Source organism: Paroedura picta, chromosome 4, assembly GCF_049243985.1.
Source record: "Paroedura picta isolate Pp20150507F chromosome 4, Ppicta_v3.0, whole genome shotgun sequence".
Lineage (NCBI taxonomy): Eukaryota > Metazoa > Chordata > Lepidosauria > Squamata > Gekkonidae > Paroedura > Paroedura picta.
The window spans coordinates 79,127,752-79,271,930 of record NC_135372.1 but is presented as its reverse complement, the minus strand read 5'-3'; the positions used below and the strand labels follow the sequence as shown (position 1 = coordinate 79,271,930).

Below are 144,179 nucleotides of genomic sequence, written 5' to 3'. Positions count from 1 at the left end.
CACTTATTTCTTAAGGAACACCTAAGTAGTCAATAGTATACAAAGTCCCTCAGAAAATGCTGGACTTGTATAATTTATGGAAACAGGTCAAGGAGTAAAGTCACAGTTTTTGAATTATAATTGGTCTGGGTGGCCAAATTCAATTTGGTCAGGTTGGCCAAAGCAGTCTTTTTTTCTGGACAATGTCTAATAGAGCCTCATTCTGAAAAGGGAGAGGGGCTGACAAAAAAAAATCAAAGAAAGGAAGCAGAGGGTAATCTATTGATACAATCTCATTTCTGAAACTCTGGCAACAGAGCCTGTTAACTATCAGACAAGAATGCAAAGCACTCCAATTCTGTTTTCACAGGATTATTGGTCATTGCATAAGTGGATATTTAAATGCTTACCTGACCACCTACCACATAAGAAAGTGAATAGACAGATAGCATCAAGGGTAGACAACAATTACTCCACTTGGAATGACAGGTTACAGGGCTCAGCATTTTTTAAAATTGCTTGTTTCCAAAAAAAGAAGAAAAAGTTCATTTGAGATGCTTGGTAATCTTTTACAGAAATGCAGAAGCTGCCACCATAGTTGTTACATTTTGTTTCTACTTCTACTTTTTTATTAGTTTAAGGTTTGGATTCAACGTTTTAGGAAGTTTAAAGATGAAGACATGCATCTTGCACTGAAAAAAAATTGTTCTGCTAGTATCATTGTAGATCTTAAAGTATTAATTTCACCATAATTTCTTAAGAGACATTCTTAGATAATAAATAATCAGTTTTAACCAAACACAACAATCATTTGCTTAATGAGAAGAAAGGAAGAATTATGCAATTTCACACTCCATTGTCTAGTTCAGAACTAGTTAACCTCTGCAGTGACACCAGCAAGTTCCATGCCCAAGAAGGGCAAATTCATCTCCACTGTAATAGCTATGCACTAAGCAACTTGTCATTTCTCTCCAGTCCATCCATAAAGTGGAGTTTTGAAGGGTACTACAGGCATCTCTGCTAACATTTAGCTTACAATAAAGTTGTTTAAAAATCCTTATTATGTTACTGTGGTCTGTGTTTCTAAAAATTTGACTTCAGTGAAAAATAAATCAAAATCATTTTTAAAAATATGATCTTTAGAACAGTGACAATTATTAACTGTGCTAAGGCAGCAGGGGGTATATCTACCACTTTGAACATCACCTTGAATTCTTATTAGCAAAAGATGGGAAATAAGTTTTTAAATATAATTAAATATTTTGAACCCATGCCTTATGACTTGAATAAGTATTTAGCAGTTCTCTGTGGCTCCCTGGTGTGATAGAAATCTTTGAGCAGAGTGCATTGATATCCAATGATTTGAAATCTTTGGTGGAAAAGCCAAGTCGCATAGTACATCATCAGCAGTAATATTAATAATTATTTTTACTGTTGATAATTATTCGGAAATGAGAGATAATTTTCACGTTAGGTTCCAGCAAACCACCAAGCAAATAATTGCCTCCTGGCTGTTTTGTTTTGTTTTTTCCCCTGGTGGTGGCAATTGTGAAGCCCCTCTCACATTTTTAGGCAGCAGGCTACACATGTACCACTGCCACTTTGTATAATTTGAGTGAAAACAGACAAGCATAACCTGGAAATAGGTGTCAGCAGAACTTCCAGTCATCACAATCCCTCCTTTCCACATGGTTTTAATTGCCTCTTAAAGAAAGTAAAAACAGTTATGAATAATCTAATAAGGATCAGCAAGCACCTGTGAAACTCTGGTCTGCAGCTGCATAGAATCAAATTCAAGAAGCGAAAACAGAATACTGAGAAGGGCAACACATACGGGCATTATGCACACATCATTCCCAAACCACAGCAAACTGAATACATTAAGGCCATTTTTGGCATGAAGGGCGCATGCCACACTAGAAAAGTGTCTCATACAAGTGTTTGCTTAAGTTGACTGAATTTGCTTTCGAGTAAGATGTGGGGCAGGAATGGCTGCTTTTTAAATAGCATTAAAAGAACACAAAGTTTTTTCTTTAAAAACAGAGGCCAGCCAGGAAAAATGAATGCAGCTTTAATTGCAAGATTTTGTATCTCCTCATACTTGAATATAACCTAGAACAATGAATAAATAATATGCTGTTCAGGACTGATAGAAGACATCATCAGTAACATTTGAAAAAAAGTAGGCCAGAACAATCTCTGTAGCTTATGACTTTCTGAATCCTGTTCTAAAACGTTTAGAAGACATACCTAGATATGTAGTACTTTGGGCAAATTATTTTGTATCTTTTTATGGCTCAGGAGAAAGCTTTTATTTTGTCATGTTCACCAAAGATATATTACAGTGATATTTCAGATCTGGCATGATAGTTTGACAGGTTTCTGACAGGCCATTTTAATTCTTGAGATATTTTAATCTTTTCATTTCAAACCACATCATATAACTTATCTAATTCAGTCATTTCAATTACTAGCTAGAATAAAATATGCATACGTAAGAATTGTAAAAGCATACACATCTTCAAGACTACAAATTCCATGATTCAATGTCAACTACGGCTAAAGCTCCATGCGATCTGATGACAAACCAGAGGGAAGGTTTAACCGTATCCCATACCATGCGAGACTCTGTCCGTGTGGTTCTGGCTGCCCTGACTCTGTCTCACACATTTTGTTAGATTGCCCCTTATATGAGCAATGCCGGGATGACAGTTTTGTTGCTTTGCTAGGAAACAAGCCTTCTGTAAGTAAGTCTATGACCTTGCAATTTCTGCTCTCTGACAAAGACCCAGAGGTAACCATTATAGTCGCCAGAGTCTTAACTCCAATGCCCAATCAGTAGCTCTGCTGGGCAAAAGCCCCATCTGACCCCTCCCACTTAAAAAAAAAACAACCCCACTTGGTAGGCACCAGAAAAGTTGTCTGTGGGTGCCATTGCACCATGTTGGGGACTTCTGAAAGGGGAGGGGGAACTTTTGAAGTAAAGCACTACTTAAAGGCCAAAAATAAAAGTGGGAGAAATTAGCACTGAATTAGCACCAACCTTTCTTTCGTTCCAATCCTTCTATGACAAAGCTGTTTTACTACCTCTTGGCCCTTTTCTGTACATTTTGACAGAGTTTTCTATCCTTCAATTTAAAAAAATGTGATAAAATCATATGGCAAAAATCTTTATTTCCCCTACTACAACTGTTGTACTTTCAGGAACGAAGATAAATATATGCTAAGACTCATTGTTAGAGACTGCATTTTTAAAAGCTTAGAGGTGCTATGTTAACATATAAAGAAGGGTTAATTCTTTTTCCACTTCAGTTTTGGCTTTCTCTTTATCAACTTCTGTTTTTGCCAGTTCAATTTCCATTCTCATAAGTTCTAACTCCTGACTAGGATTCTCTTCAGTGAGTGGTTCCTCTCCTTCACCTCAATGTCCAAGTCTATGTCATAGTGCCATTTCTGACAGAAATTCTGTGGCAATTCCTCACCAATTTCTAAAATATTTTCTTATTTTAGTTTGTGTCTGTGGTGGAAAAAAACTTGCTGTTGGTTTATATTCATATCACAATGCTGCCACCAAGTATGACAGTCCTGTCCACTTCCCTTGCTCAGAGCAAGATTCTCCCTCCATTCTCCTTTCCCTTCTGTGATTGAGTGATCCTAATTATCTGTTTTCTCCTTTTTTGTAGAATTCTGGCTCTCCCATCCTGTGACAGTATAATATTTTGGTTGTTTGCTCAGTCCAGGAACCTGAAGAAAGGAATGGGAGACCCCTTTAAATTATGCAACTTAAATGGCAGTCAAGAAGTTTTTATACTTCAAATTAACAAAATATTTTGTTCTACTTTTTTCCAAACACTCCAGCACACTTTCTTTGAGTATTCTCTGAGTGCTTTGGTTTCCAGAAGGCTGGTGCACTCTTTCCAGAACACAAAGCCAAATGCCAGTACTCATCTTGAGTTTTTAACTTATTCTTTCTACAGGCAGTCTTCTCTCTCTATTCCTTTTCCTTGGCCTGAATGTGAGTCTTTGTCTAGCTACCTACTCATCCTTGCCAACTTTCCTCAGTTCTCCTGTCTGTGTTAAACTACTCTCAGGCAGGGCTGAATTCCAAACTGTCAGTACTCGCCTCTTCTCAACTAGGACTGAATTCTCCTCAACATCCAGTTTAAAAATCTTTCTCTCCTCAGCTGATGTTAACCAATCAGATCCCCTGGAACAGCCTGTCATTCAAGACTCTCTTACTCTGCTAAGGATTATCCCTTCTCACTCCTTTATCTGTTTACACAGCACTTCTAAGCTTTTAAAACCCAGTCTGTCATGCCCATCTTCAGTTACTTGGAAATAAATCCATTTGAGCTTAAAGCTTACTTCTGAGTAAATGCACATAGGAATAGCCTGTAATATGTGTGAGAAGGATTTGGTTTTGTGTGGTAAAACAGAGATTTTGTTCTGTTGCTGTTGGGTGCAGCTGCATTTTTGAGGAGGAAGTCATGACAGGAAAAATGTAACACCCATGATTTCTGGAGAAAAAAATCCATCTATGTTTTCAGTGCCCTTTAGACATGTTTTCCTTTTACATAGAACCTTGAAAACAACATTTTAACAAATCCGATGATCCACCCAAAGAAATTTTTTTCACAAATAATTTTGAGTAAGGAGAAAGAAGCTGAGAGGAAAAGGCAAACAGCTGTTAAAGAAACTGATTTGTTTAGATAGTTCTGAATCACTGGTGTTCAGGGCGTATTAGGGGGTATATGCACTGGGAAAACACTCATGGTTTTGATTTGAAGTAGCCACATCAAAACTTGCTTCATTAAATGAAGCTGTGATATTTGGGGTGGGGGTGGGTAGGTGCAGAGTGTTTAAGAGATGTTAAGAGAAACATTTATATAGGGTTTCTCCAAAAAACAAAGGTATTGGGTGATATGAGCCAGTCAAGTTATTTGGAAAAAGTCATTTGGCTGTAATAGAACCATGTAAGAAATCTTAACCTTGTGAGAAATCATAATGATGTGACAATCTCTGTTGCTTTTTTGCACACTGCACAATTTGTCTTCTAGGTCAAGAATATTTGTTCCCTATATTGAAATAAATATATATATAAACCTATATCACAGTGCTTATGAATGAAGTAGCTTACAGTTACCACCTCAAGATTGGTAATTGATGGAAGACTTACATCATGTTCAGGCAACAGAGTGATGTCTCTTCCAGCGCAATCTAGAAGTGATGTCAACATCTTAATATTCATCCCAAACTATATGCTTTAGCCGTTAAGTTTTGTGCAAATACTAGAGCATTGCTGAGCACTATGATGTCACTTTTGTATTTCATGGCATTGGTGTGATGCAAATCACACACACACCTTCTACCAGCACCACCACCACCGTTTCCCCCAGTAGGGGGGTGGGCAGGATGTTTCCTACCAAACCAGGAGACCTAACCTCCCTAGAGACACTATGTTAACAAAGTCTGTTACAAATACAGGGCTTAACTAGAAGATACAATGGGAGTTCTGTGTTAATGTTTCTTCAGTCTCCTACAAACTGTATGGGAGCCTGATTCAAATTGGGACCATGGTGAGAGGAGAGGGGAATCTTTCCACACTGGATTCCCAATCAAAAATAAACCTGTGATGTTTGCCCTCCTGGAATAATGTACATATATTGTGTCATTCCTTGAATATGCCTATCCAAACAAGCCCTTCCATTGCTGTAGTTTTAACTGTGAGCAGTGGGCTTCCAATTATTTTTCAAATGTGCTGCTTGTTAATATTCTGAGCTAGTCCCATTGACCTTTAAGAATCTTTGCCAAATTGCCAGTGATGCTCCTTATGAAAATATTCTCATCAGATTAGCCCACCACAATTCTACCCCATACTTCAAAAATTTGTTTCATTTAATGGGCTGCTCTTTATTTCAAAGCATAAAGTGCCTTAGGAACATGTTATGCCATCCTTACTTAAAAGTTATTTCATTGGAAAAGTTAAACATGTTTAACATGGATTTTTCTTAATTGATTGTCTCATTGTTAGAGCTGGTTTTTGGTTTTATATGTAACTAGATTTAAAGCCCATTTTAAGTCTGCATAAAATGGGCGCTAGATGGTATCGTGTAGCGGCGGCGGACACCCCAAGGCTTCTTCATAGCCATGGACGGCGTGGCAGGGGTCAGCGAGGCTGGGGGCCGCGTCCACGGGGCCGCAGAAGTCTTTCCTCACCGGCCTCCTGCGGAGCGCGGAAGATCTTAGCGGGGCCGGGGCCGGATTGGGGGGAAGCGGCCTACCTTGGTGTGTCGGCGGTGGCTCCTGAGTGGCGGGGAGGTGCGTCGACAGTGCTCGGCGGGCAGGCCAGAGGCGGGCGGCCACGTGGAGTCTTGTGGGGTTGGCGGCGCAGCCGCGGCGGTGGAGGCGGCTTGCCGCGGACTGTGGAGCAGCTCGGCGTCAGCTGGGTAGGTAGCAGCACCATTTTGTGTGTGCATGTAGTGTGTGGGCGGGGGCGGCGGGGAACGGCATGTGAAGCGGTGAGGTGTGGCCACAAGGGTTCAGGCGGTGGCAGCGGGGAATTTTGTGAGAAGGCGGGCAACTGGGGATCGGTAAGTGGGGGGGTGTTGGAAGGGCACGGGCATCGGGGGCCGGGGATGGCAACCGCGGAGCAGGGTGGGAAGGCCGAGGGCTGTGGCGGGCGTGAACGGATGGTCGGGGTGGGTGCGCAAAGGGGTGCGGTGGCTTCTGGAGGTGCGTAGGCGGGTTAGGGCGGGCGGTGTGCCTAGGGGAAGTGTTTTCCACAGAGGCCAGCGCTGTGGGGCAAGGCTTCTGTCCGGCTGCCATCCGGCAAGGATGGCGGTTGGGAGGAGTGTGGAGTTAGCGGCAGGCTGTCCTGGAGACAAGCCAAGTGGCCAATAGGGAGGTGCGCTTTGCATGCCTCCCAATTGGCCACTTGGCCCCTGAGTGGCACTCGGAGGGGCCCAATCAGGAGCCGCAAAGCGGCTCCTGATTGGCCCTCTCCGAGTTTTTATCCCGGACAGGTCCCGCCCTAACTCCTCCCCAACAGCCCTTACTGAATTATTTAGGACAGTTTAAAGATTGGGGTTTTTAATGTTTTATTGTAACCCGCTGCGAGATGCTGTGAGATAGCAGCGGGTAATAAACCTAATTAAATAAATCAATAAATATTTCCCCCAATGAAATCTTTAGAATCACGCTCAGTTTGCTGGCATGGTGAAGAAAGTGCAGACTTCTTAGATGCAATGTATAATTCCTGTTCATCATCTGTTACCTTCAGCCATAAAAGCCAGAGGAGCAAAGGTGAAGGGACCATATACTTGGAAAAGCGGAAAGTCCAGATAGGACATGAGCGTAGCCTAACACACAGGGTAATTTGGGGGATAAAATAAGATAAAATATAATATAGCATACTCTAATTTCTTGAGATGAAATTCCTGGAGGTGGGAGGTGGAGCCTAAGGAGGGGGGAGGGGAGGGACTTCAATAAGTTATAATGCTCTTGAGTCTGCCCCTCAAAGCAGCCATTAGGAACTGAACAGTATGTTCTGGAGATTAATTGTAATTACAGGAGAACTCCAGGGTCCACCTGGAGGTTGGCAGTCATAAATCAGATCAACATCCTATGCATTTATTAGCTGTCCCACAAAAGAAGCATGCCACCCAATCTTAGGAAAGTTTACAGAGAAGTAAATAAAACAAGCATAGGATTACAGTCTGCAAAAGAGCAATGTGCTTTCAAAATATGATCCTCTAGCTTTTATTGACATGCTTTGGGAGCTGTAACATTTTCCAGATCCCACTCTTACCTCCCCTAGTTTCTAAGCTCTCATGAACAGAACGTATATGTGGATGAGTGTTTGCATGTATGTGTGTTTAATGACACATTTAAGACTAGCCTGAAGAATGATGAATATAAACTTTATTACAGGATGAGTTTAACAGGTAAACTTCTCAGAAAAATAGGTTGTGACCTATTTCTTTTTATGATAAACAAAGTATATAAAGTGCATAACAAGTCTCTTGGTTTAAAATATTGCCAGAGCAAAAGAGTTTACATACTTATTAAAGGTTTACTACAGAGGAGTTGGTATTCCTCTGAGTGTAAGATGCTGGGGACATAATGGTGTAGCGTTGTTTCCTTCAAGACGTGTTTATAGGCTTCTAAAAAGCATTCAGCTTGCTACTTTTGGAGACATGAGACTAGAGGAACACAGTCTGGTCCAGCAAGACTCTTCTCATGTTCTTCCATATGAGCATCAGCCAGGAACCTTCACATAAAGGATTTCTTCCTCTTCTGTGGCCTCTGTTCTATGATCATCACATTCAGGAAATTTGTGGCAGGAAGTCGACTCAGTGGCCAGAAGACTGCAGCTCTGCCCTATTCCACTGCAGTCCTTAACAAACTGGAAACTCATCCAGTGATTCACATTGGAAGCTCACTAAAAGAGAAAGTGAGCTAACAGAATGAAACAATCATATCATTGATAGCTAAATGTCATATGGAAATAAAAAGAACATTCAAAAACTTGCTCTTGGCTGACAAGGAGATATCCAGTTTTAACCCCCACTTATTTTTGACTCACGCAGTGGCAATGAGCTTTACAATAGCCATGTTGGTAACAAACTCTAATACCCTGCTCAATTGACAGTAATGGAAAGAATGCATTTATGTTCCTCTGGAAGCTAAGAATATATCAGATACATCATTCTTGATTTTGACATTTTGTGTGTTGGTCCTACTTTTCTTGCGCACTGAGACCTCTGTGCCCCTAGAAAAGCCTTACAAAATGATCAGATATTATGCCCTGCAGATCACAATATACATTTTAGCAAAATTACTTAAACCTGTATGGGGATCAAGAAGCTCAGTTAACGTGTAATTTTTACAGTACTACAAGCATATTTGTCATGTGACAAATGATTAAGCTTTTTGAGTTAGAGCAATTTGGACATTTAGAATAGGGATAAAAATGTAACCAGTTCAAAAAGAATTTTACAGAATTTTACAGAATTTCAATTCTCTATAAATCTCATCAGAGATGTCTAATCTCTATGTCTAATTACCCCCAAAAAAGTTTTGTTTATAAAAAGATTCAGAACAGTTAGGAACAATGGCTAGTGTGATTGAATGCAAGAATAATGGCATTCTAGAGTTGCTCAATATTGCTGGATTGTGGGATTTAACATTTCTTTATACAGAAAAGGCCTCCCATCATGTCAAAAACAAACTCATTTTCACAACAGAATAACTTGAAGCTTGAAGTTTGTTCACAAACCCCTGGTATGCTAGATGATGCAGTAAAAGCATTTAGTAAACTATAAATGTGGATCAGCAAAAGGTAGTGTTGTTGTTTTTAAACAAAATAATCTCTATGTGCTTAATCTCTTTTGCCAAACATCCCCAGAACAGAAATAAGCAGGAAAGTTCCATAAGAGATAAGCTGAAACAACATCTGACCAGGATTCCAACATAGAATCATAGGATAATAGAGTTGGAAGGGACCTCCTGGGTCATCTAGTCCAACTCCTGCACTACGCAGGATACTCACAACCCTATCGCTCATCCACTGTAACCTGCCACTCCCTTGACTCTTCACAGAATCAGCCTCTCCGTCAGATGGCTATCCAGCCTCTGTTAAAAAATTTCCAAAGATGGAGAACCCACCACCTACCGAGGAAACCTGTTCCACTGAGAAACAGCTCTGTCAGGAACTTCTTCCAGATGTTTAGATGGAATTTATTTTGAATTAATTTCATCCCATTGGTTCTGGTCTGTCCCCCTGGGGCAAGAGAGAACTGCTCCAGCCTCTATATGGCAGCCTTTTAAATACTTGAAGATGGTTATCAGATCCCCTCTCATGCACAATGAGAATTCACAATGTACGTATGAACTATACCATGTTCAGTTTATTTATAGATTGAAGTATACTGTCAAAAGCCACTCCACTGCATCAAGCAGTTAAATAGCCAGAAGAAGTGTGGCATACATTGGGTGTCACATATTTTGACAGGGATTTTACTTGCCAGAGAATACAAACCGCTTATCCTCTGACATTTGTCCTTCAGGTTAACTTTCAGTCTGGGAAAATTAGAAGAAAGCTGATGGGTAGAACCTGACCCTTAGAAAAATCATTTGAATGTATTTAGAAAACTGGAAACTATTTAGGGGTTGGCAAATATGCTGCACAGCACTCATTGCCACGTGTGGAACAGTAATATTTGGCCATGTAGCTAAGCCAAGGTCTGTTTGCTTCTCTAAATTCTGTTTAAAGATTATAAAGAGGAGTTCTAGTTACATGATTGGGGACTCCAGTTGCCAGCTTCCAAGTGTAACACAGATTCTATGCAATGAGACTAAAGTACACTGTAAAAAGCCACTCCCCTGTGTCAAGAAGCTAAATAGATGGAATAAGCGATACATATTCTGCACAATAAGCACAAATTGGGTTGGATCCCACAAAAGGCTTCCATGTCTGCAACAGTCCTTGTGCAAGTGGAATCCCTGAAATCACATTTCTCTGCTTATGTGAAGTCAAAACAATTCTATTCCCACTATTTTTCTACACAGCATTAGTTATTTCTTCTGATACAATTTCAAAAACAAATGAAATAAAATCATGCAAGCCATCTGTTGAACATCCACAGACACATTGTTATTTTGTTCAAAGTCATATTGAAGTTCCATGCGTGGCTATAGCCTTTGTTTTGTTGCTTGTGCAATTGGAAGTGCAGCTAGTACTTTTTTCTTTTTGCTCGTCTGTCACTGCATCGAAGCTATATCCTGTCCTCCCCAGGAACCACCTACACATCTCCCCTGCAGAGGTACCCTGAGGCACCGTTTTATCTAATAAGGTCCGTTGAGCCAAGGGAAGGGGTGGGAATAGTCATCGCTGAAGCCAAGGGTTACACACAGATTTAATATTGTTTTATGGGATTTTATTATTACCGATCATTACCCATTGTGAGTCACCTGGTGAAAGTGGTGGGATATAAATTAAAGTATAGCTATAATAGAATAAATGAATGAGGATAGCTTGTGCAACTACTGTTTTGGAACCAGAGAAATGAGAATAGAAGCCTGAAACAGGCCTGGTGTCCAATTAATGAAGGTGTAAGACAGTGGTCCCCAACCTTTCTGAGGCTAGGGACTGGCAGGGCATCGGGCCGGGCCCACGCGGACCACCTCCGCGCATCGGGCCGCGCCCGCAGGCCGCACTCGCACGGGCCGCGCATGCGCGATGCGCGGCCCGGCCCTGATTCCCTCTCCCCGCCCTCCCGCAGTAAGAAGTTTCCCGGGCCGCAAGCTTGCGGCTTGGGAAGTTTTTTACTGCGGGGGGGGGCGAGGAGAGGGAGTTGCGGCCTGGCGCCATGGCCTTCGCGGCCCGGCACCGGGCCACGGCCCACAGGTTGGGGACCACTGGTGTAAGACAAGCTAGATGGGGACTAGATCAGTTTTTTTAATATATCTAAATTACTGAACTCTACAAGATACCAGGAGGTCTGTGAATGGAACGCTTGATGATATTTTGTTTTTCTGTTTTTTTTCTTTTTAGAAAACAGTCATGGGGGCCTGGTTCTACTTTGGGCTGTAATATGAGGAAAGGGGGCAAAAGCCTCCCCTCTCCCCCCAAGCCACTTTCCCAACCTGAAAGAGAACAAGTGAGAGAAACATACATATACTGCTTGAGGAATATGGATACAGATGTCAAGTTATGTATTTATTAATTAATTATTTCACTGGGTATGAGAGTTTGTTCAAAAGAAACAACTAAGGCAGCTAACAAAAAACAAAACCTCCAAATCAAATATAAACATTAAGTAGTTCAAGTGGTAACAAAAGCTTTTAAAGGTCTGAGTAAATAGCAGAACTAAATCCTAGATGGAGAGTCATTCCAGGCAAAATGCAGCACCAGGCAAGGGCCCTGAGTACTTTTCAGAGAGTTAGCACAGGAAGTTCCAAGCCCAAGACTGGCATAACCGTCTGTCGGATTGTACTGTGAAGTGTCAAGAGGGATAACAAAATCAGAGTCCAGTAGCATCTTTAAGACCAACAAAGATTTATTCAAGACATGAGCTTTTGAATGCAAGCACTCTTCCTCAGACTATGAACTACCATCATGACAATGAGAATATAAAGCAAAAGTTAATTCTGTTAAATTAGTAAACTGTGTCACAACATCAAAATACAACCATATGATAATTCTTTGCTAAAACAGTCAATCAGTCTCCTCAAATTCAGTTGTAGTTCAGAAAAACATAGGAGAAATAAAACTTTCTATGTTAGTGATTAACGGCTGTCACTTTACCATTTGTTGCTGCCCCATCCGTCTCTACCCAAGTGTGAAAGATTCCTGCAACTGAAAAGCTGTGTTGGCAACTATCTTGTCCTGAGACCAGAGAGTTAAATTCAAAATTATATTACATATTACTAACATCACCTTACAGTCACATTGTCCCAAATAAAATAAAATGTGAGGAATGTGGATACACGAGTTAAACAAGGTTAACATACATAGTGAGATAAAAGACCTATGTCCTTGTTGAGTCCAGGGTATGTCATTGTTTTGAGTGTTGTAATAACTTGCATTCCTACAATCTCTCTTTCTAGCCTGTTCTTGTGCCCATTTCATTCCAGCATGCAACAGGCATCACTGCTAGTCATCTAATAATTGACTGGATGGACCAACACTCTGACTTGGCATAAGTAGAACACTTGATTAAGTTTTACATTTGTAAAATGAAATCTCAATCATGTTGCACTGGGAAAAAGTGTTCAGTTCTCCACTATCTGATTGCTTTGTCTTTCAACATAATAATGTCACATTTGAACAAAGTTTGAGACCAGTGGCACCTTTAAGACCAACAAAGTTTTACTCTAGGTATAAGCTTTTGTGTGCATTGAACATTGAAATAGGAAGAGGGTGAGCAGTAAATTAGCATCCAAATTAGCAGCAAATTGGTATACAGCATAGTGAAGTTGTTTGATTGCAGTCTATAAACTGTGAGCCTGAAAACACTGGCTGAATGTTTCACTGGCAATTTTACCACTTCCTGAAGAACACAGTGATAGAGGTATCTAGACATTGGTTTACAGACATCCTTCATTTTAGAATTAGGATTAAGATTCAAGCCAATGTACTCTTAGATTTAGGAACCGATCCCATTGCGTATAAATCCTGTTTTCCCAGCTCTGTTACCACTAAAAGATCAATAACAGTTGGGACTGAGCAAGGCAATTCAATGATATCTTGATATTTTTAACAATTTCTGCTGATAACAATAATGATGGTTCCTAGTTACAACCTGATAATCTAGTCCATACCTAATTAGAAAAGTCAGTCATATTGTTAACACTCAGATTGTCAAGAATTTAGCAGTAGCTTTATGTATTTTCCTAAATCCAATTTACACTCAAAATATGTTTTATTACCTGAAGACAAGAATATTTAAATTCAAAATATTTTTTAAAGTTTCATCTTTTGAAATGGCAAATGGTCATATTCAAACCACATGTTGGTCACTTGCTGTTTTTTCCTTCTTTTCACAAAAAAGAGAAAAGAGTCTCAGTACAAACCTTTCTCTGTTTCTTGAGAAAACAACAATAAAACACCCTTTGCCTTTTATCCACATCTGGCTGCAGCAAAAACAGTGACCCGTAGAATTCAAAATTTCATACTTCACTGCTGCAGGCTAGCATCCAGAGGTTATTCTTGCCTGTGTTTATGAAAGATCGAGCCCTGTCAAGAGGAGAAGTGCTTATTGAGAAAACACATGGAATGTCTAGTTCCCTGAAATCATGGAATTAGTCAGTGATAAGAGATTCCCCCTCCCCTTATTTCCTCTAGATGCTTGTAAGACTTAATGAGGAATGGTTGAGTTGTTAGTTGCAAAACTAGAGTAAACAGTCTAAATCTTGCACTTAGGCATCCAGATACCACCAATGCACAGCCAATGTCTGACTTCAGAGGAATTATCTTGAAGGGTTATAAACTATGGAATTTATTGGATTTGAAAATCTGTGGTGCTTACAGCTCAGACTCACTGAGGCTTGCTTCACACTAATGATGTGTGTCTGAGTGACAGATGGAATGTCCCTTGTACCACAATATCTCCATACTTCTGGATGAACCCAGTTTGGGAGTATGAAACTTTCCTGAATACATCAATCCCTATAAGCACAAAAGAAGGGCACAAACTTCCCCAGTTTATCCTTGATACTATTGATCCTCTTGTGGCGCAGAGTGGTAAGGCAGCCGTCTGAAAGCTTTGCCCATGAGGCTGGGAGTTCAATCCCAGCAGCCGGCTCAAGGTTGACTCAGCCTTCCATCCTTCCGAGGTCGGTAAAATGAGTACCCAGCTTGCTGGGGGGTAAACGGTAATGACTGGGGAAGGCACTGGCAAACCACCCCGTATTGAGTCTGCCATGAAAACGCCGGAGGGCGTCACCCCAAGGGTCAGATATGACTCGGTGCTTGCACAGGGGATACCTTTACGTTTACCTTTTTTTACTATCGATTTTCCCTCCTGCACAGAGGACCAGGTTTTGCTTTTGCCTCCATTCCAAAATGAGATTCAAAACAAGACCAAGTGGGGGAGAACCCATCTGACCCATCTGTTTTGGCTCTTGAAAATGGTGCAGGGGGGGACATGAGCCCCTTACCCCATAGGCCACAATCTGGCCCCTGTGGTAATTTTAGAAGTTAAAAGCAGATTCTAAACAGGCACCACATCCCTGTGGCAGACTTGGAGCTGCAGTATTATTTATTGTGGCCCTTAGTTTATTAGAATGAGGCGATCTGCAGCAGAGATTAATTCACTGGGACCTAAAGCCATCCTCTGCCTCTCCTGCCCTTTGTTAGTTTTTTCTTATACTATGATGACTAGGTACATATACACTTTGATGTCCTTGTTTTTCCACAGCACCTGTGTTTGTCTCTCTCTCTATTGGGGCTGAACTACATGACACATTTTTGGTGAGTTGTGTCTGTTGTCAACTGGGTTGTTTCATTTCAGGAAAATGGTACAGAGCCCCTCCTCCAATGTTGCAATTCTGATTTGAACTGGGTTCCTATTAATTTTAAAGTGGCATTCCTTAAAGATGCTAGGTAGCTGTAGGTAAATCAAGTATTGTGGAGTTTGCCACCTATTTGATGTACCAGTGGTTGGGCAAAAGACCTCCCTGAGATGGCAGTGTTCACATGTATTTATATGCTTTGTTTATTGAGGGTTTTTTTTAAATTGAGAACTCCAAGCAGAGAGAATGCAATATATGAATGCACTAGTGCCACTCTGCAAATAGAAAAGTTTGAAATACAGGGAGGGGGGAGAATTGTACTGGACTTTCCCACTGGTCTTTTAATCTCTGCCAGTACCTTATGCTTCATGATGCAACCTGCTGGCAGGTTGACCCTCAGGCCTTCACTACTCATTAGTGACTCCCAATCTACTATTTCCAAACCTGTGGTAAAATAAAGAATCCTACAAGCATTTGGAAGTTCTTCTCATTTTAATTTCCCCAACTCTTAATCATTTTTGCAGCCCTATTCCAAATCATTAATTCTGATCTACACAATCACATGTTTTGGCTTTAAGAAGCTGCTCAGCAATTTGCTAGCTGCCAAAGCCAAAGGAATTCCATTTCAGGTCATTTTTTAATGTCCATAGATTATACGAATAGCAATCTAGTGCACAGAGAACCTATTCTTTTCCTGTAATTTGAATGTATCCCTTGCTGAGCCAAACAGCTAGAATCACACAATGTGACCAAGTGAGCTTCACTAATACTCCCTAGGCAATCTTTCAGACAACCTCTCAAACTATTTCAAGTAGAGAGGCAAAAAAGGGCACCCATTCCTTTTCAGTTTCTTCCTGCATTGCTGTGTTACATTTGCTATTGATTCACTTCACAATCATCCAAGAAATTTCCCATTTATGAGGTACACTGTAAAAAAAATAGCAGTGTGTCAAATTCATGTAAGATGCAACCCCTTTACCAATTCATTGCAATACAAATGGATTCCTGAGTGTGATACTTTTGAAAATAAACACTGAAGTTGAAGGAATTCAATACATTTTGCAATGTATTCACTGACTATAAAATCAATGGCCATAAAACATTCATCTTGATCATTCAAATTTTACTTTCCTCTGCATGATTTTTATCTACAATATTTTTCAAAAGTAATTTTTCCTGTACGCTTGTAGTTCAGGCACCATTAGAATGAGGGAACAGACAGGCAGTACCCTTACAGTATTAAAAAATATCCACAGTACCCCTGAATAATTTTGGTTTCCTAGGAAAATCAACAGCTGTTTCAATGGAGAAGAATATTAGAATACTAGATTTAAAGCCCATTTCAGATGCAAATGAAATGGGCGCTAGATGGGCCGGGAGAAGGCAGCGCGGCCCACCCCCCACCCGTGGCTCTCTCGAGCCTTCTCCCGGCCGGCGGAGCGCCGGAGCCCTGCTGGTCTGGAAGTCAAACACAAGGCTAGGTACAAAGGATAGAAAGCAAAAGGCACTTCCGAACAGTGCAGATTGCGCATAAAGGTTAATTGCTTCACCCATCATTTCTATCATTCTAAATTTCAAGTATGATAGAGCGGACCAGCATAGTTTTATGCTTCATTATCCGTCCCTCCATCTTTCTCTCTGCCCATTATCTATGGAGCTCAATACATGAGGTATTCCCATCTAGGACCATATCATATCCGAATCCGCTTATCTTCATGTCCATTCCAACCATAATGATATGATGGACAGGCAAGTTGGGAAGAACCTGTTAGCTTGCTAGCAGCAGCAGAGTACCACCTGTGTTGACTCTGGGTTTTTTCCTTCTTAAATCTGGGCATGGCCAGAGGTTTGAGCCAAACAAGAGCTATTACATGGCTCATATGGCCATGGTCCTGCTGAGTCCAGTGGAGCAGGCTACAAAGTAGTTTTACTCTTGCCCTTTCTAAACAGCATCCCATACTACAACCTCCACTCGATTGTTTGGGTCCATTGGAAACATCTGTGGCCCACCTAACTTGTCATCATTGTGCAGTTGTGTTATTTTCAAGCAATGGCCAAGAAAATCTCTCCCTCGAACAGAGGACTGTCAAATGGTATCTTCCCCCAGTCTGGCATGCTGAACCCAAGTCTGTGCTTAGATGTGTGAATAAAAGGATCCAGCCCTCTCAGCTGAGCAGATTAGTGGGCCTTTGTTTATTTATGCAGCATTATACAGTTCTTGTTTCATACTTTAAATCACAGGAACAACAACAAATATTCCAAACTGATATCAGCTGTTTCATATAAGCATTTAACATCCTTCCCACTCAGTGAAGATTGAAAGGAATGGAGATATCTTTCCCCCCACAGAACTGCAACCCACCCAGAAGTTCTAAATGTTACAATTTTCCAGGGATTAATTCCTTTAAAGCATGCATTTTTCCCATTCAGGGATACTCAGTGCTTAGCAAAAAGTCTGCAAAGTAGAGGCTAGGAGTTGTGTGCAATGATTCTCACTCTCCTCCCTCCTCAAACATGGGTTCTTTGCATGTAAATCCATTGTGTCCCCTGCTCCATATACAACAATTTAATTACAGCAGAGCTCTGCATGCTTGTTTTTTTAAAAAATGATGATCCGTGGGGGGGGGGGGAGAGTTGCTACATCATGCAAAATTCAGACATCTGTTTCAGCACATATTCCCCACAATTTGGTGGTGTTGTTTTTTAATTTAACAGCCTCCATACTGCTAGAGTAATTCGTATAAGAATTTGATTACAGCCATCAAATTCTGTGGAAACTCATTTCCCTGAATGCAACTTTACTTATAATTCCACGTTATCATGAAACTTTCCTGCAGAAATTAACATGCTATTGCTTAATAAAAATAAAATAGCCTCTTTTTAAGGAACTACTTATTGAGGAGGAGGATAAAAATATACTTACTAAATGGCTTACAATCCGTTTAGTAAGTATATTTTTATCCTCCTCCTCAATAAGTAGTTCCTTAAAACTATATATATATATTAAATAATACTGTGACTTTTATAAGGTTGCCAGAAGCCGTTTAATCTTGCCCTTGCTCTGTAGGTTCCCTGGATTTACAGATGATCATCTAATTAACATCTTGCTTGCTGATAGAGATAATTGTTTCTTACATGGTGGCGAATTTTTGCTACACTGCCACCAGAGTGCAGAAATCTTTGGTTACTGTTGATGCTGAGTGACCTGACTGACAAAATGCTGTATTAATGTTTGTGCCTTTGTTTACTCCCTGATGCCGAGTGTCCTGTTAAAACGCTATAACAATGTATGAGGTCTGTACTTTGATGCTGGTCAATGACCGTAATAAATAATCTCATCTCATCTCATCCAATCCAATCCAATCCAATCTATTTACTAAACATTTCTCCTTATAATTCTGCAACCACTAGAGACAAGGAAGGAAAGGAGGGAGGGAGGGGGGGAAGGAGGGAGGGAGGAAGGAAGGAAGGAAGGAAGGAAGGAAGGAAGGAAGGAAGGAAGGAAGGAAGGAAGGAAGGAAGGAAGGAAGGAAGGAAGGAAGGAAAGGAAAGGAAAGGAAAGGTACAAAGCAAAGGTGCCTGGGCAGGTAAAAACTATAAAAACAAAATGTTTCCCCTGATGCTATTGATAAACAGAAGATCACAAAACTGCCTTTTAGGACATGCACTCGGTTGTTGCCCTTTTAAAGTTGTTGCTAATACAACAGACATGGCACGAATTTGTATCTTCCCTTTCATCCTGTCACATATTTGTTGAATCAATAGTTTCTAATTTCACCCATCAAACATTTCCTTGATTGTAACTTTTTCTCTGGGTGGCATTCTGCTTTATTCTTATAGAGAGAGGCATATCATAAACACTGCTTGAGATACAGAATAGAAATTGGTGCAGAACTCTCTGAAAGATGTCTGTTCAGTGATGATAGCATCATGTTTGCTTTCATACTTAGAGATTAAGTGGTTGGCAGATGGTCCTTTCTGAGAGGGTGCGTCTAAATGGCAGCTGCATCTTCTGTTTGCTTATAAATGTAACAGGCTTGTGTATAATACATGGTAGGCATAAATTCTTGTCTTGCTAAATACTAAAACATAAACATATATATGAATATGCATATGTGCAATTGGATGATTTGTTCCAATCCTTCCTAAGTATTTCCCTTCCTAAAACATTCAGTTGCAGTGTTCAAACGCAGACCAATGACCCACAACATGAGTCAATAAATGACTCAGTCAATGAGACCAAATTGACGCAGGAAGGCAACATGAGTCTATCAATGAGGACAAATTCTGCAATAAGCATTTAAGCTGCTTAGAAGAACCAGTGACACTAACCACTTGGACATACATTGACTGATTCTGCACAGAGGTATAAAATGTGCACTGCCTCCAACTTGTAAGCGCGCAAAAGGAAACACGTGTTAGTACGCTTCCTGGTTGGAGACCCCTCCCATGTTATCCAGCCACTTCATTGCAGCTTCATGTCTCCATGTTGCTATGGGGAAATGCCACAACAGTAAGATATTTATTTTTTTAAACTTGGACTTCCACATTGCTTTTGGATCATGCCACAACAATAAAACATTTCCTTATATCTCTTTTCTGAATTCTTTGTATAATGGTCTATCTTCATGTTCAGGTCGATTTATGATAGGTTGGCCATGGTAACTGGGCCCTGATGATGGTGTGTTCATGGTAAAGATTTAAAATGAAGAACATGGATGCCAAGCTAATAGGGAGAGGGCTGCTGCATCACACGACCCCTTTTTACCCCATTCATAATCCACCGCCAAAAACCACAATCTGGAATGTGTTTTAGCTGCCTGATCCCAAAATTACCATGCACAATGAACATTTTAGTTTAAGTGAGAGCACATCACCTGGAAGTCCCATAGCTATGTGGACCACGCCATTAAAAAAAATTTTTTTAGCAGGAAGTGGAGAGGGGAGGGCATGGGAAAAATGCTACTGAGGCTGTCACACATTTCTCCCTCCAGACAGGCTTGCCCCTGTTTTTGCTCTGATTGGAAGCGTGAAGAAGTGGCAAATCGTGATTTTGTGATTTCCTTCATCATGAAGCAAATCTGAAGAAAACTCACACTACCCACTGGAGAGCTCTGGGTTGCTGCCGAAGTCATGTGGAAGTAGCACTAAAACCGGCAAACAATGAGATGATGTCCAGGGGTAAATTTCTCATGCAGAATCAGTCATTGTAGTCACTAGTTGCAACAAGGAGCTGGATTTTTTTTTCTCAGACTGTTCAGCTGTTTGCTCAGTCTGAGCCTATCTGATGGGTTACTTTTCTTGTATTCAAACCTTACAAAAAACAACTGGTGTATCATATGTAATTGTTTAGGACTGGACATGTGAAACCATGGGTGGGGTCCATCAAAAAGATCTGCTCATGGGGATGGAGGGTTGCTTATTCCCCCTCCCTCAGCAGCCCTTCAGCTTCCACTGAAATGCTGACCCAGGGATATCCCCTGTTCCCCAAGAACAAGGTTTCAGGGTATATTTGGAGAAGCGGTGGGGAGGGAAGAAAGAAGGTATGCTTTTGTGCACATACATTTTAGGCAGAATGCAAACAGCGTATGAGAAGAAGATATCCATGAGCAGCTATGAGCAAGCAATAAATAATTGTTGGATGCTTTACTCAAAAAGTAGATTAGGAAAATTTGAAAATTTCATTATCCAAATGCATTTTGATTTATCAAACTTTCCTGATCCTACAGAGAGTTTACTAGAATGAACTGTAAAGGGAAAATATCTGCACAGGGACCACCTGGACTTACTTATCCTGTTTCTGCTACTCCTGTGCACATTATATAAGCACCTGATCCCATAGTCAGTCTGAATATTAGATAATATCATGCTCCTGAGAAGCTCAACATGGATTCATCAACTATTTTTCCTGTGAAGGAAATATGTAATGAAGTCTTACAGCTCAGATAAGGAGAAAGTGCAGGGTAACAATGGCTTTTGTGCACATAAATTTTACACTTGTAAAATTTGAATCTTCTTGAACTTGACCTGCTCCCCCAACAAGAAGAATCTCAATCCCACTGCAATATAGCTATCTAGAGTAAGATAGAGGTATCAAGGATCTCCTGCATCCAAAGCCACTGAACTAATACCCCCCCTGCTCTCTTAATAAGACCTATATTAAAGCAAGGTTCAGTCGTATCCAGTGATTCCCCATGGAGGTCCCCACAAGGGTACAGACGATAAGTGATTATTGCCTCTCACAGTATTTCTTAGCTCTCTTCATTTATTCTGGGAAATAGTATTTTTCTTTCCTCATGGTTTGAAGTGTCTTCACAGCTCAGCAGTCTCTTTTTTTCTCAGCTTTTGGAGCCAAAAGCAACCAAGGAGCTATGCTTATTTGGCATTTAGTACTATTGAAGATGCTTCTCAGCCATTTCTCACCTCTTCTGCTGTCCCACCTTGTATGCCGCCATTTAATGCTTTTTACACTCCACATGTGCTGCTGGAAATGGCAGAAAAGAGCAACGTGCCTTATACGCAACTCTGTTTCGCCTGTCAATCAGTCCAGCAACCAATCCCTTCCTCCATTAAATAATGGGGATTTTTGGCATTCCCACCTTTCTTGGGGCATGGGGGTTTGAGGTAGAGCCTCCAAACTTTCAGGGTAGCTTCCAAAGGCCATTCCCTGACTCCCCTCCAAATTTCAGAATGACTGGTCCAAGGGATCCATGTCTTTGGGCTCCTGAAGAAGATGCCCCCATACACCCATTATATCCTATGGGATGGACTCTCCCCTTAGGATATCAAGGGAGGATGGGGGCATTCTGTTCAGGAGCCCCTAGACATGGACCTCTTTGTCAAATCATTATGGAAGTTTGAGGGGAGTCATGGAAGAGCCTCCTGAAGCTACCCTGAAAGTTTGGAGGCTCTACCTCAAACCTCCACCCCCACAGGCCCTGGGAAATGCAGGGATGCTGAAATTCCCATTATTTTCTTTGGCGCATAAACTTTCATGGATGCCAAAGCCCAGGCGGCCAGATCAGGCCCTTAGTGACTTGAGTCCTTTGATTGGGGGAGAGGGGGAATAATTGCTCCTGATTGGGAAGGGAGAAAACTTTAAAGATGCATGCGTTGTGTGACAACTTGGGAAATAATTGTTTTTTTGCTTTGCCTGACCACTTGAATGTCTATTCGTTGCTCCAGGCAATTTACTTTAAAAAAAAAACCTGTCTCCAGGAGAAAGGAGAGGGAGGCAGGTTTGAGGGTGGGACATTTTAGTTAGAGACAGTGTTTTTTCACCTCCATACATTTCTTTAGCATGTGGCCTACTGGTTGCCCTCCTCTAGCTGGTGCTTTTTAGGTTGGGGAATCTACTTTGTGTGATTCCCCAGCTAGCCCTTTAAAAGGGAGGATGTAGCTAGCGGTTTGTTGCTTGGACACTGGATGTTGGCAATGTCAGGCAAAATGCCAGAAATGTAGTGTCTTCACCAGGTAAGCATTTCACTATATTTATGGCACGAAGAAAAGCCCTCACTGTTTCTGCAGTCATGAAAAATGCCACGGTCGCCTTCGTAAAGTTCTCTGAAATAACAAACAAAAATATGGATCTTAAGGAGGAAATACGAATGCAAACCCTGTTTGCTGCATGGTTTGAGAACCCTCAGAAATGGTGACCAGCATGTATGGTAAATGTAACAAGGGTGGACATGTGGGATACTTTAGGACAGTGTAATATATAGTTCTATTTCTAGCTTTTACTAGTGCCAGCTCTGGATTGGGAAATACCTGGAGACTTTGGGAATGGAGCTGGGAGGGGGAATTTGGAGTGGGGAGGAACCTGAGTGGAGTAAAATGCCATGGAGGCCACCCTCCAAAGCAGCCATTTTTTCCAGGGGAAGTGATCTCTTTAGTATGGAGCTGTAATTCCAAGGGATCCCTAGGTTCTCCTTGGTCATCCCAGTACAGTTCTTCAGTTTGCAAGACCTGAGTTGGCAGTATCTGACAGGATGTAATGGAGATCATTAATGTTGGAAACAACTTGATAACATATAACATATGCAGTCTACAGTTATGTCCATAGGCTCTTTCCACATGAGCTAAAGGTATAGTCATTTCAAAGTAGTTTGAGGTGGGGGGGTGTCTACTGTGCTTAGGTTATGCTAAAGGCATCCTGTAATAATCCTACAGGGAAGCTGAGCTAGATGTACTAGTGGAATATAGAGGGACAGCTTTAGCAACACATACTTAGTCAATAGCCAGGCTCTATGTTCTCTAATAAGTCAGGTAATTCAAAACTTCTTGTCTGTATTCCTTTCACGTTGGATCAGAGACTATTACAAAATGTCCCATTTGACAGGCAAATGTACTCTGCATTAGTCAGCTCCTTTTAGTTTCACACAGACAAACAATATCAATGTTAACCCCATTAATTTTACAGAAGCTAAATGGGAAAAAGAGAAGAAAAGGAATCCTCTCCATCTGGACACTGTGATGTTGAAATCTGGCACCATGTACAAAGATGCTAAGGAAACATAAAATGGGAACCATAAGCATTTGGTATCATACCCTTGCCAAACCACTGCTATATCCTGGTATGAACATTGCCACCTCAAGCTTTGAAAGTAATATGAATGCATCAAAAGAGCTTTGGCCATCCATTTCCATACTGCATGTTCATAGCTTTTTAATGCTAGATTGTTTTCATTTATGCTGTGTAGTCTTGTTTCCTCCTCCTCGGTTGTTATGTCTCCCTTGTTTTAGAAACCTCCTGTGTGTTGAGCTGACCCAGTTATTTTTCAGTCACTGCCTAATATATACCAAAAGTGAAACAAACTCTCATGCCAGGCACTGCATTTTACAAGATGTTTCACACCCTTCTTCCTCTTTGTTATTAAAAACTGATGACCATTTTAGAAAACCTTCTAAGAAATTGCTTCAGAATTTTAGTATTTTCATCTGCTAGCTTTGAATATTTAACTATGTCTAGGGATTTCCCCCCTCTGGTTCTAGTAAATATGCCCTGACCTCATTTAATACAAAAAAAGGACAGATGATATTACTGTTAAGGGAAATTCTCCTGTGGGTTTTTTAAAGCCTCTATGCATGTTTTAATGGGCAGTTCAAGATTGTTGGAGTCTTCTTTTTCTTATGAAATTTGGCTCCACTTGAGAGTCAGGCATGAGCTTTCAATGTGTTTTGTTTCTTACTTTACCATTCAAGGCTACAAAACTTCGAAGGATTTCACTGCAATATAATCCCATAGAATATCAGCTATAATATTCTAAGGTACTAATTCTATAAGCAATAAGATGATAGTCAATCCATGCACTCCAGGAGGGGAATAGTAGGTTAATCCATGAATGAATCAACAGCAACATTGAATACAGTCCATTTAAATCTAAGCACCCATTTCTCTCCCCAGTTAACTCAACAGATCCTAACTTGGGCACTCAAGCCCTCTGTTTCTTCACTGACCTTGTTATAATTAGTCTGCTAAAGTAGGCAGCTTTGTAATAAGGCAAATTCACTTTTTCTGCCCTCACTGCCATCTTGGCTCCACCTTCCTCATGGCCAGGCCTCTTCTAGAATCACAGCAGCTAACACTGCTTCCCTCATTGTACCCCAGGCATCTCAAAACACAACATGGCAAGCAATACATGTCCAACTGGACTTCACAAACTCTCATGAGAAAAGATTTGAAGAGTGCCTTAGGTGACCCTCACTTCCTCACTTGATGAGTTGTTACTGACCGTGGAGGCACATGCATGTATTTCCTTGAGGGTGCTGATAATGTGTCTGAAACCAAGCCCATTGAATTTGTGAGACTGGACAGGAGTTATTCTGAACCCACCGCTACTGTCAATGCTTGCTGTCATCAATGGATTGCTGCCACAATGTGCATCAGAGAGGTAATTTATAGATGTGCAGATGTTAGAATGGCTTCATTCTATTTCACGCTGCTCTTAATTAGCAATCATCTGGAATATGTTCAGTCCGCCACTTTGAATTTGTGATAACTATCTTTATTTGACTGTTTTGAACTTTACTGTTTTGTAAAACCTATTTTCTGCTTTAGCCTGCCGCTTTCAGCACTGCTGTTCCTATAAGATGCCTGTTACTTAATAAGCTTAGATCTTAATTAATGGGTTTTTATGATATATTGATTATGTTTTTAACTCTATTGTTTTTGGCCCTGATGAAAGCTGCCATGTGAGTACACATTAGTTTTACAGCCATTTTGATACCATGTATTACGTGTAACACATAAAATGGAGGTAGTGATTTGTGAGGTAGGGCAGGCAGCTGTTGAAAAAAGATCCTGAATTTCTAAAATGGCCTTGCAAGTAGAATGGGAGCTTCACATTTTGGACCCAAAACAGATCCTGTCAAGCTGGTCTGGGCTTTATCCATAGTCACGCACAAGGCCCAAAATCAGTCTTTTGAGATACCATTGCAAATGCCAAAGTGCCTCCTTCTTAAATATTTTTAAGCTTAGAATAGACCCAGAGATAAAATTTTATATGCACCTTTGATTTGATATATCACAAGTGATTCTAGAGCATTACATATGTGACTTATAATTGTATGCTGTCCTTCAGACGATTTTACATGCCATTATGCCATATTGCTGTTGTAAAATAGTGCTGGCCGGGTGAATCCTATGGTTTTTATTTCCATTTGCCCTTGCAAGGTATACGTCACACTCTGCTAAAACAATATTTGCTTCAATCTCTTGAGGTATCACAAAAAGCCTCCCAAGCTCAGAGCTAGTATAATTGCAAGTCAGATGCACATAAATCATTCAGATCATCCTGTGCTATAATACTTTCTTCCCCTCTCCAAGCAGTGGGAAAACTCATGAACAGCCTATGCAGGGTCAGTTTCCTCGGGAGAGTGATCACTGGAGGCCTACAGTGTTTTCCTTTTTTCAGAAAAAAAAATCAAGTGCACAAATGGAAAAGAAATGAATTGTGCTGGGTCCAGCATGAACTGCTGTGCTATTTCCAAAAGAGAATCAGTGCAGGTCCAAAAATCCCAGAGCACACACAGCTGCAACTTCCCACATCTACACATATAGGGAAGCCAAGCTCCCATTTTCCCCTGCCTCTAATCGACAGCTCTGGATGTGGCTTTCAGGGGAGCCATTTGCATTCTTGCAAAATCCCAGCATGATTTACTATTCTGGCTTGTTTTCTTCGAAATAACAGGACAGCAGGTCTTTCTGCTCCATCTCTGTATTGTATATTGTTGCAACATTCAGCTGTATCACCCACACTTGGAGGAATAGTGTCTCTGTATGATCTAGCATTCTGAAATGGCATGCTTCCTTTTGTGATAAACAAATGTAGGGTATCTTGATTCACATACAAGTTAGAACAAAGTTTCAAGTCTTATTAGGACCTTTAAGCCCATGGCTACCCTCTTCCTTTCCTAGGGAAGAAGCTATAAGCTCCTAGAATTTCAGGGTGTTGGTAGGGAGGCAAGATGAAGATGACTGGTAGAAGCATGATGGATAGCTGCCTGTATATATGATGTAGATCCTGAGTTAGGGCCATCAGAGTTGAGGATGTATGACTTGTTATGATTGGGGAAAAGGGCAATGCAGCCCACGTGAGAGCATGCACAAAATTCCAGGATAGGCCAGGGAGGAAACCTTCCAAGGTGGAAAGGAAAGAGTTAAAAGGATAACACAATTTATGAAAGGTGTGCAACCCAAGAAACAGGGAATGTGGAGAAATGGAATAAAGTCTGTCTTGGCTAACCCCTATTTCAATTGGAGCCCTGAGGTGCTGGATAGGGGAGGGTAAGATATGTGAAGATTGGGTAAGGGTTTATACCTCTTGTCACCAGAGTATGTAGTTAACTATCTTTTATGGTTTTAATGTTGCACTGGGTTTTTTAGTTTTTACTTGTAACCTGCCACAAGATGATTCTTGAGAGCTGTGGGCCAAAAATCTGATAGATTAAAATAAAATAAAATAAACATTCAAGCTTTGTTTGCTTCTATTCCTCAGAATGGAATCCCAAAGTAAAACCTGTACAATCTAGTTAGCTTCTGGCTTTGTTTCTTTTGATTAGTTTCTGTAACACTCCTGCTGATGTTCTGATATGAGTTTCCTTTGTTTATATGCTCCTAGAAATTAGATCTGTTCCTTAGTGAATAAAGATCTTGTTCTTATTTAAAAGGCCCTGACTTTAACCAAAGATTCTTACTCAATAGACCTCGCCATTCATCCACACGTAGACAGAAACGACTGTTCTAGTCATGAGCCATGTCTGCAAGTGAGAAGGTGATCATCGTATTTACAATTAGGAGGCATACTGAAAAGAATTATTCACTAAAAAAGTAGATTCCTTTGAAGGCAAAAAACTGAGTGCTAGAGCACACACTTCATATGTATCTAGGATCTCCAGCTAAAGGTGCTTGGATAGAGTGTGTGAGGAAAGACAATTTCTGCCACTGTCAGTTGACATAGTACTATACTAGGTGGCCCAAGCAGGTATGAGGAATTTTCATAAATATCTATTATGACACATCCGTAAAAAATAATTGTGAAGTATGAGAATAAAGATCCCAGTTTTTAATTTAGATAAAAATTGTGTTTTGGCTATCAGCTAAAACAGTTTATAATGACCAGATTGGATGCTAGAAAGAGAATTATTCACATTGAATGTGGACGTCTAAGCCTTTTATTGATCTAGTCAATCAACAATAGGCTGTTTTATACCATCCAATTGTCTTCTCCAGTCAAGCATTGCTTTCCTAGTGAGCCAGGAAGAAGCCTTTGGGAGCATGGGGTGATCTTGATTTGTTTGCGTGAGTTCATAGCTCAAGACTTTCTTTGCCTGTAAGCTGGAAGGGTGCCAAGTTTTCATTAAACCTCTTATAAACTCCAGGCTCCTGCAAAGTTCCATATGGCAAGGAAGCCATCTGTGATTCTTATAGCTTTGCTCCAACAAAACGACAACAGTGTGAAAAACTCTTTTCTCTGGTTGGCAGTGAACTGTAAAAGTAATGTTAGTAATAGCTTCTGCAGGCTCAGGAGTGACATAATTGACATTGGCTTATGGTGCAGGCCTTAGATGCAAACTCTTGCCAAATATTCTGGATTGATTAATATCTTCATTTGAAAACATTGACCATAATGGTCAAGAGCATTCTTAAAGTTAGCATGGGGAGGGTGCTTCTGAAAGTGCAGTATCAGAAAAAAACACAATTCTTCTCCACTGGAAACCCATGAACAAAGATTGCATTCGTAATTGTTTCAAAACAGTACTGCATGGCCTTCCTCCTTCCAAACTATCTGTGGCAACCCGACCCAGTGTCTGTTATTTAACACAGAGTTCTAGCAGGAAGACTGGGCTGAAAGCCATGCGTACATATGTTTCTTGGATGCCCGATATTTTCATTTTGCATCAGATGATCTGAACTGTGAGGAGTGTCCATTTATAGCATCCCAGGATTTTTCCAGAATATTTTGCTTTCACCCTCATCCTATTTTTTCTTTTTCCCTCAACCGACTCCAAGAATTTAGAATTCAGCGGATGCCATCAGTTTTTTTTTTTTTTTTTACCAAAGTGAAAAAAGGAGCCTGAGCTCTTCAGAAAGTCATGGAAACAAGAAATATTTTCCCAATGCCTTTTAATCTGGAAGTGTGAACTTCTTATTTCAGAGAAATTCTTGCAATGCACTTTAAAGATCTCATTGGGACCATACTGCATGAAAAGGCTGCCTGCTTACTGGAGCAAATGTTTAGAAAAACAACACGTAATAACAGCAAGGTTTCCTTTCCCACCTCTCCCACTCTACTGTTTTTATAGAAAGGCTAAGCTGAAAGGCAGAAGCATTTCATGGCTTGTTTAGGTAAGTAAGTGGCAAAACAAATCAGACCAGTTCCTGGAGCCTTTCTGCAATTTTTTTCTCTGATTTGTTTCTAGCAATTTCTCCAAAGTAGTGAAATAATAAAAGCATTCATGACACTGGACAATGGAGTGACGGCCACTTGGGAGAAGCTTGTCTGTGATTTCTCTACCTAAGTTGAATGTCTGCTTGATTCCTAACTTCCCCAGTGCTTTTCTTGAGTCACCCGAGCCTCTGGACTAGTCCGTTTTAGTCCCTTTGTGAGTGGCTGTAATTGTCAGGGCTTCTCTAATGAACTCCAAGAACTGTGAATCTGTGAGGCGGCTGAAAATCCTCTGTTAACTGTCCTTAGGATAAAACCATAAGAACATTTTCCTGGAAGGAAGCATTACTGACTTCAATGGGTCATTTCTGAGAATACCTGCTTAGTATTAGTTGGGAGGTTGGGGATATTGAACCCAAAAGATATCTGTATTTCCTGATATTTTCAAATTAATAAATAATGGGGAAAACCAGGTTTTTTTTCTGGCTCCCAGGCAATTAAAGGGACCAAGATCCATTTAAATGCCTGACAAACAACTGATTTTGCAGAGATAATCTTAAAATCCATTCAATGTCCTTTTTTAACAGGTCTTTTTCATTATGATGAAGAGTCTTTGGGTTCTTTTATTAGATAATTTCCTTTCTTCCTGAAGTTAAGTTGAGGAGAGGGGAAACTAATTAATCACAGACCCGTGAATAAATGGACATCAATATCAATTTTCTTTATGTTTAAGTGTGAACATGTTACAAGACTGGTTTAACAGAAATAATTTGAATAATCAGAATTCGAGTGGAGTTAGTGAATACAAGAAATTCTTTCACATTCCTAAAAATTGTTTCATTTTCCATAAGCCATAAACAATTGTTGTTTCCCATGAATCATGAGTTTTGTATTTCGTTATTGTTAATATAGTAGTTTATAACCAACAATGCATATTAACTGCTGTATGTAAATGCTGGTAAAGAGTACCCTCAATCTGAGCTGAACGGCATATTCTTAAGTGAGCACTGTAGAATGAACCAATCACTTGCAGAAAGAAAATTTCATTTCACAGTGTTGAAAACAATTTTGTATGGGATACAGAAATAGGCAGGAAGCTCAAGCTTGGTCTCAGGAGACTGCTGTATTTAAGTTTTTCCATAGGCAACAGCTCCAAGGGATGATACAGATTACCTTTCTATCTGTCTGTCTGTCTATTGTAGGATACATAGAATCATAGAGTTGGAAGGGACCTCCAGTTTCATATAGTCCAACCCCCTGCACTATGCAGGACACTCACCACTACAGAGCTGGATAATAGGGTCTTAAAGGAGAACAGAATTGCCAAGCTACAGACACTTATCTGCTCATATGGTCTACTTTTAACTGTTACTGGAACTAGAGTACCAAGTGATTTAAGCCTTCTGCCATTACTGATGTCACATCTCATTATGGTGTTTAAAACCAAAGCCCTGTGCCAGATCTATATCTTTTTACTTTGGAGGATGGCATATGAGTTTTCTTGAGTTTTGCAGAGCTCCCCCCCCCCTTTCTCCTTAAGGCAACATTCTCTGCTTGGCCTGCAAATACTCCATCAGTCAAGAGAGGGCATCTCTCCAGCAAATGAGCTCCCTGGCATGCTTGACAAAGCTGCAGTATTTATTTCATTTATTTATTTTATTTATAGTCTGGCTTTCTCACAAGGACTCAAGGCATACTACAAATATTGAGGCAATGCAATCAAGGAAATGGGGTGTTCAATAACCAATACCTTCAGATTTTAGAAGGTCATACATAGTTGCCAACATACAGACCTTCTGCTTGGTGTGAAGTTACAAGCCCTCTTGATGCCCCTTTGTAGCCTTTGCTCCAGCACACACACTGCTTGAAGAATATCTACACATCTTGTGCCTGGGTCCAGAAAGGCCTCATGGAGACATCCCTGCCTGCTTCTCAAAGGAGACCTGTATAGCCATGGTGGAGCACAAAGGTGAGGGGCCCCTGCCCCTCCAAACAACACTAGGAATTATTGCAAATCTTCTTGCAATGTGAGAGAGAGTTGCCTTCACTCTTCTTGCCTCCTTCACAGGTTTCTCTGCACTTTTCTCTCTGTACAAAGTAGTTGTTCCACCTGTGCTCTGAATCATGTGACACAGTTTTCCCACACATTAACTTGCTGGCTCAGATTCCTCTGAACTGCAGTACTGTAACCTATTAAGGTGGGGGGTGGCAGGGTTGGGCTCTATTTGAGCCTGAGTGAGGAGTGTTCATAGGTGGTTGGAATCAGAAGAGCTGGGTAACAGCAACTGCTTCTATATTCTGCCTTTCACAAGTGGACTGATCCTAGCATTGCACAGTTGCACATGTGTGACATGGGAATCCTTCATTCTCTGGAAATGTTTCCAGATGCCTGGGGAGGCAGAATAAGATCCCCAAGCGACAAGAGGTGGGGGGAAAGTTGCAACCTCCCCCTCTCCTCCACCCATCTAGTCGACTCAGCCTTTCTCAGAAGACCACTGCACTCCCCTCCTATTGCTCATGCTGTCCCCCAGACCGTTTCCTGCCTAGAATAAGTCGGTTGCTACAGTAGGCTACACTGCAATCTGAACCTCAGTACTAACAGTGGTAACTTCATGTTCCTATATACTGGTCCCACTGGAACCTATGGTAACTAGTAAAAGCTAGAAATAGCAATGAGTGTACCCTAGAATCCTGGAATCTTCTGGATTCAAGTTTAGTGGCTTGGATCCATAGTCTACACAGAGACATGTTTTGCATAATACTCCATTGCCTTTAATTCTCTGACAATACTAATTCATGCCAACTGTCTCAGAGTTCTGAACAACACAGTAAAATGTAAGATCAGAATGCTGGCAGGACTAGACCCACAGAGTAAAATAAAAAGTGGCAGAATAAACTTACAGAAAATAAAATGCACAGTGGGAGAGCCAGTAAAAGATGAAGCCTTTAAAAATATTTACCCTAAATGTTCACACTATGTTACATTTTGCCAGATTGTCTCAGCTTCCCTGGGTTCAGGTGCAACCTTTTGCTGGTGGCAATCTTAATCTTTGATGAGGCTCCATCAAAAATAACCAACCTGTGCCAGAAGCATTCAGATGTACAGTGCCCCTTTCCCCCCAGGATGTTACCTATAGGTGTGTTAAAAGTTTTGCCACAGCAGGAGGTCAGGACTGGGGCCAGAGCTGGGGGTGGGAGGAATTCTCTCTCAGAACACTGTTTAAGATTAGAGATGAAACTTGCAGAAAGCCTACTCACTACCATTTTCTATTAAGTAGAAGGTTATGTAAATAAAATATGTGTTGTGATGTTTGCGGAAAACATCTACAACGGGTGCCCCAGTGTCTCAGCTAACTGGACAAGTTATAGTTTTGTGCAAATTATTGCCACGCATTGCTCTTCATGCACTGTAGACTGCCATGGAAAGAGAAATATTGGCAACATATTCTTCCCCCTGCTGATTATTTTTATCATTTTTTTAATTAGGAGGGGTATTTTTCTACATCTCAATCACTTTGAGGATCAGGTTATAAATATAAGATACTTCTTGATTGAGAGAATTGCTACAAAAAGCTAGTTGGAGCCCAACAGCAACCTTTTAAGATATTTTAAAAAGGGGATCTGTAATGCTTTCTTGTGACAAGATTTGTTTGTTTATAGCATATGGGTAGAATAGCCAGGGCATCCTAAGATTATCTGACTGCCAAGCAAGAAATGTTCAGAGGTCATTTGCCGTTGCTTGCCCCCATGTCACAACTCTATTATTCCTTGAAGGTCACTCTTCCAAGTGCTAGCAAGGGCCGACTCTACTTAGCTTCCAAGATCTGACAGGATTGGGCTTGCCTGGGCTATCCAAGCAGTTGACAAAGAGGACAGAATGAACAATGGTGCCCAAACAGAGACATGGAGTAGTGTCATGGGACACAATGCATAATGGAATCGATAGGGCATAAACTGCAGAAGTGAATGAAAACAGGGACTTTAATATGTACGGGTAGCACATGACAGGATGAAATGGGAGCCCTTTTGTCTGTAAGTGGGGCCACACCTCTTCCCAGTGTCCCTCCTTTCCCCAAAGAGATGTGGATACTTACAGCTAACAGAGGGGCTTCAAGCAATGGGAAGAGGAGGTTGCCAGTGCCTAGTTTCATGCTGTATTGTCAGCATCCAGCCTAGCTTTCCTCAAGCTATATTTATATAGTATCAAGTAGATAGCCATGTTGGTCTGAAGGAGCACAACAAAATTTGAGTCCAATGAGACCTTTAAGACCAACCAAGATTTATTCAAGGTGTGAGCCTTCATGTGTATGCACCCTTCCTCTTTGTTGGTCTGAGAGGTGCCATTGGACTCAACTTTTGATATAGCCTCATTCTGAGGTCATTGCCCCCTTTCTAGCTTCCAATCCATGGTTACCAGAATCTCTGCTACCATGTAAATGGTGTCATCTAGCCCATCAACCTCAGCCAGCTTGCCTTATATCACTAAATACTACCCCTCGCTAATGCTGAATGTTTGTTGCCACAGTAGTACAGCATTTGGTGCCATTCTGCTATGAAGGAGTCAAGATTGTGACCTGATATATAGCCATGCTGTGAGGCTCTCAATTTTAGGGCTGTTTTATCTTAATAGACCTTTATTATTTTACTAATATCACAAAAGGTCAATTAATATGGTCTAATACTTTTTCAAACTTTCATTGGACTTTTGAAATTTGTATTTGTATGGCAATTTGTTAATTTATATGAGTTATTTGGCTATGACAATGGCAGCCCCACTTTTGTGGTAATGGCTTCCCCCATGCACCAACTGCCTAACGCCTCCAGGGGCCTCTCTGTGGGCATGTCTCTGTCCCTGCTCATCCCAGTGGAACCTGGACATGCAGATAAGCAGAAGGGTAGCAAGGAAAGGGACATCATTTTTCAGGCTATCGATCTGCAGTGAGGAAGCACACACGAGAGGGAGAGAGATTACAGTAGCAAATCCAACCTGCAGCTAATCTGAATTCAGTGGATGGTGAAAACAGATCCTATGTCAATACAGATTACATGCACATTAGTATAGCTGCACATCCAGCGAGCTACTTTTTGTAGAACCACAAGTGATAGACCCCCTCTAAACAAAATATTGCCGACTGAAAGAGTTCCCCATATTTGTTTGTTTCATATAAAGGCAGTTTTCTTAAAAGCTTCGTCCTCCAGAGGCTGTTTATTTTTTTACAATTAACTCACCAAACTACCCCTTATTTTTTGCTGTAGATTTAATTAAAGAAGAGTGTGAGTCACCCAACTATAGCTGTACTCTTCCTGCAGCCATGATGAATAAGAGACCAAGTCAACTCCAATTCCACTAAAACTATTTTGTTTCTGGGAATGTTATAACAAAGCCAGATTTCTGGTCTGAAAAGCCATTACCAACCTCCCTCCTATGGATTGCTGGAGAGCAGTGCCAGTCAATTACTGGAACTAGAGAATTAAAAAACCATTCACCTGCTGTGGGGTCATTCTCTTGGCCTTGTTTTTTGTACAGCTCATTCATTTCGCTAGAGTCCTGTGGAATTCTTAACACAAGCTTCCAAAGTTAGTTGTGGCAGATGTGTAACCTTATGCAACTCCATTTTGGTTACAGTGTGTGACCAATGGATCAGGGTAGCAGAAATCAATTTATGTTTACCTTTCATGTATCCAGAAGAATACCTGGCTGCAACAAAGATTTCTGTTGCTAAACAGGATGTGGAAAATTCATCCAAAACAGGCATTACTAAGGATTTTGAAAAAATAAAGAGCCCTTGCTTGTATTGTTTTCAAAAGATAAAAGTTATCTTTCTTGCTTATCATACCCCCACACTTTTTATTTACTTCATTTATCTTTTACATTTCTTATTGAGACTTAAGGTAGGTTACAACATTATAATTATAACAATTTAATATAATGCAAACAAATGTAATGCAATAAAACTGGATTATACAATAAGTGCAATGAAATAAATTGTACAATACATCTAACAAACAATTCTATATAACAGGAATGGGAAAACCCCTGCTTATGTTTTCAGATAAATGAAAGGCATTAGCATATTCTCTTAATAAAAAGTGCCATCCTGAACAATCATCTTTACTAAAGTTTTTTTTTTTAATTATAACAATGCCCCCTGAAGAGTTACATTTTACACATTGTGTTGAAAAATGGAAATGTGAGGGTCTTTCTGACCTTATTAGGCAGGCTATTCTACATCTTGGGAGCTCAGGTAAAGTCAGCTATTGTTGCTCCCTTTGCAGGAGGCTTTAGAAAGCTTTGCTTAGATGACTGGAAGTGTTGCAATAGAACATACCTGGGAGACCAAGGTTTGAATCCCCACTCTGCCGCTGAAGGTGCTGATTGTCAAAGAAGAAGGTCAGTTCCAGTCAATTACTAATCCAAGTTGATTCTAATAAAAAATTAATCCAAGGATTAATCTGATAGGACTAAATCAACTTCGGAAGGCTTGGATGGAAATCTGAAAACACAACAGAGAACCAGCGATATCATGTGACCACAAGAACTGAATTAAATTCCCTAAAATTTCTTATCTCACTGAGAAGTATTTTAAGAATCTACCATTAGAAACCATTTTTCCCAAGGCTTTGGTAACATCCCAAATATTTATAGATGGTAAATGCAAAAAGTAATTTTTATGTAGCTTGTGGTAATGAGCTAACAATCATAGGATTGGAAGCTACCTGAAGATGTTCTTTGCAGAACTTTGATCATCATCATCTATTAGAGCATTTCCAAAACACATATCAGCCTTCCACACACACAAAAATTAAAAATCACCAGCTTTCCAGGTGCTTTCACAGACTCCATTACATATTTCTATTCAGCCAGCAGAAAAGAAATAATGTTTTCAAGGAATGATAGAGTTGGAAGGGGCTGAAGATATCATCTGGCCCAACTCCCAGCTCAATGCCCATGAGGAAGAGTCCCCACTTTCCTAGATAGACAATTTCATTGCTGAATTATTCTTACTGTAATTTTCCCCCCTTATATCCAGCTGGCACTTGGCACCTTTCCACCCATAACTTCAACCCATTATTGTGAGTCCTATCTTTTGCCGCCGACAATAAGGTACCAGGCCCAGAACTGAGCTCTGTGGCACCCCAATGGATACCTTCCTCCTTATTCTTCTTTTTATCCTTTAGCTGGTGATTGGTGGAGAAGGTTGTCCTCTCAGCCAATATACTGCTCTAGGCGCTGCTGGATTTGTTGCCTTGTTTATGATATACCTCCCTCCTATCAATATGCAAAAGAATTTCAGTGCCTGTACATCACTGCCTTTCCAAAATATTTGCATAAGCTAATCTTTTGATCAAAAAAGCACAAACTGAGTTACACAGTGTTAATTGTTTACATATCCCCCTTCTTTTAATATTCTTGGGAATTTCTGTCATCTCTCAGTGTGTAAAGCCGTGATCTGCTTGTTAACATAGATCTTCCTATTTTAAACCACCATTTCCCTGATTTAGCTACAAACTACATTCTTCCTGAACTAATGGGAACAAATTTTATTAAGTATATATTACAAGAAAATAAGCCACCTTGCAATGCAGAGGAAAGAGTCTACATTATGTAGAATTAGCTGTCCCTCTAAATCTGGTCAAAAACTATTCAGAATATGAATAATGTTCCCAGCAGTACAGTCTTCGATGCTGCTTTCTCAGTTTGGAACAGCATTTTCCTTTCTTCCTTTTTTAAAGCACAAGGGGTTTTCTTGTATTCAGAGCCAGAAGCAGCAACTTTATGTGCAGAAAATGCACCTGCTTACCATTTTAATGAATTCTACACTTCAGATAGATTCCCATACAGTCAATTGTTAGACAAAAGAAAGACCCTTTTTGTTTCCTCTCAATTGGGAAAATGAAATGCAGGATCTGGGTCAATTTTCTAGATGAAACCATGTGAGAAGAATAACCGAACCAGAGGTATTTAATTAGAGTTTCATTAATATGCATGAAACTCTTTGAAAGTCTTTTAGAACAGAATCTTCTCTCAGTCAGATGTGAGCAACAGAGTTGTTCATCCCAGAAAACTATACGGCTCAGTGCATCAGCTGGCAAAATGTCACTCTGGTATCTTTGAAGGAATTCCTTTAGGAGATTAATTTTCCTTTGGCATGAATATTCCTTTGAAAATATCTGGTTGCATTACTAAAATGATTTCTTTTTTATTGTCTTGTGTCTATTTCCCAATAACTTCCTTATGTGCTCTATTATAATGTTCGATCTTGTCTTCAACCTTGGAACATTGTGCAAGAGAAGGGAAAGAAGGAACATGCACACGACAGGACATGCTAATGGGGTTTGAAGGCCCAACAAACTATCCTCACTATCAGATGTTTTGCAACATCATTTGCTGTTCTTTGTCACTTAGCAACCATGAAACATTGGCCTCCACAGAAGTAAAATTCTTTCCAGTCAACGGAAATAGCAACTCATTTCTGACGTCTAAAAAACAAAGGCATTTGAAGATGATATGATCAGTAGTATCAATTTTCTTAACTCCACAGGCAGAGAATGATATACCAAAGTACCTTCATGACATAGTAACTGCTGAGGGAAAGGCATTGAGATGGGCCAACACAAAAGCCCTTTTGTTTCTCAGACCATTCAAGGAGGAGAGGAAGCTGGGTGTTATTCACATATTGGTGACACCTCACTCTAGATCTCTGATGAGCTCTCCCAGCATCTCAAGTAGGTCACAGCAAGGAAACTTTCCCATGAAGGGAATTATTCAGGGCAACTAGTTATTTCCATTCCAAAGCCAGGAATGAATCCATATTGAAATGGGTCTACATAATCCACTACCTCCAAGACCTCCTCAAGCTTTGCAGCTACCACATGCTCAAGTACCTTGCTGAAGAAAGAAACAGAATGGGAAGTAGTTGTTGAGGGTATTTGGGTTCAGGTATTCCTTCTTCAGGAGCGGTCCCACAAGTGTCTAATCAAAGTAGTCAGAACTATACCTGCCTTCAGAGAGGCATTTATTATCTACTGAATCGTGTCTCAGCTAAGCATGATATTATTAGCTATAAGTGGCAAAGGTCAAGACTGAAAGTGGTGAGCCACACTTTTTGAAGTACCTTGTCTATTGCTCACTATATCATTAGAAACAGACTTCACTCTGATAACATACTGACATTGAGTAAATCCAACAGTGGTGTCAAGGTCATGGTGGATGGCAACAATTTTATCTGCAAAGAAATCACAGTGGGCTTGTATATTTTTTAATCAAAATCTCCTAGCTCTATTTCCCTTTATAAAAATGCCTTCCTAAATAATTTTGTTTTATATGTTTGGTGAAATGCCTCTTCATGTAGGCCAGAGTGGTGACTGGTATAGAGTGGTGGCCACAGAGTGGTGTGTGGTGTACAGAGTGGCATATACAGAAGGCATGTGTATGAGTCATTGTTGTTCTTGCCCATTTGCAAGGTATCACCTGCAGAAAGTCCTGATCAGATTAGCAAACTTGAAATGGCAGGACATACTTGGATAGGTGATCATGGAGAATGAGGATACAAAGAAAGGCACTCACTGGATGTGGTTACAATTCACACACAAATTATCCTTGGAGCCCTGGGATATATACTGAATGCCCTTTTAGACCAGGCACCAGGATGATCCCCTTAAAGACTTGTATGTGGCTACTACATCCACCTATTCAATCTGGTAGCTCTAGAATATTTAATCCTTACTGATTACCACCATTCAACCTGGCAAAGATCAACAGAGGAAAAACTCCAGGAACATGGTATCTACCCCCAAGTCTTAATGTATCTTGGGTACAAAAAAGCAAAAGAAACAATTAAACAGCAGTTCTGGGATCATATAGGGCACAAAAGCAGAAATATCCCAGTTATTCTGCAGTATGCCAAATGCTTTCAACCAGTAGATTATCTTAGATCCCTTGAGATCTCCAAATATCCAAGATTCTTAAGCCTGGTAGACTTTAACTTTCTACCTTCAGTTATCCTATAAGACAGATACCATCATGTCCCTCTTGATCTTTTATCAAAATAAAACTTTGAATTTTGAATGAGAGTACAAGGCAATGAAGGGCTTCATATCTGATAGCCAATTCCTAGAAATGAACTCCATAATTGATGAGCAGCCATTGGAGTGACTGAAGAATGGACATCATATGCATGCTCCACCTAGTTCCTGATAATGACTGAGCTGCAGCATTGTGCACCAATGGGCATCTCTGAATTGATTTCAAGGGTAGACTCATGTAGAGTACCTTATAGTAGTCTCAGTGTAACATTGTAGCTGTATTGGCCACATCAAGGTAAAGCACCAACTTCTAGGCTAAACTAAGTTGGAAAAAGGCCTCTTTTTTGTGACTGAAATAATAGACCTCTACAACAGTAATGCTGGGTCCAGTATTATCCCGTAAACTCTTAAGTGAGTCAGCAAGGGTCATCTGAATTCCATTAAATTGGGCAGCACTATGTCATTCAAGACCATAGGCTTCCCAGTCAGCATTACCTCCATCTTGCCTGGATTCCAAATAAATTTCTTCATTGTAGGCATTACCTGTCAGATACTAGTATTCAAGGCAGAGAAACAGCATCTTCCATTGTAATTAATCAGCTTAGGAAGATTTACACCTCCTTCTCCTCCCTGACACTGGCAGTTTTCTATTGGCTTGGGAAATATTACCATTGCACTTGTGATGCACAACACTTCTTTTCCTTTTGGGAGTTCATATCCTCTGTCCCTTCCTCCTCACAAGTCCATTCCCTGAAAATTCAGAGACATATGAAAATAACATTAAAACAAGAGAACAAAGTATTCTTTGAGTTTTGTAAAAGAATGTACTTTGGGGGGAAGCTGCAGTACCCAAGTCAATGAATGGCAAAATTCTATTAACAAAGCTTACTGCAGCCCAACCAAGCAACCCCCAACCCCATCATTGTTTAGCTAAAAACTCATTTAGCACAATTGGAAACTGCAAGGTTGTCTCCTGCTTTTCTTAATACCTTCATTGTTAATAATATTTTTCCTGGTTCTTTGCCCATTGTCTGCAGCCTGGTTGTACTGCTTCTGACCTATGTTTTTGCTTCCAGATTCCTTCTGTAAGAAACATCCAGGGTTATTTTTTATTAATATAGGCAAAAGCAAGCCAATTCTTTTGAATGACTGTTGCTTTATTTTCATTAAGCGTTTTCTAATGGTTTTAGTGTGGTTCGGTTTGTTTTTTTGTTTTGTTTTTTTTTTGTCTCATTAACTGTGGTGATATTTAGGGATTTGTATTTCAGCTGTATTGTTTAACATTCATGTTAGACTATTAGATCACTGGAGCTCTGGGTCTGAAACTGTTTCAACACAAGTGATATCGTTCAGATTTGCATTTTTAAAGGGTCATCTTTTTTGTCCATTTCTGCACTAAAATTTGCTTCTTCAGGCACAGTCCCAAATTACCTCCTAACTTGCCCTGCAGCAAAGGAACCCCCAGAAAAACAGATTTCATATTTCCAAGCCAGGTTTAACAGAATCTAATTCAGGGCTGCCAAATGCTGAAACTCATGCAATCAGGTTTTACCCTGTGCCTGCCATTTTGAGTCATTTGGGCACACCCCTTTCCTCATTGTTGTCCCCCCCTTCCATTCCAAAATATCTGCCTGTTTTTTAAAAGGGTGATCACGTTACTAATCTGTTTCAAAGTTTTTTTTTAAAAAAGAATCTTGCAGTCTTGCACATTATAATCCAGAGTTATAACATTATAATCCAGGTTTTTTTAAATTGTATTCAGGACAATTTGAGGGGAAGGAGGGAGGTGGTCATGGGCACAGAATGGTAAGATTAAGGAGCACAATCAAAATAAGGGTGAAAGCAGGTAGCATTTTGCAAAAAAACACTAAAGTGGATTTTTGTCAGACATTTTACATAGAGCTGCCCTTACAAAATAATTTAGCTGATGCAAAATGAAGCTGGAGAATGGTCTGTCTGGTATGATTTCATATGCCAATTGATCACTTTTGATCCCCACATCGCCCCGGGCAGCCTTGCCAAAGCCACGCCTGGAGCTGACAGGAGTGCTCGTGGGGGCTCTCTCCCTTCTCCCTCCCCCCCACCCCCCAGCTCCATCTGCCTGCCTACCTTACTGGTGGCTAGCACTTCTTCCATATGGAAGAAGCTGGAGGGGGACACGGCCAAGGTTGGGTATCCCTCCTGATTGGCCATTCACTGGACGGATGGAACAGCTGGGACAGCCTGCCTGATTGGAGATTAGGTGACAAGTCCCAACTCCTATCAGAACCCTCTTACCATTTTATTAAGAGGTTCAGATGGTTTTACACTGTGCTAACCACCCTGAACTGAGTGTATGGGATGGTATAGAAATAAAATATTTATTTATTTATATTGGCAAACTGAACTGATAGCGGAGGCTTCAGAGAAAACACCAAACTCCAGAAATAAAAAAATATTGACAGATAAATGATATATCCATAAATCTAACTTTCCATTGTTTTCAAAGATATTTGTAATTCTGTAATAAATGCAAAATAAAGCCTAGGAATTGGTAATTATGAAAACAATTCTACCTCATGTTTCTACACATATTTGAGCCAAATTATTGTTTTCTATTTTATTTTGAGAAGCCTGCTGCTTCCAAGCCAATTAACTGTGCATATCTGTTATTCATTAATGTGTCCTAAAGACTGAAATTTCAAACATGCAGGAAAATGAAAGCTCAGATGCTGTGGTTCTCATTAACTTTGCCACGTTACATGTTCTATACTGAGGCCCTCAAAATTGACACCATTCATAGGATTCAAAATGCAAATTGTTTTCAAATTAGTATTTGAATGTAGAGATTGACTGATTATGGAAACAACTAGACTGGATTTCATACTGATTTATAATTTCTCAGGAAGAATACAGTTAGAATACATAGGCTAGAGTGCCAAAAATAACAGCCTTCCTTTGCAAAAAGAACTTGAGAATGTAATTTTTGAAACTCTGTCCATTATTTTTGACAATCCTTGAAGAACAGGTGAAGTGTTGTGAACTTCACCCGTTCTCCAAGAATTGTCAAGAATAATGGACAGAGGTTTGGAAATCACATCTGCAAGTTCTCTTAGTACCCTCAGATGTAATTCATCTGGCCCAGAGGACACTTTCCTTAAAAGAAACTAGGTATTTATGGACCATCCCTATAGTGGACCTAGGCTGCAGTTCCCATCCCTCATCATGTGATATGATTTTTCCACAATAAGCAGGATTTCCCTCACAAGAGGAGACTGAGGAGAAGTAGGAATTGAGCAGTTCTGCTGGTTTAATTTTTATTCCTTCTGTTTCTTTGCAAGCCTTGGATTTCTTCTCCTGTGATTCTCCAGTTTTACATTAAGTCCTATTGAGCTTGCACTGCCACAGTGGTCCCGGATTCTGCTGTGCACCTGTACATTAACATGGACTTGCAAAAGTACCCTCAACTTTCAGTTTCCACTGCAGAGTTTTTGTGCATTCACATTACTTCTGTTCACATTTCTCTGGATTTATATTAGTCCTGTTGAGTTTGCCCTACCACAGTGACATTGGTTTCAGCTGGAAATCTGAATCCCAATATCATAAAGCAAATTACACACAATTTACTACTGGTCATGCATAAATGCCCCTCCCCTTGAATTTATTCTGTAGAGATTTTGTGGTTTGATTATGGTTCTGTTTTGCTTGCTGCATTAGCTTGTGATTCTGCTATGATTATTGGGTTCTGCACTGGTTCTGTTGGACCTGCTGTTGGTTCTCATTGATTGCTACTTGCAGGCATGGCTTTTTGCCCCGGAAGCAGTTTGCAAGGTTGTCCCCTCCCCTAGGGGACATTCTGTCCAGGAGCCCATAGAATTGGACACCTTGGTAAAATGAACTTGAAACCTGAGGATTATTTAAATGACAAGTACCAGCAGCTCCATTGCAGTTTACTCTGGCTCACTTAATTGGCCATATCATACAGTCCAATTCAATGGAGAAAGCAATTATGCTTGGAATGGTCAGTGGAAAAAGCAACCAGGCTGACAAGGAATGTGGTAGTTAGGTCAAAATGGATACTGGACAGAACATTACACAACTTTCAAAAGTGGTGCAAGATTGAAAATTGTGGCAATATTTGAGCCATGGGTTCACTAAAAGGTGGACTCAACTGAATGGCTAGCATCAACATCATCAACTTTTTTATCAGCCATTCAGAAAATTTCCCCATAGTAAATAATGAATCAGAAAAAAATTCAGAAACATGAAAAGAAATCCAAACCCAAACCTCATACCCCTATTTGGAATTCTAAAATATCTTAAATACTGGGGGGGGGTTGTGTCCAATGTACCTCAACCCCACCAAAAACCCATGATTGGGAGGAGTAGCAACATCCCCAGAATATACAGGATTCAACAGATCTGAACACACAGGAAAAGTGAGCAAATAAGAACAAGATGTAATTCAATAAGGAAAAGTATAGAGGCAGGACCAAGATGGTGGTCTGAACAGAAGTCTGCAAGGATAGTCTCTACACTGGACTAAGACAGACCCAGGATTTGGTTTCTGTAGGTAGGAGGGATGTGTGTACTAACCTCCACACAACCTCCCCCAGCAACTCTCTGAGTACCAGGGGCTCCAGCTCGATCTGGCAGGTCTCTGTTTTTCCTGAAGATTCTTAATGCTGATTATACCTTCTTGTGAGATTGGTAAACAGGATTGGAAGACCATAGAGACTGAGAAGACTGAGGAGCCTAATCAGAATCATAATGCTGGCTATGAGGGAAGAAAGAGAAGAAACGCAAGCATCTGGTGTTTCATCCTCTGCAGCTTGAGATTAAAGTGGCTTTAGAGGCGAACTTTTTTTCTTCACATGTAGCTGATGCTAGTTTGAAGATATTTAAAGTCCCTTTAAGCTTTGCTTTTTAAATCAAGCAGTTTGGGAACTATCTTCTTCTCAGAACAGCATAATTCTTATTCAAGAATTCAAGAATTATTCAAGAATAAGAATTTTTGTGGAGAGGACAGAAATTTTACCCAATGTATATGCAGACCATAACCCTCTTGAAGTAATATTGAATTATAGAAAAACTTGTCAAAGAAGATGAAGAATGAATTATTATATTCTTTATGACAATGATTGGAAAAATGTCAAGCAGAAGTGCAAGAGTTCTATAAGACAAATGGGAAGCAAGTAAAGCTTTTATAAAAGAGGGAAACTAATTCAGCTTCATATGGAAAAAAAGACAAGGATTAAAGTTTATTTTGGAACAATTACAAAATTTGGAGGACCAGCATCAAAAGAACCAAACTAAGTAAATTTGGAAACAAATTAAGTCTTTAAGATCAAGATTTTTTAGACAAGAAGAAATAAAGAAAAAACAGATTTTTAAAAACAAAAAAACTTTGTGTTTGCAGATAAACCAGGAAAATGGCTAGCCTGTAGATTTTGGAAAGAAATCCATAGAAAACAATTTCCAAGATGAATGTAGAAGACATGGAGTATCATACGGAAAAGGAGATTCAGAGATTTTTTTTACTTTATTTTCAAAAGCTGTATTGATCAGAAGATAAAGACAAAGCCTTGGGTTCCATTTTTTATTATTTAAAAGATATTCCTTTGAAAAGGTTTTCATCACATCAGTGTACATTAAATCAGAAGGTATCTATTTAAGAGATAAATGACAAATCTCAGCAATGAAAATCAGAAAAGCTCCTGGACCAGAGGGAATGGTTGCAAATTTTAATTAAAATACACATTGTTATGTCCCCACTTCAGTGGCTAATTAATGAAATAGTGGAGAGACAAGATAGAGTGTTCCCTCAAACTTGGGAACAAGTTTTTAAAAACATGATTCATAAAAAAGATTTCAATCCCTGAATTCCACAATCTTATAGGCCCATTTCTTAATTGAATGTGGACTATAAAATAATTGTGATGATTTTGGTGGAATGTATTACCGATGTGGTACATGAGGACCAGACTGGTTTTATGCCTAACAGAGAAATGAAAACTAATATTCAGATTGCATTGAATGCAATGAACTTTTCTCAAAAGACAAAACAACAGATGGCCTTTATTTTTTAGATGCTGAAAAAGCTTTTGATAATGTTCACTGGAATTTTTTGCTAGTGACACTACAAATGGACTGTAGAGAACTTTAAAAAAATTATCCAACAAATTTACTCAGGAGGCTAGAATTTTAGTTAATGGAATGGTCACAGGAAAAAAAAATACAAATAACCAAGGGGACTAGGCAAGACTGTTCCTTATCTCCCTTATTATTCCAGGTTCTGGGGGGAGGGAGAGGCCATCTGCAGAGTTCTTCCACCCTGACCCCCCCCAATCTAGTACCCATTGTATTCCTGAATGCAACAAACTTGGCCCCTAGTTGTTTCATATCACAGTACCTTGCAAGTTTGTTCAAATTCTTATTGTTTACTTACTGTTTAAAAAATGTTATGCATTCAAGCCAAGATGTTGCATTATATGATACTGAGATAGTTCCAATGTAAACCGCCTTGAGCCATGAGGGAGGGTGGTTTATAGAACTAAACAAACAAACAAACAAATAGCATTGCCACCATCTAATTATATCAATTGTGTGTAAATTGCTTTATAATATTGGGTTTTTAATAATTTTATATTTAATGTAAACTACCATGAGCCAGCTGGGCCAAGAGTGGCAGTCTATAAATTTAAACAATCAATCAATCAATCAATCAATTAATTAGATAAATAAAAAGCAAGGTATTACTAATATTTGAGACAGTGAACAGATTATAAATTGTATGGTTGTGGATGCAAAGCTTTAACCATAACCCATCTATAGAGGACTGGGAACAATTATGAAAGAAAAATGTCAAGCTAATTAAATATTGAGGAAGAACTGGTACAAAATGTTTAATAGATGGTATGTAACCCCTAAAGGGATTAGCAGAATGTCTAATCAGTATGATGGTAAATGTTGGATGATATGAAACAGTTGCTTCCTTTTATCATAAGATGATCGAGATGGAGTCCCTCTTCCCTCAATTTCTCTTGCAAATTCACACTAGTATTCAAAGCAGCTAGGTGGTTTAACCATTCTTCCCCCATTGTACAACTCCTAGTTCCCATTGAGCACCACCTTGGTGAAAACTTTCAACTTCTTTGTGCAATAAATCCATAGGGTTATGAACACTTGCTGAAAATTTAGTTGCAGTAAGCTCAGTTTCTGGCCAATTCCGCTCATTGAAAAAAAATAACGTTATGCCAGCAGAATGGTATAATGCTAAAAAATAATGCACCACCCACCATTCCTCATCTCCTGGCTCTCTCGCTTCCCTTTGTCGCCTTCTCTCGCTTCTTGGCACTCTACACACCTGTCTGTAATGGTGGAAGAGAGCTAAGCTACACATGCTTCTCATCCACCTGTCAGTCAGGAATGTCAACCAATCACCTTTTTCTGTGTTTTAAAGGGACCACAAAGGAAGCTAATTTTTTTAAATTCAAACTTATCCGTTTAGACACCTGTGCATATAACCAAAGATGCATAGTGCTTCTTTTTAATGCCACCCATTTTGTATTCATGAGCCTTGTAGCCTTTACAAATTGATCTTGTTCCCAAATTGGGGGGGGGGGGGAGAGAGGCATGCTTCGTGTGTTGAATGGGAAATGTTGGGTTTTGTTTTTTTGCTTTGCCTGGCTGTTTAAATGCATACTCATTGCTCCATGCACTTTGTTTTAAAAATAAAACAGAAACCCCATCCCTGGGAGAAGGGAGAGGGAGGCAGGGGTGGGCACTGGAGGCAGAGATAGAACTATGTTTGCACAATTCCTTGGTGTGTTGCTTGCTGGGAGCTCTCCTCCAACTCATGCTCCACTTTATGTGATTCACCTGCTACTGCTTCAAAATGGAGGATGTAGCTGCCGGTTTCCTGCTGGGATGCTGGATGTTTGCAACATCGTAGAAAACGCCTAAAGTATGGCATCTGCAAAAGGTAAGTAATTCACTACATTTGTTGGATGAGGAATTGCCTGGTGGCAATATTGAAATAATTTTATCATGATTTTGTTCATCTGCACCCCTAGTTTACTATATGGGTGCCTGATTGCAGACAGGTCTTGTCTGATTTGAGAAACTGGAGGATTAGTTTTATTGTTTTATTGTTATTCTCTTTCTTTTATTCCCTTACATTTCTGGCTGCCTTATTTGTATCTATAGCCACTACCAGATATGATAGCATGGATTCTATCTCTGTCTCTCTCCGTCTCTGTGTGTGTGTGTGTGTGTGTGTGTGAGCCAGTGAGCGATTTTAGTACTTACTTACATGTGTTTTGGTCCTGGAAATCCTATCATAAGAAGTAGTAGCTCTTGTTCTACTGATTTTGTTTTGCTTTGCCCATTCCTCCAGGGCTTGTAGTGCTTGGTATTATAAACCTAGGAGGCTCAGCAGGAAGGCAAGTTGCTTGAGATTGCTGTTCAAACACAGCTTCTGATTTCATCCAGCAAATCTCACAAGATCTGTATGACAGATACATAGATACAAGGAAATAACTATATATAAATATCCTCAGGCATGGTCTACTGTATATCCCATTTTTTCCTTATTGTAAACGGGATTGTAGCTTGCAGGCCTGGAGGCCTGGCTCCAAGAGCAGTCTCAGATTGTGAACCTGCCCTTTGAAGGAGAGAACAACCCTATCCAAAACAGAAGGTGTTTAGAGCAGGGTTAGAGCAGGGTTGCCAACCCTCAGCCAGCATCTAGAGATCCCACTATTACACTTGATCTCCAGACAACCAAGATCCATTCGGCTGAAGAAAATGGCTGCTTTGGAGGATGGACTCCATAGCATTATAGCTGGCTGAAGTCCTTCCCATCCTGGAACCCTGCCTTCCCCAGGCTCCACCCCACAAATCAGCAGGTATTTTGTAACTAGAGCTGGTCACCCTACCTCAAATACTGGGTCAGTTTCAATAAAGAATTATGGGTCTGACCCTTATAAGGAAGTAGCATAATAAAAATGGGGATTTTCCAGCCAAATGAGCAGGGATGACAAATTCACATTAATCTCCAGTCTAATGATATCTCCTTTTCATACCTGATAGTTTTGGATGGTTTTATTTCATTCCCTGATGCTGTTTGCTGACCTCACATGTAACGGGTACTTCTGTAGTACTCCCTGTGGTCCTGTAAACAACAAATGCCCATTTTACTGTTTTATAGCTCTCACAATCATGTTTGTTTGATCTCTAAGGGATAAATCTTCAGGAATAAATTGAATACAGGCCATCAGAGTTTTATTTAATTTCTCCTTCAACTTCTTAAAGGCTGATCCTAAGAATAAATGCCATTTCCTGCCTAAGAAGGAAACTGTTTTCCTCACTTTTTATAAATATTACTTCCTTGCTCGTATGTTTTCTCAGTAATGGAAATGGCAGAAGGAATCTTCCCAGCCATCGGATATGTTGGCTTAAAAAAATCATGCCAAACTACGCCCAACTTCCTCTGGACTAATCAGGAATGTTTATGGAACATGGAAAACTGAGGTGTAACCACCTTGGACTATCCATGTGTGTATATAAATAGAACAGGCATAATGTGAGAAAAGTGTGTTGCCACATAAATTCCACTGCAGTTGGTAAGATTTAAATTAGACACATTCCATTCCTGTAAGTGGGCTGCAACAAACTCTTGCTGGTATGTGGCTGATGTAGGTTGAAGCTAAATCGACAGATCTCTCATAATAAAGTGTCTAGGAGTAAATAGGGTTCTTCTTTATTCATTGTACAGTGAAGTGGTACATTGTGAGTGGTAACACAAAGTTTCTTTCATGACAGCTGTCAGCCACAATGAATTGCATGTACACCTCAGGAGAACATGTGGGGCTACTGCTGCTGCTGCTGAACTTGTAGATGAGAAACATTTGCATGGAGACACAACTTGTGAACTAGTGCTTCCTGGTAAGTGCTGTAATGTTCCTGGGTCTGCAAATAAAGATTAGCAGAAAGCGGATAGGCTATGAACTATAGAATGAAAATGGTACAGATTTATGAAAGGGAACAAGTTCTGTAAATTGGCTCCTGATGGGTTTGTAGCCAGATAGAACCAGATTGGCTTGAAACTCAACATCAAGAAAACAAAGATCATGGCATCTGGCCCACTCAATTCCTGGCAAAATAGATGGGGAAGAAATGGAGATAGTGACAGATTTTATTTTCATGGGCTCCAAGATCACCGCAGATGGGGACTGCAGCAAAGAAATTAAAAGACGCTTACTCCTGGGGAGGAAAGCGATGGCAAATCTAGACAGCATCCTAAAAAGCAGAGACATCACCCTGCCAACGAAAGTGCGTCTAGTCAAGGCTATGGTATTCCCAGTTGCAATGTATGGCTGGGAAAGTTGGACCATAAGGAAGGCCAAGCGTCAAAGAATTGAGGCTTTTGAACTCTGGTGCTGGAGAAGACTCTTGTGAGTCCCTTGGACTGCAAGGCGAACAAACCAGTCAGTCCTGCCTGCTCCTTAGGAGGCCAGATCCTGAAGATGAAACTCAAATACTTTGGGCACCTTATGAGAAGGAAGGACTCCCTGGAGAAGAGCCTAATGCTGGGAGCGATCAAGGGCAAAAGAAGAAGGGGATGACAGAGAATGAGGTGGCTGGATGGAGTCACTGAAGCAGTAGGTGCAAACTTAAATGGACTCCGGGAATGGCAGAGGACAGGAAGGCCTGGAGGATCGTTGTCCATGGGGTCGCGATGGGTCGGACACAACTTCCCATCTAACAACAAGAACCAGATTACCAGAACAGGAATCAATAGGTCCATGACTATATATCTACATGACTTAAACAATATAATCCTCACGGATTCTCTCCCATAGCTGTGTAGGTATGGCATGTTCACCTCAACACAGTTAGTCCAAACCATCTTTTGTATTTTTAAAAATACAAAATTTTTAAATACATATTTAAATACAAAATTTTTAAATACATATTTAAAAAAATCAAATTCAATTGGAAGGTTAACATTTAGCATTTAAACAAATCCTCTAATATTTTGAAGCGAGAGAGAGATTATGTAATAACAAAAATATCATATTAATTTCTGTGAAGTTAAACATACAAAATTGGATGTCTTAATAAATAAGTCATTCTAAAAATATTCTTGATCAGTCTTTTTCAGGTCTGAAAATTATAATTTGAATTTTTATTCTTTTAAGTCACCCCCCAAATGGCATAACTGTAATTAAACTTCCCATGGAACTGTTTTTGGAAACTAACTGAACTCCAAATAATTATGAAATCCTCCTTTTAATTAGGAGGAATGTGATCTGAGGAACTGATGAGGACTCCTTTATCAAGGATAGATGACTATTACAGGGATACCAAGATTCTGCAGGGGTGTGGGATGTATTAAAATGACCTCCCTCAGACAGATCCAAATGACTTTCTGATGGTTCTAGGGGATATTCCTGTTGATATGGTTGATACTCCTGTCAATGCCCTGGATGACCTCTGGAATGAAGAAATGACCTGGGCAGTTAACACAATCATTCTCAATGAACCTCTCTTAAGTGTCAGAAGCCAGGTAGAGCAACAATGCAAGAATAGGCCATGGGTAAAAGCTATGTGACAGCAGTGATGGAAGCAAAAAGGCAACACCTTCCCACTACTGTCACATCTGCATGTTATAGATCAGAGCAGCTGTTCTAGGTGGCCAGAGGGGGATACAATGAACAGCACTCCTTGAAGCGGTGGCAGTGGAAAAAATGGTCTTTGCTCGAGTGCTTCCCAGATGCCCCCATAAACGTCTAAGACACTCATGTGGGAGCTGCCAGCTGTTGGTCACTCATTTCTCCCAAATTTAACTTTTAAATAGGGTTAGGTTTTGTGACTCTATTCCACCAATGTTAATACTTTTCTACAGGGCAAGAAACCTTCCAGTGACATAGTGCAAGGCTCCTCATACTGGAGGAGTATCCAGTAATGGAACAGAGTCACGGGATCCCAAACACAGGCAACTCCTTTTGTCTTACTTTTTTAGAAAACCTCAAATGGGGGTCTCAGCTCAGTAAACATCTCTGAATTCTCTCACAGGATCTCAGGAATCATGTGTCTTGTGGAGCCCATATGACACTACATTTTGCAAACTTGTCTTATTTTTTTAAAATAGAAGGTAAGGCCAGAGTAGGGAAATATCAATCCATATAAAGCTGGAGAGAACTATTATCCAGGCTTGTTAGAAATGATGTCTTCAATATCTTTTAAATACCTTCAAGACAATCACAAAGGCTTGAAATTTTTAGGCTCGATTTGTCTGTTTCTGAAAAGGCTACACTAAGATATGTAGCATTCAGAGTTTAAAATCCAATATATATAAAATCTTAGCTTTCTGTTCACTACATTGCCTCATTTGACAAAGAACCTTTCCCTGCCCTTTGAAATGCAGTTTCCTCACGATCTTTGAAAGTTTTCCATTCTTGCTATGATTGTTTTTATTTCACTATAAAGCTATGCAAGTCTGTTTCCTTAGTAGTTGCCCCTACCCACACATACACAGTCAATGCTCTGTCCTTAGCACTGGGAATGATAAGGAATGACTCAAGTTTCAATGCAAATTAAAATTGAAATCAGGTTTAAACTGAATGATTCTCCACACAATTTTTAATTGAACATTTTACACATAGAAAAAAATAACCTATATAGGTTATATACTTTGAATTTTCAAGGCCATGAAGGAAAGGTAGAAAAGATCTAGCCCTTCAAACACTATTTGGTTTCACTTCCTCCTCCATAATTAATACTTTTTAATAGATCTATTCTTAACAGAACCTTTTCCCCATTTTTATGTTAAATCCAACTCTATGATTCTATGATTCTAAGTACATGAAAAATTACATCTAATCTGCCTTCACTGCATAGCCTTGATTCAAATTGCAGCTAAGCATGTACAGAATTTACCTTTGATGGACTGACAGAAATAATTGACCTGTATCACTTCTCTTTTAGACCTTAGACTTTAAGCTCAAGCATTTCCTTTCTTTCTTTCTTTCTTTCTTTCTTTCTTTCTTTCTTTCTTTCTTTCTTTCTTTCTTTCTTTCTTTCTTTCTTTCTTTCTTTCTTTCTTTCTTTGACAGCTGCCATTCAGTAGCAGTAACCATTTGACAGCTGATGCACAGCAGTACAGTCTGTGACAACTGATCTGTACTAGCACTCAGTCAGTAAGTGGCTTCATTTAGATGTCACAAAAGACCACAGTTTAAAAAAGGCATTATGTGATTAAACTCCAGTTTAGGATGTCCCCCCAAAACTGTGGTTAGGTGATGGCTGTTAAACTATTATGCATATCTGTATTGCTTACTGCTCCCTGTGATTTGTTCCCTGAATGCACAACAAAACAAAATCAGAGTCCAGTGGCACCTTTAAGACCAACAGAGATTTATTCAAGGCGTGAGCTTTCGAGTGCAAGCACTCTTCCTCAGACTGAGGAAGAGTTGGTCTTAAAGGTGCCACTGGACTCTAATTTTGTTTTGTTGTGCTCCAATATGGCTACCCACTTGAATCTGTCTGAATGCAGAAACCCAGTTTGGTTAAGTGGCACCAGTCACTTTGCACTGATCACATTTATCATTTAGAGACATTCCCCCATATTTAATAGTGTCTGCAAATTGGCAGTTTGTGGACTTGCCCTAGAATCACACAACCAAGGCGTAGGTGAGCCTTTATCAACCTTTTTACTATTGAGAAATCCCTGAAACATTCTTCAAGCTTTGAAAAATCCTAGAAGTGGTGTGATCATGCAGAATATGCTTAGGAAACAGAGCTGTGTTCGTACCCACCATGGGCTCCTCCCCTTCCCATCCCCTCTAGGTCCATCATTGGCCATTTTGGGAGGGGGATGGATCAACATGAATATATATATTCATATCATCTAATAAATGTTTAATTATTATTATAAAAATATAATAAAAAATTACTTAACTCCCACCCATTTGGAAACTCCGTCTAGGGTTATCGAGAAACCCTAGAATGTCTTTGGACTGATCCTGTGTTGAGCAGGGGGCTGGACTAGATGGCCTGTATGGCCCCTTCCAACTCTATGATTCTATGTTTGGACAAGATCTGGTGCTGAAATGTGTCTCCCCTTGGGGACACAGTAAGCTACAGAGCATGTAGCTCTGCAACAACGCACTGACAGCAGCCTGGAGTGGCACTGCTAGTTTGGAATCAGCCTCTGTAAACCAAAGTTATGTTTATAGCAGGAATTCATAGTCATACTCCTCGGGACAAGGGGAAGAAGGGAGAATACAAGAGAGCTAAAGGCTGAAGAAACAAAGCATCTTCATGTCCATTGTAGCAGATTGCAATGCAGGGTAACATCTGAATGTCTTTGGCTGACACCAACTGATGGTGAGAAAGTTTAGGGCATGAGGCTCTTTGTGGGGTATAGGCAGGGCGGCAGCAAACCAGAACCAGAAAATATGGTTTGAGGTGGGTTTGCCAATTACATATTGTTTGAAATATTTTGGTGTAATGTCTGACTTAACAAACCATAATTACAGTTTTTGCTGCCTTTCCAGAGGTCACCACATTAAGAGACTAGACTGATGAGCAGGAAGCTCCTGTAAACTATAGCTGAATGTTCAAAAGTTCAATTTGTAGTCAGTGCTAAAGTACTGTTAACACAACCTGAATTTGGGGTGCTATATAGGGCTATTCAAACACCTACTGGTTTTGCTCATTTTCTGTTCATGATCTGTAAACAGAACACCAATTTTTCATCAATCATTCAGCTGTTTCTGAGCAGTTTAAGCTTATTCATCAGAAGAACATTTGTGTATTCAAACATGCAGTGCAGTTAGCAGAGTTTTAAACATGTACATTCTCACACAACCAAATGAACATTTTATACTCCCATATTTAGAAAGTTATATCCATCAATCCATCACCAGCATTCCCAGAAACTAATGTCTAAGGTAAATAATACACTTAATACACCTGGTTGGTAAAGCAATGTCTGGTATAAGTACTTGCCCGTAATGTTGGCTTTTGCAAACAATGCTATGCAATGCATAGCAAAGGTTTTTCTTTAAAATTTCAGCACTCTGCCAATGACGGTCACTCTGCCATCCCTTGCAATAATCCATTGCAATAAAAAGCAAGAGATCCAGCTTGGTGTAGTGGTTAGGAGTGTAATCTGGTGAGCCAGGTTTGATTTCACGCTCCCCCACATGCAACCAGCTAGGTGACCTTGGGATCACTACAGCACTAATAAAGCTTTTCTTACCAAGCAGTAATATCAGGACTCTCTCAGCCCCACCTACTTCACAGGGTGCCTGTTGTAAGGAAAGGAAAGGGAAGGCAAATGTAAGCCACTTTGAGACTCCTAGAGAAAAGTAGTATAGAAGAACCAACTCTTATTCCTCTTCCTCCTCCTCCAACTATTATAAAGATCAAGTGGCATGCAGACAACTCATTTCTACCTGACTGGTCCTCCCTGGGGGTGTGGCACTAATAGGGAGAGAGCACTCTGCCAATGAGGGCCAATCAATTCAAACTGCATGCAGACAACTCCCTCCCTAACTGATTGGCCTCCCTGGGGATGTGCTGCCAATAGGGAGAGAGCACTCTGCCAATGAGGGCCACTCTGTCACTGAGGGCCAATAAATTCAAACTGCATTCTGCCAATGAGGGCCAATCAGTTCAAATTGTGTGCAGAATCAAAATATAATGTCAATCTTAGAAATTATTTATTTATTTCGATTTTTATACTGCCCTTCCATACAGATCTGGGTGCTTTACATGTAACATCAGAGGGTAACTTCATAGAACATTGTAACAAATATAACAAGTTTAACCATCATAACATAACATGCCAACCAGAACAATATTTTAACAGGAACATTAACACAGATTTGGGTAGGTTGGATTCTTTGGTCATAGAAGGGGGGTGTCTGTGGGTGTTTTGGGGTCAGTCAGCCTCAAGCAAATCCCTGGTGGAGGAGCTCCCTCTTGCAGGCTCTGCAAAATTGTGAGAGTCCAGACAGGGCCCTGATCTCTTCAGGGAGCTTGTTTCACCAGGTGGGGACCAGGATTGAGAAGCCTCTGGCTCTTGTTGAGGTCTGATGTGCTTCTCTGGGGCCAGAGATCTGCAGCCAGTTAGAGATGGCGGAGCATGAGGCTCTTTGTGGGGTATAGGCAGGGCGGCAGTCTCTCAGGTACACTGGGCCCAGACTGCATATGGCCTTGAAGGTGATTAGCAAAACCTTAAACTTAATCTGGAATTCAACTGGGAGCCAGCCGAGTTGTGGGAGTACAGGCTGGATGTGGGATCTCCATGGTGTATTAGCCTGGTCGTTCTGCAACAGTTGTAGTTTCTGGATCAAGGATAAAGGTAGGCCTGTGTAGAGCGAGTTACAGAAGTCCAGTCTAGAGGTGATAATCACATGGGTGTTCCAGGGCCAAGTAGGGTGCTAGTAGCTTGGCTTGGCAGAGGTGGTGAAATGCCAGCCACGCTGCCACACTACCTTTTTGACCTGGGTTTCCATTGTAAGGGAAGCATCCAGGATCACGCCCAGATTCCTGGCAGAGTGAGCTGTTATGACCTGCACTCCATCCAGGGGAGGGGATTACTTTTTGGGGGAAATATCCAGGCCAAGCAGGATTTTTTTTTTTAAATTTCTAAGTGACTTTACATTTTAAAGCAGTTAATTCTTCTTTGTTTCCTATGCTCTCTGCCCCAAAGGTCTCTATTTGTGTGTCATTTTTCCATACCCTTTAAACCCTTTCCAAAAGGAAAATGAACTGGGGAAAAAATGAATGTTCTTAATATCCATTTTAAAAACCCTGAAGTGCCAACCTTCGTAACCACTATGACTGGTTTTATTAATACTGTGAAGAAGTTGAATAAAAGGGAATAAGACATGTTAATCTTTATAGAACAGTTTGCTTTTTAAATCACATTTGTTTCAGATTGTGATCAGGTAATCTGAATGGTTTTTTTTCTCGCTATGATTTAAGTATAGCTCCTGGCACAAAATCTGTTTTATGTATTAATGTCAAAATCAAGCTTCCTGCATGGGTAGTTTCTGGAAACTGCCTAAGAAACCAAAATCATTTCAATTTGCACTTCCTCATGTTCAATATAACACATACAGATGTGGCATGCTGATGGAAGAGACCACCCCATAGGTAAGCTTCAGTGCCAGGAAACAATGTTTGATTTTGTTTTCAGATTTCATCTCCTCTTGAATGCCTTTAAAATCTTGTTTCCATAGTGTTTGTCTGTGGTTGGAAGGTTTGATGAACAGAGAAAGTTAGAACCAGGAATTGGATGTATAGGGTGATGATAGTCTTCAAATTCTGGTGAGTTGGTGCTGTTTGGATAAGCTTTCACTGAAAGAGGCTCAACCTTCATATCTTCCAACATCTTGGTAGCCCAAAACCCATTACTGTTATTGGCAGTTTTCTCCTGCATAGATGTAGTAGTGAACATCTACTATGTAGTAGTGAAAATTAATGTCTTGTCAACCATAGTAATGACAATTTTATGTGTATAATATGATAATCTATTTAAAATTAACTAAAATAATGATCTCAGATTTGGCAGCAAGTTTTTACAGGCCCATGATCTGTTTTGGTCACAGTTCCTTTCTTCCTTTTTTTTTTGACCACCAATAGAGACAAGTACAGTGATCTGCTACCCTACAGGGAGCAAATTTTAATTTCTCACTGTCCCTTTTTCCCCATCAGTGGAGCTAGGTCTAAAAGGAGTAAGAAAGACCCAGAATAGTGCTGTTCTGAAGTTCTGCATTCTACTGATATCTCTCTTTTATGTACTTAATTAGATTATGCCCTGACCTGGAAGGCCCAGGCTATCCCAATCTCATCAGATTTTGGAAATCAAACAAGATCAGCCCTAGTTAGTACTTGAATGAGAGACCACCAAAGAAGTCCACAGTCACAATACAGGCTCACAATGACAAACCAATTCTGAATGCATCTTACTGCAAGAACCCTACAGGGCCATCATAGATCAGCTGCAATGTGATGGCACTTTCAGCTACCTAGTGGACTATGACTTTGTGGACTAATACTATGACTTTGCTGCAGGCATACCTTCCACAGCAGCACAATGCCCAGGATTCCTACTATGGAATAGTCTGCCACTGGTCCAGGAAAAGAGAAAGCTTTCTTGAAATGCTTTTGGCTACAATCTTCCATGTTCAGTTAAACTAAATGAGGGAAGAATGCTCATACATTGTGTCCCACAAATGTTCGTGTTACTGAACATGACCGTTTGAGTTATTTTTTCCCAATTCAATATGTCAACAACATAATAAAATGATAAACAGTTCGTCATATAGCTGTATAGTGCACACCCTTTCAAGATCCTGAAGATATGTGTATAATGCCTCTTCTGTGTAGACCTTCCAGGACAACTTTCTTTTGTTTTCAGGTTCTAAGTAGTAACTGAACGCAGAAGATGAGCTCACAGTAGATGAATTAATTGTGCCCAGAACATTTATTTATAAAGCACATTTATACAGCAATGTTTTTGCAAATACAAACTTTAATTTTGTACTCTACAAAAATCTTGCATATTCTTCTTTTTACAAAAAAAGAAACATTACAAAAATACAGACAATTTAATATGATTTTATACAATTGTCTTTAGTTGTTATTTTCATTAAAATATTGCTACCACAGAACTACAATATTTTAGTCGACTATAAAAAATTAAGTCAATGCTTTTCTTAAGCAGCAAAATGTAAATAACACAGGTCAAAACACAGTTTATAATCATAGTGGATATATCTAAAATTGTTTCAGAAATAATATTTTACATAGTTAATTTTTAATGTTTTATACATTATTTATATAATATTTATATATATTTATAAAATCATAGCTTGCAAGAATTGAAATGATAGGACGGATTCTGTATGACAAGATTGTGCAAAGGCCAGTCTGCTTGATTAGCATTCACTATTCAGTTCTTAAAATATTTTAAAAAACATCTGTCTTTTGAGAATTCTCTCTAAAAGCCTAGAATGAGAGCTGCTGGGCAAAGGGCTACTCCTCTTTACCTTCTTCATGTGCCCTTGGTGCTACTGAGAGCAGCATTTGGCCTAGTGTCTAATGAATAGTTTATAACAATCCCTTTTGTTCAGGTCATGGAAAAGAAGGAGAGGGTTTTCAATGAGTGCCGTACTAGGACAGTTCCGCCCAGCAGTCTGTCCCAGATTTGCAGGATCCATGTTAAACAGGTCTGAAGCCCAGATCCCATAGTGCTAACATATATCAACAAGACAGACTGGCTAATAAAAGAACATTCTGTGAATTTAAAATGAGTTGGCCCTCAACTCTTCAGAAATCACTTTAGAAATTTGTGTACATCAATGGCAACAAGAGGAAGATTTTACCAGGACATAAACCAAGTTCTATGCTGGGTGGACATTTCATACAGTACTGATGGTGATATACATGTAAAGATATGGGTCCAGCACTTCTCAAGCATTCCGCATTTGACAGGTCTAACCTGCTCTCTGATTCTTAATATGTAGAGAATATAAAATGTGAATGTGTCATACAGGGAAGGGAAATGAGAAAGTTTATAGCTTTGGGGGGGGGGGGCAGGAAACCCACCCTGATTTGTGTTATGTACCAAATGGAGAATTGAGTCCCCATGTTTCCCCAAGGTTTGTGTAGTGGGATTAGAAACCCTTGCAACATCTTATTGGGCAAGCTTCTTCTTAACCATTAAGTCACAGTATGGAGTGAAGTAAATTAAAAAAAGAGATTAGTCTTAGAAAGTGATCTCAAATCCTGAATCAGTGCTTATATCTGATAGGCAGTGCTATAGTCTAGGATGGTGAGGGTTTTCCCCCTGCTTTTCTTTCCCCCCGCTCTCAACAGGAATTGGAAGTCATCATAGTGAGAAAAAAATGCAGAGATGGCCAGTTTCCTAGAATCATTTAGTGTTCATTAAGCTATGAACAATTCAGCATTCACTACAACATGAACACTCAGCCAATTGCACATTTAGAATTCCTGCTTGTTTTGAATTGTTCTGTCATTTTGCCTTAGACTTAGTTAAACAACACCCATTTTATGCAAATGTTGTAAGAATATAAAGGCCACCAAGGAAGACCTTATTGGTCAGGTAAGAGTCTCTCCCTACATTCTACTGTCTGATGAGATTGAGAGCAGCAGGTAGTTGCTGTCAGCAGTCATTTTGCAAAAACAAAACATTTTTAAAAAAAAATCTGTCAGTCATTTACACCATGTTGTGATGATTATTCCTGTCAATGATATCCACAGGTGAAAGTATCTCTTTCCGGATTGGAGGGGGAGGCAGAGGAGCCTTCGTTTTCTGTTTGAAGAGGTCAGAGACATAAAACACCTATGGATACAATGAAAAACAGATGATTACATTAAATAGATCAATCCCTCTTGCTTTAAACATTTCCATTCATTTTGAAAATTTATTTATTCATTTACCCTGCCTTTCTGCCTTGTCAATGGCCACCAAGGTGGCCAACCATACATGATAAAGTTACATTTTAAAACCATTAAAATCAGCCCTCCTCCTGAAAACATATTATTAAAACAACTGAAAAACAGAGTTAAAAATACATACAGAACAGAAGTAAATACTTGCACCTTCAGTTATGCCCAGAAACAAATTAGTAGCCAGTGAAGATAGACCAAGACTAATATGATATGGTCCTTATGACTCACTACAATCAACATCCTGGTTGCAGCATTCTGTACTGATTAAAGTTTCTTAACATTTCCCAGGGGCAGACTCACAGTGCAGTAAATTAATTTCAATGTAACCAGTGATCTGATATTTTCTGCCCATGAAAGACTACAGCTAACTAACCAGTTGAAGCTGGTAACAGGCACTCCTGGCTACAGCTGCCACATTCTTATTCAGCTGTAGTCCTACATACGTAAGGTGACAAGATTGTTCCACTTTTGGAGGGATATCTAGGGGCACCTGGAAAATTGTACTTATGTTGAAATTAAAAATATATATATATATTACAATACTATTTTTGTGTTCTATGCGTTCTATGAAACTTTTTGTTGCTCCATATAGACCAAATTTTTAATCAAGAACCCCCCCCCCCGGTCAATGGTGTCCCGCTTTAGCAATGTTAAAATCTGGTCACCTTATACATACCTGATCCTTCAAAGGTAGTACAACCCTATCCAACACAGGTAGAACCCTATGCAGAACTCTACCTTAAATACTGAGTCTAACCTTGTCCCCATTAATAGCACTTCCATCTTGTCAAGATTAAGCTTCAGTTTATTAGCCCACATCAGCTCCAAAACTGCCTCCATACACCAGCTAAAGGGTTCTGCAGTGTCCCTGGGATCAGCTGGAAACATGAGATAGAGCTGAGTGTTGCCATATATTGGCGGTAGTTTAGCCCTAATGTCCAGATGATCTCACTTAGCAGTTTCATGTAGATGTTAAAGAGCATAGAGCAGACTTTCTTAACCAGGGTTTCATGAAGTCTGGAGTTTCTTGACAGCCCTGGAAGGGTTTTTTGAATGGGTGAGTGTTAATTAATTTTAATATATATATTTAAATTTCTTAAAAATTTAGCAGGTGATATGACCATATATATAGTTTTCCATATTGTGGTGATCCCCAACCATAAAATTATGCAAGTGTTCGTTCACCAAACTTAAACCAAAACTGACCAATGGCATGAAGATCCATTGTTAATGATTGTATATAAATTATTTTTCCCCAGGAGTTTCTCAGTTCAGTTCTGCCTCTTGTCCCATCACGTTGATCTTGCTCTTTTCTGCCGCTCCACACAGATGAACGCTCTATTTTGATCTACCCCGCAAAGCTGTTGTGTAGATGGCGCCCCACCGGCCAAACTGCTTGGCCTGCCGCGACCCCTGGGAAAGGGTCGTTCGACCCCCAAAGGGGTCCTGTCCCCAAGATTGAGAACTACTGTCATAGACTTCATTTACGACTGAGAAAGATTTGTCTATGAGTGATAATGTGTCATAATCCATGAACACTCAACGGATGCTATTATTTAATCCTTGCCCATGCATATAAAGTTCCTTTACATTTTTGATTTCTTCTTCTTTGTTCCCTTGTTGATTTATATTATTTACCCATTAATATTAGCTTTCTTTACCATTGTAAGTCAAATATATTCATTTAAAGAGATTACTTGATAAGGAAGTTTGTGAGAGAAAGGAACACTGAAAAGATATCCAATTTTCTGTCTTTTAAAAAGGTTTATATTGAGATTGTCTCCTGTCAATTATCAATAAAGTTTTTAATAACAAAAAAAAAACTTCACATGGGTAGGTACAATTTCCCTAGTAGGTTCAAATGCACCTAAAATTAAACTTCCCTTAAAAATCAGTTCTGAAGAATTATTACTATGGATGGCTTGGTATTTCCCTTATTTTCCCATCCCTCCCCCAATGGCTTTTCCTCTGTACTAGTAAATTCAAGCTTAGTCAGAATGACTTTCTAGCAGGTTTTAAGTGTTTAGGAAGAGATATTCCTAGCTCCTTTCCCTGAAATACCCAATGACGTATGTGCTCTTACGGATGTGAACATGCCCACATCTGACAATTCAGAGAAGCAATCACACAATGAGAAAGCTCTGAGAGGAAACTCGGACATCCTCCTTCAGTGCTACAGCCTAGGCGTTATCAAGCTAGCATGACTGATGAACTTTCTCTCTTGCCAAATGTGACCTAGAAAGGAAAAGAATCAGACACAGCCTTGCCTGCAGCAGACACCTCTCTTACCCAGAACTGCAAGTCTGCTAAAAACAAAACAACCCAAGTTACTAACACATACACTAACACATACTAACACACACACCCCAGATATACACAGTATATGCACACATACATTTAATACATTCACACAGTTTGTGTGTGCAAGCCATTTATGTACTTACATATATAACACATCATTAACTGGGTTACTATTGAGTATCTTGCAGCAGTGCAACAGACACTATTACTGCTTTGCGAGGAGTTGTGAAGTGCCGGCCCCTTTCTGAGAAAGGAGTTGGATAAGACATTTGGTTCATGGTGCATGGGAGTCTGTAGAAAATCTAAATCTAGACTTCTCTCTGTCCTGCAACCACAACAACCAAATAACTGGCTCCGAATATTCCCCTTGTATAGGTTTATAGCATTATAGGGAAAATGCTTGCTATTATTATTATTATTGAAAGCAAAAGATTTAGCAGGATTAGGAAATTTGGGATCGGAGTTGTGGGATTCCATCCATTGCAGGATTCCACCAGTTAGGCGAACATGATTTTCAGTGTGAGACACCACAAAGCACATGATTGTTTAAAGAGACTGCTTATTTTACTAGATGCAGATGTTTGCATTCAGGCTTCCAATTGTCTCGCTATGTTCCCAGATCAGTTAGTCTGACATCTAAATATTGGCTCTGGGGTCAGCAGTAAATTCATTGTGGAAACAGAACTATACTCAGAAAAATAGATACTTGGCAAAGAAAAACAAACAGGATCAATCTCTTCCTTATTATTTCTTTTGATTTTATGTTCTCTCTGAATCCCGTGCACTGAAACTACATTTCCCTTTTTAGTGGGAATGACTCTGTTGATTTCAGAGGGGCTACGCTAGAGACAGATAGCTATTCAAGATTCCACCCCTCCCCCCAAAAAGAAAGTTATATTTCCTGTTGCACACAGTGAGGTTCACCAAGAAAAAGAGCTGTGGTTTACTGGCTCAGCCTATCAGCAGTTTGTGATAGAAGTCTGTTAAAATTGATGAGACTTAACTTAGTCATGATGTCTTGTCACATTTTCATTGTTTTCAAATGAGCTTAATTATGACTAACTTTGGTTGGATTGTGCCAAATATTTATGCTTCTCATGGTGCAAACTTATAAGTATTTGCATGCAGACCTATGCAATAATTCATAATCTGCAGGCTTTTCAATTGAGGTGGATTTAAGATGTCCCAGCTTCACACAAATCATGCATCTACCAGCAGCTGCTGTGTGGTCTAAAGAATGTTTAAATGAGCCAGCAGACAGATATACAACTCTGACAAAGCTCAGGAAAGCTCTAAAGAGCACCTGAGTCCCACTAAACTCAATGCGATGTTAATTCTTAATTCAGTCTCCTTGATATCAGCAGTCTATAGATGTACCTAACTTCTTCTAGACTGGCTGCAGAATATCTGGTGAACTTTCCTTTGACGGGTCACTCATCTGGACTACTTTTGAATAAGGGCTGGAAGACCATTCTGATGCTGCGCCTCTTACTTGCCTACTTACAGGGACTGGTTTCAATCACACTGATATCCACATCCCATACCAAGATCTCCATGACAAATCAATTTGTGGCAGGAGTGAGTTGGCGGCTGCATGGTCCAAGTGACAGATGAGGATTAGATTAAATGTGGACTTATTTTCTAAATGAATAACTTATGGATGAAGTGTCATCTTGGCTTTCTTACCCTTTGCTCCATAGTTCATGGTGTGTGTGGCTTTAAATCAGATACCTGGTAGTAGCTTTAATTCCACTTTTAAACTGTATTTCACTTTAGCAAGACTTAAGGTTATAAAAACACTTATAGAAATCATGAAACACGATCATCTAAGGTTGGAACAGTGTGTTAAACCCTACTAATGCCTCAGCTGCTTAACACACACAAAAGAGAGGGCAACTGCACAGAGTGTTTTTGCTTGGATTTATTCCATTTCCTGTAGAAGGTGCTCTCCACCCATAAAGAAAACTCGACAGTAGATGACTAGGAATGTGCAGCATAAAGTTGTAAGCCAGAAGTCTGGCATTTCAACTGATCAATTTCTTTTTCTTTATTATATTAGAAAAGATCTAGGCCCCGAATCTTTAGCGAACATCTGACATTCAGGTGAAAAGGAGTGGGGGAAAGTCATGGTCTAATAAACAGCCACTTCAGAGCTGTACGATAGGGGATGGATGTTCATGTTAAAACTTCACTTATTTTGATTTCAGAAATTCTTTGTGTATTTCAGTTCCAAACAAAACAAGACTGTTTCATCAGCTGGGAGAGTATGAAATGCCTGTCTTGCACTTGTTATTTCAGGCTGGGAAATGCAAGTGAAACCCTGGGTATAGCTTTGGTAACCCTTGGAGATGAAAAGTCAAATGACTTTTGAAGAGATCTGCTGCTTAATGATGGGTAAACTTAACAGCCCTGGCTTGAATGTCATTGAGTTTGAGACAAATGGGTCTTCTTTATTGTCTCTTCCTCCCTATGGAATTTTCAGCTAGAATATGTTAATTCATAGCTTGAGCAGAAATCCAGTGGCAAATGACAAATGTGTGGTTGCAACATAGCCACTAGGCCTCCGACAACATGGGAGTCAAAGGCCAGACCTATTTTGATGTCACGTTGACTTAACAGTGTAACACAAAAAAGATCTAGTGACATGGCTGTGATTCAGCATGCAGCCTCAGAAAAGTTCCCACGATGAGCAACAAAATGTCAGAAGGGGCTCAGTGGAACTGCAGCAGGAAAAGGAAGTGGAAAACTCCCATTTCACAAAGTCCCTATATGGTAAGATACCCTTGTGTTAGCAGCTGTTACTCTGATAGCCTGAGGGAGATCCAGATAATAGTTGTTTCACAACACTGTGCTCTCTGCAGCTACCAGACTTCTGTTATAATTCTAAGTTGTTACTTGTATTAAGCCATAGCAAGTAACTCTGAAAAAAAAAATTACAACCCCAGTCTGTTGGTGAGCTCGTATGTCTGACTTGCTCATCCCCTCCCTTCTCACATTAATAATTGTATTTAGCTGTGACACAGAAAGGAAGCACACACATTAAATAAGAGTTACTCTGCCCTCTCGCCTCTCAAGATCCTAAGTAAGCCAAGCTTAAAATCATGATTACTGGAGAATAAGAGACAAGATCTAGTTGACCCAAGTACCTGTATTTGTATACAACAGGTAACTGGAGTTAGTGTTTAACTATGATTCTTAGTATGGGAAGGGGAGGGGGAAAGCTGCCTTGAGCATTTCCCCTTCAATGTGATAGTTCATATTCCCTTTTGTGAAGTTCCTAGACCTTATAGTTGCCTTAGCAGGTTTGTATGAAAGGTTCAAGTCTGAATACTTGAGAAAAGTGACGGAGGACCTCACATTCTATTTGCAGAAAAAGAAATCACAAAAGAACCTGAGGGGTTCCAAGGCTTGTAGATCTTCTCCCCCCCCCCCCCCCAAAAAAAAAAAAGGTTATGGTTTACATTTTGAGAGACTCTTAGAAAAAACCTAGAACTGAAAATATAGACCAGGTGTTATATACAATATACAGGACTTGTGGCCTGTGTTTTGTTTAGTCACCAGTTATGTGGACTGGACGCAAATGGGAGGAGTGATGCAAAGAGCCTTTAAAAGAACTGCTGAAGCCACAGAGGAAGATCGGACACTCCAAGTGACTGGAAGAATAGCACCTGCTACTGGGAACTATATAATGGTAACTGAAAGTACTTAACCCAGAAAGGACATAGAGTGGAAATGAATTGATAAAAGTGCAAATGTATAAAATAATTGTCAAGGAGCTGATACTAGGAAATTTATGAATCAACAGATAACTGAATGTTTTACCCATTCTTTGGGAAAAGGAAATCGTGTAAAGACTTAGGAAATCACTAGCCACCCCCTCTATGCTTCCTTTTCTAGTGCTGTGCCTGAACAAGGGCAGGACAGACAGTGACCAATGCCCTCTTCCATATCCTGGCTAAGGACTACAGCATACAAAAGAACAGCAGTCAGGGAGGGAGAGCCCCAGGCTAAAAAGGAAGGACTTTGGATGTGGATGGAGTTTCTCAAGCAGCTGCTTCCTCAATAGCTTTACTTCGTCACAGGAAAGTCAGCCTATAGTGGCCAAATTCTCACCCCTCCTCTGGCCTAGTAAAACTTGCCATCTGTTTAAGGGTCATGGGATGGGGGAGGGAAATGCCAGATTTGCAAATTGTCATTAGACAGGAAATGGTCAAACGTCCATCTCTTGTGTCAGGAACCTTATTGTCTGCTAAAAGCTTTTTGATTTTATGCACTGAGATCATTGGCGTTGTCTTATTACAACACCCTGAATTGTGTAATTCTATTTTCTACCTTTCTGAATAGTCCCAACCCCCAACATTTGACAAAGCATTTTACAATGACAGGGAACAAATGGTATATATACAAGCACTTAAAGCAACATGCACTAATATTGTCTAGACAAAGCCCCATGATATAATAGTTTCATTGTTTTCAACAATTGCCTGAGGCCTTTCCCCTCTTAAACTCCCCAAACTTCTTTAAGGGGTGATGTATTGTTTCTTTAACCAGCAGCAGGGATAATTTAAAAGGTCACAGAAGGTTTGAGAAGTATTCATTAATTGATGTGTTTGTAAATTGGAAATATCTTACAATTATGCTGTGGAATAAAGCAAGCAGGGGTTGTATTACAGATCGCAAATCAAAATATGAATTTTTTTCCAACCCTGTTTGCCTTGTTATACTCTTGTGTTGTAGATAGGAACTAAGCTGAGTAAGAGAGACTGGATGGGGATTTGAACCATGATCTTCTATGTCTTGGCCTGGTGTTACAGTGGAAGGCCTCCTGAATTCCTGCTGCTTAGGGTGGGGTGGGGGACTGGTATCACTTCTGGTAAAAAACAGTTTTACCACAGCATTTTTGTAAGCTCTGGTGCAACTAATGACATCACTGAACAGTGTTTTACAAGGTCCTTAAGCTCACATAGACCAGGGCTCCTGTTCCCAGTTCAAGACAGCAAGGGAGAAAAAAAAACCCAGTCATTTAATTTCAAAGGCTACTCAGCCTAAGTCATTTGAGTTAGAATGCCTGGATATCTTGGTCCTTTTTGAAAAATGTCTTGCATAAGAAAAAGTCAGTGACAGACAAAACAATAATGACTCAGATAAACCATTTTTTCACAAATCTTTGCACAAGTAAAAGGAACAACTATCTGTACTTCCAATCAAAATAACAGGCTCACATTTCATATTTTCAAGTTTTCTGATTTAATTCAAAAGGATACATTAATCTGGGCATGTTCCTTTAAGTTCCAAGTGTTTCTGTAGGGCTTCACTCTATACTTGAGAAATCAGAGACCACATTGCTCAGAGAATGTTGACAGTAGCTTGGCCAGCTAGGCTCCAGTGGAGAAGTTTGGGGGAGGGATTCTGCTGTCTTTGAAAGTGTTTAGCCTTTCAGGAAAAACTGCTGTAATCATTTACCCATTCACCTATGTGAACTACCATGGTAATATGCCCACTTTGGCAGGGATTCAAGGAAAGTTCCTTTCCATACACTGAACCTAATACTGGGAGGGAAATACAGAAAACATCTGTCACATGAACTATGGTTTAGTCGATATTACACCTCAAAAGCCACTGTGTACTTTGCAGATATCTTTCAAGTTTTCTTCATCCCATACTTATTTTCTGTACTTAAAGCTTCCCCTTCTCTTGGCTTTAAACTCCTGAAATATCCTACCTAGTAACAGATAAAACCCAGGTATTTCTTTCCCTTTTGTGTCAAAATGAGCTTGATGATTAATTTGACTTAAGTTTCCAAAACAAGGAGTTGTTTGGTTTCTGAGCCCATCTTAAAGTTTGCATCCCACATGCTTCAGATTACATAAATGGGTCCAAACAAGGGGCCTAAATGTCTTGCTTCAACTATTTGTGAATTCATGAGACTATTACTACCTTCCTCCAAATTTACATGGCAATGGCTGCAACAAAGACAGAGGCTGCACAAGAAGCATCACCAAAAGGCCTCTATGATCCCCAGGGGAAAAGAACTCTGAAATGGCAGCACCCCAGAAACAATATGCTCCAGGACTGTTTGTACCTTAGATACTTCTTTGAACATATGTTTATGGGGGGTATTATCACAGTCCTATGATCATCCACAGTATCTGATGAAGAATGTTTTCATCTACCTCAATTAAAACAATGACATTCTCTTTAACTTTTTAAGCATTTTTGGATTTTGAAATAAAGTATGGTATGATTTTGTTTTTAGCACATTAACAGTGCAACTCTATGCACAGTTATTCCAATTTACTGTAACTTTGCACTATAGTATCATAGAATCTAAGAGCCTCTTATGGCGCAGAGAGGCCATTGGCAAAGAATGGGGGAGTTAGGGATGCCAGATCCAGGTTGGGAAACTCTGGACATACGTGGGTAGACTCTGAGGAGAGCAGGGACCTCAGTGCGGTAAGAGACCATAAAGTCCACCCCCCAAAGCATCCATTCTCACCAGAGGGATTGATCATTGTAGTCTAGAGACAATCTGTAATTCTGGGGATACCTAAGTCCCACCTGGAGCCTGGCATCCCTAGATCCAGTCCACTGTCTATTGCAGACTGTCACAGTGCCACTGGCATCCAACTTCATCTTATCACAAGCTTGATAGATCTACCTTATAAATATAGTATACTACATAAGGAAGTCAGTGTAATAACATAGTATTTCCCACTTACTATGCAATAAGCCACCAGGGCTCCTTGTGCAAAGCCTGCCAATACATCCGATGGATGATGTTTGTGGTCTGATACACGAGACAGTCCTGTGTAAAAGGCCATCATAAGCAGGGTAAACTGCAGCAGAGGACGTAGCAGGCGGGCTCCTCTCCAGGTGAACCTGGCCTGCAAATACAGCTGCAAAAGAAAGAAGAGAGCCACAGCATTATCATTCTGTTGAAGAGCCAGTGTGGTGTAGGGAGAGCCAGTGTGGTGTAGGGGTTAAGAGTGGCAGACTCTAATCTGGAGAACCAAGTTTGATTCTCCACTCCTCCACGTGCAGCCAACTGGGTGACCTGTGCGCGTGCGCTGAGTTGCGTACTACCGCCCACACCTCCCCCCTCTGCGGTGTGCCACTGACTTTGTTAGTAATACCATGGCCTCAGTAACCAATCAGCAATCATTCAAGTTGTTAAAATAATGTCAAATGGGAATTGTTGTCCTCTTCCTATCTTTCTCTTCCACAAAGCTGTTCCCCTAAATCCTGCCTGAATAAGCTTATCAACCCAAAGCTGATCTCCAGACTACATAGACTATTTCTCTACATAGAGGGTAAGATCTTACTTTAGCAATATATAATATATGCTGGGAAGGTAAGCATGGCACCATAGCTATTATGTTAGACCTGCTGTATCATGCCTGTTCACGGTTGTAAGCCTGCGGGCAGGGTTGCTTGCTTTCAATATAATCAATGTATGGCACTTAGCCATTGCAGCCCTTTATAAATAATACATGTTTTTATTTCTACAATACAGACTACAAAAAGCCACCCACACATGTTGGGGATAACCTAGGTGTCTGCTGTTCTCTTAAGAATAAAAAGCATACCACAAGACTTTCAAATTCCCCAAACTAGCTGTCTAAATAACAGGCAATCAAATTAGGAATTCATTGCTAAAGGTCTGGGTCTGAAACTCACTGTTGAGTTTCCGTATTCAACTTGTCAGTATCTTCCTATTCACAGTTTGAGTAATTTGATGGTAGCCTTCACATGCTGGTGAAAAGTTCACTTGGACTGTTTTTGCACTGGAAGTTCCATGGTGACCTGCAGGCTGGAGTTTGACCCAGGGCAGGTTGCCCCGCCTCTTCCTGGTCCCACACAAGGGTGCATTTGGCCTGGTGCACCTCATCCACCCCGGATTTGTCCTCCCACATGGCAGCGAAGTTCCCAGTGCAGAAATTGTCTTGGTGAGGCTACCTGGCATATTATAGGACTGCAGAACACTCTAGAACTGAATGGGAATCTGAGTACTGAGCTCCGGAGAGCCCTGGCTCTACACTAGTAATTTAGATGAGCAGCCATGTTGGTCTGAAGCAACAGAACAATACTAGTGATTTATGTTGCTCTGCATACAAAGGTGTTTTCTACCACCAATACTCTTTTTTATTACATATGCATCTGACAAAGTGGACCCCAAGTCTTCAAAGCTTCTACTGCATTATCTAGTCTTCAAAGGACCACAGGACTCTCCTTTGATGTTTGATGAAAACATATGGAAATAGAGATTGTTAGACTGGCTGCAGAACAAGTTTGAAAAGTAATTTTTGAAAGGGGAAAATAGTAGAATGGCTTAACTTTCCCATCAGTCAGGCTGGCTGGGGAGTTCCAGTGAAATAAACAAAACATAATATTTTTAGATCACAGAACAGACTTTTTAAAAAATCATCACAATTATCCCCAAAAGAAAAGCTCCAATATTTCCATTAAATATCTTATATGGTTTCATTGCTGAGTGTTCTATTGTGTTCAGTTTTGATTAAAATAATACTATAGAGTAGGTAGAAAGAGGAGCAGTATGTCATAGTATTTTATATTTGTGATTAAGCAAGTGTTTGTGTCTGCTTTCTTGGTTGTGATTAATGCAGATTTAAAGTTAGCACAATAGTTTAAGCCATATTTTCCAAGATTATAGGAAACTTGATTTGACAGGTGGCCAAGGAGGATTGGCATTTCAAAGAGATGCATACCTATGGTAGATTTATTGAGATTCAAGAAGGGCTTTTATACCTTTAAAAAAGGCACAGAAGCTGGGATTTCTCCAAACACTGCCTATCTTTTGCCTTGTTATAATAACAGGGTACGGGGATTCCTTAAATCTCCTTTTGCCCTATGTCCCTTGCAGGGCCTTGCACTCTGCAGGCTCCAACTTTTTGATTATTCCTGGCCCTAGGGATGCATGCCTGGCCTCGACCAGGACCAGGTCCTTTTTGGTCCTGCCCCGTACCTGGTGGAATGAGCTCCAAGAGGAGCTGCAGCCCCTCGGAGAGCCTGCAAAACGGAGCTCTTCTGCCAGGGCCTTCCTATTTTAAGGATGGCCAAGGTTTTCTTGCCATCTGTCCTGTATTGTAGTAATTGGGGTTTTATTGTATGGATTGTTTTGTGTGACCTGCCACAAGCAGATTTTCAAGAGCAGCAGGCTATAAATCCAATAAATAAATAAGATAAAAAATAAATGTCTAAAGTTTACTAAAATCACATTTTAACTGAAAAAAGGGAATGTAAAACCCTCTTTTGGCCAAATTTTCCCCATAGTCAGCAAACAAATGTTTGTTACAGTGTGTGAAGGGTTAATAAATCTAATCCTGTGTTTGTGTTGATAAACCACCCCATTCATCATCCATGAACCATTGTTGTCCTTGATATTACCCTCTTCTGTGCTCCTTATATTCCAAACGGCTTTCATTATAAAATAAAACCAAGCTAAGGAAAACAAACATTTAATGTAAAAAAATCCAACTGAATTTAAGTTGTTTTTACAGCAGACAGTAAGTGAATTACAAGTGGGTTGTGCTCAAGCCTTGAACTGCAGCTAGGCGCCTGTGTGGTATTTATTTATACAGTAATATAAAATGACCAATTTCTACCATGGGCCGATAAACAGCAACATGAAAGTATTAACCCAATAGTATAAAGAAGATGGGTATGACAAACTCAAGGCAGGGAGAAGAAAGCAGTGACCATATGTAGTAGCGGTTGTTGGAAGACTTCTCAAAGCAGTGACATGATGGATAACACCTGGAAAATGAGGCTCAGAGTGTTACAGCAACAGCTACGAGTAGTGAGGGTTCAAATATCCTCTCTAGAGTATATGAGCCTGGGCAATGGGCTCTGGGCCCTGTGACTGGCTAGCCACAGCTGAGTGGGAGTTGTTACACTGGCTGTGGGTTAGAAGGAAGTTCAGCTCAATCTGCGACTGGTCAGTGAGAAATCTGATTCAAACCTGAACTGAACAACTCCTCTCAGGAGATACTCTAGTAAGAATACTGAGGTTTTGGTTGACAAGGGCTAATCTATAGTTTCTGGTCAACTAGGGCAGTGATTTGGCAGGGAGAGTATTTCCCAAATTAAGCCAAAGGGTGAGGTGAAACTTTCTAAGGAAAAGAAGATGGAACCCTGCCTAACTGAAAGGGGAAATCAGGGCTGAATTTCCCAAGGTATGCATGTGTAAGGTGGAGTTTGTCACCTCAGCAGGTAGTAGAAATCTGGTTTATCCAGAAAGGGAGAAAGTTGTGATTCATGCTTAGAACGCCAACTTTCTAAGAACCTGAGAGTGGGTCAGAAGAAATCACCATGATCAAACTAAAACTAACATGTTTTAAAACAAACACAGTGAAAGAAATCTCTTTGTTTATATAAGTTTAACATCTGAAAGGAAAGTCTTTAACTGAAAGTTAGAAACTAAGAGTTAACCGATCTGTGTTTGTAACAGTAATTCCTCAATTCCAACTACCCTTCTCTCTTTGTAAATAAAATCTTTTATCCATTTGTTTGTCTGTTGTGGGGAGAGGAAAGGGAAAGCAATTGTAAGCCACTTTGAGACTCCTGGTAGAGAAAAGCAGAATATAAGAACCAACTCTTCTAGAAAACATCCAAATGCAAATATATAATACCTTTTATTACAAGCAACTAAAATCATGAGCAAACTCTCGATTTCCTCAACTTTCATTTAGTGTCGATATTAAATAAAAATAAAAAGGGAGGGAGACAGTGTAAAAAGAGTCTCCTGGGATTGTTAAAAAAACACAGATATGTCGTTTTCTTGCAACAGCCTGTGGATGGAGATTATGTTTAGACCTAGGTGAAAACTCATTACAGATTGTATCAAGGACTACTGGAAGAGAGAAACAATCAACTGTCATTTTCCATTTGAAAACATAAAAACCAGCAGTAATTCAGATTTTCCTGAACACTTTAGGTCCATACTCAAATGCGGGCTTAGCGATTCAACTCATTGAGTGTAGGGTATCGGGGGAGGTGGGGGTCATAAGATTGTCAGGGGGTAAATAAGACAGTGGCTGTAAAATACTTTGTGGGTTGAAAATGCTTTTGCAAATTATCCATACTTTTAGAAGCTGAACTCATTTCAGATTAAAGAGGACCCAAGTCTCACCTTGCAAAAGTTAGGTAAGTTGAAAACACACAAAAGAGTAGAAGACAAAAATCCTTTCCTTTGTTGAGTCTGGCATTTGGAAACCATCACTGATGTTTATCTAATGACTAACATATTGGCCATGATCCCACTGAAATATAATGAGATGTTTGCTGTTTGGTGTCCCTGGAGTCATGAACACTCTGTTCATCTAGCTGTTAAAATATAGTGCAGTTCTGGGAACTCAAACAAACAGCATTTAGGATAACTACCTCAGGGGTTTATTTCATAACCCCATATGGCACAACTGAATAAATGTCAAAGTAGTTATAAAAGAAATTAATTTAACTCAGTAGGCAACAGCCTATTGAAATTTCTCTATCATGTGCTCTGTGGTGGTAAAATTCAAAGGACCTCACTTCAGAGAACATGGAAAACCAGAACGTCTTCAGCAGATTCAATATTCCACCAAGAAGATACAAGGCATGGATGAATTATTTGGCATCCAACACATTCCCCTCACCTCATTTTATTCCTTAGGGAGTTCTAAGATGTACAGCAAAAAGCAGGGCCAAATTGGGCAGAAATCTAGTTCTATATTTGAAAAAATTAAGGCAAATCTATTTCCACATCCTAGTAGATCAATATATTAAGTAGATGAGTTTGGCAGCCTTTCTGGCAGCAGCCAAGAACAGAACCAGATGGGAGGCAAAGAGTCCCCTTAAAACCCATGAAATAGAATGACTCTGCTAATATGAAATTCAAGAAAAGAAAGCAAACAAAACCTTTTTTAAAAGAATAGCTTCTCTTCTCTTGACTGCTTTGCAAGTTATAATTTTAGTGATGCTGTAGTATACTCATTGTGTGAAGCATATTTATGTCTTTTCTTGTAAGGTCTAAGGAAGCTTGGGTCATGGTACACAAAACTACCACAGCTTCCCCCAGCACTTTCCCCCAGTGAAGACACTAATCTTTTAAAAATATTTTTAAATGTTACCTTTTTAACTGATATGCAACATGGTTTTATACTTTAAAGAAAACTTGTTTAAAATCTAATGTCTAAAGGCGCTTTCAGGGATGCAATGCTGAATCTGCAGGAACCAAAAATGTGCAACCTAGCAAATTGCATTCCTTACAGGGCTAAAGCAGGAGAAGGAGAGCCCTTCAGGGACTGACACCACAGTGAAAGCTTCCTTCACTTGAAGCCAAAGAGATGAAAATTAAGACCTTGTGGGAGTGTTTGATTGTAGTCAGCACTTCAAATATTATGCTGTACATTTTAATGAAGAAAGCAGCAGAACAGTTTTTTAATGAAATAATCAGCCAGGCCCACAAAGCCTGAAAGCAATTCCTCTGGAGTTTTGGAATCAGCAGTTTTGCATATGTACCTTTATCAAGGGCAAATTTTACAATAAGTCCCATATGTGCTTTTCCAGGTTTGCAGAAATATCTGTTTGGTTGTCTGATCTTTTATGAATCTAGAATTTAAAAATGAGTTCTTCAGGCAACGTGTTTTAAATGTTCAGAAGCTCCCTACTTCCTTCAGGCCACCTACTGTCACTGGCAATGACTTCCAAGCGCAAATCTCAAGATCTCTGCAAGTCAGCCTCTGAGTTTTCTAATTTCATGAAATCGCATGGACTTACTAAGACAAATTTTCTTATCTTCCAGTTACTGCTTTTCTTCTGTTACCAGTGAACAGAGATCACCTCTGAAGTGATTTTGGGAAGACGTGGTGCTAGAAAAGGGCAGTACCATTTCATGACATATGGGTCATTAAAACAAACAACTTATTTTAAAAACTAAAAACAACGCACTATTACTATACAAACTCTGGATAGGAATTTTTGGGATCTGGAGTGGGAAGAAAGAACAAAAATGGAGTTTTGATTTCTTTCACGTTTCATATTCCCTTCTAGTTCATAGGAAATATTATTTTAGCATCAGTGAGAGGAAATGGTGTAAATGGTTATGGAATAACTTTGAAACATTTGAAGAAAAGTGAGAGAAAAATCTGAGGGAGTAAATTCATACAGATCCCCAAACAGTCTGAAAAGTATGGTAATTAAATTATAGAGGCCACTTTCAACTTTAGAAGTGGAGGGGAAAGGAGAAGAAAAAACAGCAGGGAGTTATGTGTTAATCTATCTTTTTGGACAGCAAAGACTAGGAGTTGTGGTGTGGAAGGTCTGTTCATAGATATATGAAAGTTCATGCTTAATGTTTGTATAAGTTCAGGCCTGCTTTTTCCCCTCATTTCAAATCTAAGGTTACAGGAGATACGGGGGCTACAAATCTTTTGAAAGACTTTTTAAAAAATGCTTTCCCCTAATTACATTTACCACAAATCACTCCCTAAATCTCTCCCTCTCTCTCTTTTCCTTTCAAAGAGCTTAGGGGAGTTCCACCCATAATTGACCTGTGCTGGGTTCCTTTCACAACTTCTATCAAGCATGCTTCAAGCAGTTACAGTCAGGAAACAGTGTGGCGTAACAGGCTGAGGAAAGGAAGGGCAGAGCCATTTTTCAATGACAAAGAAAAACAAGATCAGCCCCATAGTTTTCGATGAAACTATGTGGGCTGGGCAGTCACCTGCCATACTTCCTGAAATGCTACTCAGAAAGCAGTTTTTTAACCTAATGAAGTAGATAATTATGATTTTTGCTAAATGTATGCAGGTATCAGATAAGCAGTCTACCATCATCTCAATTATGTCCCCTGGTAAAATGAAATATGTGTAGGTTTACAATCCCAAATTTTTCTATTCTTGCTTTGTCGAGTGAAACTATGAGTAGATCAAACCATTTTTAAGTGGATAAGACACTGAGTCCTTGCCACGTTCCTATGTTAGTATCCAAATTCCTCCATGGATACAATTATTTAAAATGAATAAGAGGGGCTACTGACATTATTTATCTTCAATATTCTATTCCAGGAGTAGTCAAACTGCGGCCCTCCAGATGTCCATGGACTACAATTCCCATGAGCCCCTGCCAGTGAATGCTGGCAGGGGCTCATGAGAATCGTAGTCCATGGACATCTGGAGGGCCGCAGTTTGACTACCCCTGTTCTGTTCTATGTCCCTTTAAAATGGTCCCATGTATGCTGATTTAACAATAAATCAGCTTTCCAGTAGACATATTTCTGGTACTCTAACATATAGCGATAAAGTTCATCATGGTCAGGAAATACTAATGACTCTCTTCAAGAAATTCTGATTAAAATGACAAAAATTTCACGTACTGAGAAGGAAACTCAAAATTCCATCCATCAGGTAGCTCTGCTGCTTCGCTGGCACACTGTTTTGAAAGGAAATCATGACCAGAAACTGAAAGGAAACCTTTTCCACATTCTTGCCTACATTAGTTATCTAATGTGTCAAATTTGCTACTTTTGCTCTAAAGAGTCTTATATACAATGGAAAGCCATAATGTCAGGGAGGACATAATTGATCCGAACAACTTCATGTTTATTTTTATATATTTACTTCCTGCACTTATAGCCTACCTTTGTAAGATTCAAGATGATTATAAAAAGTAATGTTGACCCTATTCTGCAAAAAAAAAAAAAAGAAAAAAAGAAAAAGAAAAGGCCTACTGCAGAAGTTTATATACAGACTAGGGAAAATGGAGGTGGATTAGAGAGCCTCAGTTGGAAGATGGCAACCCTAAGAGGAGGTCTCTCTGTGCACAGCACTCTTGACCTTAGTCTGGTTTATGCACACCTAAGTAGTGCGGAATTCCAGAACATGAACCTACACCAATCTTACCTCCTCTCTGTAATGTTTTCTTGACCTGAAATAAGTCAAGGGGTGCTAGGTAGCCGTGGGAGCATTACACTCTTTAGAGGCCTCACTTCCAGACTTCAAGAAATATGTTCAGACCAGGGACAGCAAACCTCCAGGTGGGGCCTGGAGTTCTCCTGGAATTGCTGCTCATCTCCAGACTATAAAGATCAGGTCCCCAGGCAAAAATGTCTGCTTTGGAGGGGTGACTGTGTAGCATTGTATCCCACTGAGATTTAGGGATGCCAGTCTCCAAGTGGGGTCCGAGAATCCCCTGGAAGTACAGTTCATTTCCAGGAAGTTAGGCTGAAAGGAAAGCTCTCTCCTCTCACATGCATCCTTTCAAAAGGAATGCATGTGACCCCAGACACCCCTTGGTTGCTTGGCTGGTGATGTCTGCCCTTCTGAAGCCTGAGGCCTACAGCTGGCAACTGCAGTCCCTGTTGTTGTCTGCAAGGCCAAGTCGTTGCCTAATAAAAGTGGATCACCTAGTTTCCCCCAAAGTCTCACTATCTATTTTCTTGTAAAGCTACCTCTACTTGAAATTTTGGGACACTTATGACTTTGAGTTCATAGGACCTTCCTGGCAAGTACTGTTTTTTAATTTACCAGGCCAAGCTTGAAAAAAGTCACTTCAATTCCCATGTCTCTCCAGCCATTAACTTGTTCACGATTTACAGTTTCAGCCTGAAAATATTCTTTATTTGTATATTCCTACACTTTCCAGACTCACAGGACTGATGCTGGTCTGTCTGTCTATGCCCCAAAATACAAACAGTTGCTGGAAAGGGCTGGCTAAAGCCCATAGCCCAGGAGGGACACACCCACACCACTCCACCCAAACTGCAGTCTGCAAGCCTCTACCATTGTCACTAGATCGCTCCTCATCTCTAGATTATAATGATTATCTCTGCAGGCAAATATGGCTACTTTGAAGGCCGGACTTTGACGCATTGTACGATTTTGAAGTGTCACCTCCAAACATCCAGGAATATTTCCAACCTAGTGGTAGCCAACCTCCAGGTGGGGCCTGGAAAACTCCTGGAATTACAGCTCATTTGTAGAATATAAACATCAGCTCCCCAGGCAGAAATGGCTGCTTGGGAGTTTGGACAGGGTTGTTGTGGAGAAAAACCATTTGAGGCCTCCCACACAGGTTGTTGTTGAGTTGAAACACTTGAGGCCTACTGCACAGGCCTAACTGTCACATCCAACAACTTCCCTCACTTTGCCTCAGACTGGTGATGGAGCTGGTAGGTGGCTGATGTGTGCTCCCTCCCCCTCCCAGGCCTGCTGTGAAGGAGCATCTAACAACCCCTGACTGATGCAAGGGAGGCTTTTCCAAGAGCAACGCAGAGGAGTCTGTGTTTGTACTTGTTCTTTCCTTTTGAGGAGGGGGGGAAGCTTTCCCCTCCTGCCAAACCATTGGCTGACAAAAAAAACCCCTTCTCACTTAAAATACTGCTCTGGCGAGCCTCACTGCTAGAGGGAAGAAAGAGCCAAGCCATGTGTATTTCTTCTATTCAATTCTCTGCAGATTTGAGGCCCACTGCACAGGTTTGTTGTGCAAAGGAGACAAAAGAACCTCCGCAACAGCATCCAGTTTCATCTACAGAGAGTTGCTTGGCTGCCTCTTCCCTCCAGCAGTGAGGCCAGCCAGAGAAGTATTTTAAGTGAGAAGGGGGTTTTCTGTGTCCTTCCTGTCAGCCAATGGTTAGGCAGAAGGGGAAAGCTTCCCCCCCCCTCAAAAGGAAAGCAAAATACCTCCACAGACTCCCCTGCGTTGCTCTCGGAAATGCCTTCCTCGCCTCCGTCAGGGGCTGTTAGAGACTCCTTCACAGCAGGCCTGAAGGGAGGGGGGAGGGGGAGAGAACACACTCACCAGCTACCTGCCAGCTCTGTGAGGTGGTGTGAGGGCTTTCTGGCCTAAGGGGAGAAACGAGGCTACCCCCCCCCCCCGGGCCACATACTGTGTCACTGTTAGCAGCCAGGGGCAAACTGGCTGCAAGCTTGCCAGCTTGCCCCTGGATGGGTTGGGGGGGGGGGCGAGCTGTGTCGCCTTCCTATTGGTCCAACGTCCGGGGGAAGCGCGTCACTCCTTCCAAATGGTCCAAAGATAGGACTGGCCCCGCCCACTCTCCACCCACCTAAGCCTTAGCTGTTTATATTATACAGCAAAGCTGTTCCAGATGTATTTAACTGTCAAACTTACCATGTTTAAAGTTAGTGGTGTGAGCAAATCACTTGTTTACATTTATTGATAATTGTCTATTTAAACCATTGCCTTCTGAGTAGAGGAATTGTGTAGCAAAGATGGGAAGGTAGTAGAATTCAACTGACCTGTGTGAGAAAAGGGCATTGCACTGTACTGCATGGCACACAGTGATACAACCTACTGAACACCCACAAACACATCAATGAACTATCAAGCCAATAATTTAAAAAATCAGGTGAACAAGTTATGAGCTGAACCAGTGGGTGTTAGGCATTCCTATGCTAGACAAAATGCTTACATGGATTAAGTTTGACAGAGTGTGCCAATTTGAAGATTTAAATAAAACACCCCTCGATCATACTATTCTCAGTCATAAAGGGAAGAAGAACAGGAGTTATTTTTTATCCCCTGCTATTTTATCCCCTGCTCAAAGTGACATACAATCACCTTCCCTTCCTCTCCCCACAAGGAAGGTGTGAGTGCTCTAAGACAGGGGTCATCAACCCCCGGCCTGCGGCCCGGTGTAGGGCCGCAAAGGCCACGGTACTGGGCCGCCAGCAGCTGCACCTGCCTCCCCCCGCCTGCAGCGAGAAGGAAGGGAAGAGGCAGGCGCAGCTGCCGGCAACGCAAACGTGCATGCGCACAGTTGCCGTGCATGCGCGTTAGCGCCCCCTGGTGGCCAAAACACGGATGCACGGCAACTGCGCGTTTTCGCAGCAACCGGGCCGTTGGCTCTCCCCTCACCCCGGAGGCTGTCCCTGACCTGAGAAAGGTTGGGGACCGCTACTCTAAGAGAACTGTGACTGGTACAAGGTCACCCAGCAGGCTTCCTGTGTAGGAGTGGGGAATCAAACCTGGTTCTTCAAATTAGAATCCACCGCTCTTTAAGGCTTCAATATGTGACCTCTTTGGAGAGGTGGCAAGTAAAAGGTTTGTAGAAATGAATTTCACAAATTGTTATTTTGTTTTTCTTGATAAGTACTCACTGCACAAGCATATACTACATATCATTATCTTAGAAACATAGAAGAGGATAGTTTCACATAGTTCTGTGAATATACCACTGTGTACATTACGTACCCTCTGTAAATGTTATCCATAATTTGTTAAAGGCCAAACAGAATTACACTTACCACCAAATAAAGCATGGTGTAGAGGGAGAATGAGGCATGGCCAGAGAAGAAAGATTTCCTGAAAGAAAGAAGTCACAAAGTAATGCCACCATTACACAATGTAAATGAATGGACAAACATTGTTCATATAACACCTTTATAAAGTAACTAGGGGCCAAGCCCGTTGTATTCACAAGTACAATGGGCACTAAATTGGGGGGTGGAAGAACTCTGTGGATGGCCTCTTCCTCCCCCCAGGACCTGGAAAGGCTGGAGGCCCCCGGGAAGGGAACTCATCGGCAGGGGCAGCTCTCATGCAGCAGGGATCTGTAGCCTCTAAGCCTTGGAGGGAAGTGGAAGGAGGAGGAGGTGGTCAGGGGTGGAGAATGGAAGGTGATTAGCTGGCTGCTGGACAGAATGGCAAGCTAGTTGGAGGAGGAGGCACTCAGGGGTGAGACAGCCACCCTGATAGGGTGAGTGGCACTTAAGCCATGAGACACGCTCCTCCTCCAAGGCCTTACCAGAAATATATTATGTAGAACAGATAAAATAGTAGGTTCAGATTGCCAAAAATTATTAACTGAATCCCCAAGTCTTTGTTAGCTTAAAATTCAAAATTAGCTTTAAGTACTAAAAGGAAAAAAAGGACAGAATATATCTATATTCAGAGCAATGTAATCAATACTTTATAATTATGTTAAGAGAAATGTATTCATTAACTGTATTCTTTGTGGTCTTCTAAATAGATGGATTTCAATATTTAATGTAAGTATCTAAGAGAATCCAAGAACGATTATATTCTTTAACATGTGTATATGGGTATCATTCACGGCTTTGAGGAAAATTTAATCTTCATTGAGGAAAATTAAATTTTTGTACATGGACACTCTCTGATATAATTCTGTTCAGTGTCTAAATATTAAAAATAATGCTGCCATCAATGATGGCGATTTATAACCTCAAATGTATAACCTACAGCAATTTATAACCTCAAATAATTAAGATTCTTATTTTTCAACATGTCAATTACCCAAATATTTTTAATGGAATCTCTAGGACCATATAGGTAAATTGAGGTATCTTTTTGGCTCAGATCACACAATTCTGTTTCTATTGAAATGAAATTCTCCTTACCTGGCTTCCTGGACTTTGCTTTCATCTGTATTAAGGCACCGATAAACTTCAATATAACCTTTTGAGCAGTTGGTTAGCGTAATATTTGGATTGCAAACCGCCAGGAAATTGGGTCTTAAGCGTCCAACAGAGACTTTTGCAATGTCTGTGAAAGATTGGCTGATGGCACAACCAAAGGCAAAGCAACCAACTTGTTTGTACAAAGCTGCCACGTAAGGGTTCTGGATGAAGGATCTGGACTTCTCCTTCAAACAGTGGATCCGATAAAACTCTCCTATTATGATCTGTAAGAACAAAGATTTATTTTAAAATTATTTTTGAGTATCAAAAACCCTCCTTATCTTCCATGACTAGGTCACATGACAGTACCAAATACGTAACTACATATTTGAAAAGAAATATATCATCATTTGCTTTCTCAGTCAACCCGTTTCCACTCTCACAAACCACTGAAATCTTTCTGCCAGATGTTTCCACTCTTCCATGGAAAGACATAGCATGATCTTTTGAGGCTTCCGTTATTTGGTAGCTCTATAAACAATGATGAAAAGCTGTAAATGAGACGAAGGCTTCCATGCACACGTGATGAGATTATCATTACATTACAGTGTTTCAACTAATCATCTTTATTGCCTTAGAAAAATAGGTGCATGTTCACATGATCTATACTCATGTATAAAAGTTTTAAAGCAATGCCAAATTAAAAATGTACAAGAAAAACTCCATATTGCATTGCAAAGCTGAAGGATCCCAAGACAGTTTAAACCTTGTTACATCTTCCACAATATTTTGGAGGTCTAGAGATATTCTCAGAGTATGTTTATGCGTTTTAGATCCAGAAGGAATTAAAAGGCTGGGTCTTTTTATACTTCCCAATGGTGCGTTCCAGGAACTGAGTAGTGGGATGAGGGATACCAGCTTCCAGGAGAGACCAAAGGATCCCTCAAAATTACAGATCAAACTACAGAGATAAGTTCCCCTGAAGAAAATGGATGCTTTGGAGGGAATTTTATGGTACTGTGCTCCACGGAGTTTCCTCCCCTCCTCTTCCCAGACTATATCCCCAAAGCTCCAGGAATTCCCCCAATCCCCTGCTGGTGGCTAGATGGGACCCGGGAAGCCTAAGTGGGATGAAGTATCATTCCTTTCTTCAGGTTTGCCTTTTGAACAAAATCCTATGTAGGGTTGGCAGCTCTGATTTAGGAAATACCTGAAGATTTGGGAGATGGAGCATATGGAGAGCAGGGTTTGGGGAAACCCCAGCAAGACAGAGTGCCATAGAGCAGTGGTCCCCAACCTTTTTATCACCGGGGACCACTCAACGCCGGGGACCACTCAACGCTTTTTACTGAGGCCCAGTGGGGGGGATAGTTTACTCCTCTACTCTCAACCACTGCCCTAGCGCTCTCTGATCGCTATGGTAATGTTTAAACATCCCTTCAAAATAAGATACAGACACGCCACAACAATGAAGTGTGTTGTAAAGGGCTGGGGGGGGAATGAAGTAAAGGGCCGGGGGGGTTGGGGAAGGCGTCCTTCGGGGCCCACCTCCAATTAGTCGAAGGACCACATGTGGTCCGCGGCCCACAGGTTGGGGATCGCTACTATAAAGTCTACCCTCCAAAGCAGCCCTTTTCTCTAGGGGAACTGATCTTAGTCTTTGGGAGACTCATTATAATGGCAGGAGATCTCCAGGTGCTACCTGGATGTTGGCAATGCTATTATATGGATGCTATGCATACTGTGACCCTTCTTCCCTCCTGTATTTCTTTATTACTATTATTCTTCACATCTATTATTCCCCACATAAATCGTTCCTCGGATTTGTATCCCACTGTGGTGTTTTAATATTTAAATATTTTGTGTATTTTATTTCTGTGATTTTTCTGAGAAATCTGTGTTCTTTGTGGAAATTACTTGGCCTAAGTGGAACTTATTAAGTCTAAATGGCAGGTGAGAATATAGGTCTCTGTAGTCAGTTCAAATTAAAACTTTATTGAAAGATTAACTCCTGAAACAATTTTGCTTATGAAATTTATTGAAGCTGTTACACTGTTATACTTCTAAATAAGCTCTATTTACATTTAAGAGAAAACAACTCTTTTATTTAGAAAAAAAGAATCTCCTTTTATTTCTGAACCACCCACATGCACTGACATTTCTGTCCATCTATACCAAATATAACTTAACCATCCTGTTCTTTGGGTCCAATTAAGAATGTTAAGGCAGACACACTGATGGCAGCAAAAAAAAAAGTAATGCCAAGGAAGTATAAAACACTTCAGAATACTGAAGAGGTCCCTTTGCAGGTTTTACATAACAGAGGTCTCTGAAAAGAGCAAAAGGTTACATCAATTTTTCCTCCAAGGAGTTTTAGATGGTGCACATGGATGAGCCTACCCTCAGAACAATTCAGTAAAACAGATTAGGCTGAAAAAGAGTGATTGGTCCAAGGTCATCTAGTGACTTCCATGGCCTGAGTGCGGATTCAAACCCATTTCTGCACATTAGTAAAAATAACATCTTGCCTGCGGAATGGCAAAGCGTGACATTATATTACACCCCCCAGGCCCTCCTCACCTTTTTGCTGTCTCGCCTTCGTCTGCCTTCTTTTTGCACATCTTATATCCAATGGAGATGACTCTCCATTGGATATAATGGAGGGATTGGGGCACCCTCTTTGGGAGCCCCTAGACATGGATCCCTTGGACCAATCATTTTGAGGGGAGGGGAGTCAGAGAAGAGCCTGGAGCTAACCTGAAAGTTTAGAGCAGTGATTCCCAAAGTGGGCGCTACCGCCCCCTGGTGGGTGCTGCAGCGATCCAGGGGGCGGCGATGGGCCACAGGTGCATTTGGGGGCGATGAATAACTATTAAAATTTTAAAAAAATTAATTTCCAAAAATTAATATTTTCCTGGAAAGGGGGCGGTAGGCCAGATAGGTTTGGGAACCACTGGTTTGAGGCTGTACCTCAACCCCCCCCTCCCCAGGCAGGAACACCAACATTCCCCTTACAGTCTACAGTGCCATTGACTACCATGGGCGCTGAAGCCGAAGAGGCCAAGTCCTTTAATAAGTGAGTAAATTAATATCATTTCTGATTGGGGGTGGGGGAGAAAACTTTCAGGAGGCATGCTTTGTTGAATGGAATATTGTTTTATTTCTGGCATCACATGTCCGCCTATCCTTTGCTCCAGGAAGTCTGCCATTTTTAATAAAGTAATTCTCATCCCCGGGAACATGGGAGAGGAGGGAGGGAACAAGGGCAGAATGTTGCAGATGACTTTCGTCCTTTTGAGCCTCTATAACTTCCTTCTGCTGTTTGCCTACTAGTTGCTCTCCAGTCACTAGTGCTTTTAGGGTGGTGAATCCACTTTTTAGGATTCCCAGAGAAGCGCTTTAAAATGGAGGATGTAGCGAGCAGTCAGCAGGCTAGACGCTGGATGTGGGAAATGTCATGTGAAGGGGCGGGAATATTCAGCTTGCCTTTGACTGGCATGACGCTATATTGCAGTGACTTTCCAGTTATGGGTACCTTTGACGTGTGTACTTATGTCTCATTCCATCCATTGGCTGAAGTTTCAAAATCTGCTTTATTTTATGAAATCTAATGTTTTGTGATTTTTTTTATAACAGACATAGTATATTTGAGAGAAATGACACTTGTCTGGCCCATACTACTCCTCTAAGGCTGCTTCCAATTAAAGAGTTAAGGTGCTTATTAGTATATAGACAGATAGCATTTTCAAACCAGTTTACCCATTCTGAAATGACTAGATTATACTATAAGTATAACTTGGTACGCAGTATTAGAAGCCATTGGGGGAACCTCTTGTATGTGCTGTAAAATGAAAATTATCTCTCATTCTGCGTCTCAGCCTGCAGCAATGGCAACAAACTTAAATATATCATTAACAAAACTGGTATAGTTGCTTCATTTGGTGATCCTATCTACTGCATATTGCCTGGAAATTAAAGCATATTTCTCCATATTTCTTCAGATACAGCAGGATATAAGATCTGGGAATAATAGCAGCCTCCTGAGCAGACCAAGTCTGATCAACAGAGAGTTCTGAAAATGCTAGTATTGTATTTATAGCCAAGCTCCAATGAAGGTAAATCAGTTTGCACATTTATGAATGGAAGGAGTCACCACAAAGATGGCTTCTGCATGAAGGACTCACCCAGTTGTTATGTTGTGCTGTCCCCTAGTTTTTTGCCTCAAGATGGCTCCCTGGATCTTTTCCCATGTCCATATGGGGGAGCCTTTGTCCCCTTTCCCCATTTGCCCCCCAGATTTGTATCCACACTCAATAGCTGAGGGACAGAAAGTGAATACTTCCCGCTTTTTTTACTTGTCAATCAGTCATGTGGCAAAAACTCCCAATCAGCTTCCAGCACCACTTTGTTGCATTTGAGACCACCCCTCAAAGTCCAAAATAATTTTTAAAAATATCACTACAGTCACATAATAATGCAAAACCATAACAATACAAACAAGGGGATACAAAAGGATTGGCTATCTTATTGCGCCATTCCCCCCTCAAACACTCACACACAGGCAGTCCCTGATCTCACTAAAACCAAGTATGAAGTTGAATCCTAAAGAAAAAAAGAGAAAGAAGGAAAGGTGCCAACAAAACATGGCAGCAGGTTGAGGAGTTGGGATTTCATTATATTTGTATTGCATTATAACATGATCATCCATGTTTTTATTTTGTTTTTTAAAGGCTGGGGAAGGTTGCAAGGGTAGATGATGGAACTGACACTCAGACAGGGGGGGGGGGAGCAATAGCTGGGAATGTCTGACTGAGGACAGTCCGGGTTTTCCCACTTCTCCATGGCCCATCCTCGACATATACCCCATTGGACCCTGCATCAAAAAACAGAATGTTGATTTCTGAGTGTTCCTTTGATGTGGGCCAACTAAGGAGGCAAGTCAGGACAGCCAGGAGACCACCCCTGAAGGGACACGATTTCATGCAGAGCAGGGGAGGAAACACAGACACAAACAAATAGAAATCAGACCCTAATCAGTCTTGCGGAAACAGTCTACAATACTTTCTCCCTTGATATTCAAAATGGGCTTGCAAAAATACTCCATGTGGTAAGATTGTGTTACCACAACCTGAAGCATTCTTGACATTTGGGTTCTTATATTTTATATCAAAAAGCAAAAACATGTCAAAATATCTACAATCATTAGGGAAACTGATGACCAGACTGTTTCTTCATTTTTCTGGTGATATTCTATGTAATCTAATTTGTTTTCATCATTAATAGGTCTATGAAAGAGAAATTAGATCCCTTTGATTTCACTGTTAAGTTCCCCAGACCTAGATGAAGAGCAGATGGTATCATATGCAAGTTTTAAAGTAGCCTTTAGGACATGGATAAAATCCACATACATATAACAATGCCATCTAGAAGTGAAAACTTCTGTTTCAGGTTTTAAATTACCTGTTTAACAAAGGGGATAAACAGCTGTTTAAAGCATGGTTTGAGATAGATACATGTCCTTCTCTATTGCAGTTCCTACAATGCAGCTTGTTTTTGTTGTGCCCAATAACCCTTGTTCCATATTAAGTATTTTTTGTAAGTCACATTATAGTTGGAGTATTTTAAACTTGACAGTAATGCTATCCATCATCATTATGAATTTGGTGGTCTGTTTTCTTACAATCCCAAGCCTTAAAAGGCAGTTTAATGAAAATCAGACTGTGAAATCAACTCCAAATGTCATACCTCTCTGGAAGAGGCAAAAGGCTTAAATTGGTTTGTGTGTATTACCCAGTTACAGCTGCATTTTTGAGCTCCATTTTACAATTTTAGGATTTCATCCATTACTTCATTGTTTTATATATAAGTAATAAAAGTAGGTTACTTCTACCACCCTCTCTATTCCACCCTTGTTTTGTTCTAGTCAGTAGCACATATATTTAATGGTCAGGAAAATCCCTTCATGTAACAACCAATAATATTACTCTCAATATGGAAGCATGCCAAATACATGAAAAAAAATCCTCTCCTGCTTATTCTTTTTTGCCCTATAAGAACTTTGAACACCAATGAACTGGTAAAGAAAAAAGATGTATGCCATTAAGTACATTCTAGTGCTACATTTAAGTAAAATAAGAAAGTGTATTCCTAAATAATAACCAAATTGTATTTCAAAAGTGTAGCTAAACCTGAACTTTGGAAGGTGTCATTGCTTCCCCTACCCCCGAGTTTACCGAGCTATACTATGCATATACCAAATATGCAGACACAAGATTGGCTGGTATATTTTGAAATGCCAGTCCCCATGAGGCACCTGGGGATCTCCTGAATTTACAGCTTATCCCTAGGCAACAGAGATCAGTTCCACTGGGTAAAAACAACTGTTTTGGGTGGGGTCCATAGCATTATGCTCCACTGAGGTCCTTCCCTACCCCAAATCCTACCCACTCCTGGTTTCACCCCCAGTCTCCAGGTATTTTCCCAACCTGGAGCTGGCACCCCTAGGTGTATCCAAAGAATAGAATAATTTTACAGGTGGGGCCACTTATTCCCATATGGATCGGCATGACTACTTCAACCATCTTTGAGAGCCCTACAATATTTCAGGAGGACGGTCACTGGAGACAAAGTATATTTGTTAGTGGTAGTTAAGGCATGGAATGCTACCCAACAGACATTCTAGTTTGTAGAATATTGTGTGCCAGGCTGAAACATTTCTGTTCATTCATCACTTAGTTTCTCTCCCCTTTTTTGTTAATATCTTGTACAGAAAATAAAATTTAAAAGATGGACAGATTTCTTGCGGATGCTTCAAGAAAAGAGTATTCTCCTCTAGGCCAGAAGTTGGTTCAGGTGGGTAGCTGGGTTGGGCTGAAGTAATAGAACATAGTTTGTGTCCCATGACAACAAAGTTTAATTCTGGACACAAGCTTTCATGTGCATCCAGAATTAAACTTTGGTGGACTATTGGTGTATGTCTTCTGGCATGATTCTATATTGTCTTGTGGTTATGGCACAACTTCCTAACAAAATGCTTTTTTTTTTTTTTTGTACAGACACGAAAGTGGCAAGTAGCTTCTGTATATCCTTTGGCAGAATTATGCGAGATCCCCTTAGGATAATGCAAAAGAATACTTGGAGAACCTGAGGTATTTAGGACAGCAACTAGTTCTTCTGCAGCTACAATTCATAGCAGACAATAGAAGGTTTCATGGCAAGACTGCAAAGGCAGACAGATGCTATTTGGCACTAAAGAGCTGCCGTCACAAAGGAAATTAATATGAAGATCCCTGAGGCTAGACCAATGTTGTCTAGAATTTAGGAGGTAACCTGTTCCAGAATCGCATATTGTGGACAGCACAAATGCTGCACAGCTGCTGCTGTATCTAATTGCTGGACTATCTTCAAATGCATTCAATGAGTCTAAATTTGCATGTGGGAAGAAAACAAACATCTGTATCTCAGTCTTTCTCTCCTTTTGACAGCATATGCTTAAGTTGCAACAGATGGCCTCTAATACATATCTACAGGCAGAGTGTCTTCATAGAATCATAGAATCATAGAGTTGGAAGGGGCCATACAGGCTATCTAGTCCAACCCCCTGCTCAATGCAGGATCAGCCCAAAGCATCCTAAAGCATCCAAGAAAAGTGTGTATCCAACCTTTGCTTGAAGACTGCCAGTAAGGGGGAGTTCACCACCTCTTTAGGCAGCCTATTCCACTGCTGAACTACTCTGAATGTGAAAATTTTTTTCCTGATATCTAGCCTATATTGTTGTAGTTTAAACCCATTACTGCACGTCCTTTCCTCTGCAGCCAACAGAAACAGCATCCTGCCCTCCTCCAAATGACAACCTTTCAAATACTTAAAGAGGGCTATCTTGTCCCCTCTCAACCTCCTTTTCTCCAGGCTGAACATTCCCAAGTCCCTCAACCTATCTTCATAGGGCTTAGTCCCTTGGCCCCAGATCATCTTCATCGCTCTCCTCTGTACCCTTTCAATTTTATCTACGTCCTTCTTCACGAGGAGTGAAGCCGTCAGTCTCTTTTTTGTGTTGCTCGTTTATGAGTTCATATGAGTTTTTTATAATCCCCCTGTGGCATTTGTGGGTACTTGGGAATGCATTTCTGCTATATGAGCACCCCATTCAAAATACAAATAAGTATAGGTAAATGGCACAATTGTCAACTGCCCAAATTGCCATATGCTCCCCATATGCATCAATACGCATGATGAATGTGAAATAATAATGATGATCTTTATTTTACAGAGGTTGGGATTTTCACCCAAAGCATGGAAGGGAAGGGGGGGAATAACCTGGGTTAGGATAAAAGTGTAACAACAGGTGCAGCACTCTATCCTCAGCATTTACAAATACATTGGGCCTTTTACAATAGAGATGATTAGCCCAAGACAGACATATGAATATTATAAACATTGCCAACCAAATCTAGGAATGCATATTTTCTGTCACTGCTGGTGGTCTTGGTAATTGCACAGATGTAGTAGACTGTAAATTGGAGACTTCAGCCCCCCACCAGCACACTACTGTGTCCTTGTGACCTGTCCTGCTTTTGTTGAAATCATGGCTGGACCCTTAATGAGAAGCTGAAGGAGGATCAACTCATCCTTTTGGCAGTGCTGTCCTTGATTAGGAAGGGGGAGGAGAAAAACGAAAGCGAGCCTAAGCAACTAATGCAGCACAGATGTACAAAAGCTGAAGCTTCATCCAGAATAAACAAGTCTTAAAGATATTAAGCTCCTCTCCGACTTGTGTCTCCAGAAAGTAATATGCACATGGTGCCACAATGTGAACCACTGGAAAGAAGAGGGAAACCGGACAGACAAAGGGAGCAAAGTGTTTTGGCCTTCGGAAAGGAGAGTGGCGAATCTTTTCCCATCAGATCCTTGAAAGGCCTCTGTGCAATTAGTTTGCATTATTCAGTTGTTGCTATTTATTTTACAGGAACATTTCCTTTCCAACAAAATTTAGAGTCCAGTGACACCTTTAAGACCAACAAAGGTTTATTCAAGCTTTAGTGTGCATGCACACTTCCTCATAGGATTTAAATTTAAATCACACATTCCTTCCTCTTGGCATTGCTCTGTTTTTCTCTCTTATAGGCAACTTTTAATTTTTTTAACATCAGGTTATGTCTGTGTATGGGGGCAGATGCTGAACAGTGGTGTGGTCCAAAAATGAGTGCACATTAGGGATAACATATCCTTTCACCTTTAAGTCACTGGTTCAAATCCAGAACAAAAGAATGCACCAGGCATTTTACTGTTCCTGGTATGAGCTTGTGGCACTCCTTCTTTACCACCTATTCTATTCATTCGACCTCCTATCCCAAACACTCAATTGCATGAGATGAATATATGTAAGTCCTTAATATCATGGTTGGTGATATTGGAGACCAGAGTCAGTAAGCCCCATTAAAGCTTATCCACTTCCTTTCCCATGTTGCTGTACTTCCACCATATAAAGGCCCTTCGTAGAGAAGAAACACTGAATACAAAGCCTATTTTGAAGCCTTAAATGACAACAGGTGGGTGTTTTCTCCTCTGTACAGGATTTCTGTCACAGGAAACAAATATTTACACGTTTCTCTGGAAAATTGATTGAACATGCAAACATAGAATGAGAGGGATGCTCAGTTTGAACTATGAGTCTTATTGGTCGGCCAGTCAGAAAAAAGCTGGCATGGCTACTAACATGATTGTGGATAAAGTGAGGCCTCTTGAAGGGTCAGGCAAGCCATATTTTCTAAAGTAAATGGAATGCTCTGTACACTAAACTTTAGAAATATTTAGGGGAGGTCTGGAAAGCATAGTCCCCTTAGGCTACTGGTATCTCAAGGGTCTTATGCATTTATATCCTCCCATGTACTGATACAGACAAAGGTCATGGTCTTTGCTGTTTATCTAACAAGAACTTTGTGATTTCTTCAAGCCCCATAAAACCTGACCTAGACCTTTCACTGTGGACCAGAGATTCCATTGATGACACTATTTAAAATAAAGACTTAGCAGCGTGAAAACGATTGTCTTGGCTTGCTGTCCCCCAGTGCCCTTGTGTTAGTCATGTGTTTGAAAAACAAACACATCAAAGCGAAAGGCCAGGGGTAGACAGTGCTTTATAGATTTGGGAGAAATCCATATTAGGATTAATTCTGGTATCTGAACTATGTATTTTAAAAAAAGAAAAAATATTTGTGAATACAAATTAACTATGCAGTAGTTTTTCCATATGTAAACACTTTTTGGAAACAAGTTATAAACATCTTTCAGATGATGGTATTTAGATTTATGGTGGTCTGGTAAAAGGAATAGGAATAATAATTTTTAATATGCTACATATGTTTAACATTTTATTAGTATAACTGTGGAATTTCTATCTATTTTCCCCACTTAATAAAATATGGTATAGCTAACATGTAAGATAGTGATGCCAGTCTCCAGAAGGACCTGGGATTTCCCCAGAATTACAACTAATCTCCAGACTACAGAGATCTGTTCCCCTGGAGAAAATAGATGCTTTGGAGGGCGGACTCTCTGACATTGCTCCTAAGCCTTCGGGGAAGGATGGGGTATAAATGCAAACATTAATAAACAGTATCCTATCGAGGCAATTGCCCTTCCCAGGCTCCATCCCCATATCTCCAGGAGTTTCTCAACGTGTTGCTGGCTACCCTAGACCCGTGCAGTTGCCCATCAGAGGCCAGGAAACACCTGAAAACCTTAATGTATAGCCAGAATGTTACGTGCAGTCTCTAAATATGTCTGAAGTCATTTAGGAGGTTTAGAGAGCTTCAGAAAACACATTATGAGAAAAATCCATGTAATTGCTAAACAGTTATTTCATCTAATTAATACATCATATGTTAAATATAATATTTCTTTTTCAGGTATAGCTTTTTGTGTGTAGTAAGTTTATATGTATATTTGCTATTAAAATATTTAAAAGAAAAAAGTCAGAAAGATAAGCATTATCTTTTGCCACAACAAAAAATCTATTTGTTCACTTGCCTGTTAGAGCCTTATAACTTTCCACAATAAAAAGGTTCATTTTTTCTCTTCATATGTCTTGCCAGGTTGTTTTTGTTGTAGAAACCACAAAACCAACACAGCAACTACAGAGTTGCTACAGTCCATCCCCCCCCCCCCCCACACACACACAGTTTTTCAGGTTTTAATTAGCCTGCCATTTTGTGTTAAAAATTTGACAGATTATATAGTCAGCTGATTATGTTTCCAGTCACATTTCCAGCATTTATACACATCACTGGCTTGCTGCTGATCAGAAGCAGATTCTGCAAGGAGCCAAAATGACGGTATGTAACACGAAAATTAGACTCTTTTTTCACTTTAGTTTATGGCTTTTCCATAATCAGGGAGTTCCCCTGCAGGGTAAAATTCCTTTTTGTTTATAGGTTTATTCATTAGCTTTCACATTTTGAATGCAAAGCAACTGATCATTGAGGATTTGCGTTCATAGCAGACATATGAATCTGTTTGTTTTTCACCCTCTGAAAGACTACTGCATATAGGGAGAGAGGAGGAAGTGCTGTCCATGAAATAACTCAACCTAGCATGGAAATACAATCATACCTTTCTAGGGTAAGTACCTATTTTGTGAGATAAAGCAATATTCATAGACTGGAAAACACCTAAAGTTTGGGAGGAGGGAGCCGAGGGAGGCTGGGTTTGGGCAGGAAGAGGAGCTCAGCAGATATAATGCCATATAGTCTATCCTACAAAGCAGCCATTTTTTCAGGGGAACTGATCTCTGTAATCTGGAGATCAATTGTAATCCTCAAGAACTCCTACTGCCACCTGGAGGTTGGCGACCCCATAGAACTGAACTGTCAATAGCCCCACTATTACTACAACCTGCTCCATTTCTGAAAGTCACCCCTCAAGAGTCAATACACACCGGAAAGATGTCTGCTGTAAGAGATCAGTGAAAAATCACCTCTCCCTTTGTCACGCATGGCTTAGGCCAGTTCAATTACACAAAATTATCATTCACAGAAGCCCAAGTTTTATTATTCACTTCTTGCCTTTGTGGTTTTTCCCCTAGTATTTCCCACTCACATGAGTAACATCTGCTTAGTTTGAAGAAATATATCAATATTATTATGGACCCTTTGTTCCCCCGTATTCTCTGCCATCTAAATTCTGGTGGGCCCTTTATGGAACTCCTTTTATTGATTATTCATGTTTATTCAGTTGCCTTATCAAGGGGAAACCCTGGTGCCAAACACTACAAAATTAGATCCTATCTACAGCCAGTGGAACAACTGATCTTTGCTGCCTTTCGCTTCTGTCAGCAGTTGCTTCCAACCCTGGAAAGTGATTTCAATGAACTGCAGGACCTGCATATATTAATAGCTTTGCCGATTGTAGGGCTGCTGTGGGAAGAGGAAATGGGCCAAGTAGCTGTTTCTTCCTCTTCTGTCAGCAGACCTCTGGTGATGAAAGAGGTAATAGGGAATTCTGCCCCATGCCCTCCCCGATGAAGCCACCCAGCCCACATGACTAGTAATCCCTATGGCTCATACATGTATGGAAATTTGGGGGGATCAGAAGAGACAGCAAAAGTGGAGACGAACACAACAAAGATCTGAAATCTTTCTTTCCAGGATCAAAACTCTGGTAGTTTACAATCTGACCTTTTACTTTGCAAATTGTCATAGTCAAATACAGTCCTTCACTCATGCTATAACCAGTAACGCAAACCATCGTTTCTAATATGCATTTAATATTTTATTATAATGACCATCTAGGGGTGATCAGCCATGTGTCTCAGCTGTTCAAAGGCTACCCAGACTTGATCATGGGTTTAAATGCTTTCTTGCCTCATGGCTACAAAATCAGAAGCATAGACCAGTGACCCAGTGAATGTAACAGTGCTGGGACAGGTTCACCACCCACACAAAGCCTCCAGCCCCAGCTTCAGCATCCATCTCAGCTTCCCAAAGAGTTGTCCTCTACTTCACGCCAGCCAGCCTCACAACCATTATCTGCCAAGATCAGTAAGGTCATTGAAGCAGAGGTGTCCTTTTGCTTACAGGTAGGAAAGCATGTGATTTAGTCTTCTTGGACTGATAAGTCCCTTTCTGGATGTAGCATTCGGATGCTGTTAAAGGAGACGGAGGCGGGGAGCACAATCTTATGTTCCTGGTACAATACAATAGCTTTTTTTCCTGACGCACATACGATATACTCTCAGCACAGAATTATATAATAGCAAAGAGTGGTGAGGCATATGTCATAGGAGGTGGTCTCCAAAAAGTCTAAAATTAAAGTCTAAAATTAACATATATTCAACCACTCAGCTACACTTTATAATGAGTTTAGTATAAATATTTTATATAGCTTGTATTGTCATAGTTCTGACCACTGAGGAAGACCCAGTAGGGTTGAAACGCATTTGGTCTTATGTGCTGTTAGTTCTGTATAGTTTTTATGTAGTTTTTATTCTGTTTTTAATTGTGCACTACAATAAATAATCAACATTTTTACATTATTTTATTGTACAGCTCAATTTCTCAGTTCCTACCTGTTAAAGTTGGGTTGTGTTTCTTTTTTGGTTTTGGTTTTGCACAATGCAATACACCCACAACTTCTCTGTACAAGTCATGTTGAGGGAACTGGAGTCATCTAAGGTGGATTTCCTCCTCATCCACCAAAGTGGCCTAGGCTGACCCTGCTTCTGCAGCTGTTCCCACTAAAGCATTTTCTCTTTGTATTTAATATATTGAAATGGAAATAGTGGTATGGGAATGGAATGTGTGCATGGAGAATAGGTTTATGAGTAACTGGCACCAACTCTGGGGAAATATCTCAACCAAGGTTGCCACGTGGAATCAAGCTGGCACTGGGGGGATTTAGGGGCATGGTCCTAGAGCTCCTCAATCTGCTGATGTCACATGAAAATGATGTCAGCATGTTGGTGACATTAGGAGGCAACACTTTGGCTTTTGACAAAACTTTATGGTAAAGTTCTGCCCCAAAAAACTTCTGACCACCCAAAACTTCCAGAGCATACTTTTGTAGCTTTGTTGCCTACAGACACCACCTGTTGCCATTGCACCCATTCCCCCCAATGCAAAACTTGCAGAGCCTCTGTTTGCTGTTCTGCTGCCCACTGCTGTTGCACCCGCATCCCCCTCCCACCTGAAATCTGTGGAGTCACTGTTGGCATGGAGTGATTACTACAGAGCCACAAACAGCAGTTCCACAAGTTATGGGGAGGTGGATATGGCAGCGGTGGGTGATGGCTCTACACATTTTCAGTGGATTTCCTCCACCTTCTTGAACCCATGAAGTAGGGAGGAGAGGTGCCAAATGGGGGGTCCCTAGGCTCCAGCGGGGGTCCGGCATCCCTAATCTCAACCAGGTGAACTTTTGGTTCCTTTCTCTTATACAACCTTATGATTTTTAAGCAAAGCCATTGTAAGTGAGCCATCCAAAAGGTGGCACTGGATTCAAACTTTAGCAATGGTGGCTATGATTATTTTGTTTAATTTTGTTGCTCACTTGCAATTTTAGGTGAAGCAGAGCAATGTAAGTTGCTTGGGCCCTCATTATGGAGAAAGCAGGTAGTTAATAAGTATGTCATAAACTAATTAATAACAATTTTTAAAGTGTTCACTAATGCAATTATGGACTCCACACACCAGCACTGCAGTAAATCTTTTCTTAAAAGAAATACAAGGCCCTCAGCAGCATTTTATTCAGTAATGAGAAAATGTTAGCATGAATTCAAAAGAAAAGGATATGCAAACAGAATTAGCTTATATAATATGAGGAAAATGGCAAACACAGAAACTTCTCCCATCTTCCAATTAGGTTTCATATTTCTCTTCAAAACATGCCAGGCTTAGTACATGTCAGAACTTAATATTGTCTGAAACATTTCCAGCCAGTTGTTGGCTGAAAGAGAGAACATACTTCATAACTAAGCATGAAATATGGAATAAGAAAATACCACAATTATCTGAGTGTGGACAAAGCACACTAAAACCTTAATAACTTTACATTCTATTTTGCCTGGGAACTTGCAATTGCTGAAATATGAAGTGGCTGCTACCTTGTTTGTCCTATGAAATTGACTGGATTTGGCTTGCTCGTGCTGTTTTGAAAACCAATTCTGAGGGTTTTTTGACTAATGTTTACATATCCATGTATCAGCATTCTTTTGATTAGATTCCTGGTTAATCTACTAATATCATTATCAGAGCTGGATATGATCCCAACTTTTTGAATCAACTGATGTGAAAATTAATCTGATCTGTTAAGTAGTTTGGGAGATAGCTTTATTTCTATGCTTAAAAATAACAAGAATCTCCAAGGCAGCTGAGGTCTAATCAGAAGTAATTCTGTTACTTCTGTGTGTTCTGCTAGTTGTGTGTGTGAGACAAGCACACACACACGCACACAAAGAGGGAGAGAGATTGCATTGTTTTTATAAATTGTAATCTACTTTGAGTCTTAGCAAGGACTTTACAAAGAACCTGATCAATTTCTAATGATGAGCTTAAAATAACTAACAATGATAAGCCACCAAACTACCATACATATTTATGAACTGTAGGAAAAACAGATATGCAGTGTGATACTAAGTGCACATTTCTGAAATAACTTTCAATAGAGGAACTGTTATATTGTCACTTGATTAGGAGATACCCACAGAGTATAGTTCTACTTACAGCAAGTATGGCTATGAGAATGCCTGCAGCACATAAGACGGCATCATTGATGGTCTCACCACTTTTCAAGGGATAGCTGATGCTCTCATCGTTACAGTAAAATCCTCGTTCATAGGGTGCAATTGTGCTTGTTTCAATGATCAGAAATGGTAGTCCAGCTAGTTGGGAGATGTGAGAGAAAAACAGAAGAGTAATCAGAAACTCAAGCAAGGATTGAACAACATATGGTGTCTGCAACAGAAAAACCTGACCACTGGGAACATATGAATGCATGAAAGCTGCCTTCTACTGAATCAACCCATCTGGATCAGCATTGTCTACTCAGGCTGGCAGCAGCCCAGGCCGAAGTCTTTCACATCATCTACCACCAGACCCTTTAACTATAGATACCAGGGACTGAACATGGGACCTTCTCCATGCCAAGGAGATGGTCTACTTCTAAGCCATGGCTCCTCCATGGGAAAGAACCCAGTGATGATCTGCAGCTCAACCTTCCCCAAAGAACATCCATATATTAAGTACCCATAGATCTCTCAATCCAACAAACAACAACGCTAACAAATTTTCTTTCATCATATGGTAATAAGGTAGTAGATAAGTGGAAATTACACACACACACACACACACACACACAAAACTGAAAACAATACTTACTACTTGATCACAAACTATTAAATGCCCTCTCCATAGAGTTCAGTTTGGTGAAGCCAGTTTGGTGTAGTGGTTAGGAGTGCGGACCTCTAATCTGGCATGCCGGGTTCCATTCTGGACTCCCCTACATGCAGCCAGCTGGGTGACCTTGGGCTCGCCAGTACACTGATAAAGCTGTTCTGACCAAGCAGTGATATCAGGGCTCTCTCAGCCTCACCCACCTCACAGGGTGTTTGTTATGGGGAGAGGAAAGAGAAGGCAACTGTAAGTCGCTTTGAGACTCTTTTGGGGAGTGAAAAGTGGCATATAAGAACCAACTCTTCTTCTTCTTCTTCTTCTTCTTCTTCTTCTTCTTCTTCTTCAACAGATTGAAATGCCAACTCTTGATTGTTAAAGTATTTTTGTTAAAAATGGTCTACCGAAATACCAGAGCAGAACAAAGGGACTTCCCTGCATTAAGATGATTCCCATTATTCCATCCATTAGTAATGTGATAACTAAATAAAAATAAATTTAACACAGATATTCTTGTTTTGATGCTTTCTTGCAGAGGAAGCATGACCTTGTCCCTAAAATCACATTGAAATTCAGAGGCACTCAGAATAAATTAAGAGATGAGCCCCATCTCTTATCCCAAAGGAAGAATGGCAAAATAAACATGAACAGACAAGTGACAAAACTACAGGCAGGCCCCAGATCTAGAAAGGGGTGGGGGGTGGGGGAGATGGTGAACAAGAATATTTAATTATGCTACTGATATGTTGACTCTGGCTAGATTTAGAGGTTCAATTGCCCTGAAAGCTTTATCACTATAGTGTAAAAAGGGCTACCTAGAACTCAATTATCAGAAAACCAAAATTATGTAATTTGTCAAAAGACCTAAGAGATATTCCTGGATTATTGATGGCCATGGAATTGGTCTGCTGTTTCAAATATCTGGTGGTGTTTTTTCAGACTTCCGGTAGCTGGAAAGCCCATGGGGACTATGTGGCCAGTAGGGCACAGAAAAGTACAAATGCTATTCTTAAATTTCTAAGATTAAGAGGTGGATATTACATACCTGCAGCACTCAAATTGTCTGAAGCCAGGTCAGTGTCACAACTACTATACATCACACAGTTGGGTCCCTGCATCACTGGAGAGTGTTCAATCTAATTTTTTAAGATCTGCTCTTCAAATGCCAAACTGTGTCTCCAACGCTACCTTGATACTTGAGACAGGATTTATGAGGGTGGAGGCTAGGGCATGGCTGGCTGCTTTAAACTACTGGCTTTGATTATCCCTTTTCCCTCATGGCCTTGCCCCACTAACAATTGAGGCTGATTACCAATCTATATGGCAGCGTAATGTGAGAACTAAATTGCATCCTTGGGGATCTTTCCAGAGCTCCTGCTGAGTATGGGATATGATCAGGCCAAAGAAGCTGTTAAACAGAGATCTAACTAGCATGTATACAAACACAGTTCTCTGGTTCATTTGGCACATTCTATTGCGAATTTTCATTACTGCTGCACAGAACCTGGCAACAATATAAGTCCATCACTTTCAGTGAACCCAAAATATATTTGTCTTTCCCTATGACATACGTAACCAAATGTAAACTACTTAGTCATAGGAGGGCTTTCAGTTTAGCACACTGTAACATCCTCCCTTCAGCTGTAATAGGAAGATATAGGAAAATCCGCAATAGAATGATCTATGCCAAATGAACCAGAGAACTGTGTTTGTATACATTCTTACTGCATGTTTTATTCTGTATCACTGTGTTTTAGGAAGTTTTAAATTCTGGTTTGAATAGATGTATCACATTATCTTATGCTGGTCTATGACCATAATAGAGTCTCTCCCTCTCTAGAGGTTCAATTAATTTAATCTCAGCAATTTCCCTAATTCAATGGTTCTCAAATGTTTTCAAAATCTGTAATATCCATCCAGCCCAAATTACTGCTGGTAGCCATTAATTTTTTTGTATTTGTATATTAATGGAGGCAGGGAAAAGCTTTATTATATGGGAAATACTGTCCTAAAAAGACATAAGAAAACATTTACACAATTTAAAAACAAAACAAAAACTTCCCTTTTCACCTTAATATGAATAAAAATGTTTGAAGAGCAACAAGTGACCATGTTGGCTAAAGCAGGATTTTTTCCATTACATCCAGAAACTATCTCCCCTTTTAATGTTAGTCAATTTAGTCATGCTGATCAACACTATGTTAAGGTTGCGACTGACTTTATATGGGGATGTCCTCAAAAAGGACTCCGAAATTGTGATTGAATCAAATATCAGCAGCTTGATTACTAACTGAACCAGAAACTTTACTCAGGAAATACCAGTTTTGAAATCTTTATAGTGGCTGCCAATTCATTTCCTAGTTTAAGTCAAACCTGGGACCCACATGCCTTAAAGGACCAACTCTACCCATAAAAATCCATGTGGCAATTCCATTAATCTCAGCAGGGTCTGTTAGTAGTTTCTGGCTTGTTTGTTGTGCATATGATTGTTCATTCATTGTTGTTTTATGACTTAATATGTAGCGTTTTTTTCCTTTGTAAGTTATCATGAGATATTTGTATGAGGGTAACAGGTTCAGATGGATGGATAGATATTAACCATTTTCAAAATGATGTCATCATTTAAAAAATGAAGGGAGCATAATTTGGGCAAATAGAATTTACATGCATTACAGGGAGGAGGGGGAGAAATTTATAAAAGAGTGCCAAAACACCAACAGAGTGTTAACAAAAAATGGATTGTATGAAGTTTTTCACATTACCATTCTAAACTAGGTTATTCGCTGTTGGCCTGATTTCGAGCAATACAAGGACAGGGGTTTCATGCAGCGAATTTCCTTCCAGTAATGAGCTGTTTCTGAAGTATCTTGGTAATTTCAATTACTGACCTGATTTTAAAATTTTTTAGCAGGGGGCACCTTTTATATATGCTATCAGTTCATTTGTAGAAATTATAAGAAATGTGCTGTCATTTCTAGCTGCTTTTCAGATCAGTCTGACATTATATAAAAGCCAGTTTGTAAAAAATTACAGACCACATTATTATCATTAAATGTTGACTGCTTTCTTACAGATTAGAGGAAATAAGTGGTAATTTCGCAAACTATGTAAAAAGGCTAATTGTATAAGAAGTGCCTGTTTGGCAACATGCTCATAAAACAGTGAATAAGCATGCCATTTCTCTTCCAATCACGTGTTTGCAAATTAAACATATCATGCAGATCCAGACTATCTTCATTCTACTACCTAAAAGGCATTGGAACAGTGCCAGCTTGTACACAAAAATCTCTCTCCTGAGCCAAGGATAGAGGATATTAATAGCCTGCTTCTTAGATCCTCCAGTATCTCAATGAAACATTGCTGCCAAAAGGCCAGCACTGGACTATGCGATCTGGTTTCACATCTACTAGAAGTAGCATTTTAACAGTCAAACTCTGCAAAGTAACCATACTATGGTTACGTGGCTTACTGTTATTGTTCCAATTCCTCTTTTTAATAGCTTTCACATGACAGGCCTGTAAAACACATGTTCCCTCAAACAATAAAACATATCTGAGAGCTAAATCAGACCTTTTAAAAAAGAGAAAGAAAGAAGCAAAAAAGGACAGTGGAGGGGCAGAAAGAGAATAGTGTTCCTGTATATTATGTGAACTCTAAAATAATAAAGATTTGTTTCTCCTGGATTCACTGAGCAGCATGGAGTAGTATTTCCCCATTTGAATTATTTTCAGGCCTGCCACAACTATATGAGCATAGCTTGACCTATATTGTATATATTTTCTTTAAAAGCATACAGACATGGTTTTGAAAATCTGAGGGTTTTGTTTTTTTCTCCTACAAATTTGTGGTTTAGTGGGATATTGCCAATTGAGTTTTGACATTTTTCCAGCACAACAGTAACCTCAGGTTCCCTGTTTTCATATGAAAAATGTAAACATACACTCAGGAGCTGAATAGATACTGCTCACAAAAACCCACAACATGCCCTGGACTCTGTGGCCTGGGCTGGAGGCCACACTCAAGATAGTCACTATCTGGTCCAAGGCATACATTGCCCTTGTAATGGTGTGGTGCCAGAGCCTTCTCTAAGGCAGACTTGCTTCCGAGAGAGTATCTCTTGGAGTGCACACAGATTGAGAAATTGTGTCACTACCCACAGCTTTTGGCTCCAGCTCTGTCTTCTGGGAATGGTTAGCATGGAGGTTCCAGCATGGAGAGCAGCCAATGGCCACCATGAAAACAGATTTCAAAAAGAAATGCCACGGATACAAATCAAGTGAGAAGGGAAGGATTACAAAAATGGAAACATGCTGCATGATTAATTCTTTATTTTAATTTACTTATAATATTACAAGTTTACCTTTTCCCAGGCAACTGGGACTTAAGGTGGATAATGCTCTCAATATGGTTCAGAATTCTGCAGACAAAAGTGTTGACTGGAGTACGTCAAGGAGAACATGAGAACTTTTACACATGTTAAATAATGCAGTTTCAATCCACTTCTCAGAACTTTTGCAAGTAGATTTTGCCATTTCACACAAAGTGAAAGCAAAGTGCTTTCCAAGTATGCTGCCTACCCATTCACTCCAGTAATTTTTGAAGGTGCTGCTTCAGTTGGACTTGCCACCTGAAACTAGATGGATGGCAACTAGACAGAAGGCTTTCTTGGTCATACCACCAAGAATTGGGGGGGGGGGGGGGACGCACCCTGCCCAAGGAGATTTGTCTGTTTCCCTTCAGGGTTTTCTGCCAGTGGATGAAGACTTTTTGTTTATTTGGCATACCTCCAATATTGATTATTGGCCTTACTCCATTATATTAGTGTGAAAGTTTTATGTGTTTTATTGTATTACTAGGGGCCAAGCCCATTGCATTCAGAAATACAACAGGCCCTAGATTGGGGGGGGGGGGTGGAAGAACTCTGCAGATGGCCTCCCCCTGCCCCTAGGACCTGGAAAGGCTGCAGGCAGCTGTTGGGGACCTCACTGGTAGAGGGCAGCTCTCACGTGGCAGGGATCTGCAGCCTCCAAGCCTCAGAGGGAAGTGGAAGGAGGAGGGTATGGTCAGTGGTGGGGAGACGGAAGGCAATTGGCTGGCCACTGGGCAGACAGGCAAGCGGTTGGAGGCACTCAGGGATAGGACAGCCGCCTTGAGTGGGTGTTAAGTGCTGTGGCACTTAAGCCATGAGACACACTCCTCCTCCAAGGCCTTATTAGAAATATTAAGTGGAACAGATTTTATAATTTTAATGTTTTTAATTGTTCATATTTTTTGTGCAGCACTAAAATCTTTTAAATAAATAAATGTTAAAAACCATGTAAAAAGCAAAAGTGTACATCATTATACTATTAAAACCCAGCAAAAATCATCAGCAAATTCATACCAGCAGAGCGAAGTGCATAAGGAGGCAAGTGGTCCCGTAGGTAAGTAGGACCCAACCTGCGTGTAGCCTTAAAGGTCAAAAACAATACCTTGAACTTGATCCTGCAATAGACTGGCAACTAGTTGTATAAATAACAATTACAAGATAACATCCAGGTTATGTTTTAATTTATATCAAAATATTCATCCAAGGATCTTATTTTACTTTTTTATGAAACATGTTGCTGGAACAGTAGAGCTTATCAGTTTTCTAATTTATTCCTCCCTATCTGGTAGCCTATCAGTCATTGACTTGTTCCAAACCATACCAGCAGTCCATCTAGCCAAGTAGTATTAACGTGAACTGCCTGTATCTCCTGCAGATATAAAATAGTCCTTGATTGGCAAAATTTAACTTTAACTATTAATATTAAAGAGTCTCCTAGTCTCTGGGATGGGGACCAGCATCATATACTGCCATTATGTCACTTCTGGGTATGAACCAGTAAGCAAAGCCCCAGCAAACCATGACACTACTTTACACAGTACTAGTCCCCCTTGCCCCTAGGAACGGCCACCAAAGCTTGAGTAACCTACATAATACATGAAGCAGATGTATTCTCCTTCCTTCCAAAGCAGGAAGTATGGTTTCAAGAGTTAACGGTAGTGAACTGAAATTTTTCTGCTGTTGCCATGCAGTGTTAAAGTGGCATTTTCCACACATATTTCTGTTTCACAGCAATTAAAGGGATGAGGCCTATGTGTTTCAGTGATCCCTCACTTCCAAAATTTCATCTAGAAGAAGAAGAAGAGTTGGTTCTTATATGCCGCTTTTCCCTACCCGAAGGAGGCTCAAAGCGGCTTACAGTCGCCTTCCCATCCCTCTCCCCACAACAGACACCCTGTGGGGTGGGTGAGGCTGAGAGAGCCCTGATATCACTGCTCGGTCAGAACAGTTTTATCAGTGCTGTGGCGAGCCCAAGGTCACCCAGCTGGCTGCATGTGGGGGAGCGCAGAATCGAACCCGGCATGCCAGATTAGAAGTCCGCACTCCTAACCACTACACCAAACTGGCTACAAAGCCAATGCTACATATAATCTGGTTGAGGGTCTGTATTATGCTTGTGATTCTTATTGCATGCATTTTGGGGAAAAGGTTGAGGAGGACGCCAGTTGTGTGGACACTGCTATCTGGTGAGAGGAAGATATCAATGGCCTTATTATCTTTTCCCACTACAATTTTAGGGAGGTTAATGAAGATAAGTTATTAATCAAATTAATCTCCTGCACAGGGAAACAGGCCATATCACCGAAGTTCTAAAATGGCCCAGAATTTGAAGGGTATTTCCGCATATTAGCTGAAATAGCATCAGACCAACGGAATGGCAAAGTGCAAAATTATATCGCACTTCCCAGGCCCTCCTCACTTTTTTTCTTGTCTTTCCTTGGTATGCAATCTTTTCATGTGTCTTACCCTCCTCATCTGCTGCTGGAAAAAGTCTTTTATTTCTGGCATCACCTATAAGTGTGTCTGCCTATTTGTTGCTCCAGGCATGTTGCCATTTTTAAAAAGAAATTCCCGTCACTGGGAGAGAGAGGTGGGTGCGAGAGCGGGATGATACAGACAACTCTAGCATGTTTGAGCCTCCATACCTTGCTTCTGCTGGTTGACTGATGGTTGTTCTCTGTAAGCTAGTGTTTTTTAGGGTGGTGAATCCACTTTATGCGATTCCAAAAGAAGTGTTTTAAAATGGAGGATGTAGCAATCTAGCCAGACGCTGAATATGGGTGACGTCATGTGAAGGGGCCAGAATATAACACCTACATTCAACTGGCTACATTTAAGAGGAGCGGAAATCCCCTAAGTGTTTTGCTAAGGATTTCAGACAAAACAGTTGTGGATGTTAATGAATTCAACTCAGTCTGTGCTGCCTTGTATGGGGGTGGAATTAGGATCCTTTTGTTGGGTGAAAAGTCGCAGAGACTTTCTGACTTCACACTGCTAGACCCCTGGGCAAAGTTGCCTTTAAGGGCTTTGCATTTTAATAAGGGATACTACAGCTCAATAGAATGGCACAGAGTGGTAAGCAGCAGAAATGCTGTCTGAAACGATGTCCATGAGGTTGGGAATTCGATCCCAGCAGCCGGCTCAAGGTTGACTCAGCCTTCCATCCTTCCGAGGTTGGTAAAATGAGTACCCAGCTTGCTGGGGGGTAAAACGGTAATGACTGGGGAAGGCACTGGCAAGGCCACCCTGTATTGGGATACCTTTACAGCTCAATATAAGCAGAGTTTGCCAAGTAAAATTGTACTACATCTTTCTTAACAATTATTTTTTCTGTACCTACTGGGAATGCTGACAATCAGAAACAAGCGGTGTGCACTTATTAAGCAGCTTGCACTGGGTAGAAAATCAAAGGGCAGATTTAATCCTCTGAAACAGTGCACATTTGAAAACCTAACAGGCTGATGGGAAAGCACAGGACAGGATAAGCTTTCATTGGCCACCCATTGATAAAATCATGAGGGATATGTTACTGTGGTGACCTAGCCACATAGCTCTGATCTTCTCAGCTAAAGTTTCACCTTTACACCTAATTAAACACAGTGGCTTCTCCCAGTACCAGTTTAAGCAATGAAAGAAACATCCTCTTTAGCTCTCTGCAGATACTCAAGAATTTTAATCCAGCAAGAGTATCTCAGACATTTTAGTGATTACTGCATAAACTTCCTCTGTGCTATATTACCTTTACTAGGGGCAAAGCCCGTTGTTTCCAAGAATACAACGGGCGCTAGAGCTTGGCAGTGGGAAGAGGAAGGGGAGGAGTTGTCCAGTCTGTAAGGGCATGGGGTTGTCATGTGTGTGGGAGGTTGTGGTGGCATGGTGGCAAATGAGGCCATGGGTGTGGAGATATGGGTGTCAAGAACCTGTGGTGTGGAATGTTCGTTGATTGTGGGAGAGGACTGACCTTTGGGAATTGTGGCATAGTGGTTACAGATGAGCTTTCCAGAGCCAAGTCCTCAGATATGTGAAGGGAAAATCAGACTGCAGACTCTTCTTAGGAGAAGATTACATGGCAACCAATTCCCCCCAGTTCTGCGTCATTTCCCTTCTTGTGTGAATTAGGCCACATTCACCGAAATGCCCCTCTGCCCTAATACACATAGGGTAGTCACAGTACACAGGTGTCCACCCTGTTCCTTCTGTCACCCATATTTTCACTGTTGGTAAAATGTTATGTGCCCACATGCTTCTTTCATGGTTGCTCCTTAGAAGAACAGATTTTTGTACCCTATTGCTTACTACCCAAAGGAGTCTCAAAGCGGTTGACAAACACCTTTTCCATTTGTCTCTCCACAATAGTCAATCTGTGAGGTATGTAGGGTTGTGAGAGATCTGAGAGAACTGGGAATGGGCCGCAGTGACCCAGCAGGCCTCAGGTGTCTCAAAGCATTTTCCAATCGTCTTCCCCTTCTCTCCCCATAGCAGACTCCCCATTAGGGAGGTGGGGTAGAGAGCCTCACAGGGAAGCTGGCAACCCTAAGAGGAAGACTGTCTGTGCACAGCAGTCTTGACCTTAGTAAGGTTTTTAATACTGTTTTTTTATTTGCCAGGCCAAGGTTATTTGCCAGTTACTATTTCAGTTACGATGTGTCTCCAGACATTTACTTGTTCTCTATTTAGTTTCAGGCTGTAAATATTTATTTAGATCTTCCTGCACTTTCCAGACTCACAGGACTGATGCTGGTCTGCCTGTCTGCACCCCAGAATACAAACAGTTGCTGATAAGGGCTGGCCATAACCCATAGGCCAGGAGGGACACACCTGCACCACTCCCTACCAACTGCAGGCAAAAATGGCTCATTTGAAGGCTGGACTCTGAGGCGTTGTACGATTTTGAAGTCCCACCTCCAAACCTCCAGGAATATTTCCAACCCAGGGGTAGCCAACCTACAGGCCTGGAGAGCTCCTGGAATTACAGCTCACCTGCAGAGTATAAAGATCAGCTCCCCAGGCAAAAAGGGCTACTTTGGACAGGGTTGTGGTAGAGAAGAAACATTTAAGGCTTCCCACACAGGTTGTTGTTGAATTGAAAGACTTGAGGCCTACTGCACAGGGTTGTTGTGCAGATGAAACAGGAGACAAAAGAGCCAGCTTCCTCTGCAGAATAACGCTGTGCAGTGGCCTCAAATCTGCAGAGAGTTGCAAAGAAGAAAGACACATGGCTTGGCTGTGTCTAACCCCCGGCCAGAGCGGTATTTTAAGTGAGAAGGGGCTTTTCTGTGGCCTCCCTGTCAGCCAACTGTTTGGCAGAAGGGGAAAGTCCCCCTCCCTCAAAAGGAAGGCCCTCAGTCTCCCCTGCGTTGCTCTTGGAAAGGCCTCCTTCCCTCAGTCAGGGCCTGTCAGAGGCTCCTTCGCAGCATGCCTGAAGGGGGCACAGCCTGTCCAAGCCTCTGTTCTCATCCCCCTTGGCAGCCCTAATGACCTCCTCTCCCTGCGGTGGTCAGGAGCAGACTGGCAGCCAGACTGGGCTGGGTGAATGGAATTTTGGTCTGTCCTGGTGAGGGGCCAATAGGAAGGCACTTTGCGTGCCTCCCCATTGGCTGCTTGGCCCTGGATGGACACTCGGAGGGCCCAATCAGGAGCCGCTTCGCGGCTCTGAGTTTTTATCCTGGACAGGGCCCGCCCTAACTCCTCCCCAGGTGGCCTTACTCTTTTATTTAATAGGACCCTGTCCTATTTAAAGATTGTAAGGGACTGTTTACCCAAACATTAAATCTTAAATTAGAATAAATAAGATTCTCTTACATTGCTTTGAATATGGATTGTTTTGTCAAGGGTCACTCATGAGCCAAATCTGAGAATGAGCATTCAACAGGATAACTGCTTCGTGCAGCCTGATCTCTTGTTTCAACTTGTGGTAATTGATTTTCAAAGAAATAGGCTAAGTGAAGGTTACTGTTTAAAGCATGCATAGAACAATCAAAACCATTATGAAGTGTAGGCGATTAGACTGCCACAGAACATCTTGCCACTGGAAGCAACAGTTCATCCCAGTGTGATCAGCTGCACCCCATTCATGCGTGTCCCCACTCATCTCCATTGGAGTCCTACTTTACTTCTCCTTCGCAGACTTCTTGTCACTGCATGCCACTATACAGCTAATCATTTAAATAAAGAGCAATACAGCTAGTGGTTGTAAATACTGCATTCTTTAAAATGTCTTACATGTGGTGTTTCTTAGTTCCCGGCCACCTTGTTAAATTACCTAGTGTGACCATCTATGACCATGGGAGAAAGGCAATTTTACCTACCCCTGCAGATATAAAAACAGCTGCAAGGCAAAAAGAAATTAAACTCCACCCTCACACCTACTGCACAGCTCTGAAGCTGTCTTGCTGTTGCTTGACTTCGACAATGACAATGAGATCCAAGGCTTGGATCACAAGAATCCTGGCTGTTGAAACAATGTGTTCACTGGCTGAATATGTTCTCCATAAAGCTTGCAAGTATTGTTTATTTAAAATGATTTATACCTGGCATATCTCTGATATAGTTCATGTTGGAGGTATAATATCCAACCAGGTCATAGAGATAAGATAATAATTCTACCAGCCAGAGAAATTATAGTGCCACATTGGTCCAGCAAGATATACCAATTCATTCTGTACCAGCACTGAGATAGTAGCTTCCTAATTGATTAAAACGGATAACTGCCAAATTATGGCTGGCTGTCCAAACCCCCCTCATTTAAAAAAAAGGCATGTCTCACAGTTTCATAAGTTTTGAAATATTTGCCAGACAAAATACTAAAACTGTGATGCTGGTTCTAAAGAATTTAAAATACTTTTCCAGCTTCATTTGGAAGGTATCCAGCAGAACTCTGAACTAACAGTTTTTTAAATATATATATATATAATGCCAGCAACATACACATTGCAGGTATTGCAAATATTTGAGTGATGTGTAATTTGCACATGACTACAGGCCTTGGAAATGCCTGCGCCTGAGCCTTATTTGTTTTACAGTATTTCTTCAGTTTCTTTCAGGTTGCATATAATCCAGTTATGACTAAACTAAGTTCCTATCATAGCTCCCCCACCCCCAAGTTTGTCAAGGAAACTGCTAATTTAGATAACTATTACCGTGACCTTATCACAGATATTCAACTAGCTCCCATAAGCATACAAAAACTCCATTCCAGTCCTACTTTTCCGTAAAATCATGCTGCCAGATTTCTCAAATAATTTCTGATCCCACATGAAACACTGATTATAACTCTTTAAAAGCTCTAGGTTTTTGAGGGTCCTGGAAGTCATTTATACCAACCCTAATACAAGCAGGTGTTCCAAGAAATGTCAAGGATGTCGCTGGTTTCATAGCATATTATACAATTAAGCATATGGAAAACTCCAGAAGCAGAAGTGACTGATCTTGATGACCCAGCAGGGATGAGAAATGTGTAATCCTGAAATATTTTTGCAAAGCACTGCATATTCATAGGTGCTGGAAATGGAATAAAGAGGTAGTTTTATGAAGCTTCATTTCATTACAGCCTCTTTCGACTTGGGTATGAGCTTCCTTATCGTAAATAGCTCTGACCGGGATGGTCTGAGCTAGCCGAATCTCATCAGATCTCAGAAGCTAAGCAAGTTTGGCCCTGTTTAGAATGTAGATGGGAGAGAAGAGGAGGGTTATTACACAGTGGCAAGTAACGGGCACGTCTGTTTAATTCTTGCTCTGAAAACCCTGCCAATAAAAAGGCATTATAGTTTAAAGGGAGCCTACCTTGAATTTTTTTAAATGAATTTCTCCTTGATAGAAAAAAATGTATGGTGGAAACAGATTTAATCTTTGCTTTGACTATCTAAATATATATTTATACCATGTCATTCCATGAATAAATCTTTCATTTGGAGGATGCCCACATTACACCAACAATAGAAGCAAAACCTCTCATCATATAGATGCAGAATTAAGTCATAAAGTGGATCTGGGGCTAGGCTCTAGGTAAATCTGAGCTCAAATTTACCTCTAATAGAGGAAAGAATGGTGCTACTACACTGATCTTTTACTTAGATGGACATTCTGTACTTCCACTTTCACTGCTAAATTGAAATTATGATGAAACTGCCTTATGAAGTGTCCTTATTTTCTCCTTTCTCTTTGTAACATGTCCCCTGACTACATCTGCTACCTCTGTACAGTGCTTTGCTTGCACTTTATAAATGTCAAATAGACCAAACAGGATAACTGATGATGTTTGGGGTATGTGATCTCCAGGCCCACTTAGGCTTTTACAAAATGTGGTGTCAGCAGCTCTTGCTGTAAATCTATTAATTCAGGTAATCAAAGTAACTGCTTTAATTGTGGGATATTTTTGTGGCTCTTTCAACTACCCACACAAACAATGCACGAGCCACTTAAAAAAAATATTCAGAACGTTTGCAGGTTAAACAGCCATTGTAACACAGAGGTTAAAGTGTTGTACAACGACTAGGGAAACCAGTTCAGTTTCCCATTTGCCATAAAACCTAATGAGTGACCTCATTCTGGTCCCACTCTCTCAGGGTAAACTATCTTACAGGGCTGTTATTATAGGAATAAAATGGATGCCAGAATCATGTACCCTGACCTTGTACTATAGGCAAACAAGAAATACATTGAGGAAAGAAGTATAAATAATCTTTGAATTTCAACTAACATATCTGATTCTTAACTTAGAACATATTTCTTCTTATAGTTGTTGTTGATTTTACTTTGAAACAGGTGAGGCGTTGAAAACTGTACCTTAAGAAATAGCACTGATTTGCAGGCTGGGCATCGTGGGCTCCAGAATGATGCGGACACTTGTCCTTGGCTTTAACAACAGTCCACAGCTTTATTAACAACAATAACACAAAGAGTGTTGGCCAGGCATGGGGGTGAGAGCCCGCGTATCGTGGTCAGCCCAGCAGAGTCTGTGCTGGTCTCCTGCCGAGCCCACAGATCCCCTTGCCATTGGGTTCTTCATCAAAGGAGATATCCCACCTGGGTGCCACAGGAGACATATACCTCCTTTGCCCCACCCCAAGCTAAGTAGCCCTGCAAACTGCTTTGCCTTCCCCAGCTGGAGTTGACCCTGTTTTCAGCCAGTCACCTCATAAGGAAGCCCCTACAAGGTTGAGTCAGGTACCCCTGTCCTGACTTCCCCTTCAAAAGCAGGCTCCTCCCCATGTCCCATTCCACCAGCTGTGCCAAGAGTACATAATAATAACTGTAAATTATCTTCAACCTTTAACATTAAGAACCCAAACAATATAACAGTGTAGGTGAGCGGGAAATGCAACTGCTGGGAGAAGAGCAAGCTTCAAGCATGTAGCTCCTTTTAAAGCCACGAGCCTGCTCCTCCCCCACCGCATCTTCCACCGCCGTATCAATAGCGGCCTGATACCCTGTCGCCGTATCAATAGCAGCCCACATACGTCCTGGCCACCTTTTATTCAACTTCTATAATGACTGTAATAACGTTCCAAAATGCAAGTGTTCTATTGGATTTGAATGGGGGGAAACTTGGACGCAAATGTCTACATGCATATTATGATCACTGGATAACTTTGGGCCAGTAACTTTCTCCCTCAGATTGACCACAGGTTGCTATGAAGATAAAATGGAGGGGGAGAGAATCATCTGTATTACCTGAGCTTGAAGAAAGTTCTGGATAAAAATGTGATTGAGAGATTAAAGATACTTTTCACAGACAATTTCTAATTCAGTTTTGGTCACACACAAAAGTACATTAGCAACATTAGCATTTGTCACACTCAAATGGAAGAAGACAACCATCTGCGGGTGATTTAAACAGTGTTTGAGCCCCAATCACAGCAGCTCTGTGAAGTGAGGAGTGGCTGATAAAAGGAACTGGGCTGTTCATTCTGATGGTATCCCTGTGGTACCCCTATATATTAAAAAGTGGCGAGACAACTGACCTGACATACCTGTATCCCTGAACCAGTAAGCCAGAGACTGTGGTAGGCAGGGGGCAGAGTAGGCAGTAGCCTATGAGTAGGCAGTCACAGCCATTCAAAAACCATTTCCAGCTGCCATTCAAACTAGGGGTGGGGGATTCCACAATCTTTGTCAAGGGGCTGGCAATGACTCCGCTTTAGGTGGAGCAAGGCAAGGGTGATTTAAGGCCATTTCTTCTTAGTCTAGAGTTGCCAGGCAGGGAATGGGAGGTAGGGTTGCCAGATCCAGGTTTGGGAACTCCTGAAGATTTGGGTGTGGAGCATGGGGAGTTCACCTTTCAATGCATCTATTGTGTCCAGGGGACCTGATCTCTGTAGTTTAGAGATGAGCTGTAATTCCAAGGGATCCTCAGGGCCCCACCTAGATATTGGCATCCCTATTTTAGGGGGACAGAGGTTGCACAGAACTCCAAAATGCTACTCCCTCATCTCCTATCCCTAGCTAGTCTTTCAATAATAACAAGGTTCTTAAATTCCCAAACACTTTCCCTAACTAGCCCTCCCTGCAAAGATCCATGAATGTTGAACAAAGATCCCTGTTAATTAAATTGTACATATCACAACTAACAGTTGGGAAGGTAAATTATTCTAGTTTATAGATCTTCAGCAACAGAATAACATATTGCAATGTTACTCATGTCTGGGAAACATTTATAACCATCTTCACCAGATTGGGTTTTGCAGCTTATTAGGTAGCAGGCTATTCCCTACTTGAGCTTTTTCAGATACTCACTCTAAATCTGGAGTCTATTTATTCCTAATCCCCAATGGAACAGCAATAGCAGAGCTACAGTTTACTTGTCCTCTTGGGGCACAGTATGTATAGTGTTCTTTTACAAATAAAAATGGATACATCCCAACTTCCCTTTTCAGACTTCTTGTAACAATGCCCTGCCCTGATGTCAGGAAATGTGTGAATGAATTGGGGGGGGGGGGGTGTTAAAGAAGCCTAAGGAGAATAGCAGTCTCTTTTCCCTCTTTTTTGGGGTGTGTGTGTATGTGTGTTTCATTGTGGTAAATTATGGACAAAGGGACCCCTGTTCTCTACACTTTTTTTGTGAAAGCTCAGTGTTAAATAAAGTTATTGCTCTTCACCATGGTAGTGCCATGAGAGCAGACTGGTATGTTTGCCTGAAAATCGAAGGTTTTTCATGAAAATTGCTTTCCCCCAACAACTCCCTTTTGTCAAATTAGACATGAAAAGAGCAGAAGCACTTGGATGAAATTTAATCATTGAGAGCAAAGTGACCAATCACAGTTTCTGAGACAGCCCAAACAGCAGCTCTCAATGTTCATCCTTTCATAGACAGTAACATTCTCTATTATCAATTTATCATAGAGTAGTAACTGTAAATAACTTCTTCACGTGTTTTTCTGCAACTGAATCAAAGCACATTCTCCATGCTAGGAACTTGTTTTAACTCACTCTATTAACTGTATTACCATACTCTTTAAAACTCAGGGTGTCTTTCTAGCTCCCTTGAAATACCAAGAATTTTGAGAACTATCACCTAATTATCATCTATTTTTTTTCCAGAAAAACTGCCTCACTTAGGAACAAGCAAATAAGATAATCTAGTTCTCAGAGAGCAATTTTGGAAAGCGTAATAATTTCATAAACTGTTCCTTATTGAAGTTTGTCAAAAGGAATGATTGATGATTTTCATTATATGTTTTATACAAAGTTTTTCCAAAGGTTTGCCAACCTTTGCAACCTGAATGAGGATTTGGTAGAAGTTTATTACTGTCAATGTCTTTCTATGGATGGCTTGTAATTAAGTCTAGACCTACAAAGGGATACCAATTAAATCAGATGCTAAAAGACTCATAGGTACGTACATGTCAAATAAATGTCAAAAATATGGACCCCGTCTATTCAAAGCATAAATTTATTTTAAAATTTAAAATAACTGGAGAGTCCAACTGGAGTTTCAGAGGGAAATATATATTTCAGTTGTAAGAGACCCCTGACTAAACTGTGGTTTAGTTCTCGGGCTAGAAATCCTAGGATATTTTTATTTTTATTTATTTAGATTTATTTCCACCAAGTGGGGGCCAGGACAGAGAAGGCTTTGGCCCTTGTTGAGGACCGACCTGCTTCTCTGGGGCCAGGGATCCGCAGCCAGTTGGAGGTGGCGGAGAGTAGGGCTCTTCTGGGGGTATAGGCAGGGAGGCGGTCTCTCAAATACACTGGGCCCAAACCACGTATGGCCTTAAAGGTGATTACCAGAACCTTAAGCTTGATCCGGAATTCAATTGGGAGCCAGCCAAGTTGTTGGAGTACCAGCCGGATGTGGGATCTCCATGATGTTTTCGTGAGAATCCTGGCTGCAGCATTCTGCACCAGTTGTAGTTTCCAGATCAAGGATAAGGGTAGGCCTGCGTAGAGCGAGTTGCAGAAATCCAGCCTAGAGGTGACCATCGCATGGATCACTGTGGCTAGGTGCTCTGGGTCCAGGTAGGGCGCTAGTAGCTTGGCTTGGCGGAGGTGGTAGAATGCTAGCCGCGCTACCTTTGTAAGGGAAGCGTCCAGGGTCACGCCCAGGTTCCTGGCAGTGTGCATTGGTGAGAGCTGCACCCCGTCCAGGGTGGGCAGGAGCGCTTCCTCCCATGGTCCTTTCCTACCCAACCACAGGACCTCTATCTTTGCAGGATTGAGCTTCAGGCAACTCTGCTTGATCCATTTTGTCACTGCTTCCAGACATCTGGCTAAGGGTTCTGGGGGAGAGTCAGGGCGGTCATCCATCAGGAGATAGAGCTGGGTGTCATCCGCATATTGGTGGCAACCCAGCCCAAACCTCCGCACCAGCTGAGTCAGAGGGCACATAAAGATGTTGAATAAAATAGGAGAGAGGACTGCTCCTTATGGGACTCCACATGTGAGCTGATGTTGTTTAGATGATCTCTCTCCTATCACTATCCTCTGTCCGCGGCCCCGGAGGAAGGAATTCAGCCATTTGAGGGCTGTTCCCCGTATTCCGGTGTCGGCGAGGCAGCGAGCTAGGAGCTCATTGTCTACTGTGTCAAACGCTGCCGATAGGTCTAATAGTATGAGCAGCGCTGACCCGCCCCGGTCTAGCTGACGTCGGAGGTTGTCCATCAGGGCGACTAGCGCTGTCTCCACCCCATGTCCAGGCCGGAAGCCCGACTGAAATGGGTCAAGGGCTGAAGTTTACTCCAGGAATGCTGATATTTGGTCCGCAGCAGCCCTTTCAACCAACTTTGATAGATATGATCTATCAGTGGTAAACTTAATGGTAAAGTAATGGCTATCCTGAATGAAGACAAGTCTTCCATTTGAAGGAAGTCATGTACAGCCTAGTAATTCCTGTTGGAATTGAAAGGTTACTTGGGATTTTGTCTTGCATTCTCCCATATGTGCAGAACATCTATGGTAACTTTTCATCACTAGATGAAGTCAAGTAGACATTATGGGTTACTGCCTCTTGCAAGACTTTGCACACTATTTTTGTTATGCTGGCAAGTCAGACTATCAGGAAGAGCCAATCTCATGAGGGCATACTCAGCTTGTCATACAATTTTTAAAGAGGTCTAGGGAACCAGAGGGGTAAGGAGAACAACTGCTGGCTTCCAGACAGATTGGTATTTGGGGCAGTCAGTGGCAGATGAAATCTCATTATAGAGATAGTCCTGCAGGAAATCTATACACCCACAAATGGTCTTCTATATAACATTTTATCTAGGTCATTTAAATTCATGCTTGCTTTCTTAAAAACTGGAACAAGTTTCTAACCCCTGTGGTTGCAAAGACAATATGAACTGGTGAAATTCCAACAATAAATGACAGAAATTTGGCACACTAAATATCTCTAGTCAGCTTCATGCATTATGATAATAAAGGGTAAATATGATATGCCCATATTATGAACTTGCTAAAACAATGCATACATAATTAAAACAGTGCATATACAACTTACTTTACTTTTGTGTATACCTGAGAAAAACCTACAAGGCTTAATTTCAGTTGCCTACACATTTTCATGATGGATATTAGGTTAAAAAATATAGATGCACACCAAACATTATGGTTCCAGTGGGTACACAGCGACTGGTAAATCATTAACCATCTTTCAACAAACAACAATTTCCTCACATTGTTGCTTGGTTCACATTATTTCAACAGTCATCAAAAAACAGCCAAAGTGCCTGTGACATTTGCCATTGGGTCATCTGCCAAAGGTGTGAATGCTAAAGTAGTATTAGTAAATATATGCAAGTATTCCAAAAATTTGCAAATATTCCAAGTTATCTATTTTTCCCTTAAGGTAGACATGACAGGAATACTACTGTTGGTAGGCTTGTGGACTGATCAGTGTGCATCTACTACAATACAGACACAGCCAAGAAAATAAGTGTCATCACAAGAGCAGTATAGTCCAATACATCTCCCTTGTGGCCACTGCTGCATGAAGAAACGCCTTAGGGTCTACCTTCTCACAAGTGCATGCAGGCAACCATGAAGGGCTGCAGCCTCATGGCAGCAGTCCCTAGAACAGCCTTTCTCAACATTTTTACTGTTGAGAAATCCCTGAAACAGTCTTCAGGCTTCAAGAAACCCCAGAAGTGGCATGATCATCCAGAATATGGTTGGGAAGCATAGCTGTGGAAATGCTCTACCCTTCCTACCCCCTCCAGGTCTATCATTGGCCATTTGGGGGGGGGGCAGGTTGGCATGACCATATATGGCCATATCAACCCAATAAATGTTTAACAAAGTAAAATATATAAAAACAATTAACTCTCACCCATGCAGGAAACCCAGAGCCAGCAAGATACCCCAGGGTTTCACAAATCCCTAGTTCAGAAAACTTGCCCTAGAACAATGTCTTTTGTATCAGGGTCAAAGAAATAATAAGCACAAATTCCTCTTCTCCTTAATGGTTGCAGCAGTATTCCATATATCATTTGCAAATGTCTACAGCATCTGCATCAATGCCTTCATTATTAGGACCGTTCTCCAAAATGGTTTCAAGTAATTTACACAATCTTGCAACTTCCAGCTCACTAATCAGCTACTGATGCAAATCAGGCAGGTTACCTGCAATATCAATAGCTGCCTTTCACTCTTTGCTAAAGCATTATTTTGCTTAGTGCATAGTCAGTGTCAGTGGCTGAGTATAGGCATAAATTATGCCCAACAAAAATCTTATATCTGAATTTTTCAGCAACAGATTTGTTTTCCGGAAATATAGGTATATCATATAAACCACAGCATACTGAACATAGTTTTGATGCTCCAAAAAGGAAAATCAGTGGGCTGGTATGGAAAGGGATCCTTGGTACAATATGAGTCAAACCATATGGGGTCATTAAATTTTAAGAAGCAGAAACTATTTAATTTTATATAAAATCTATTTGTCTATTATCTGTCTCAACAAAATTATGTGAGGGAATATTCTTTAATGCCCCCCCAAAAGGGGGGGGGGGTTCAAATACGTATATACATGAGAACAACAGCTAATCATATTTTTGATGCCAGCTTCTAAGTAGGACCTGGGGAGTCCTTGGAATTACCAGTCATCTCCAGACTACAGAGAGCAGTTTTCCTGGAGAAAAGGGATTCTTTGGAGGTGGACTCTGTGGCATTATACCCCAGTAAGGTCTCTGTCCTCCCCAGACACCATTCCCAAATCTCCAGGTGTTTCCCAACTCAGATCTGGCAATCCCACCAGTAGCCTGCAGGGATTTGGCAACCCTAATTTTCACATTTGCCTGTTAGACCACTGACCTATGCTTATACTACGCATATCCTGAAAACCAGGCTTTGTCAGAATTAATTATTTACTTCAATAGAAGTTTATTCAAATATGCTGGTATGGAAAGAGCACAGTGAACTTCTATTAAATCATTCTTCAGGAACTAACTAGACATGACAGCGGAAGATCTACAACAAAATTTTCCATTGGTGTTTCTGTTTTTTAAGGCTTAAAAGCAACCACAGGGAAGTGGGGCATTAGGCCTACAGCACTGAGGCAAGTTTGGTTTGGTGTTTTCCTTAAACCTTTTCCCAATAGAAATCTTATTCTTGCAGCTGTATTTGCTCCTTAAAGGAAAAACAAACAGGCTTGAGAGAAAGGTATAAATTCCACTTTCCTCAGTCAACTTCCCCCATACATACACACACCTATGGCTGCCTTTAACCCTAAAAAGAACAATTATTTCTAGCTGATCCTTAGTCTGAAGTCACAATTGTCACACAATAGGAAACTGAGGAAAGGCAATGGAGGTGGATCCAAGATGGCGTCTGGCAGCAGGAGACGCGGAGCTGCTCTGATTTAATTTATTTGTTTTGACTGTCTGCATTCTCCTGTTGTCTTGGAAAGGCAATGAAGTTAGAAAATAGAACTTCCTATCAGAAGCCAGAGTTTAAAATATACTGGTACAGGAAGAATGTTTCTAATTCTTTCTCCAGCTTCGTGTAATGGTTAGGAGTGCAGACTTCTAATCTGGCAATCGGGTTTGATTCCGTGCTCTTCCATATGCAGCCAGCTGGGTGACCTTGGGCTCCCACAGCAGTGATAAAGCACTGACCGAGCAGTGATATAAGGGCTCTCTCAGCCTCACCTACCTCACAGGGTGTCTGTTGTGGGGAGAAGTGGCATCTAAGACTCTTCTTCTACTACTACTTCTACATCATCTGTCAGTTAGAATGAATGAAGAATGGCTTTTGGTGCTGCGACCAAGGCCCAGGGTTTCCAGTTCCTGAATGCAAAACTCCTGGAGATACAGGGGTGATGGCAGAGTTTGGGGAGGGGAAGAAGCTCAGTGGAGAGCATAGAATCATAGAGTTGGAAGGGGCCATACAGGCCATCTAGTCCAACCCCCTGCTCAACGCAGGATCAGCCCAAAGCATCCAAAAGCATCCAAGAAAAGTGTGTATCCAACCTTTGCTTGAAGACTGCCAGTGAGGGGGAGCTCACCACCTCCTTAGGCAGCCTATTCCACGGCTGAACTACTCTGACTGTGAAAAACTTTTTCCTGATATCTAGCCTATATCGTTGTACTTGAAGTTTAAACCCCTTACTGCGTGTCCTCTCCTCTGCAGCCAGCAGAAACAGCATCCTGCCCTCCTCCAAGTGACAACCTTTCAAATACTTAAAGATGTAATGCTATAGAGCAGTGGTCCCCAACCTGCGGGCCGCGGCCCGGTGCCGGGCCGCGAAGGCCATGGCGCTGGGCTGCGGCTCCCACTCCCCGCCCCCCCGCAGTAAAAAACTTCCCAGGCTGCAAGCTTGCAGCCCGGGAAGCTTCTTACTGCGGGAGGGGGGGAGAGGGAATCAGGTCCGCGGCTGCGCATGCGTACATGCGCACATGCGCCATGCACAGCCAAATTCGCACATGCGCGAAAGTGCCACACATGCGAAAGTGCCGCGCATGCGCACACGCGCGAAAGTGCCGCGCATGCGCAATTTTGGCTATGCATGGCGCATGTGCGGCCCCGGCCGCACATGCACGGCATGCGCAGGCGGGCAGTTGCCCTGCCGGTCCCCAGCCTCAAAAAGATTGGGGACCACTGCTGTAGAGTCTACAACTCCAGTGCTTCCATTTCCTGCAGGGGAATTGATCTCTGCAGTCCAAAGATCAAGTCACAATCCCTAGAGAACTCCAGGGCCACATAAAGACTGGCAGCCCTCCCCAGGCCCCATAGTTAACATTTTCCTTCCTACTACTTTTATCAATGTCCATCACACAAAAGTAAGACACACACACACAGGCAGGCATTGAGTAGGTGGTCAATTTAGCAAGAGGACAGGCCCAACACAGCAGGAGGAAAGCCCAATACCAGAAGTCAGATGGAGAAAACAAACAGATGGACTAGAGACCCTGTAACCTTTTCAAGGATGATTTGTGACTTGTCGGTAAATGAGTACCCAGCTTGCTGGGGGGTAAACGGTAATGACTGGGGAAGGCACTGGCAAACCACCCCGTATTGAGTCTGCCATGAAAACGCTAGAGGGCGTCACCCCAGGGGTCAGGGGACATTTCCAGTTGCTTTTAAAAACAACAATCAAAAAGTAAAAATATTTCTTCCAAAAACTTTCTGTTCTAGAAGAAGAAGAAGAAGAAGAAGAAGAAGAAGAAGAAGAAGAAGAAGAAGAAGAAGAAGAAGAAGAAGAAGAAGAAGAAGAAGAAGAAGAAGAAGAAGAGTTGGTTCTTATATGCCGCTTTTCCCTACCTGAAGGAGGCTCAAAGCGGCTTACAGTCACCTTCCCATTCCTCTCCCCACAACAGACACCCTGTGAGGTGGGTGAGGCTAGAAGAGTTGGTTCTTATATGCTGCTTTTCTCAAAGGAGGCTCAAAGCGGCTTACAGTCACCTTCCCTTTCCTCTCCCCACAACAGATACCCTTTGAGGTAGGTGAGGCTGAGAGAGCCCTGATATCACTGCTTGGTTTCAGCAGATTTATCAGTGCCTTGGCAAGCCCAAGGTCACCCAGCTGGTTGGATGTGGGGGAGTGCAGAATCGAACCCGGCTCACCAGATTAGATGTCCGCACTCCTGACCACGACACCAAACTGGCTCTCTAGCAGCAGTTTATCACAGGGTATTCCTTTTCCATGCCTCACAAATTTGTCTAGGGTTGGTACCAGTAGAGGATAGTGAAGGGACTTATTGGGAGCAGCACAAGGCCTATTTAACCACTTTGACACATCTATGTTACTGCCCACATGTCCTAGAAGTTACACTACCACTTCCAGGATGCTGGGGCAATACTCTGTTATTTGGGCAAAAACTCTGTGGTCAATTTGGCTTCTATCATAGAGGTTTTGCCCAAATGCCAGAGTATCATCCCTGACATCCTAGAAGTGATAGTATCACTTCCAGGTCACATGAGCAGTTATGTAGACACATCACTGCACATTGAAGGATTTTTCATCTTTTTCAGGGCAAGTTTTCCCACCTCCCCTCCTCGCCAGTCACCTGATAGGCAGCAGGGGTTACTCCACAGTCAAAAAATTGAAAAAGGCTGCCCCATGCTGTTTTGTGTGATGTGGGTTTCTCTTGAAAAATAAATATTATATGGCTTTGTCTTTGGACCCGTGAGGTTACCTGTACTCTCCAACCTGTAGTGCATTCTTACCCATCTTAATGCACTGGTTGATGGGTTTAGAATGGTGCCTGTGTTTGTACTGTACATATCCCATTATTTTCAATAGGTAGAAACAGCACAACATCCAAATGTCAGTCTGCAAAATTCAGACATTATTATTATTATTATTATTATTATTATTATTATTATTATTATTTGTAGAAACAGCTTGTGCTGCATAAATAAACATTTCTACTTGATTGAATGGAGGTAGGTTTTAACCATTTGTGGAAGCTTTTTGCTCACCATGAGAATTTGCTAAAATAAACTAGGAAGGAATGGGAAAATATGTCCCTGGCACTGTATTGCTTGGTCTCCTAGATAACTAGGGGCTTTCTACAATTTGCCTTCTTACTAATTCTTTTAAAGCCAAGTGTCACACTGTGATGAATTTGTAATGAAAGTGCAAAGTGAGAGGAGGAGCTCTAGATAGATTGTGGAATGTTCCTGAAGCCATTTTTTGTTCTGCAAGCCAAAAACAACAGGAATATTGCTTAAATAAAAATAAAACTGTGCTTTTTCATAAACCATATACCATAATTTGGCACAACTGAATTTCTTTCCTTAGCATATTTGTAGTTCTACAAAGTGGATATATGTATAAATATGCACTAAATAAACAACAAAATTTATGGGAACTAACATCAGGAAAAGCGCACCAGAAATAAAAGAGGCAAGAAGTTATACTGGAAAAAGTAGACGGGGGGAGCTAATTCCCTTCATTCTTAAAAAAGAAAATAAGAATTATGTGCTGGGAACTTTTCTACTACTTTGCATCTATCCCATATTTTTCTGCTCCTCCCCAAGACCTCCGGATGCTTCTCCGACCTGAAATTGCTCTTTAGTAAATCCAAACCACAACCTTGCCACTGAAAAGCCCCTTTGTTTTACATCTCCTTCCATCAGTTTATCCTATGACTGAACCGCTAGCACTGCGCAGTCCTTGCAAGCTTCAGCAGCTGTAGGATCTGCCAGCAGGTTTACATTTCCCATAATAGCTTTCCAAATTTCAGTGCTGAACCTTATTAATTTCTAAATGAACTTGTGCCATTGCAGAAAAGGAAAAAATAAACAAATAGGAAAGAAGGCAATATTACAAAATGACTTTAAATGAAAATTCTGTCACTAAGTACCAGAGATCTAAACTCAAGCTACCACAGGTTAAAATATAGATTTAATATGCCTCAAACAATATATGTTTCAGATCCATCAAAGATGTCCCTTATCTGAAGGTCTGATTTGCACTGCATAATGGATTTGCCTTAATGGCAGTAAAAAGGTAAAGGTATCCCCTGTGCAAGCACCAGGTCATGTCTGACCCTTGGGGTGATGCCCTCCAGCGTTTTCTTGGCAGACTCAATACGGGGTGGTTTGCCAGTGCCTTCCCCAGTCATTACCGTTTACCCCCCAGCAATCTGGGTACTCATTTTACCGACCTCAGAAGGATGGAAGGCTGAGTCAACCCTGAGCCGGCTACTGGGATTGAACTCCCAGCCTCATGGGCAAAGCTTTCAGATGGCTGCCTTACCACTCTGCGCCACAAGAGGCTCTTCTTAATGGCAGTACTATGCTTAAAATCCAAAAACTCAAGTTCACAGGTTCATAAGAGATATTTGCGTAGATGCTATCTGACTCCCGTAATCTCAACATGATCAAGGTTTTCCTTTAGTGCTGTGCAATAAGAGAGTTCTGTCACCTGGTAAAGATCCCACCCCCTTCCTCCAGCTGAGACATCCTTGGATAGTAGGGTCCTCTTTTATTTTGGACTTTGTGTTTTAATATGCACCTCCTTTGCAGGCTAAATATCAAGGGGATCTGAAACTTGGGATGTCACATATAGGCACTGGAAAATCCCAGGAAAGAAGACAAAGGGTATGCTAGGATTTAACACAGCCCCCATCAGTTCTGTGATGTATCTTGCTCAAGAACACAAAAATCTTTCAATGCTAAGAACATCACCAAATATCCTGGCACATTCTGGAAGTATCCACCTAGCTCCACGGTATGCCTAATACAATCAAATCCCTGGCTCCGACTGACACTTAATTAAGGCAATGTGAACCACTTCCAGTTGTAGACAGTTGAGCAAGAATCACTAAATCAATCTAGCCATTGATAAATCTTCTTGACACCCAATAAACTCATGAAGTGCCATCAAGAGGACATTTAAACCCAATTCGTCAAAATGCTAAAACTATCCAACTATCATCCCACCTTGGAAGTCAGGTATTTTCCTGCAATTATTCTCTCCCTTTTGACAGCAGTAATCTTCAAACTGCCCAATCAAATAAAAGCTTCATATATTTGAACAATCATGTTTCTGATAAAGTGGATTCTCATGTCTACCTATGGGACTCTTCCCGATAAAAAGACCATCCCAAATCACTGTAAAGTGTTCCAGGTTTTATCGCTGCCCAAACATCCCTGCAACTGCTTTGTTGGCTTCTCTCCTCCTCTGCTCCTTGGACCTCACCTGCATCTCACTCTGGACTCCTCTAGACCCTAAGCCCTCGGCTTAAGGTTGTATGTCCCTTCCCTAAAACTTCTCAATTTCTTCCCTTTTACCTTTTTATAAGTGTACTGTCTTGTTGGTGTGTGCATCTGTTACTTACGGAGTTAGGTCTCAGGTGCCTAGCGTAGGTTCTTTACATTTTTACTCTTTTTATTTTGTATACAATACATTTGTGTTTATAATCACTCTTTCTTCATAATTTTATCTTGCCGTTTCCACCAAGATCCACCCTGGTATAAACAGATTGCAAGGTCCAGTGTTATTCATTTCTGGAACCCTTGTTGAAGCTAATTTTTCCTTCTCTGAGTTTGAGTAATGACTTAGAAGGTAAACTACACTAGATGGAAAACACAGTTGCTGCTGAAAGGGCAACCACTCTTCTATCTGGGAGTGAACTAATGCATCATGTGAGCACTGTGATGTATTAGATGCCACTGACACAAGTTGAAGACTGATATTGTGAGGAGTCACTGAGAAGAGGGCAATTCTTGTAAACAAAAAACACACGGAACTTGACATCATTTGTACTGAGCATCCAAGACAAATATTTAGTTTTTAAAGCTAAGCTAGGGTTTTAAAAGACCCTCTTGTGGTGCAAAGTGGTAAGGCAGCAGACATGCTGTCTGAAGCTCTGCCCATGAGGCTGGGAGTTCGATCCCAGCAGCCGGCTCAAGGTTGACTCAGCCTTCCATCCTTCCAAGGTCGGTAAAATGAGTACCCAGCTTGCTGGGGGGTAAAAGGTAATGACTGAGGAAGGCACTGGCAAACCACCCCATATTGAGTCTGCCATGAAAACGCTAGAGGGCGTCACCCCAAGAGTCAAACATGACCCAGTGCTTGCACAGGGGATATCTTTACCTTTACCTTTAGGGTTTTAAAAGTTCATAAACAGATCAGTCACATATCTGAAGTCTAAAGACAAGTAAGTTTGTATCACCAAGCTGATCCCATAAATCTCCCACCTAGCTATTTAACCTGTCCAGTTCAACACAAGCTATGCATGGATGCTACATGACCAAATATGCTGAATCAATTTATCGTAGCCCCTCCACTCCTAGCAATACTTGTGCAGCCATTTCTTCATCAAGAGCATTGGTACTAAATTGTCAGCTGATATAAAATTACCATATTAGTTCACATCAATGAAAACATTCTGTCTTTGAAACCCTCAACCACAGAGAAATAGGCAAAAGATATTCAGGATAATGGAATAAAATATATCAGAAATTGAAATCGAATTTCCTAATTTGGTTTCCACAGCTTACTGTTCATTTTATTCAATTAGGTAACTATGTTGGGCTGAAGCAGCAGAACAAGGTTTGAGCCCAGTGTCACTTTTATGATGAACAAAAGTTTATTCAAGGTACAAGTTTTAGTGCGCAAGCACACTTTTCCAGAAACATTATTTATTGACTGTGAAGTCAAGGGAAACAGGTATGCAAACAAGGTGAAAACTGCAGTATCAAAAATAAGCATGCATTCGGTGGTTCAGTTCAGCATGGTCATAAAGATGCTACTGAATTAGCAGAGGTCTATAGATGCTGGTATATTTTCTGCTCTATGGTGCCACAAAAATAAAAAGCTGGGAATTGGCAGGTGTTCCCAAGAACTTGCAGAGCCAAGTCTTTAGAAAGCTTGTTTGTAACCTCTCCCTTGAATATTTCCCTCTCCAAAACTCTATTTGACTTTTCCACAGGTTTGTGTTTGTAAAAGATTCATGCCAAGTTAGTAACTCCCCCCCATTAAAATAGACTGTCACAAAACTTCTTCTAAAGAGAAAAGATTGTGAGGGAGACTATTCTTTCACACACAAATTTAACTCTGAATGGCATCATAACAATGGCTCTGAAATACGTAGACTCAAGGGCTGCTTCACATAAGATATTTATATGTTAACAGATACCAATTCCAAATTAGGGGAAGAAAATTGTACAACTCTACAGCCATTCAGGGAAAAAATGCTCAGGGTGAGCACATGCACATGGCTCATGGCAAAACAGATGCTCGGGTGCAAACTAAATGTCACAACCTAGTAAATAAAATGTTGCTGCTCTTTGGGAATGTTTGTATATGGATGGCCGCTTACCTGCTGGAGGAAGGCAAATGGCAAGCCTAAGAAATAAGTACATGGGGGTGAAGATGTGAGATGCATACAGAAGAAAATTCCAGCATCTCTCTGTTGTTCCCAATTAAAAGAACAGCAGAAGAGCACTCTGCCTGTCTCTTGGCTAGCATGGCAGTGAAGTTAGTGCCCAGAACACAGACCATGTTGCTGACCCTCCAAACCATTTTGGTATCAAAATATACTGCCTCCTCATTTTAAATTAGCTGCAGACTTGGACTGTAGGGTAAGAGCAAAGAATAAACCAAACCTGTGAACATTTACATTTCTAAAGAAGCAAACATAAAAAGGGAGAAATCTGCCCCCACAGACACACAGACAGAGAGGGCCACTCACTAATATGAACTAGAGGGAAAGGCCTTTCAAAATCCTGTATGGCATTCATTCAGATTTGAAACTTTGAAATGCTATCTGATGAGTTTCCCCAAGTGAAAACGGTCTCATTCAGATATTTTATTTTCAACATTACCATATTAAAGACCAAAGATATTACTGAAATACCACATCAAACACAAGTAGATGCTACTGACAATTTTTTAAAATCAATCCAAGAAAGAATCTACTCGTAACAGAACAAGGAGGACTGTTAACTAGTGCAGGCCCCAGGTTTTGGAGGCCCTTTCATAAAAATTTCTTTGTGCTCCCCCTCCTTAGAGTAGGCCTTAGAGTTGCCCAGTCTTTCATCTCTCCCATTGAACCCAGTCCACGCTGCCACCCACAGGTAACCAATGACAGCATAGCGAAGGTTCAGGGCCAAGGAGTGCAGAAGGTGGCAGTAGGCCCTCCAGGGGGTTAGGGCTTGGCAGGTACCTAATGATGCTGACCTCTGAGGTCAGCAGCATCACTATTGCTCAACTGAAGAAAGTCATCTAATCATATGAGTTTTTGCATCATATCAGATGACGATGCATGCATATGCCTCAACAAGTGCCATCTCAGAAGACGCATTTCCTTCTGTGTGGGACAAAGGGGATGTTTCTCCTAAGACACTTCTCTTAACCCAAACATGTTTTGTTTAACAAACTGTACTTTTACAAAAGTGAAATACTCATTTTTATTATTATTTTATTACATTTATTTATTATCATTGCCAGCTTTTTAAATCAAATAGTTAAAAAACAATTGATTTAAAAGATTAAATAAATGTTGCAACATTGAGACCAGTTTTGCAAAGTATAAAATCAAGACTGAAAACACATTCACACATTTTAAATGCTCTCAAGCTTAAATGTAGTCAAATATTTGTTTTCCCATATTCTCTGGTGTAGCTCATAAACACATGAAGCTGTCTGACATTGAATGAGAGCACTGGTTCACCAATGTCTATTTCAACTATTGGGGGTTCTCCAGGGCCTCAGGTAGAAGTATTTTCTACCACTTACTACCTAATCCTTTTAAATGGAGATGCCATGGTTTGAATCTGGGATCTTCTGCAGCTCTGCTGAACAAAACAAAAGTGCTTGGGGAGAGGGGCTATGAAGAGGCACGTCTCAAGCAAACGAAGGCTCCTCCACCCCTTATCAGCGCACCCTTTCTGATGTTAGAAATCAGCTCCACACAGCCCCCTTCTAGTCTGACAGTCAAACTTTGATATTTGCATTTCATCAAACAGTCCTTAGTTTGCTGTCTTGGGAATCTTTGAAAATGTCTAAGCATCACAATAAAGTTGTCAGATTTCAGAATTCTTGATTACTCAGACATTAGTTTTTGCAGCCAAGAGGTAGTGCATGTGACAGAAGTGCACAATTCCCACCAAAATCAAGCCTAATGAGATGTAGTCTGCAAAGGATCTCAGTATGCATCAGATGGGTTAGCACCACAATCCAGCTATTAATAACTGAGTTAAATACACCTCCTGCCACTGATAGATGTCTGAAATACAAGTACTTCTTGTCAAGCTACTGATATAATCAAACTGCAAAAGACACACACACGCTGCGATACCAAACAGAGTTAAATCTTTCTAAGACTTCAATAGATTTAAAAGGGCGTAACTGTAAGTGGCATAGGGACACAGGTGCCAATTAGTTGAATACAGCCTAACTTGTCAACTGAATCACTTTATGCCAAATAAGTGAATCCACCAAGTTCACAACCAACCCTAGTCGGGTGAGGACTTCTGTGGCAATTGTGGTTCTTGCTAGTGAGTTTTCAATCATTTGTTCTGAATCCACCAGCCTTCTGTTAGAAACCTGCTCTGGCCTGCCCATTTTTTTCAGCTCATGGATCTGTCCTCTTCCTCAGGGAAAGATGAACAGATAACAAGTCTCACCCTGAAGAAGTTTACCAGAAGCTTCTCTGTGCCCGAGGTACTTCATGATAACACAGAGACTTTTTGTCTGTTTACCACGGTAATTTAGTAGGCAGAGGTGAAAGCATGAATGAAGGCACAGACTGTCTGGGCTCCTTCTTCCTTCCTTTTTGAAAGCCCATTGCAGAAGACGTGATTCATGTCCATGTGCTGCCGTCTTGCACAATGACAACATGTGACCCAAAAAGAGTGTTTGTCAGAACACAGATAGAGGGGGGAAAGTGCATTAGTTATTCTCCCCCTTCTTTGGGACTGGGGAAGAAGGACGGTCTAAGTTTAGCAGAACATCAGCCTTGATGTCAGTTGATGTTTCTGCCATGCAGAGAGCTGGGACATTGCTTGCTTACTCTGACTAACCACCTTGCCTTGCTGGTGTCTTCAACATTCCATACTAAGGAGGGAGCTGTACCTTATGGCAGGGGTAGTCAACCTGTGGGCCTCCAGATGTTCATGGACTACAATTCCCATGAGCCCCTGCCAGAAAATGCTGGCAGGGGGCTCATGGGAATTGTAGTCCATGGACATCTGGAGGACCACAGGTTGACTACCCCTGCCTTATGGTATGCACTTTCAATTGGACCACAGAACTCTAAATCCTTACACCTCATACTACTTTTTGATTTTGATCCTTTTTTTGGTCTATAACATGAATAAGGTGATTTTAGGATCAAACACAAAGATGGCTTGATATATCCTGCTGCATCCTTGGAATACGCACACCAGTTTAGATGCAGGTGTTGCATCATTTTAGATGTGGAGGTTACAGAAGGACATCTGTCAAAGAAGATGTGATTGACAGGGAAAACAAAAGTAAGATTTCTGTCCCAGTTTTCCTGTATAGATTGTTTGAATAAACAGGCCAAGAGCTGGCCAGCCTTCTTTCAATGGAACGTCTACATGTTTTTCTTCCCCCCTACCCAATACTTTTTCAAAAATCACACTGATGTTCACAGTCCAATGTATGGTTTATTCAGAGGGAAATTTTTATTGCATTGTGAATTTCCTATGTTCTGCAAGTATGATTTGGATCACAACTTAATTGCAACAGTGATTTAAAAGAAGCATGCCTCAGCTGTCCACTAAGTTCACAACCCTGTCCTCTTTAACCATCCTTGTCCACAAGTGGCTACTTCACCACAGGCAGGCCTCCTTCTACTGCAGTGGTTCTCAATGTGGGAGTCACGGCCCCTCGGGGGGGGGGTCGATAGACCCTTTCAGGGGGGATGCCAGCAGCGGCATGGCAGCCTCGGTGACCCCAACGGACCCTTACAGCAGCATGGGAACACACTAGCACAGTGATTCTCAACCTACCTGAAAGCACAACCCCCTTTTGGTGGCCAAGACCACCACCACTGCATAGGGTTGTGTGCTCTGGCTGCTTCGGTTATCACGAAGACCAAGATGGCCAGCGCCGCGGCATAGAAGGGAGGAATGCCGGCGGCACACCAGCCAGTGCCCGCGTGCAGGCACAGAACTCTGCACCTGCGTGTGGGTGCTGGTTGGTGTGCCAGCACTACCCCTCCTCTCTGTGCCACTGGCCACCTCAGGCTTCCGTGACTGCCATAGCGGCAAGAGTGCACAACCCTACAACCCCCTTTGGGTTGTCAAGGCAGCCGCGGTGGCCGCAGCCTCAGCAACCCAAAGGGGGTCGCACCATCAGGTAGGTTGAGAACCACTGTACTAGTGTGTCCTCGTGCTACTGTAAGGGTCTCTGTTTGCCAAAGAGTTTTGGTCTTGTTAACTTCTTGAGGGCTGCCATTATGGGCCAGAATCACTGGGCATCTGCTATGGATCACAGACAAGACCATGGGTCTTTAGAGCCAGCTTCTATTTTATGTTGAGAGATGAGGGAAACATCTGGAATGAACACAGCCCACTCATTGTGCTCCCTTCAGCCTTGCTAGCACTACTGTGCTTCACTCCCTATTCATTATCCGCTCCTTCCACTCTGCTGCCTGTATATAAAGGGCCAACATATTTAGTGAGGAAGGTGTATCTGCTGATAGGAGAAGGATAAAATTCCAGGGGTCCTTTGGGGACCATGCAATCTGCTTTAAAGTAGTTATTAAGTTGGGCAGGAGTGGTGTGAGAGGGACCTAGAGGGAACAGTCATCTAGAAACTTGGCAACCTTGAGGGAAAGTAAAGGGGGGCATCTTACCTTGGAGCTGATTCTGATCCTCACCAGAAGATAATGACAAAGATTTGGTTTTTATATCTCACTTTTCATTGCACAAAGAAGTCTCAAAGTGGCTTACAATTACCTTCGCTTCCTCTCCCCATGGTAGACACTCTGTAAGGTAGGAAAGACTGAGAGAGCTCTGAGAACTGTGACTAGCCCAAAGTCACCCAGCTGGCTGCATGTGGAAGAGTGGAGATTCAAACTCAGTTCTCCAGATTAGAGGCCACTGTTTTTAACCTCTACACCAAGACATGTGTGGCTTGAAGAAACAAGACAGTACTTCTTGATTAGACATCTGTCAGCCTTTCATTGTGGGGTGGCTCAGGAGACCCAGCCTTTTTCATGGAATCATTAATGGTTGCCCTAGATCCCTGGCTTGCTGTCACTATAAATGTTCTACTTCTACCTGAGTGCATAACCAGAGAAGACCTGAGATTTTTTGGCTTGTTTTAAAAAGTGATTTTACTTCTATTTTTAAGTAAACTTACATGCTCCACACTTTCAAGGAATCCTCATTGACCTTTCTATTTCACTAGGAAGTCATCCCAACATAGCACCAGCATGCAAACTCTGAATTCCCTATTATATTCTCATGAACACTGAGGGCAGATAAGTCTCTTTGATCAGTAGGTCTATTTGGTCCCTGTCGTTGTTCTCAGAATTGGCACATATCGTTCCACCAAGTTACGGTGTTGATAATATCTACAAAAACAGCACATACTGGATTTAGATCCAGTGACACATGTGGGACAATGTCATGTTATGGTACCCAAGAATCTACTCTCAAATAGTATGATGAGTAACATCAATGAAACAAATCAGGTCCTATACCAAGAAAAAGAGTTGCAAAGAACGTATCATTGGGCATCTGCTGGGCTTGTTCCATTGAGAAATATAGTTAAACTGCATTAAAACTACCAGTTAACAAAAAGCTTAGGGGTGGGGGTGGGGATTATGTTATTCTTTCCTCAGTGCTTTACTCAAAAACCATGGAGACAGAAATGCTTTTGCTGAGAAGATCTTAGCTTGGAGTTCTTGGCCAGCTGCCATGGATACCAGGCTTACACAATGCCTACACTGAAAGCGACAGTGGGAAAGGCTGCTAGCTCTGGCTTCTGTGCAAATTCTGTGCAGCAGGAACTGACCTCGACCAACAGCTTTAGAAGGAGAGGGGGATGGTAGGGAAAATGCCCCCCGCCCAGGGACTGGAAAAGCTTTCAAAGATTAGAAAGAGCTGGGACACACACATGCTCCACGTTCTTTGCGTTTTCTGCTCTTTTGAATTCAAGTTTAAGCAATTCACTAAAGGAGAGAGAATCTACTCCGATTCAGTCTAAACTGAATAAGTCCATTATAAAAAGCTTGGAATGAAATTATTATGCACTCTGCGGACTAGCATAGGCACAGTCAGATCCCTTGGGCTACTCAATAACAATTTTTTTCTTTACAAAAGCCTTTGCAAAACAACTACAATAGAGTCCAGTGGACAATAAAAGCATGTTGAGATCTGTTAGATGAAGGTGTGGTGTAATTTTGCGTCTCCTTTTGCAACCAATTACTTACCCCAGCAATTTGTCCAAAGAATAGTGCATTCTAGAAGAAAAACAACTAAAAGCATTACCTAGGCAATCTCAGATTGGTGAGCTTATACAATGACTTGGGCAATTGTTATCTTTGACAACTATAGAAATTAGCTCCATCTTGAAGTTCATGTTTGTTATTTTTCTTCAGAGCTCCATCTGGTCAGCATAAGCATAAACATCAAAATAACAGCTTTTTAAGAGTAAAGGAAACCAAAGGTAATTCAATGAAGCATTCTCTATCTACAGCAGAACTTCTGCTGAGAGAAGTTAGGGCTTCCCCTTTAAGAGAAACCTTGCAGCTTGGGAACGAGGAAACCTTTGAACTGATGCCCTGGTCAATCAGGGCTTTACTACAATGTTGGAGGCTCGAGGCAGCTAGTTAGTTCAGGACAAGCAGAGAGTTGCATCTTTAGTCATGCTGACCTTTCATATATTGAGGGTTATATCCACTCCAGGATATTGCAGGGAAATGGTAGGGTCACTCCAGATCAACCATACTTGTTGCAGAGGGAAAATTTAAATTGGCCAAAATCAAAATGGAAATCGCATTCAGTGTGGATGGCAGGGATTGAATCGACCTGGGATTGGAATAAAAGCTCCATGCAGGTTCAGCCCTTGTCAAGTATTCTGTGGCCAAACTAGTAGAGATCCCTCTTCCAAATCTGAAAATTGCTAATCTGCACCCACAACTGGTATATCCACAGCTATTCAAACATGACTATATTCCAGTCTGATTCTAGAAGCAGAAAGACCTTATGTACCATAGCTATTTATTAAAAGTAGTATTGGAAGAAGAAGAAGAAGAAGAAGAAGAAGAAGAGTTGGTTCTTAGATGCTGCTTTTCTCTACCCAAGGAGTCTCAAAGTGGCTTACAATTGACTTCCCTTTCCTCTCCCTACACAGACACTCTGTGAGGTGGGTGAGGCTGAGAGAGCCCTGATATTACTGTTCGGTCAGAGCAGTTTTCTCAGTGCTGTGATGAGCCCAAGGTCACCCAGCAGGTTGCATGTGGGGGAGTGCAGATTCAAACTCGGCTCACCAGTTTAGAAGTCCGCACTCCTAACCACTACACCAAGCTGGCTCTTGGTGTAGTAAAGCCAGGTTATCCAAGAAGTGAGGAGATAGTAAAGAGATTTGCTACTTGACAGAACATCATCAAAAGCTGAGATTTCATCCTCTTATGTTGCAGTCCAAGGAGGGAAAGATGATGGAAGGAGCAGACAGTAGTTTCCCTACCATGGGATGAATTCCTGAGCTTTCCAGTCAAGCCATCTCTTTCCTGTACAATTTTCTTGCTTGACATAACATGCCCAAGAAATCTTACTCCCCTGCGTCAGGTGAAACAGCCTAGGGTAAGAGCTAATCTGCACATGTGTGGCTGTAGTAATTTCTGAAACTTGACAGGCAACCATGACTTCATGCTGTTGGCAAGAACAGACTACCACCGGAGAATACTGGGAGATCTGCCCAGAGTCTCTGTCATCTCTTTCACATTTTAGGAGCCTCTCAAGCTTACAGCAAGCAATTGAGAAAATCTCCAAAATGAAAAGGCTTCCATCAGCCAGTGCCTTAAAAAGAATGTAGTCCTTTTTTCTTATGCCCACGCATGGGCTGCCAACCTCCAGGTGAGGCCTGGAGTTCTAAGAATTACAACTGAACTCCAGACCACAGAGATTAGTTCCTCTGGAGATAATGGCAGGTCTCTATGCCAACACATACCTTCTGAACTCCCTCCACTTCCCAAACTGCACCCTTCCCAGTTCCACTCCAGTTCTCTAGGAATATCCCAACCCAAAGTTGGAAACTCTTCCTTCTTTACAGGCTTGTCACTATATTACCTTCAGGTCTGAATCATTCTAGTCCTAGATCAGAAGCTATGTAAGATCACTAAAGGTCTAGAGACCTGGACTTTGGTGTCTGGTTTGAATTACTGTAACATAAAGGGAAGAGGTGTACATCATAACCTGATGACAGGCACAGAAAATTCATCAGACTATTGCAAAGCACTCATATTGTGCAACAACTTCTAAAGCAATGGTAAGGCATCAGTACTACTGGCATCTGTGGCCTTGTCCATGGCACCATCGTGGTTTAGGGACTATAGGCTCTGTTAATGGGGAAATTACACACACTTGAACACCCATGTCTATTTCGTCCACTGGGTTCTTGTTTAACCAAACACACTGTGAGAAGAAATCACAAACAATGTGTATCTAAAATTCTTTATTTTGCAGGTAGAATTATTAGTCAATTAGATTCAATGAAAGCAAAACCTGTCAAAATGCCATACTGACATGTAGCTCATCAATTTTTGACTGACAAAGGCCAAATAGATGCTTATTGAGCTTTACAAGAAGGTGATACCATTAAATCCATGGGTACAGTAAGACACAGACCCTCAGCTCCAACATCCAACTTTACTGGAGCCAGAAATACTGAACAACAGACAAGCAGCAGTGGAACTTCTATACAATTCAGAAATCCTGCCAAGGCACATGATTGGCCCTTAATAAAGGCCCATGTTTGGACCTTACGTTTGGCTCTTAATTGGTCTGTAAGTCTCTTTTATTACTGGCTAAGAGCCAAGGGCCAGCAATACCCAAGCGAGGGCTCACGATCCCAGTCTCAAGTCTTCTTCTAAAGTCTGCATACACAACAGATATCATCCCCAGCATCCCCAGACCCCTGACCTTTTGAGAATGGAGGCTTTGCTACTATCATGGCTAGTTCCCAATGGCAGATTTAATATCCAGACTATCATTTTTCAGAAGCAATCTGGTTTATTTAATTAAGTAATTAGAAAACTATTTGTTTTCTAAAAAACAGTTGTCCTTAGCAATTTTGTTCTCAATGGAGCGGCAAAACCACCAATCAGATCTATTCAAATGGGACTAAACTCTCCATTTTCAAACCTGTCTTTTTTTTTTAGTGATGACAACTTCATGTGATTTCACAAGCGCTTCTACCAGTTAGAGACTTGTAGTTAGTAGAATCACCTACTAATCAAGGAAAAGGTATACCTTTCCAATACCTTTTGACAGCTGTCAAAACAAAACCCTCACACAGAAGCCTGCTTTAGAGACTTAAGTTTCCCACCAGCAAAAAAATCTACACATTGTGAGAACATATAAACTCTGGTATGCTGAAAACTAAAAAATAGGCAAGGTATTAAGAAAAACAGAAGGAAATCAAAGCATGTCTCTAGCACAGTGTGATGTAGCAGCTCTGCAGTTCAAGCCCTTGGTGAAGCCATTTTATCGGTAAGGTACATAGAAATTGTGTGATCCATCTAGAAAAATTAGACAGGCAGGCAGATGAAAACTAGAACTCTAAGACACCACACAAAGTTGATAGACCAATAAATTCAGGACAGACAAAAGAAAGTACTTTGCTCAATGAGTGATTCAAATGTTAAATTCATTGGCAAGACCACAAGCTTTAAAAGATTAGATCAGAAGCATTTTGTTCCTGGAGATAGCAACCTTATCTATGCAGGGTTAGGGATTCAAAGATGGCAAGCTTAAATGTGTAGAGCATGGAGCTAAATGGTCCATGTTCAAATCTTACCTCATGTGTGTACCTCATGGCCATTCCTCCCTCCCTTCCCCTACTAAGCTCCCATTCATCAGAAATGGAAATGTAGTTGACAGTAATGGCTAGGGATATTAGTAGGGCTAATGATACATGTTGCCAGACAGGTATGGTACACAGCAGCTGCAAGTATTTGGGCAACTTTTTACCTGGGACAATGTCAATGCATGGGAGAATAATCCATAGTTCCATGATGCCCAATACAGAATTTGGCATACCACAAATCAGACTGGCCATTTACAAAGAAATTCTAAGTTTCACTGTTGCAAAGGACAAGATGGGTAATGTGTGAGCAGACTACAGTAAGGCAAAGAAAAACTGGATAGGATTTCCATGGACCACAGAAGTCCATGCTACTCTCCCGTATCGGTTTCCATTCTACTAAGTCCAAGCATGTTCAGCATTGACAGGACTATATGTCAATCCATCATTAACCGAAAGCAGACTTGGCAGGCGAACACAGTAAGAATTCTAGACAGCTACTACCAATGCTCCTTTCATTTAGCAAAGCAAGACCGACACACAATAGAGTTGCTAATCCCCAAGATACGTTTCTGTAACCAAGAGCACCTTAGTGTCCCCTATAGCTAGCTAGCAGTGTACCCCCATGTGCTTCAGATGTTAAAGTATAGTGGATTACTGATTATCTGTACAGAATTCCTGTTATGATAGTTGACACTGAAGCGAACAAATAGTGTGCAAGATTATAGCCATTTCAATGTAACATGCTCAGAAAGGGTTCACATCAGATTATACCCAGGATCTATAGCAACTGCTTCCATCCTGTTATGCATCTGACAAGCAGCACACAAGAGAAGGGAATCAATTCTTCGTGCCCTATCTAGATTTCAATAGATGTGTCACTTATTTTGCCCAGGGCAAGAGATGAAGGTATGAAATTCAAGAGGTTAGATAGAATTTACAGACTGGCGGGGCTCAGTACCCGGCAGTATCCACCTCTCTGTTTCCTCTCTCTCTTATGCCTTGAAGCCTCTTCTGGAGATGGAGAAGCAGCTACCTGTTTTTGTCCTTTTTAACTGGGTGACTGCTTGAAAACTCGAAGCCCCTACACTGAAGTGCAATCCTAAATGCGCTATACCCTTCCAATCCCTTTGATTTCAATGGACCTTGGAAGGTGCAAATCTGATTAAGATTGCATTGGCAATGTAGAAGGATCCCTGAATTGTATATAGTGATTTGTCTCCTGAGCAGCAAATGGATTTAGCTCTAGTATTTGCATGCAACTCAGTGACAGAAAAATCTATTTTGCATATAGTTCTCCAATTCAGTCTTTGGCATGTCTTATGAAAGGATTGTGAACAGCAGAGCTAGGCTCTTGTTTGAGATTTCAGCTTCTATGAAACCAGAATAATAGATGGCTCAATGCACCAGCTCAGCAGAAGATCTCATGCAAGCTAGAGCTACAAATGGATAACCAGTTCTGTATAATGCTCAATATCTTCCTTTAACTGACCATAAAATTTAGGTATGCTTGTTCTACACTAATGAACATGCAGAGTGAGCTATGAATCAAATGAGACACGCTTTCTAGTAAGCATACACACAATTGCATCCATTTATCATTCCGAAATGATCAGTTGTTAAATGTCTCTTATCTAAGGGAATATCCTTAATTTCAGAAATCACTCATGAGACACTGCAGTTGTCCCCTGATTCAGGCACTTTCAGCACTTTGAGAAACCTCTCACTTAGCCACATTACCAGTTCTCCAGGAATGCTGCATAGGATTGGACTTGCTGCTGTTGACTACCTGGCTGGTGTAATTAGAGCAAAAGAGCCTTGCATGTTGGCCTTGGACCTTGACATGTGCTTGCTCCAGCTTTTCAGACTAAATACTGTCTTCCTAAAACACTGAAAACACCTCATCAGACCTTAAGCACATACTCGATTGCCTTCATGGAAAAGAGGTATACAAAGCATGGAGGCTGCCTAGTGTCCTTACTCCAGATGTAAATAAAAACAAAGCTTTTGAAAGAATAAAGTTAATCTTAGTTGGCAGTCAGATGGACCATGCCTCTGCCATAACTTCTTTAGGAACCAAGTCTTAATATTCTCACAGGAATGTAAACAAACCTAATCTAAATGGGTAAACACAATCACATTACAAAGGATGTTCCTGGTAGGAAACAAAATACTGAAAAATGAAGCCCATTCAACCTTTAAGCACATATAAACCATGCAATTTCTTGCCTGCTAGTTTAAACAATTACTTTATTTTCATTCATCTTTCACTAAAAACATGACTCTCATCTTTGTTACTTCAAGAGTCCACTGTTCTTTCATCACTAGAAAAAAACAGGTTTCTTAATTATTAGAGACAACGTTAAAAATAAAATTATTCACACCAGTTACAAGATAAGGGCAGTGGAAGGGAGGAGTTTCAAAATAGTAATTGTACATAATTCTTTGTGTCATAAGAAATTGCTGGGATCATTTTTCTGCTGTTAACTGGCTCCAGGTAGTCTGTGCCAAACAATAGTAATAACATAGGTTTGGAGTTTTTTATAACCATTATTTTTAATGTCAATATAGAGTGGAGCCTTCAAACAGTTTTTATCCTAAACTAGAAGTGATAAAGAACATATTTACTATTCAAAATATTTTAATCAGCCTTACCTCACATGCTCTCATAATATTATTCCTGACTTAAAATTAGAAGGGGGTGAGAAATTGGCACTCAGGCTCAACAGGAATTTTAATCACCTTTACTTACTAGCCATAGAATTACTGGCTGTAAACAAAATTCCTTTTATGTGAAGTTTCATATTCTCCAACAACAAGCTCACATTTTCCTTCCTTAAAAATCACTTGTGGCTTCAAAAAACATGCCTCATTTTAAGTACACCTTATAACAGACAACAAATTGGGGGCTAGAATGAACAGATTTAACACAACAGAGTCGCAATCACTACCTGAGAAATCACACTAATTTCTGTTTCCAGGTAAATTATACATAGGATGGCAGTCTAACAACTTGAGCCCACTTATGTTTATTCAGAAGCAAATCCCAGTGAACTCCATAGGACTGCATCCAGGTGAGCACTCACAGGGTTACTCTTCCCAAAATCTCTCTGACTGAAAGGTAATCCTAGCCAGTACACAAATATGTGAAAGTGTTCTCAAGACCAGGGGTAGTCAACCTGTGGTCCTCCAGTTGTTCATGGACTACAATTCCCATGAGCCCCTGCCAGCATTTGCTGGCAGGGGCTCATGGGAATTGTAGTCCATGAACATCTGGAGGACCACAGGTTGACTACCCCTGCTCAAGACCATCTCTTGCCTACAGCCAAGGAATATGAAGGAACAGCAACAATCTCTCCCTATTTCTTACAGTGATGACTACTAATAGGGCCAGATGAATAACACTTCCCCATTAAACCAAACAAATAGTTTTTAGAAAAATGTGCTCTAAGCAGACCCAATCCATTTAAATATGGCAGTGTTTGACTATTAAAATCACATGCTGTTACATTATTCAGTTCTTTCTTGGAAGCCAATGGATTTTTCCTGCTTGCCTATAGCAACCAAATGTTGAAGGTTACACACAACTTAAAAATGAAAACAAAAAACTGCTGGGGTCTTCCGCCTGCCAGCAATTCTCGAGAAAGCTGTTTGCAATTCTGTAACTTTATTAAATACTAGGCTGCACTACATGTGCATACTAGACATTATATTCCAGATGGGCAGCTACACTAGAAGAGAGCAAGAGACAAAATGTGCTATAGCACTCTAAGAGACATACAGTGCAATGTTATGTGTGAAGCCAATAGGCTTAGACTACAGGAATGCTGCATAGGATTGGACTGTAGCTGGTTTACAGTGACATGAGCTTTCTCGTTTAGTTTACAACAAAAGAGAAACCGCCAAGTCTATTTATTTGACATTTATTTCACAGCTCACTCCTATACATGTTTTGCAGTCAGTGATCTCATTCTTGTTGGATTCAACTGGATTTATTTCCAAAGAAGTGTGCATAAGACAGCAGTCTGAAGTAACAAAACAACACAATACAATTGTTAGAGCACTAGAAACTTGAATAGCCACATGTAGAGTTCTAAAATAAACAAGAGTCTTGAGACACATTAAAGACTAATCAAACATTCTCCCAGCATAAACTTTTGTGAACTAGAGTCCACTGGTTCAGATGTTCAAAAGGGTTATCTTTATCTCCCATCTTGCTAATTTCATTTTCAGGGTGTGTGAGCATGCAGGTGTGTACTTCTCTAGGGTTTCCACAGCCTATCTATTCTTCAGAGATATTTGTAAAAGCTCATGTTGAAACAAATGTGTTAGTTTTAAGGTGCCAGAGCATTTTGCATCCCATCATAGGTTCACTTGCACGAACAGTCTTCATGTTTCTTACAACCGTGTAATCAAGTTATGTGGCCATAAAGTGCTGTATTTTTAGGCTGACCTTAGATTACTGCAAATGCTGCTCCTCAGATGCTAAACACAGATTATTGTTCTCTGGGCATATATTTCTGACTGTCCACTTTCCTTCAGTAATGCTGCTATTGTGCTATGCTTCAAAACATAAGTTCCATGTGATTGGCAAATATTATTGTTTACAGCTCAATATTGATATTAGATTTCACCACCCATTCACTCCCAATAGCCCATAGTTAACAGAACTAGAACCCAAGCCCCTTTGAACAAATGGTTAATAGTACCATTTACTAGACCACACTGCCCCCTAGTTTTGGTTTTCCATCATACCCTTTATTTAGATTATTTAAAAAACACTGAACAAGCACTATACTAGATCATATTAAAGTGGAGCAAAACAAAAAATGTCAGACCCTGAAATCAATTGTTTTTGTTTGAAACTCTTGGAACATGGTTTGGTTTTCCTTTGTTCACATTTTTAAGAAGACCACACAATCCACCTGTGCTGGATAAGCTTACCTATATCATTCCACTGCTGAAGAAAGCCAAAGGAAGGCACTTCTAAATTGTTAATTTTATTTGCTCAGGTATTCAGCTAAGTACAAGTTCCTCCACTTCCTCCTAACCACTACCCCCACCAAGCTTTTATATTAATGATTCTGATACTCATCAGAAAATTCCAACAGCTGTGAACCCCTAAAAATACACAGTCAACCACTTTTGTATTGATATGACAACTGGTAGAGACTGACTGATAGTGGTTTGCCAGCAAATAGATTGGTTTTCTACCTACCTTTTATGAGAAATGAATAGCAGACACAGAGATTTTTGGAGATTACAATTCTCAGTTACAAGTGTTGGTCATCATATCTATATCTATATCTATATCTATATCTACATCTACATCTACATCTACATCTACATCTACATCTACATCTACATCTACATCTACATCTATCTATATATATATATGATACATAATACAGTAACAAGAGAAGATGTCCAAATCACAGGATGATATAAAATGCAGCATCTCTTTATGTGTGCGCAGAGATTGCCAGGATATAGGCATATGATGGAGCTATTTTTAGGATTCAGTTAGTAAACACTGCTATACACCTCAAGATGTGACACTGAAAGCAGCAAGCAAATTAGATCTTGACAATGCCAGATTCTCAGGTAGCAGAAGCAAGATCTGTCTATGCTTGGACGCCAGTCTGCAATCTCTTAATACCAATGGCTGAGCTGCTTCACACACTGACTTTTGAAGTGCATACCAGGAAACATGAAGATGGTCTGTGACACCAGTGTCATGAAGACTCACTAGCTGGCTGCAGCTTTCTCTTGGGTGCACACTTGGGATCGAACTTGGGATTCTTCCTGTACAATGTGTGGAATTGGTCTTATCCTGATTGGGTAATGGACACTAGCTTATTTCATCATATGGAGTGTTTCCCTGAAAAAAAAATAACCCTTCAAGTGAAGGAAATAAACTCAGGTGGACTTCAACCAGATTAAGTCCATTCATGTCTACAGAACTACTTTAGAGTATGCAGTTTAAGGAAATATCTCCCAGGCCAGTCTGAATCTGCCCCCTTCACCAGAGTAAACTGTTTAAATGAACCACTCAGTGTCATCTATAGTACGAGGTTCTAAAAAATACACCATGGCAGTCATTTCTTCAGTAAAGTTCTTTGGAACATTGATAGTCTGAAATAAGAGACTATTGTGACACAGGTTACTTTGCTATCCATTGCAGTATGTCCTATAATATGCAAACATCAGCCAGCAGTGGAGAGGATTTCCAGAGCTCTCTTGCTGACACTTAGCTGTTCAATCCAAGCTTGTCTATGCCCACTACATCTTCAGAATGCTCCAGTGGTTGGTTGCCCACAAAAGCCCTTAGCCCAGAAAGATCACAAGCATACCATTGCCACCTGTTTTTCCCTGCCAGGGATCTTGTGTGAGGGAGGAGAGGCAAGTAGAAATGCGCAAGTGGGACTTTTTCAGGCAGAGAAGTAAAATGATGGGGGAATATCCCTTTGCTGAGTTGCCACCTGACGCACAGCTGATCCTGACCAGGCACACTGGAGACCTACATCATACAGAGCTTCCTTCCCCTCCCCTTTTTTCTTTTGCTGTTAGTCAGAGCTGTGGACTTGTATTTAATGTTCTTTTAAAGTCTTTTTTCCAAATCCCAATTCCAAGGAACTCCCTAAAACAGTCACATCAGATCCAGTGTGCTGCAGGCTACTGTGTAGTGTGTAGACATTCCTATCAATATCTACCATGGCCACCCCTTCTCCCTTACCATGGGTGGTCCACAGTATGTACCAGACTAAATCTAGAGCCAAACTCTTCTTCCAAGTTTTTTGAGAAGCCACCCACTTTTCTTTCTTCCTTTCTTCCTTTCTTTCTAAGTAGCTTTAAAACTAACAGCTTTCCATCACAAACCACACTGAGGCAATCACACAGCTTCAGGACAACCTAGCAAGGACACCTTTCCTTGGGACTGGTTTCCTCCTCTGGGTTTTAAAAATGCACACAAAGCCATCTCTGCTCTGTTTTCCCTGCATACAGGCACACGACCAAACTGGGGGAGGCCACCTTTCCTAACCTATTCTTCGGGCAGGGGCAGCCAGATAAAAAGCATGCCTGTTTCCCCGGCTGTTCCTGCGGAGCGAGCAGGCGTGGGGGATGCTGTGTTTACATTCGAGGCTCTGCTCAGGGGTGGGACATCCATTTTATTTGGACTGACACCAGAAGGGCGAGGGGTTTCCCATAGGTTCCTGCGGTTTCGCCGGGTGCTTTCCTAGAGTCAAATAAAGCCTCCTTTTAATGATTCCTTGGCACTCACAGCCCCTGGCTGTCGCGAGTGTCCCGGGGCCAGCAGGTCGGACATTCACTTCACGGTCTCGCTATTTGGAGCACTCCAGCCCAGACTAGCCGGGGAAGGTTGTGGTCTTTCCCCCCCCCCCCGCGCTCACCCCCTGCTTAGGTATAACCCATGAAAACAGAGCAGGCAAAAACTGGCGCTTGCCCGACAAAGGCAAGTTCAGAGGAGTCCTTGGAAAACGGATTGGCTCGAGAAGGTCGATCTTCGTCGCACAGTTTAGCAAAAGCAGGAAAAGAGAGCGCGCGAGAGCAGCCAAAGTTTGGAGGCGCGGGGCCCGAGGAGGGCGAGACTGGTTAGTTTGGGCAGGAGGAGACTGTGGAGAGAGGAGAAGTTTGCGGAACGCCAAAGGCTGGCATTTAAAAAACCAACAACGACAACCAAAACGCAGCGTCCGAGGAGAGTGGATTAGACGGAGGGAGGGGGAGCCGGCCGGTTTCAAATCTCACCCATGAAAAGGCAGAAGAGATCGAGGCAAATAAGCAACACTTTCTTGCTGTTGCTTTTGGTCGGGTTGTTGTTCAGGGCAGGGCTGCCCCCATTCTTGCTCTCGGGAGCAATCGCTTTGTCGTATTTGTAATTCTGCATCGTGCGGGGAGAAAGGCCCTTCCGAACGGCGGCTCGGAGCGGAGGCAAATCCAGGCGATGGAGCGGGGCTGCCTGCCGGCTGCTGGCCGAGCGAGGATCTTCGTGCTCCGAGAGAGAGAGAGAGAGCAGGAGGAGGAGGAGGAAGGGGCTGGCTGTTCCGCAGACTTTTGTTGTTGTCGCTAACTTGCCGTGGGCCCTTTAAATCTGGGACCGAGGTGGGTTTTCCTCCCCCCTCCCGAGGTGAAAAAGGAGAAGGGAAGAAAGTGTGCGATTCCCTCCAGCTGGTCAGAGAGTCCTCGCAAATATTGTTGGTGGAAATCAAAGGTGGAAATCAAGCCTTTTTGCCCAGCGTGATCTGGAATTCGACCAATCCCGGCTGGGCTTTCCGGCCACAGGAGTTTAGCGGAGCAGCCAGCCAAGCCAGCGAGCGCTGCAATGCCCTTGCACAATGAATGGGAGCCGCAGCAGCCAGCCGAGCAGCGCAGCGCGATGTTGTGTGATCCAGCGGGCTGGTCCCGCACTTTTATTTCCTCAGCTCCTTTCCGCCACCCCCTTTTCGAAAAAGGCTCTTACGGGCTATCCAAGTACAGTCCCCTTCCTGAAGCTGACATGTACATATGATAATTAACTCCACATTTTTTTCCCAGAGAAGAGAAACGGAGAGAGAGAGAGAGAGAAAGGTTTCATGAAAAGCAAGCAAGAGAGCCCCCAGCGTTCAACCCTTCTCCCGGAGGGCACAGGCACATCCACACTCTCGTAAGCCCCCTCCTCCCCTCTCCCTTCATCTCCATTGGGGATTCAAATTTGGCTTTAGTTTTGTTTTCTGCTCTCTTTTAGGGATGGCCTGAATAGAGATGATTACAGCTTTGAGTACAGCTTTTGATACAGAACAAAGTGTGAGTCCAGGGGTCCCCTTTGAAAGCTTGTGCCTTGAATAAAACTTTGTTGGTCCTAAAGGTGCCACTGGACTCAAATTTTGATCTGCATAAAAAGCTGCTTCAAACCAACAAGGCTACCCACTTGAATCTAGCATTTGATATAGTTTGCACTCCATATGCAAGCATCTGAGG

At 41.0% G+C, this 144,179-nt stretch overlaps 1 protein-coding gene and 3 long non-coding RNA genes across 4 annotated transcripts; 1 reads left to right on the top strand and 3 right to left on the bottom strand.

Annotated features, from left to right (window-relative positions):
• Positions 1–39,596: 39,596 nt before the first annotated feature.
• On the bottom strand, positions 39,597–51,958 carry LOC143835627 (uncharacterized). Its single transcript, XR_013230279.1, has 4 exons — positions 51,831–51,958; positions 47,972–48,060; positions 47,200–47,393; positions 39,597–39,656 (listed from the first exon to the last, which is right to left on the bottom strand). It is a non-coding gene; the product is annotated as an uncharacterized LOC143835627 (long non-coding RNA).
• On the top strand, positions 46,851–85,084 carry LOC143835628 (uncharacterized). Its single transcript, XR_013230280.1, has 3 exons — positions 46,851–46,869; positions 48,711–48,833; positions 85,060–85,084. It is a non-coding gene; the product is annotated as an uncharacterized LOC143835628 (long non-coding RNA).
• Positions 57,375–143,615, bottom strand: PLPP3 (phospholipid phosphatase 3). Its single transcript, XM_077333602.1, has 6 exons — positions 142,971–143,615; positions 96,776–96,933; positions 81,059–81,342; positions 79,946–80,003; positions 68,405–68,581; positions 57,375–59,274 (listed from the first exon to the last, which is right to left on the bottom strand). Exons 1-6 carry the CDS (start codon positions 143,107–143,109, stop codon positions 59,149–59,151), a joined length of 942 nt encoding a protein of 313 aa, XP_077189717.1. The 5' UTR covers positions 143,110–143,615; the 3' UTR covers positions 57,375–59,148.
• On the bottom strand, positions 133,839–142,964 carry LOC143835629 (uncharacterized). Its single transcript, XR_013230281.1, has 2 exons — positions 141,557–142,964; positions 133,839–139,228 (listed from the first exon to the last, which is right to left on the bottom strand). It is a non-coding gene; the product is annotated as an uncharacterized LOC143835629 (long non-coding RNA).
• Positions 143,616–144,179: the final 564 nt, after the last annotated feature.

Coding starts and splice junctions, on each gene's coding strand:
- PLPP3 (XM_077333602.1), bottom strand. CDS start 143,109: ATGCAGAATTACAAATACGACAAAGCGATTGCTCCCGAGAGCAAGAAT. Junction 81,343..96,775: donor TTCTCATAGCCATACTTGCT/GTAAGTAGAACT, acceptor TTGTTCTTACAG/ATCATAATAGGAGAGTTTTA. Junction 59,275..68,404: donor CCCTGGTGGCTTATTGCATA/GTAAGTGGGAAA, acceptor TTGTATCCATAG/GTGTTTTATGTCTCTGACCT.